The sequence below is a fragment of the Mya arenaria genome, chromosome 15, assembly GCF_026914265.1.
Source record: "Mya arenaria isolate MELC-2E11 chromosome 15, ASM2691426v1".
In the NCBI taxonomy this organism is placed as follows: Eukaryota; Metazoa; Mollusca; class Bivalvia; order Myida; family Myidae; genus Mya; species Mya arenaria.
In genome coordinates this window covers 12,852,442-12,989,772 of record NC_069136.1, presented here as the reverse complement: position 1 = coordinate 12,989,772, position 137,331 = coordinate 12,852,442, and the positions used below count along the sequence as shown (strand labels likewise).

At 35.1% G+C, this 137,331-nt stretch overlaps 7 protein-coding genes across 21 annotated transcripts in view; 3 read left to right on the top strand and 4 right to left on the bottom strand.

Moving 5' to 3' along the window:
- The window catches only part of LOC128219864 (ras-related protein Rap-2c-like), a 20,241-nt gene extending 6,388 nt beyond the window's left edge, over positions 1 to 13,853 (top strand). The window contains exon 3 of the mRNA XM_052927992.1: positions 7,504 to 13,853. The gene's annotated coding sequence lies outside the window, so the exon portion shown is untranslated. The remainder of the gene's footprint in view (positions 1 to 7,503) is intronic.
- A 4,633-nt stretch (positions 13,854 to 18,486) lies between these two features.
- Positions 18,487 to 45,492, bottom strand: LOC128218815 (methyltransferase-like protein 25B). Of its 3 annotated transcripts, none has more exons than XM_052926531.1 (11): positions 45,361 to 45,481; positions 43,819 to 43,984; positions 43,084 to 43,149; positions 40,762 to 41,109; positions 39,867 to 39,972; positions 38,527 to 39,189; positions 37,803 to 37,932; positions 36,343 to 36,434; positions 32,953 to 33,057; positions 30,841 to 30,929; positions 18,487 to 19,010 (listed from the first exon to the last, which is right to left on the bottom strand). In XM_052926531.1, the coding sequence occupies exons 2-11, from the start codon at positions 43,972 to 43,974 to the stop codon at positions 18,855 to 18,857; spliced, it is 1,911 nt and encodes a 636-aa protein (XP_052782491.1). In that variant the 5' UTR covers positions 43,975 to 43,984; positions 45,361 to 45,481; the 3' UTR covers positions 18,487 to 18,854. The 3 variants fall into 3 exon arrangements, with proteins under 3 accessions (XP_052782491.1, XP_052782490.1, XP_052782489.1); XM_052926530.1 differs by having other exon boundaries at positions 18,488 to 19,010; positions 45,460 to 45,492; XM_052926529.1 differs by having other exon boundaries at positions 18,488 to 19,010; positions 45,275 to 45,451.
- Positions 45,493 to 46,621: 1,129 nt separating this feature from the next.
- LOC128218872 (myb-like protein D) lies at positions 46,622 to 59,067 on the top strand. Of its 2 annotated transcripts, none has more exons than XM_052926615.1 (11): positions 46,622 to 46,793; positions 47,479 to 47,666; positions 47,921 to 48,517; positions 49,464 to 49,577; positions 50,314 to 50,376; positions 52,329 to 52,411; positions 52,698 to 52,790; positions 53,492 to 53,799; positions 54,806 to 54,967; positions 55,352 to 55,544; positions 58,833 to 59,067. In XM_052926615.1, the coding sequence occupies exons 2-11, from the start codon at positions 47,487 to 47,489 to the stop codon at positions 58,987 to 58,989; spliced, it is 1,950 nt and encodes a 649-aa protein (XP_052782575.1). In that variant the 5' UTR covers positions 46,622 to 46,793; positions 47,479 to 47,486; the 3' UTR covers positions 58,990 to 59,067. The 2 variants fall into 2 exon arrangements, with proteins under 2 accessions (XP_052782575.1, XP_052782576.1); XM_052926616.1 differs by having other exon boundaries at positions 46,622 to 46,797.
- Positions 59,068 to 67,374: 8,307 nt separating this feature from the next.
- Positions 67,375 to 69,257, bottom strand: LOC128219118 (uncharacterized). Its single transcript, XM_052926939.1, has 4 exons — positions 69,186 to 69,257; positions 68,749 to 68,918; positions 67,653 to 67,822; positions 67,375 to 67,448 (listed from the first exon to the last, which is right to left on the bottom strand). The coding sequence occupies exons 1-4, from the start codon at positions 69,255 to 69,257 to the stop codon at positions 67,375 to 67,377; spliced, it is 486 nt and encodes a 161-aa protein (XP_052782899.1).
- Positions 69,258 to 71,374: 2,117 nt separating this feature from the next.
- Positions 71,375 to 91,254, top strand: LOC128220813 (uncharacterized). 7 transcript variants are annotated; one of them, XM_052929381.1, is made up of 8 exons: positions 71,375 to 71,385; positions 79,441 to 80,774; positions 82,702 to 82,815; positions 83,184 to 83,243; positions 85,946 to 86,245; positions 87,246 to 87,608; positions 89,154 to 89,231; positions 89,593 to 91,254. In XM_052929381.1, the coding sequence occupies exons 2-8, from the start codon at positions 79,442 to 79,444 to the stop codon at positions 90,249 to 90,251; spliced, it is 2,907 nt and encodes a 968-aa protein (XP_052785341.1). In that variant the 5' UTR covers positions 71,375 to 71,385; position 79,441; the 3' UTR covers positions 90,252 to 91,254. The 7 variants fall into 7 exon arrangements, with proteins under 7 accessions (XP_052785341.1, XP_052785342.1, XP_052785339.1 ...); XM_052929382.1 differs by lacking the exons at positions 71,375 to 71,385; positions 83,184 to 83,243 and adding exons at positions 75,919 to 76,234; positions 84,806 to 84,859 and having other exon boundaries at positions 79,438 to 80,774; XM_052929379.1 differs by lacking the exon at positions 71,375 to 71,385 and adding an exon at positions 75,919 to 76,234 and having other exon boundaries at positions 79,438 to 80,774.
- A 10,191-nt stretch (positions 91,255 to 101,445) lies between these two features.
- On the bottom strand, positions 101,446 to 109,299 carry LOC128219116 (uncharacterized; the record flags this gene model as incomplete). Its single annotated transcript, XM_052926938.1, has 7 exons — positions 101,446 to 101,802; positions 101,908 to 102,156; positions 104,918 to 105,049; positions 106,210 to 106,326; positions 107,249 to 107,391; positions 108,349 to 108,556; positions 109,218 to 109,299. Coding segments are annotated over 7 exons (1,188 nt in total), but the record flags the coding sequence as incomplete, so codon positions are not given.
- Positions 109,300 to 118,609: 9,310 nt separating this feature from the next.
- LOC128219770 (uncharacterized) lies at positions 118,610 to 136,400 on the bottom strand. Of its 6 annotated transcripts, none has more exons than XM_052927742.1 (8): positions 136,339 to 136,400; positions 133,371 to 133,490; positions 132,587 to 132,886; positions 128,780 to 128,987; positions 128,004 to 128,146; positions 126,835 to 126,996; positions 125,815 to 125,946; positions 118,610 to 123,000 (listed from the first exon to the last, which is right to left on the bottom strand). In XM_052927742.1, the coding sequence occupies exons 2-8, from the start codon at positions 133,453 to 133,455 to the stop codon at positions 121,694 to 121,696; spliced, it is 2,337 nt and encodes a 778-aa protein (XP_052783702.1). In that variant the 5' UTR covers positions 133,456 to 133,490; positions 136,339 to 136,400; the 3' UTR covers positions 118,610 to 121,693. The 6 variants fall into 6 exon arrangements, with proteins under 6 accessions (XP_052783702.1, XP_052783703.1, XP_052783704.1 ...); XM_052927743.1 differs by having other exon boundaries at positions 136,302 to 136,389; XM_052927744.1 differs by having other exon boundaries at positions 136,305 to 136,383.
- Between the last annotated feature and the right edge of the window lie 931 nt (positions 136,401 to 137,331).

Genomic DNA, 137,331 nt, shown 5'->3' with positions numbered 1-137,331 from the left:
ATAGAAAAACTTATGGAATTTATAAAAAATATATTACAAGGAAGTACATACTTCCATTTTCAAAGTCTGAATGGTAGTCCTGGTATAATTGCATGTACCGGTATTTCAATGTTCATTTAATTGTTGGAAATTTAATTTCTTACATTTCAAAGGGTTTTCTTAAAATTTCTAATAAAATTGCTGTCTTTTTAGCATTGTATTTGAAATTGTAGAGCAGAAAATCATGTACATACATCATGTCATGTCTCTTTGAATAATTGTGCCTACATGTACATGTATATACATGAAGTACATGTCAGTGTCTCTGCCTGTTTTACATTTTAAGTGACTGTATTAAGGCAAGTATAAGGCTTCCTGCTGTAAATTCAGTTACCATAATTGGATTCCAGTCTTGCATGAGAGCCAAAATTATACCATTAATTCTGATTATGCAATTACTAGTAGCCATTTTTTGAGACATTAACAACATCTTGGAAGGCAGTTCAAGTTATCATGTATATATTTTTTTATAGATATATACATGTAAGTCGGCATGACAAGAACAAATCAAATTCAGTTATGCATAAAGCTCTATTGTAAGACTGGCGGTGGATGCTTAAATTAAAGATTTTTACATTATTGAATTAACATTACAATCAACAAGATACAATGAACAAAGACTCCTCATGTGTGTTTTCAAATTTAGAATTATGAACAGTTTGAATTTTCATAAATAACAGCTGCAGTGTTGCTGTATTTTCATTATTTTCGTACTGTTTGAAAATCATTCTATTGCAAAAAGTAAGCCTATGAACTAGTGGTTGAAAAGAGTTTAAGACCATAATTAAACCCTTCCCTGGTAAATTGTTTGCTGGGCTCGCTCAGAATCTGAATTTGCTAATAGCCGATCTTGTTACAATTTCTTTAACCAAGCAAAAGTGCTAGAATTCCAGCTTGTGATTGAATTCTGTATTAAGCAATAATATTAGAATTCATCTTGTTCATTCAAAAGCCTACTTCAAGTGACTGGTGAATGAAGCCTTAAAGCGGTCAATGATAGATGCAATTAGCGGAAAGTGCTTGTTAAGCCACCATTGTGGTCCAAATATATTTCCATAAGTGTCACTTGATTGTCTGCAGCAATTCTTTAGATATCACTCACAAATGTTTCAATGGATGCCACTCCTCCAGGCTTTCCATGTTCATACATTTATACTGGTCTGATTTCTCTCAAAGAGAAATTAATTTAATAATGTCTCATTATGCTACCAAAAAAATACAGAATTCAATCACCAACTTTTCTGGTGTTCTTTTAAGCAATTATTGAAAGAGGAAACATTATTCTCATTTATAATTGAGGAACACAGATCCACATACATGTACCTTTATTCTAATTAACTATTTGGCCAGAATAAGTAGAATAAGTGAAAAAAAAAAAAAATTATTAATACTAAATGATCTAATTTATTCAGCTGTATGCTTTTAACATTTGATTGGCTCGTCAATTTTAAATGATTATATATTAAATCAGAGTTTTGCGAAAAGTAAATTTTCATCATATATTGGAAACCGTTTCAGATATCCACATGAAACTTGGTACACATGCTAACAGTCCTATGTACATGTATATAGGGTGTCATTTTAGCATAGTGGTTAGCACACTGGTATCTCACTTAGGCAATCAGGGTTCAATTCCTGACCTAGGCGCATGTGAGTTTGGTTTGTGGTCAAGCCCATCAAGTGGGTTTCCTATGGTTTCTCCTGTTTTCGCCACAACACATGACCACACTCTCATGACTGTAGGATTGTGCCAATGAGAACTTGATTAATTTAATATTGTAATAACTTTTTCATAATCATTGTAAAGTAAATAAGTTTAAACAGTATGTGTAGCAAGCTTTCTCTCTAGTTTCCCTCTAAAGCCGTGTGAAAGAAGAAAACTATATATATATGGGTTTGATGTCATGTTAAGTGTTTCTCATAAAACTTTGAATTACTCGTCTCAAAAACATTTACTTCCAAAGCATTGAGCTTTTTTTTCTCTCTTACTTCATTTATGGTTGTTCCTACACTTGTTAGGTGGCTGCATGTTTCCTGTTTCGTTAGGACATAAATATATTACAATTTTATGTATTTGAATTCTGTATAAAGAATATTATACAGCGCCTCCCAGAAATGGGCTAAAACTTCCAAAACTGAGACAAAAATTGGAAAAACATTTTAGATAAAACTTCTATAAGTGAAATCAGAATCCTTGGAAGTTAAAAAGAATCAAAATGTGATGTTAATTTTCCATTTAAGGCCATGACGTTTTCAGAAATTCTGAGTTAAAATGGTTTGTTTGATTACAATACATTTCATGGAACAAATTTCTCCCTGAAAGTGAACATCATCAGTCTCTAAAATTCCCCCTCCAAAGCACACAAGCACCCTGCATTCCAAATAACTGCAACTTAAATGCCCTGATCTTTACGCATAAGCACACAGGGGGATGTTACTGATACCATGATTAGGTGGTCTAATTTGAATATCAGATAAACTTGTTTGTTAATAAAAGAAGCAGCTTCAAAAAAACATCAACAAAACATCAACTACATGAAATTGCCTACAGGGATTGCTAATAATTTGATTTTACTTTGTTTAATAACCTTAAAGGGACTAGACACCAGATGATACAATTGCAAGAAAAAGAGAATTGTCAAAAACTTACATAAAATTGATATGGTTTTGTATAACGCATTGAATCTTACTAACTGTTGATCACATCGCTTTTGACACCTGCATCTTTTGCATTTTTGCGCATTTTTCCATTTCAAAATATACTGGGGTTGCCTAACAGTCTACCACATAAAATCCAGTAAGTTTAAAGATAGTGTCGATTCTAGCTAACAGTGACAATTTTAGGTTTGTTTTGAGGAACTATATATTTGCCAATTTTAGGACCATCTGGTGTCTGGTCCCTTTAAAGCTCTATGCTCTTCAATATATAGAAGTACATTATGTAGAGTGACACTCAAGAGTGCAGCACATGATGGTGCTGTAATTGTCAAGTACTGTAATTATCCATCTTGATCCAGTAGTGTGTCAGAACTGTTTTGAGCTATTTTATGAAGATTACCCTTCAAATAAGGAATGTATATAAATTCGGATTCAGATGTTAGAATTTTTGAGAAAATACTGCATTATTTATAATATACATGTAAAGCATTAAAGTTACAGAAGAAAAATACAGTTAATCCAGTTGTACTATTTTTCAAAACCTGCTTGAGAATAAGTCTAGAGTAAGTTTTTTTTTCCAAATTTGAAGATCCGGAAGATGTCACACCATGGTTAAGGTTAAGTTTCCCCAACCATCAAATCTACTTAATTATCAAGTGATATAACTCTATATTTAATAAAAAACAAATTATGGACATTTATTATCCAACTTCATATGGTTTTGATGCATTTGTGCTTAAGTCTGTATCTCAGCAACTTCTTGATGCATTGCATTGAAACTAGGGCTCCAAACATCCAACCTACTTAACTAATCAAGTCAGATAATTATCTTGCCTGTGAAGTAAGTAGTGTCCCTTTATAAATCGACTTAGGAATTCTGGTTCAAAGAACTCTTTAATTGAAGACAGGTCTATTTAAGAATTTTTCCAGAAATTTTGGAAAAAGTCCCTATTGAAAATTAGGGAAAAGCACAGTGATTTGTGTCAATTTTGATTTTTTTTATACCAAATGAATTTCTTGTTAAACAGTTCAATTTGTTGAATTTTAGAGAAACGTCAACTGAGTTAGTACTGTAAAAAACAAGTCAACATCCTTTTTCAGAATTCTAAAATTGTGATTTTCTATGGAAACTGAGAAAAATATACAAGTTCTACCCAAAAAAACTTGGATTAATTGTGAATTTTGCATTCTAATTGGATTTTTTTATATATGTTTTTAGGTATCAGTACCATTGTATATGTTTTATCAGAGAAAACAACCAGTATTCAATGTATTCCTGCGTCATCAATGTACATGTACATGTATGTCTAATGTAATGAGAAGGATACTGTTTCAAATTAAGTGTATTGTGATAAGGGAATAACATTATGATACACACTATATATCATCAATTTCGTCTTGTGTTATTTTCTTTATGGTTTACTGTTACTGGAGTTAAGTTAATACATTGGGCCATTGTTGATAGAGTCAATATGAAATTGGGATCATATATATAAATGAATATTTTATAATCGCTAAGGCCTAAAAAAAAATACATTTGGTTCGGGTTACCCAACCCTACCTACGGAATAGGCGCCGACCCTAACGTTTTTATAGTCAGTTTGAAAAAAAAAATGAAAAAAAAATCTTTTTTTTTTTTTTGCTTTTCAATATGTAGTTTAAAACCTTAATTGCTTATATAGAAGATAACTTTAACACCATTCTCCAATGATGAAAATGACATTCTTATATAAAGCCTAATAAAAAAAATAAATAAAAAGAATAAAAAGCCTACCTACCCTACCTATTTTTGAAAAGGATGTAACCCTAACCAAACATTTTTTTTTAGGCCTAAGCAGGGATTACATTTGGTCTGTTGACAAGCTTTAGTAAAGTTTAATGCTAGATATTGAAAAACAGTTATCAAAAGGAAGATCTACCTTAAATCTTGAACTTTAAAGGGTTTATCTAATATTTATTCTCATACTTTTTTGAAGACACTGGTATCCTAAATGTGAGAATACATTATCATATAATTTGATAAATGTTTTTAGTGCATAATATAAATAGGCAAATTTATTATTTTGTTTGACAGATTTGGGCGCGGGAAAATTGGAGCAAGCAGGCAAAATAAAAATAAATATTCAAATTTTCGTTGTTTTTTTTTTTTAAAATAGGAGCTGGTGTAGGCGAAACTTTTTTCCCCTTTGAAATAAATTTAAAAACCTTAATAATTCTGAACAATAACAACTTTATTCACTGATCACGCTAATAAGACAAGTGTAGGTAAATAAATGAGTAACCCTAGCATTTTTATAATTTTCCTGTTTAAGTCTTCTGAAAGTTGTCACACACAATAAAAAACATGAATTTGTGTTGCCTTATATGAATTTTAAAAAATAGGCATTTTTTTAAATTTATAGGCAATTTGTATTTTTCGGACCAAAAGGTACCAGTTTCGTAATGAAATAACATGCTCCTTAATTTGGCTTAAAGATCATTATTTGGTATTGCAAATGGAGGCAACGCTCCATGGTGTTTGACTAACTGTGGTATGCATTCCGACATCTTCACTTACAGAAAACAACATTGGATTCGTTAACAAATGTGGGGTTTTTTGACAGTAACATTGATAAAAACATGATTTTCTGTTGAACTTTTAAGCTGTGTTTGATAATTGATAAAGATTAAATCTTCATTGTATTTTACATCTGGACTTGAAAACTGTCAGTCATATGGACTGATTCCATCACAAATTTAGTTGGACCATATCAAAATTAACCAGTCTCAGGACCTTCGAATCAACGGTTTTGCCCATTAAGGCAAGCTGACAGAACTTTGGCAAGTTTAATTGTCCCAGGATTTGGGCAAATGGGTTATCATTTAATAGGTAAGTTGATAAGTATGATGCAGTAAATGAAAGTAGTTAGTTATTGATATCTAAACTTATTTTCATTTAGCATACTTGCACAGATTTTGTTTCACATTAAACTTATAAATACATCATTTGGTGAGGTATGCAATCATTGTTTAAATATTTATTTTGGCTTATTCTATTTGAATTATCATAAACCAAATCAACAAAAATCATAATGATGTTCAATGTCAACCATATTACCTTGTAAGGCTTTCTCTTTATATATCGAGTTACAGCAGTCTCGCACTAAGCCTGTGAAATATATTTATAAAAGTGGCACGTACAACGTGTCTAAGAATCTGATTGAGGACATTTCTCGAATTGCCTCCAGTGCCAAGAGGGATTTTAATATTCTGCTTATCATTTTCTAATATAATTGCAGCCTCGAAATTATAATAATGGAAATAATTCAGAAATGGGAAATAGGTCATGTACAATAATGCATTTGGAACACTTTGGCCATTTTCCATCAAAAACAACCTTGGATGTATGCTGGTTCATCAGTAGATGTAGCTAGTTATCAGTTTAAAAATTTAAATGAAAGTATTGATGAATTGTCATGTTTTAGAGTGTATTTGGTATTATTAAGTTCAAGTTGAATGCCAGTGAATTGTGTTACTGCATAAATAATTAAGATTTTCAAGAGTAAAGTAATTAAGTTTAAGTGATAAATTGAAATCACTGAAATCACTAGGAGATCTACTTGCACTTAGTTAAATGTAAAGATTTCTGACATTGTAAACTGTCTATATACATCCGACATTGTTTTCAATGGAAAATGGCCAAGGAGTTCTCAATGATAATTATGATTCAAGTCCAGTTGTAAAGAAACAGTACAGTAGTTAATTTTGTATGAATACACACACAAAGTTCATTGTAGGATTCTAAGAAGTTTGAATAAGAAAATATTGAGGATAATTTTTTGGTTTGATACTAACTTTTTTTTCGTCTTGTGACTTGATTTTGAAGATACCTGAAAACTATTTTATCAATAATTTCAAGTCCATGTCCAATCTTTGTTCTATTTGAGGCCATGAGAACATGGCTCTGATGGGGATTTAATCCAACACTAACCTTTGGGCGAGAGACAGAGACCTTTACCCAGGGTATAAAGGGTTTCGCTCATGTTTTGGCACCTATTTTTTCCCCCCGGTTATGCATCTGAAAACACTTTTTTTAACTATTTTTCTCTTTGATACCGAAATTGCAGAAGAAAATACACTTTAAAACACTTTCTGGTTTTAGTGGGTTGTGAACCTATGCCATTACAGTCAAGGATAAAATAGAAAACTGACATCAAAACCTCAAGTCTACAAGGACTCGTACACAAACATTACTGATGATTAGGATAACTTAACCTTTAAGCCTTTTGTTAAATCACTTTACTAACACTATTTAAAGTCATGGTTTTCAAAGACAACATTTGAGTATATATATATCAACATTTGTTGAATGGTACCCGCTGTCAGTATCTTAGTTTTAACACTCCTAATGATTTGCCACACTTTTTAAAAAGTGCATTTTACAAAATCACAAGTAATTCTCTTTAACAATTTGATAATGGAAATTCAAATTTTTTGGGCCTCAAAGTTGGAAATATTGAAGGTTAATCTCTCAAACACTAAGAATTTCAAATTTCTCCATTTTAGTGTACAACTATTTTTTGATAAAAGGTATACTCATTTGCAACTAAAACATGTACTTTTTTCAATACTATTTGAAAACAAGCTTTGGCAGTTGCTTTGAAAGTTTTATCCCAAGTTATGGATACATCTACTGGTTTACTTCCAAAGACACACATGTGGAAGTTTTAAGCTATTTTTTTGCGAGAAATATACCGCCTTTAAAGAAATACTCTTAGCCCATTGAGACTCGCCAGTTATTGAATGCTTTGTTTCTTGTAATTTCAGGTTGCTCCCAATGGACCATTGTTCACAGAATAGAGAAAACCAGACAAAAGAATAGAGTACCCTCCATCACCGCCTGTGTGACCAGAGTGATAAAACTTAGCTTAACCAGTCACCCAATTGGGTGAACCAGTCATAACAGTCTCAGTCACTTAATTTAAAAAAGGCATTTTTGTTTAAACCACTAGTCACTAAATTTGACAAAGTCCCCAAATTGAATTAAACCACATTCCTTAAATTGAAAGAACAGAATTAGTCCCCAAATTTGAACAACAGAACTAGTCACCAAATTAAAAAAACAGAACCAGTCACCAAATTAAAAAAAAAAAATAACCAGTCACCAAATTAAAAAACTGAACCAGCCTCCAAAAATTGAACAACCGAACCAGTTGACAAATTCGTAAAAACTGAACAAGTCATCTAATTGGAAAAAACAGTATCAGTCACCGAAGTGTGGACAACAGAACCAGTCCCCAAATTGGAAAAACAGAACCAGTTACCGTGTGGAAAACAGTAACAGAGTGGGAAAGTAGGCATTTGTTTTGATTATATAGTCATCAGCGCAGTGCAAACCAGCCAACCCTTTCCAGCCTAGTATTCCAAAGGGATATTATTATTGTATATTATTTTAGTCGTATTTGTATCAAGTTTTGTATGTCAAGAATTGTGTATCAGTTGTTTGTTCTGCACCCCTTAAAATTATCAGTATTTTGATGTTTATTTTGCTGTTATCCGACCAACAAAAAACTTTTTTAGGACTGAAACTTTTAAATTCAAATGTGGTCAGACAATTAAACCTCTTCATGAAAATTGAACACCCATAAAATAAACACAAGATTTGATTTTGTCTCTAGTTCAGATTATATGTTCTTCCTCATAGTCAATTTATAAATGGAATTGTAAATGGATGCCCAGACAATTGAATTCACAAATGGAATTGCAAAAAATAGTAGACAATATCTATGGTATCTGGTCTGGTATACAGTTACTGAAATATTGCAGATTTTTAAGGAGTTGCGTAACTATGTATATTCTGGTACATTTTTTTCTTGTGGGGCATATTTGGTTTTTGAAAATTAGGAAATCTTGCATTTATTGTATGTTCATAAAATGGATATATTTAATCAAAGTCTTGTATATGAAGCTTTTTGAAGCCATGCCCTTTTGAAAGATGCATGTACGCTCTTCATGTAATTTTTAATGTAAAGTGTAAGATAACTTTAAAGAGGGTTTGTTTATGAAATTTAGCATTTAAGTTATATTTTATACACCTTTTGTCAGAATCAAATTAATGACAGTTTCTTCAACAGTATAATTCCACAGACTATGCTAAAAATGTATACATTCAGGTACATCTTATCAATGCCGATATGACAACATTTTGTATTAAAGATCAGGAATTTCAGTTAAATACTACGTCAGCATTACAAATTAAATTGAATAATTTGTTAGCGAAATCAACTAAACTAAGTTTGAAATAACACAAAACATTTCTTTGGAAATAAATATTCTTATTGCACAAAAACATCGATTCTAAACAGGGATGGTGTAATAAAATCGTTAATATGGCTCTAAATAAGTAATAATTTCTTTTTTTCTGCTCTGTAGATCTGATTCATTTATTATCTGCTTTAACTGACAGTTTTTTCCTCCTTTTGTTAATGCTGCAAGCACAAATGGTCGCATATTGGTAAATGTTCAGACAATAAGGAATGAATGTATAATAATTATGAATGTATAATGATTATTTAAGATAGGGTTTTCTTTCTTTGTGTGATATAAGGAGCCTTGCATGTTTCTTGTTTATGCTTTGATGTGGAAATTTTATTGACTGTTTTGTTTATCAGTGATCTTTTAAATTGGTCTACAAAACCACAATTCCATTTCAAAATTATGTCTAAATCCATTTTTCTGGTATTTGAGCATAACATTAGAGAGTTACACTCTATCTTATGGCAACAAAATCTGTAGTGTGCTCTTTCCTTTAGCTCTTTAGTGCTTTCAAAAAGAAAAAGATTGAGTTTGTGTCCTGGTGCTGGATTATGCCCAGGGGCCATGATTACGAACAATCTCGTCTCTGATTTCGGTCTCAAGTGGCTACTGCAAATCTTAATTTCATAAAGCTCTATCTATTTGAGTATTGATGAGGAAATTTAATGATGTTAATTACTATTTTCGAAATCGTACTATTTTTCACATTTATTTTTGTAAACTGAATGGAGTAAAGATGATTAAATAAACATGCTTTTCTGAGTCTGAGTCCCCAAGCCAAGGAATATACTTTTTTTGCTAAATTTTGGTTAAAATTCCCAATCATTATCTGTAAAAAAAAAAAAAGATGTTGAAAAAATGAGTTACTCATTGTGTCCTGTGTTTTGATAAATGTATTTTACATCATTTTGCATGATTTCCTTTGTAATTTGTTTCTGTCAATTTGAAAAATTCCTTTTTTTAGCAAAAATAACAAAAAGATCCCCCTCCTTAGGGCCTCATACCCCTAATTAATGTAGAAAGACTGCCCTGTAAATATGGCTGAAAGAAAGGCCTTTTTCAGGAATGATTTGTATCAATGATCTTAAACATCATGTTATTGTAGACCATGTCTGTATTCAGACCCCGGGGATATCTTCAATTCTAGTGGGTTTCATTATTATAGACAAATCCAATCAACAGAGCCATTACTCTGCCTTATTATATTATCATCGCTCGACATTATTGACCATTGACGAGATTGAAAGCTATATAGGATGCTGAATCAACCGTGTGGGCTTAAAATCTCCGATAAAATCATTTTGATTTCAGAAAAAAATGTAGAAGCGGTTTAATATGTCAGAAGTGGTTTAATAATTATACACAGTGGTTTATGTGTACTAACGCACAATATTAAGTCACACGTTTTTGAGGCATTTCAACTCCGATACTGTAGATTTTATTCCCGTAAAGGAAGAAACACTTGATTGTTTAACAGCTTGTGCTTGCAGTGATTGATTTTTCTGCAGTCTATGTTGTTAAATTGAAATTGAGGCATTATTTTAAAATTGATTATCAAATAATAGAAAAAAATGATTCAAAAAGAAAGATGTTATATTTATGACATTATTGCGTATAAGATGAATATCTTCTAGATTGTATTGATACAGTTCAAGCAAGGTTGCTTCTGTATGTCATTGTGTGTATACATGCATGTATTGTTATATTATATGTATTTAAAAATGAGATCTGATGATTGTTATTAGGGTTTTAGCTAGGTCTTAAAAAGAACAGGGTGCTGCAGATAAGGGCCAGCAGGTTGGGGAGAAAAACATTGGAACGGGCTGTCAATATTTTGAACACGATGAGTTTGACAGAAAATAATAGGAATTGTTTTTAATTGAATTAATATTCAGTTTCAACTGCCAATTATGTACATTTTTTTTTTAAATAAAGATTTGCTAGTCTTCTTGGAAGGCAGAAGGGTGCACATGCTGGCCTTCTTGAAGGCAGAAGGGTGCACATGCTGGTCTTCTTGGAAGGCAGAATGATGCACATGCTTGTCTTCTTGAGGCAGAAGGGTGCACATGCTGGCCTTCTTGAGGGCAGAAGGGTGCAAATGCTGGCCATCTTGAGGGCAGAAGGGTGCACATGCTGGCCTTCTTGAAGGCAGAAGGTTGCACATGCTGGCCTTCTTGAAGACAGAAGGGTGCACATGCTGGCCTTCTTGAAGGCAAAAGGGTGCACATGCTGGCCTTCGTGAAGGCAGAAGGGTGCACATGCTGGCCTTCTTGAAGGCAGAATGGTGTTACTTAAAAGAACAGGGTGCAGCACCCTTCCATAACCCTCTAGCTATAACCGTAAGTTATGATGTGTGTTGAAAATTGTTTATGACTGTACCATAAAGATGTATACTATTCTTATAGTTGAATGTGTTGATTGATTCATGTCGTTTTGTGCAATTCATATTCTTTTGTACATGATTGTCCATGTTTCGAGGGCTGAAAACAAGATGAATGTAACCCTATTTTTATACGAAGTCATGTATGTGTTGTGATGAGATGTCGATGTGTATTTTAAACATGCACACTTTGCAACTGTTGAGTTGTTAGATTTCTTTGTACACATGTTTTTTGTAATGAATTATTTCAGCGACAAGGTTTGAAGCTACTTGGCTCCAATCTTGTTTATTGTCTTATCAGGGTCCATGAATACAAGCAGAGTAACGTCTGAGTCTAGAATCAAACTGGGAAAAGCACTTACTAGTATATTGTTTACCAAAAAATAATATTTATTTCATTCCATTTATAAACACATATGTAAATAAAGTGATAAATTTCCGCGTTCACCATCAGTGCTCCGCTAGAATGAAAGATTAACATCTAAAAAGAACATTTCCAGTTTTGGCATTAAATTTGAACTAAGACTTTAGACTGTTTGTTAACATGGCCCCTATATCCTAAATTTGTATAAATAAATGACTGTTTTTTTAGCTTGCTTAATTCTATTTTCTGTGATATGTATGTTAAGGTCTAGTTTTTTTGCATAATTTGTTTTTACTCTTACGGCACGAGTGTTGTGCTTATTGTAGAATAACTTACATGGAAACCGTTTTGTGGAGGTGTAAATGACATTGTTACTAACTAAAACATTGATTCATGTATTAACGTAACAAAATCAGTAGTGAGCAAACAAGCTTCTTTCAAAAAATAATTTTGAAACACCTTATGCCTTCTTCTTTAGTATGTCTGTTTTTTTTTCGAAGTTGAGGTATTGTCATAGCGTTGTATTGGTGTTGTTGTTGTCAGCATGGTATTGGTGCCGTTTTTGTTGGCTGAATCAGCAACATCATCAGCATGCAAAATGTAACCAGTACTTAAAAACTGTTATAAGAGGTTCAAGTCAATCATAGTCAGCATGTTTGCCAGACACGAAACACTTTGTATAGCAAGGTCTATTACTCTTACTTAAATAATTGTGGAGTTACGCCCCTTGTCTGACTAAAGTGGTGGCAGTTGCTCCGTAGTGCTCTTGTTAAAAGACAGTAAATTACATCTCTTTTGTTTCCAGCTTGAATTGAATTAAAATGTCAAACTGTATAATTTGTACGGAAGTATTTATTACTATGAGCGAAAAGAGGAGCATGTCAGAGTTTTAGTTAAAGAAAGGGACATTACTCAGCAAAAAATAAAGCCAGAGTCATCAGTCTTGCTTTATCCGTATTAGATGTCTCTAGCAACTTGTGTGAAAAGATAACTTAAGATATCTTGAATATTTTTTGAGGTATGGCCAAAGTTACAGTTTTTGCACAACACCTGCTGGCATCACAATTATTTTTTTCTTCTTTGGAAAAACAGATCAGTTCAAAAATGAACACAATATGTTTACATTTATATATACAAAAAAAACTTAACTTGCTGTTGTTGGAAAGTTTTCATGAAAAGACCTTACCCTTACAAATACACTATACATTGACATGGAAAAGTTGCATGTATTTTGTACGACATTTTATTTTGCTTTTTAAGGCAAGAATTAGTTGCTATTTTTGTGAAAACCAAGTACTGGCAATACAGTTAATTACTAAGGCAAAAAGAATGCATATGTACTTGTATGTGGTGATGTTAAATGATTATGTGATGATAGAGGCTTGCATCAAGTAAAATGCTATGCAAGAGTGATTTGCCATTAAGTACAGATGGGTTTTAAGTGTTGTTTACTTACTTTTAATAGGTTCTGAATCCTGCATACTGTGAAATCATTAATTTCGTGCAAGTTTTGGTGTCACATTTAGGAAATTGAGGTCATTGGAGAGTTACTGTAAAACCATAATGTTAAATAATGAATATGATGGAGGTATAAGCTGTTTTGTAAAAATTGAGTTATTGTCATAGCCTTGGGGTGGTCATCAGCGTCACCAATGTGTTTAAACTTTTAAACCTTGCCTTAAACTTTTTCACTCTTGTGCAGAGTGGTCAGAAATTTGCCCAGGGAGAGCAATATTTGATAAGCATTTTTAGAGCTGAATTTTCTACCATCATTCTGTACCCTGTGGGTAAGAGTGTCTAAACTGTTTTAGATATTGAAATGAAACTTAGTTCACCTGTTGCTCATGTCAAAACTGAAATGTACTAAAATTTAGATCAAAGTATCCCCTCTTAAGACCAATTCCCAAATGTGACATGACTTGCTTCCCTTTCTACTTGAAACTCCATGGTTTCACAGTATAGTGCTGTAAGAAAGCTTGTTATTGTAATGTCTTCCTGGCTTGTTTGTTCCCTATGTTAAATTCATAGCCAACACCATTTAATGTTATTTACTTACCATTTATTGTAATAATTTTGTACAAATTATATATTGAATATATTAAAACATAAACATTTGAATATTTGTTTTTGCTTCTTTAACAACAATTAAAAGTTGACCTTGTATATGGAAAACAACTTAATTAAACTGGGAAGGGTATACTATGAGATATTTAAAAATAAGAAATGCAAAAAGATGAATTAACAGTTGGTTTTAATTTCTTCCAAACTATATTCTTTTAAATGATTATTATAGGAATGTAATTTCTTGATGCTTTCCGACGAATATTTGTCTCATTTTTCCATAGCAACCAAAACTCTTGTCCTGACAAGTTGACTTTTCGTAGAATAAGGAGGCAGGTCAAAGTTTTAGGTCATGTTGGCATTTTCACTTATGACTCAAACACCCTTCATTCAATTCATTTTATACTTCACACAGTTGTTCAGGACCATCACACAATGAGGTTACATAACATTACCCTAATTATGAATAGTGTTTCATAAAGATTACGTGTTATTATATTTTTTAATAGCTTACACGAACGCATAGTGCTCAGGGTGAGCTTTTCCCATTGCCTCTGTCCAGAGTCTGTCCATAAGGAGTCTGACAATACCTTCAAATGACTACATATCCTCCTTAATCGCCTGATGAAACTAAGATGTTTCTTGGACGATGCTTTTTAAAAATTGTACAAAGAAATGATATCCATGCGGTTTCCATGACAACCGAAAGGTGAAACTTTAAAAACTTCTTGATAAAAACCATGAGGCCTAGAGCTTAGATAAGTTTGTGTGTTACATTGTCTTGTGTTTCTCAAACAAGTTTGTTCAAATTATTCCCTTAGGGTCAAAATTGCCGATGTCCAAGGAGTCACCTGTTTTACAAAGAGAGATAATTATGTTGTCAACGTTTTCTTGAAACAACATCTCCTTAACCGGCACTGGCCAATTTTGATGAAACTTCACAGGGATTTTCCTTGGGTGGTTCTCATTAGAAATTGTTAAAAGAAATGAATTTCATGATGAAGTCTGGTTGCCATGGCAACCAAAAGGTTAAACTTTAATAATCTCAATAAATAATCTGTCTAGAATTTGGATATTTTGTATGTAACATTTTCTAGTGGTCTCCTATCAAGATTGTTCAAATCATGCCCTCAGGGTCATAATTGACCATGCCTTGGGGTCTACCTGTTTTACATAAAATAGTAAAATATTTATTGGAAAATCTTTGAAAAATTTCTTGATCGAAACAGCTGGGCCCAAACTGATGAACTTGGGTATGTAGCATCATATGTTGGCCCTCCACCAAGATTGTTAAAATTATGCTCCTGGCATCACAATTGGCCCACCAAGGGGGTCAACTGTTCTTCATAGAGATATACAGGGAAAAACATATTGTCTGAAACTATGAGAAACTTAGAAAGGCATAGAGCTTAGATATTTGGTGTAAAACTTTATCTAGTGGTCCTCGACTGAGATATTTGGTGTAAAACTTTATCTAGTGGTCCTCGTCAGAGACATTTGGTGTAAAACTTTATCTAGTGGTCCTCGCCCGAGATTTTTGGTGTAAAACTTTATCTAGTAGTCCTCGACCGAGATTGTTTATTAAATAAGCCTCTGGGGTCAAAATTGGCCCTGCCTCTGGGGTCACCTGTTTTACATAGAGATATGGAGGAAAAATGAAACAAAAAGACCAGCACCTTGGCTAATTAGTGTGTAGCATTGCCTAGTGATCTGCTAACAACATTGTTCAAATAATGCCCTTGGGATCAAAATTAACCTCATCCTTAGGTCACTGTGTGCCATGGCAACCAAAAGGTAAAACCTTTTGACAAAAACCTAATGCCTAAATCTTAGATATTTTGTGTGTAACATTGTCAATGGGTCCTTTACCAAAATTGTCCAAACAATCTTGCATATATTTTTGAAGAGCAATTAAATTAGGTGCATAAACTCTTCCTGATGTAAGCAATCATGGCCATCTTGATATAATTGCTTCCTAAATGTCATTTAACTGAAACATCAACACATTTTAACTAAGAAGAAGCAAATGCATGTTCAAAGGCTCAAAATCTAGTGATGCTGCTTTTATAACAATAAGCCTTAGTTTTTCACTTCAATTAAACAGACAATGCAAAGTTTGAGTGTCCAGGAGTCACAGTGACAATTTCTCAGTATTACTCAACAGACTATGCTAAAAAATATTGGTTCATGGTTCCAAATAAAATTACAACAATATTTTTTCAATCATGGTTAAAACCTTTTTAACATTTCTCATTTGTTAATAATACGCCCATCAATAATTTCTTGGATTCTAAGACAACTTACTGTCACATTGGCCCTTTGAGAAGCAAGCTTTTCAAGAAGCAAATGATTTGGCACAATATGGCATTAACAGTAGAAATTTTTTATTTTAATTCGAGGGTTTCGAGTCATGCGAAATTCAGTACCTTAATCTGTCAAAGTCAGAAAAGGCTCCTGAAAATCGTGTCTATAGATATAGACGATTAATCCCAAATCATGCCCAAAGACGATCAACGTGTTCGGGATTTGAAAAACAACATTCATGTAAAAATCGTCTCCAAGAGATGATTCATCCTTAATCGTACCCAAGAGACAATCAGTGTGTACTTGGCAAAGCATTTATACCGGCAAACATTCTTGGTAAAGATTTTATAGCTACAAACATTTTCAGCAAGTTTGGTGAAGGTCAGATGAGAATTGTTCAAGTTAGAGAGTAGACAAAGCTTAAATGGCAAGGGCAGTAATCCTGAAGTGCTTCGGGGCATTTGGCTGATTATCATACTTGACCGATTTATTTTACCAACAAATATTTTCAGCAAGTTTGGTGAAGATCAGATGATAACTGTTCAAATTAGACAGTGGACAAAGCAAAAATGGCAAATTTTGACCAATTCAAGGGCCATAATCCTGAAGAGCCTGGCTGGTTATAGAACTTTGCCAAGAATATATACCAACAAACATTTATTGTAGCAAGTTTGGTGAAATTCGGATAAAAACTGTTCAAGTTTGAGAGTAGACAAAGCTAAAATGGCCAATTTTGATAAATTCAGGGGGCCATAACTCTGGAGTGCCTAAAGCGATTAGGCTGGTTATCGAACTTGACCTAGATATTTCACCAACAAACACTTTCATGAAGTTTGGTGGAAATTGGATGAGAAATGTTCAAGTTAGAGAGCGGACAAAGCTAAAATGGACAATTTTGACAAATTCAGGGGGCCATAACTCTGGAGTGCCTAAAGCGATTTGGCTGGTTATTGAACTTGACCGAGATATTTCACCAACAAACACTTTCATGACGTTTGGTGGAAATTGGATGAGAAATGATCAAGTTAGAAAGCGGACAAAGCTAAAATGGCCAATTTTGACAAATTCAGGGGGCCATAACTCTGGAGTGCCTAAAGCGATTTGGCTGGTTATCGAACTTGACCGAGATATTTCACCAACAAACACTTTCATGAAGTTTGGTGGAAATTGGATGAGAAATGTTCAAGTTAGAGAGCGGACAACATTGTGGAGCCGCCCGCCCGCCGCCCGCCCGCCATGGGTGTTCCCATAATACGGCCATCGTAAGATGGGCGTATAAAAATAAGAGTTAGAATTTTCACCCTTATAAGAAAAGGAATGCCAAGATTTTTAGATGCTTCATGTATTTGAACCCCTGGAGTAATTTAAGACAGCTCATGTCATTTAATGAGGTCTTTGGAGAAATGCAATTATCAGGAATATCTTGCATAGATGCCCATCTGTCTGTCAATTTTCCACAAATCTTGTTCACCTCTCATTCAGCACTGCATCTAAGACTAAGTGACTCCTAGGCCGCCAATGGAAATGACAGACATGCTAGAAACCTTGCAATATATTCACAGAGTAGCATATCTCTGGGTTCAAGTTTAAATTATTGTTAATATTGTATTCTGGTGTAGAATAAGGTGACTGTCATGGACATGCCTGCAATAGGTGCAACTTCATGAAATATTTTGATCCTATTGGAGAAAATATACAATCTTATAAAGACTGTAATGGCTGTAAAACGTAAGTACTCTGACCAGGTTGTTCAAAAGTCAAGGTCATGCTTGGAGGTTAAAAGTTTAAGTTGATTGAAAAGTCCTGAAAAAACTTGGTACAAAATTCTAATGTTGTTGGACTGAATGGATTGAACATTTATGCAGTTATTTAGATTTTTTTTTCATTGGTGGATGAACTCAGTAGCAGTCACAATCCTGGCTAGCTGACCTTTTACCTCTAAATGTGACCTTGAAGGTAAATATGTGGCCTAAACATAGATATACTTATGCTCTGTAGGTCAGCTCTATGGGTAAAAAATTGTGTCAAGTTGATATAAAACCTTTCAAAATCTTTTCATTGGTTCAAGAGTTGGAGTCAACATGTTTATCTTACCTTTGCAGTATATGGCCCGCTGACCTTGACTGTGAAACGCTAATCTTAATTATGTGTCAGGAACAATTGAGCTTCATTGTCAGCTTCATGTTGTACATATTTGTGTCAATTTAAAAAATCTCACACCTTAGAAATTATTCAGCAGGGGCCATATTCATCAAACTTCTTAAGTTGTTTCTTAACTTAAGTTTATTTTCTAATATTTTTACCAATACAGTTGGGGAAGGATGACGGATAGACAGACAAAGCAGCAACTATATGCTCTCCCTTCGGAAGAGTGAAAATCACGTTTTTATGAAGAGAAATCACAATTTCTATATAGGGTTACCTATGGTATATGAAAATGGATAACAAATTGCTGGATTTTTTTGCAGTATTCTTTTCCATACCCATAAAAGGTGTCTCATAAACTACAAAGAAGTTGCTCTCCGTGAAAAAAGCAGAATTATACACTTATGAATAACTCTGATAAGCCTTCTGGCAAATTGCAACAGAGATTTTTTCCTTTATTTTTCCTTTCATCATTCTTGTGTATGTCATCTTAAAACTTTCACTTCATACATGATTGAAAAGACAATTATTCCTTAGTCATAATGATTTTTATCCAGATAATACACAAATAATGCTGTCACTTTTGCACATTTTACACATAAATATTTTTTAAGATTTTGTCACAACAATAGCAAGGTTTCTTGGAGACAGAAAGTCATCAAAGACCGGGATAACGTTGCCATGGTAACCCTGTTCTTCCAACCAGGCAAGGCGGTCACGTACAATGAGGGATTCCAACACTGGTTGAAGGAGGAACTGCAGAGCCTGTAAAAGAATGAAAATTCTGATTACAAGATTTATAGAGGATAATTACTTGTTTTAGTGTTAAGTTATTATATATATTTCATTGAGTGAGCACCAAAAGCTCAATTTCACACATGGCTATGCCACTCGTGAAATGTTTACTTTTGGAGTTCATGACCTACACTGAAACGAACAATTCCTCTTCTTATTATATGCCTAAAATTGGAATTACCGTAAAAGACATTTAATAACATTTTTTTTTAAAACGCGTCAATTTGTATGCACGCACAGCATCATTTTGGAAATGACATGGTTGAAATTGTTACCAAGCCCTGTGCGTGCTGGTGTTTGATATGAAACTGAGAGCGGGTTATAATTTCAAAACAGCGAAAATTATCCATTTTTTATGCTATAACTGTATTTTTTTGTGCAATTTTGATATCATGGAGTAAAATAATGATTAAATAAGTGTTTTCAGATGCATTACCGGGAAAACTTATTTTTGGTCCAAAAACATGAGCAATTCACTTTAATATTTCTTCACCTAAATGAAACAACTCAATTGTAATGTTAATTATTAGGTTTGAGAAAGCTCATAATTAGGTTGACAATTTAACTTCTTTATGGGAGCAAAAAGCATGCAGAGGAAACGTAATTACCGTTAGAATCCAATCTTCTCTCATTCTAAACTATATAATTTAAACAATAAAATACAATGTTCTGTACAAGTTTTTAAGCAATTGATGCGCAAGAGAAATATTTATTTACCAAGGAAATTGTCTCAAATGTCCATAAATCAATCCTGAATTGTCTCATGCAGAATTTCTTTTATCAGAGATAGTTAATGGTCTTTGTGATTTCTTGGGATAGATTTTGATATTGTTTTCAGATATTTTAAACTGTAACATTTATGTTGAGCTTTCAAAGCAGGCTCTTCCAGATTTGATTTTAAGGAAATATGGCCATAGGACACAGATACTCCCCCCTTCCCTGACCCCACTTACTGCCTTTGTTACCAAAAAAGCCCATAGTAAATTAATCAGGGGTGGATCCAGGATTTGACATTTGAGTGGGCGTAACCTAAGGGCGTAACCTTTGAACTTGGGCCCCTCCCTCAGAACTGAATTAAATTTGGTTTAATATGTTGGTAGGAAGGTTTGGGGGTACTTTCCCATTTTGGGTGTATTTAAATCCCCCCCCCCCCCCCCCACGTCAGCATCAAAATTACCAATTGCGCAACGAAAGAATGGTGGCTTAAAATATATCTGTATACCATACTCAATCACTATTGTTTAATTTGAAATAGTTCAGTGACCTTGACTTTGCAACCAGAACAATTTAAAATGCAAACTAAGATCACATGCAAGCCCCAATTTCTCGAAACTTCTTAAGCTTAACAGGCTTAAGTTGCTTAAATCAATAAGCAAAAATACATACTTATAGTGCATAATCATAAATGAAAAATGGTTTATTGTGATAATCGTAATGATAATTTCTATCTTAAGTATGAAAACATTTAAAGGAGTATATAAAACACAAAATATTGAAAGACAAAAATAGTGGGCTTAGCTTAATCCTGTTATAAGAGACTCAAGAAGTTTCGAGAAATTGGGGCCAGTTAACATTTTTGTGAAGGTTTCAGACTCAGGCACTTTCTTTGATAAGGGAAACAATAAATCCCATGCTCTATTTCCTAAAATTACAATTCTGTTAATTATGTCTCACAAACAAAACCAGATTTAAACCTTCACATTCTGGTGAGCGTTCCTCTTAAGTTTCAGGACTCCGGCTCATATACTTATCAAGATAAGGGTGACACAAGATTCCATACTTTTTATGCAATTTTGAACTAAGTCATGGGCCATAACTCTGCTCTTATTGGAGGCAGCCAAATGATATACCCAAGGTGCACAAATTCACATGCTTGTTAGCATTCCTGAAAAGTTTCATGACTCTGGCTCTAATACGTGAGGTATGCGCGAGACAAATATAGTTTGTGCCTGACAGACAGACGAAGGGACGGACAAAGCCAAACACAAAAACCCAGGAACACAACTTCACAATGCAGAATGCTGGTTAACACTCCTGTGTAGATTCGTGAGTCTGGCTCTCGTACTTTTGGAAATGCATGCCACACAAGCATTGCATGTTCTTAAGGCGATATTTTTACTAAGTCAAGGGCCATAACTCTGCACTTGGGTGCAGCCACACACAAAACCTCAGGTGCACAATTTCGCATACCGATTAGGTCATTCATTAATGTCAGGGTTCTCAATTAGTTTCGGTTGAACCATCTCAAATAGTAAAGTAACCGACCAGCTTTTACTTATTCTACTTAAAATTCATTTAGTTTTCCAAATTTGAACCAGCCCAATTGCCATTTGAACCGTCCATTTTGGCCGGCAGCAAGTTCTTATTGAAAACACTGATAATGTTAAATTCATGACAGTGGCTCTCACAATTTTGGAGGTACTTGTGGTACTTGTGATGCAATATGTTGAGACATATGGAAAGCCTTACAGATGGGCAGACAAGCCCAAATCCATACTTCCTCCCCACCCCCCAACCCCACCCCCAATATAACTGGCGGTGTAAATATCCACATTGCTGTAACCATAATGCCAACACTAACAAATGTGAAAAAAACAGAACCATAGAGTCAACCATGGGTATTACTCTACAATTATTGAAACCTGAGTTTTGGCCTTGAATCATGTATGTGTATTGTCACTGGTATTATGTGAACTATTCAGTGTTATGTGAATATTCAACAAGATTTTAAGTTATGTCCAAGGATACCTTTTTAAACTACGATAACACCAAGGCTATGATAATACCTCATCTTTATTTTTTCCTTTGAAAAACTGTTGAAGTTAAAAAGCTAAATACTATTTATTCTTTCAAAGCTGGATTGTTTATGGTTTTCATTGGGAAAGAAAATACATTGTAATTAATACAATGCTATTTTTATGTTGCAAAAAAACAACCACCATAAACTTGTCCAAGATCTAGATGTCTTTAGTCACTATATATATAAGACCATTATGATGGCCACCATTCACAAATACTACTCAGGGGCAGTTACAGGATTTGATGTTAGAGGGGGGTGTAACTTAGGAGAACAACTTTTTGACAATCCATCAGAACAGATATTTAATTAGTTTGAAATGTTGGTAGGGTTTTGGGGGGTTCTCATAAAGAAATTCTTAACAATTTCTAGACTGAAATGGTGCATTTTGAGTGTAGTTTTTTCTCCGATATTGACATAAAAAGTAAAAAACTTGGATAATTTTAGCTACCATTTGTGTTATAAATGAGTGTATGCCCTAAAAGATTCCTGGTCTTTGAACATATACTATGCCTTATTATCCTGATTGAAAACATGATTAAGACTTGTCAAAGGAACATGATCAAATTGCCTTATGATCTGACCATGTCTGACCAGTGATAGCTCACTGCCCACTTAAAATATCCTTGACCTTTGAGACATCTGAGTATTTAAACAAATAGACAGGAAACACATGGATTATTTGCTCGGAAAGGTTATGAAAACATAGGTTTTCAGGGGTTTAATTTGTTAGCACACATTTGTCAATAGTTGCAAACCTAATCAATCAAGAACTGTAAGTACTGGAGGGTCTTTTGGCACGATGTTGCCTCAAGATGCGTAAAGAAATATGACAATGGTATGAAAAATATTTTCAGAGCTAATTAAATCTGGCATTATATATGCTGATGAATAAGGTGTGAACAATGTGCAAGATATCCAAACAAGAGGCCCTAAAGGGCCTATGCTCTACTGGCATGGCTTTTGTGGTCATATCAATCCAGAGCATGTACGTATGGGTAAAAGGCAACAGACATATAGTTTATTTTTTGTGTTTGGGTTACCTGAAAACGTAGCACGTTCAACATCTGAGCTCAGATAAGCAGATTAGTTGCATGAACTATTTTAATATGTGCCAAGTAAGTCATCTGACAAAAAAAAAAAAATGCTTTCAAAACTGTACTCGTAGTAAAAATTTCTGTAGTTTTAAAAGTTAAAAAAAGTTGGTCAAAAGGTCAAAGTCAAGGGCATCCTAGGACAACATTGATCAATTTGAACAAACATTCACAATCAATTGTACTGAGATGGATGCACGAACACACAAAAAGATTTTCAAACCTTTCCAGATTTATGTTTACCAAACCTGTGAACCCTGGGTGTGGCCAGTAATGACACCAGGTGCATAACTTAAACATTCACAACCAATTTTGTTAAGATGAATGCGCAAACTACAGAACTTAAAGCTAAAAAAAGGCCTTTGGGCTTTCAACAAGAACAAGGCCGAGTAATTCACAAAATCAACTGCAGAAGCAAAAAGCAAATTGTCTCTCAAAATCTTAGACTTGCAAATTGTCTCCCTTAACTCTAGACTTGAATTTACATGTACATGTAAACTTGGCTAAAAATAGAATTCGCTCATGCAGACCTGGCTAAAAATAGAAATCATTTCTTTAAAACTTTCATGGCCCATAATCTAGGCATTCATGGGCGGATCTGGCTGGTTTTCGAAAGGGACCGAGCTCTAATGGATATCTAGATACTGTACAAGTTTCATTGAGATACAATCAAAACTGAAGACTGTATTGTGTTCACAAGCAACTGTTTACAGACGCACGAACGCACGGACGCACGGCCACACGGATGCACATACTACGTACACATTACCATCACATAAGGTCTTCTGGCCTTTGGCCAGTAGAGCTAAATATATTGGTACGATTGGTTATGGTACGAAACATCCACAAAATTATACTCTGGGTTATAAAGTAACATGGTACAAAGCGTCAAAGTCACATTCTTTTTCATTCGGACTTGTTACAAACCATTCAATGGAACACTCGTAAAAGACACACGTTTGGCCTGTCACGAGTCAGTTATGTATGTTCAATTGAATGGTTTGTAATGTGTGTATAAAGCAGTATAAATCACCTTCCAGCAGTACTTTCAGTACTTTGATTTTGATAACAATGACCGGTCAACATTGGACGTTCAGGCTCAGAAGTCCTTGGCGTCTGAGTGACCCCGAATCTTGTTATAAAAACATATACGGATGAGTTACAAGCTGACCTTTATAATGAGTGTTATAATTATCATCAGCCACAACATATTATCTGGACAAACAACATTTCTCATAACATTTATTAATCCAACATTTTTGCAAGTTTATAATTTGACTCAAATTCTGTGTTGGAAGAAATAAATAATTTGTTTGTACAGTTTGAAAAGTAGGTTCCATATAAATAAAAAAAATGGTCTTGCCAGTTAATTACTTCACATAAACAAATCTTATTATATGCTTTCTGGTGGTATATAGAGATTAGTATTTTCACTGTTTTGAAATTAAAGTGCGCTCTTAGTTCCAACTCAAACATCAGCATGCACAGGGTTGGGACACAATTTCAACAACGTCATTTCCAAAATGACGTTCGGTACGCATATATGCAAATTTGCACATTTTTCATAAAAGTGTAATTGAATGACTTTTAACTCCAATATTAGGCAAATAATAAAAAGAAAAATTGTTTGTTTCAGAGTAAAATAGCAATATATTTCACCTTGTGAACACCAAAAGTGAATATTTCACTATATATATAATGCACTCTTGAACTATATATTTTGGTGCTCACATGGTGAAATATATCGTGATCTTACAATGAAACAAACAATCATCTTAGAAAGTTCTTCATTGAGATAAATGTTTTAACATCAAAATTAAATAACCTTATTTTGTTGATCAAGAAACATAACTCCAGCATTGTTATTGCCATGGTTATATCCCCTGCTACACAATGGACCAATTCTTCAACATAGTTAAGGTTCACAACATTGTTAATGTCATCATTGTAACCTGTCAAATCTGCTCTGAAAGTTTAATGGTTACACTAGTGAACTGCAGCATTTACTAATAATACTTATGACAACTGCTAAGCATTAAAAACCATGAGCACATCATCAGAAAAATTGACAACGATCTCACTAATAAAGTTGTTGACTTTAACTTACTTCTGAACATTCAGCCAAATATTTGTATTGTCAATGTTAACATGTATACCACTACCAAACCTCTGCACCCCAGCTTATGACATATACAATCCAAACTAATCATCAAATACTTTATATCAGGAGCGGATCCAGGATTTTGAGGTAGAGTAACTTCTTTACCTGCACACTCACTAGTGACCAAACTCTTCTTTACCTGCACACTCACTAGTGACCAAACAGTTATATAGTTTAAAGTGTTGGCAAGTGTTTCTGGGTACTCCCCCAAAGAACAATTTCTAGTCCAGTCCGAAACGGTGCCTTTTTGGTGTATTTTTTTGCTTATTTTCTCCTAAATTGAAATTAAAAGTAAACTTGGACCATTTAAGGGAATCTGTTAGTTTAATATCACAGGCTCACAACGTGTACCATAAGTATGATCATGATAGTTGTGTATCAAACCTATTCAATATTTCATCAGACAAAGAAGGAAACCCAATCTCAGATAGCTTAAACTTTAACCCAGTCCATAAAAGACTAAGTTAGATAAGGCCTTTTTTTTAATAAATTGGTTAATGGATCCGCCGCCCAAAAATTTCGAAAACTCAAAAAAACAAAATTGAGAAATTTTTTTTTCCGATAAGGCCGATGTGAGAAAATAGTGTTGCAAATAGGAAAACTCTTGCAGTCCGGATGTGCTTCAAAAAACATCAACAAAAAGTGACGCTAAAACTGAAAGTTTGTAATAATATTGACTTTATGTGACATTATTTTAAGGTGGAAGTGTACAAAATTCTTATATCATGATTACATTAATTTAAATCTGAAATTGGTAGGAGAGAACATTGGACTGTAAAGCCAAACATATATGTGTATGACAAAGTGAGCATTTGAACATGTCAATATTTATCATAATATTATGGCATTGCAGACATTGTGTTGCATAGAAATCAAAACATACTTAACCGGTAAGCATTTCAAATGTCATTCATATGTGTCTATGAACATGTCTTTCCTGTTTGTTGATATTATGATCTTTGGGTTTTGGGTTTCGCCAAAAACGCTATGAAAAATACATGTGTTGTAAAAAATATGAGTAACTTGTCTGAATTCCTTTTTTTTTTTTCTCACCACCCCTCCGACTTTTTTTCAAAAAAATCTGTTAACCAATTAATAAAAAAAATGGCCTCAGGCCTAAATATTTTGTTTAGTGTAAAATCCCAAAATTATAAGGCAGGGTAGAGAGGGATTTGATTTTATTTAAATAAACTTTACATCTAGGGCATTTTCTTGCAAATAGCACTATATCTCTGATTTTGGTGTTTGTATGGAGCTCTTTTCTGTCAAAAATTAATGACAGTTTAAGTTTATAAAAAATTGTGTTATTTTTTTTTTTTTTTTTTTTTATTTTTTCAATAACTAGGGTTGGCGGCGGTATGGTCTAAGATGAAAAGGGAAACAAGGGACATAAATCATAATGACAAGACCATATCATCAGCTAAATGATGACATTTGATCCGAGTGACCCTGATTTTAATGGTCCATAGCTGTGTAAAAACAATCTTTATATAATATTAATAGGAGGGATGTCGACCAAAAATAGCCATGAACAAAGGTCAACTAACTTTTCTGTAAATACGATAATGTAGCCATTAATTACTCTTTAACTCGTGACAGTCCTTCATAAAATTACTTATTACGAAAAAAGCTAGCAACAGTCATTCATAAATGAATGGTCAAGGATAGCGTGCATTTTTACAACAATATCAATTGTGTTCCACGATTTTTGTGAAATATACAAGTGAGATTTTGGATAAAAATAATTTTGTAATAAAAACTGTTACAACTGTTAAAATTAGCTCCAATGAACTGCTCCAAATGATTGACAAATGACAGAGCTATTTACAAATGCAAAAGAAGATAATGGCTCTTAAACATTGTGACATTTGGCATGGAAAAATAAAACATCTACAAAATAACCAAATATTGATAAGGAGTAAACAATTACTGTTGGATCTTTTTAATGAATACAGAAACTGTTACTGCACGCCAAAAAAAACACAAAAATAACATCAAACCAACTACTTCTGGCTAAATCCATGTATTCAGTCTTTGAAGGAAGTGGAAAAATTAAAGATACAGAATTGACGTTTCCAGAAAAAGTTTGAAAAAATAGTGGTTCATTCAAGTGGTAAAACATATTTGAGAGACAAAAAAGTTGGTGAAAAGTGATTAAATAGATACAGAGAGGTGAAGGGAAGCCATGAATCAAGGACCATGACCTCACCGTTAACCTCCAAACTTGAGAATGGATCAGAACTTGTATTCCACAGTTTATCACCTTTCAATTCATTCAACGACCTTCACCTTCCACTGGATGGTTCAAGGTCAGGGGTTAAATCTCCTACTGTACCGGATTTTCTTCAATCAATTCAAATTCCAAACAATAGCCTTACTCCTTACGGAAACTATCCTATTGAAACATTACTCCAGCAACTAAATAGCAGTGACCTTGACCTTGATGCTCTCAGCAACATAACTAGGGAGTTTCTCAAGACCTCCTTATTTTGGCAGCCTTTGAATGTGGTTCAGGAACCAGAGTATATGGTAATGATACTATTGTGTTTCCTAGCCTTGTTGACTAACATTGTGTCGATAATCGCCACATGCCACATAAGGGGGTCAAGGACAATGCATCTAAAGCTGATCATCAACCTTGCTGTGTCAGATATTCTCATAGTGTTCAGTATACTTCTACTCATCATACACAAGATATTCAACATGCCACTAGCAATAGGGGTGACAAGGCCGGAAGACAGGCTATTAAAAGCGTGTTTCTTAGCCAGCGTGAATTCAGTGAACATAATGTCACTTTTGATGGCACTGTTTACCTTTTTAGCAATGGCACTTAACCACTTCATTGCAATAAAGATGCCCTTGCGATACACCCACCTTATGTCAAAGAAAAGGGGCTACTTGTTCATAAGTTTACTGTGGATTATAGCTACAGTTGGAGGACTTTCTAACTTATTTATTGGTTTTATCGGATACAAAAGACATGAACTGTTTAATTTCTGTGAATATATCATGTATGACCGGTATCAGGGTGAAATGCTTATATTTGCAGTAACCATTATCTGCCTTTTCATGATTGTCGTTATTTACACAATGGTATTTTTTGAAGTGAAAAAAATACAAGCCAGGCTAGTAACGAAATATCCGATCCACAACCATAAAGCTATGATAACATCATTAGTCATTGTAGGCGCATTTATGATTGGTTGGTTACCAAACTGTATATTCCAGATAATTATGGTATCTCAAATTCAATTCAACAAGGAAATTGCGTACAAACTCATTAGCAAGTTCTTAGTTATAACCAAGCACCTACAAATTCTACAATTAGTCAACTGCACTGCCGATCCAATAATATACGCAGTTCGGCTTAAAGTCGTGCAAACAGGTTATCGGAACTGTCTTGCACACATTAGGCGTTCCTACAAATCCATGAGATCCAGCATACACCAGAGAAAGCATATCAAATCTTTAAATGCTGGTTACCGGCCTCCATTTTACAAGCAAGGATGTGACATCGAACTTCGAATAATTGACATGGATAAAAAAATATGCTCAAAAAACAAACCGTCTATAAATCCTGATTCCCAATTCAGCCGTGGGCCGATTTCTAAACTTTCCGACAAGAGTGATTTCAATGATACTGATCACTCTACAAAAGTGCTTATTCATCCTTCATTGTCAGAAAATCTCGACACTGGGTTTGAAGAAATTGCATTATAGTACAATTAAAATATCAGTTATATAATATAAGTTTTCTGTCAAAAAATCTTTGAGTGTTCTTGTACATGTATAAATAAAATCTCTTACCATATTTGTTTTCATTGTGATTAAATTATATAATTATTTTGTTCAAAATGAATCATTATTGACAGCTGAAATAAAAATGATGATGGAGTACTATCGCAAATCCATCGTTTTCTCCTGGAATCAGCAATAATCGATAAGGATTTTCAAAAACTGATTATCCCTAGTGGAAATCATAATATCATTTTAATTTCCATAATAAACATGGTGCGTATTGATTGTCTTAAGAACTAGCAAATTAATAAGTAAGTTGGTGTATTGTAGCCTACTTGTTCATTGTATTGCACATCTACTGGTAATGATAACAGCTTTTTTTTCCTGTAGACATAAAATGACAGGTACCATGTCCAAGAGTGATTTAAGGCATCTTCCTGCTTGTCTGTTTTTCTAGGAAAGTTTAAGTATTGCCATAATAGCAAGTTGGCATTGACGCACACAAATCTTCAACCTTTGCCATAATAAGAGTAATCATTGACATTCAAGACATTCACATGAAACTTGGTACATATATAAGTTACTAAAGACAGTGCACATGTGTAGCAAGGCACATAACTCTGCCTTTAATAATTGACTGAAAAGCTCCACCACCCTATTGTTTGAGATCATGTAAGCACTGTTAAGATCGCAGACTATAAACAAGAGCTGTCGCAAAAACCTGGCAAATAACCCCAATTGGGCCTTTTCAAATGGATGTCAGTATATATAAACATATACAAAAATATAATGTGGATTTTGTTTTTTTATTAAAACCAAATTTATTTGAACAAATGCCTTTAAATGCAAAAAAAATAAAATACAAATCTGTGAAGACTGATTGAATTGCTAAAAAAACATATATATTATGCAACATTGACCTCCAAATATGACCATGACCTTTGAGATGAGAGCATAATCCTCATGCATGACGCACATTCCAATGGAATCAATTTTCACTTCAAAAGGTTAAAGCTTCAAGACATTGCTATGAAATCTCTAGTCTGCAGCATGACTTTAAAGCATGACCTTGAACTTGAGATAAGAGGAAAAATTCTATGCTTGACACAACTTACCACGGTGCTGTACAATTATGTGAAGTTAATTGGATTTCCTTTAATAATTACAAGCTTATGGCCTGGACATTAAGGTAGGCTACGAAGTCCATATTGATCTCCAAGTGGGCCTTGACCTTTGAAATAAGAGTATGGGTTTTATATGCAACACACTTTCCCATGGTGTTCTACAATTCCGCAAACGTTAAACCAAATCCATTCAATCATAACAAAGTTATTGCTGACACAAACTGCAAACAACAGACAGACAAACGCAATTTTTCAATGTCTCACCCTACAAATAGTGAGAGTGTCCTTAACATGTATTGGAAGAAATTATGATTTACAGGCCTTCCAGCAGCCACTAACAAAAAAGTAGGAAAAAAGTAGGAGGTTTTCTGACAGAATAGAAGGAAATAGTAGGAATATTTTTTACAAAAAAGTAGGAAAAGAAGGAATATTTTTGGTTAAATATGTAATTATTAATAGCCAAATAACTTACCTAGAGGAGATGTTTTGAATGCAAAATCATATCCTTCTATATGCCACATTGAATATTTTAGTGAATGATGCTTGGTCGGTTTCTGTTGCTGAACTGTGTGGCCATCATCCCTCAGCCTTTATTACGAAAGATGATGCATGTCAAAGTGGAACATGTTGCCACACCTTTCAACAACAGAAACCAGCCAGTTTGACATCTTTAGTTAATTTTCTGCAAATAAAACTAGCACAATGATCAAACTTTAATATTTTTGCGGACTTTATTTTCAAAGAAGTAGGAATAGTAGGAGTTTTTTAGAAAAAAGTAGGAAAAAGTGGGAAGCTGTTAAAAAAGTAGGAAAAAGTAGGAAAAGTAGGAAAAAGTAGGAACGCTGGAAGGCCTGGATATATTTCCAAAAAATGCTTAGTTACTCACAGTAACTGGCTCAATAAGGCAGAAATACTGTTTGTAGCTCTCACACAGCTTCAGCATGGAAGTCTCAAAGTCTCGAACACTTGAGCCTTCTGAAAAAAACGAAATAAAAAGTAACCAAAAAGCAACAACAAATTGACAAATCTCTACCAACTCACAAAAATACTCATGAACCAATTTATTTTTAGTCTCTCTGATGGTCATAATATTGTTTTGATTCTTTTCTGAAAGGATTTATTAAAAGAGTAATAAGAAACTGAAAACAAAAACTACAAACCTACCCTGCCCTGCCCTGCCCTTTCTCGTCCTCACAAACCACCAACCCATTCACCCACCTACCTACAGATTAACCTTCCTACTGACCTTCATACACATGTGGGTTGGTAAATGCCAATCAAACTATCAATTAACTGTAGCCCCATGTTAAATCAAACACTTTTGCTTTTATTTTTTTAGTCAATCATGGGAAAAAAATTTGGCATTATCTAATAAGAGGACTGTCATGTACCTATTGTCATAGTAAACATACGCATATTTTCTACTGTGATATGGTATTTTCTAGGAATGCAAACGAATGGCAAAATCGATATTCGAATATTCGGTAATTCTTTCGATCGAATATTCGAATATTCGATAAAAATTGAATCTTTAAAAAGTTATAGTTATCTATTAATTTTAGTTATAAACCACGATACCCTTTTCTTTATCTGTCGAATGTTTCTAGTGTTATCGTAATACAATACAATACATAGCAGCGTGTCGAATATTATTACATCGACATATGAAATACATATCTAGCACATAACAAGCACATAACAAGCACATACAATTCAATGAAATCACTCATCAATAAAATCATCACATATGATGGCCTTGTTCTTATTCAGAAATATTATCTTATCAACAAGATCACATGACAGTCTGTTTCTAAGTTTGTTAACAATGAGTCCGGCGCAGGAGAAAATTCTTTCTGATGGCACAGACGTCGCAGGTATCCCAAGCAGTTGGCGAGCAACATGTGCAACGCGAGGAAAGCGTCCCTCGTTCTTTTTCCATCATGCAAGTGGAGTGGCCTCCTCGTCGGAAGGTTCGTGCCGGTACCGACGCAGCTCGTCGTTAGCCGTCTTGGTCGTCTTTGGAACCATGAAGCTAAGACGGGGTCGGTTGGAGGGTGTTGACGCACTCTCGTCGGGGTTGAGCAATTACAAATTAAGAACATTAAAAAAAAATTCAACACTATCTATGAAAAAATGAGCTTCTAAAAAGTTTATCACATACAAACTATGCTCTAATATGGTAAAATAAGTTGAGACTGAGATTTGGCTTAATATTTTGAGTGTTTATTTGTGGTATTGGGGATAGGCCATTTTTCCTAGTGCCACTAGTGAGTTTCAACATATTTACACAGAATATATAAACACTTAAAGGCCTAGTTTAATCCTTCTATAAGTGACCCCCTCCCCCCAAAAACAACAACAAACAAACAAACATGTATTGTACACAACCTCTGTGTATTGATCTTAATCTAATTGCCTAATTGTCTTATCAGATCTCTGATCTCAATATCCTGCTGTGCAGTTTTGGAGGTTTTGTTATAGAATTTAACCCTAAATGGCCCTGAAAGAATATGTAAACATAACATAGAAACAAATTTACAAACAAGCTTTTTGGCATTGAACGACTGCATGATGAAATGACAAACTTCAAGGGGCTAAACACCAGATGGTCCAAAAATTGGCAAACGCATTATTTCCAATAGTATGAGGCCGATAATACATCATTTTACATGATTAAAATAGTATTTTGTTGCTGTCTCTGCAGATGTTACCCGATTTAAAATAGTGCATAATGGTTTGCCAGTTTAAAAATGTGAGAGTCACATGATTAGTACGGATAGAAATACTGATGCTTTTTCATATTAACTGGAATTCACTTTATACAGGAAATATAAGCAAAAACTGCAAAGATACATGTGTCATAAGCATGATGGGATCAGTAAGTAAGATTCAATGTGTTGTTCACAATGTTATCAATCTTTTTCTTTTTCACTTGATATTGTGTCATCTGGTGTCTAGTCCCTTTAATAGTACATCAGGTAGCTTTAAAGGTACTGACCTTGTATTTCTATATGTGTAGCCACAGCCTTGATATACGTCTCGAAGGAAGAGAAATCAGCTTTATGCGCCAGTTTCCTAGCTGTCTTCTTCAAATAAAATGGCCCTGAAATAGCAAAGGATTTAGTGGCTTAAAATTCATAGCATTTTTAAATTTGATATGATGATGATGATAGTGCGAGAGATGATATTTTTTTTGTTTTTTAGTATAAGATTGTAATATATTTAACTGAGTGAGCCCAAAAAGCATAGGTGCTAGTGAAATTCTTACTTTTGGTGTTCACAAGGTGAAACTGATTGCTATCTTACACATTAAGAAATGATGTCACTTAAATTGTGTCCCAGTTCTGTGTGCGCTGATGTTTAATTCAGATGCGAGATCAGACTAAAATTTCACAACATTAAAGCATTTCATCTTGATACTTTGACTGTTTGAAACAGAGGCATATTATTTTTATTCCACCAATAAATCTCTTTAACCCTTTGGCTGCTGATGGCAATTTTAAAGGCTTTGCAAACAGCTTGGAACCAGACCAGACGCCGAGTAACTCGGCGCCTGGTCAGGTTCCAAGCTGTTTGCCAATCAGTCAATATATGCCCAAAGTTTTAAGTAAATTGAAAGAAATTTAGAATAAACCAGACGACATTTTTGAGCAGACGACAATTTACCCAGCATGCAAAGGGTTAAATAACCAAAGAGCATATGATAGAATTAAACTACCAAATTGTTTATCCTGAAAGAAGATAGCTGGTAGCATGTGTCATTTTAAGTTCTTGTGGTTAAAAGCAGTTGCATAATACAACGGTAAAAAACTTTGCCAGACAACCACAACAAGTTGTTTATCTGGCTCCAATCTGGCATTGCATTGCAACTGGTTAATAACTAGAATGTCATCATAGCTTAACCATGCTATAACTATCATGCTGATAAATTACATCACTTTACACTTAGGGGCTGTTTCAAAAAAAATGGCACCATTAAGTTTTTCTATTGTATATTTATTTCTTGATAAGCAATATGCACATTTCACTGTTTTTCATTTATGTACAAACTTCTTGCACTACTTTGCAAAGTTTGGTTTGAATATGTCAGGCCAAAAAAAAGTTATTTGAAAAAAACTTAGCGAAAATGTCAGGAGTGCAACAGATATTTGGGACATTTCCAATAACATGGATAATTTGAATAGCTCTTATTAAGAAAATACTTCATTTATCAGTTAAAATCCAACTTTGTTCATTAGTTCAACATCTTAACTTAAGCTGATTTTCCCTCAAAATGCTAGTAATTGTAGTTATCTTGTAAAACCATGGCAATGAACAAACATACTATAAAAATAAATCACACAAATAATTAAGGAAACTTTTCAAAAGAAAGGCTAAAATTTCTAGTGCAAATATTTTTCTTGAGATTTAAAATGTGAAATGCAAAGCAATACATGTAAACTTTGAGTTCAGGCCATAAAATGTACATTGTGAACTACTATCCCTCCAATATCTGACACTATATGATGCAGTGTCTCTAGTGTTGTCTGAAGAAATATTTTGACTTTAAATAATGGAGAGACTTATTGTTGATTTACCTGTCATAAGGAGATAACAAATAAAAGTAAAGACACATACCAAAATACAAACAAATGCCTCAACAGAGAGATTCCAGAGATTCCGAGATGGACTGAAAGAAGACAGTGAAATTTAAAAAAAATGAAAGACAGAAAGGAAGAGGAAAACCAAAGTATAAAGAAGAAATAAAACAAAAAAACTCTATTGAATCCTACTTATGATGCAAAAACTAAGTCAGATATCAGATGATGGCAGAAAGTAAGCCGCAAAATGAAAGCTAAAACAGAAGAGAAGACTAAAAAGCAGACACCAATACACACTTGTAAGACTTCCAATGAAAACCAAATGTGGCAGTCTAGTCTATAAAGCAGCAGACAGATTTAGTATTAGAAAGAGAGCTGAGCGTGCAGGCAAACACCCAAGTCCAAGAGCATGGGCAAAAACTATTTGACACCTAATCAAAACAGCCACCCCAAGAAGAAAGTCTAAGCTGCTAGGAGAAAGCAGTGATAAAGCAAAAGAGAACTGTGAGTCAGTATTGAACTTTAAGAAAGTTGGAAGACCAAGAAATCAGGTGTCAGATGTTGAGAAGAAGCTGGCATTTTCCACCATGGATTTACAACTTGATAGTCAAGTGCTAAACAGATACATAAACAGAAAAAAGAACAGTTAAACAAGTCAAGGACAAAGGGTAAAGCTTACAAGGAAATATGGAAAGATATACTCGCACAGTTTCTAGAAGCAAAAGTTGTTTAGTGTTGTTTCCAGATTTTTTTTCTTTATGAATACCATCATAACAGAATGATCTGATGACACTTTGTATGTTTTATTCAGAACTTATTCATAGTAAATGATGAGTGAACATTTTTTTCACGTAATTCCAATCAAATTTATTCCCTTTCAGAATAAAAAGCTTAAACAATAATGTGTATTGTCTTAACACTATTTTAACAAATATGATTGAATTTTAATGAAGATCATCATAGGCTGATGCACATACATGTGAAGTTTTAATGAAAAATGTGTTATAGTGCAGTTTCTTACATTTTTTTGTCAGGAGTGCAACGTTTCTGCCAATTGAGATATGTTAATAAATTGTGGCAGCAAAAATTTAAACTGTGATTAAATGTTCTGAAACTTTCAGATAGTCCTAAAGTGTCATTCAAATAAACATTTTGGATATTAATATTTAAATCTGGCTATTATTTTAACCAAGGCATAAACTTTTGTGTACACACATTGCGAAAAAAACACAATTTTATAATGAATAAACATATTTTAAGTTCAAAATTGGACATACAGGTGTTTCGAAGGTGTTAAATTATGTCCAACATCTCTGCCACTGAAACTCAAAACCATCTTTGTTTACTGTTAAAGTAGTTTTGCTGATATATTAGCTAATCAAGTAATTCACATGTTTTTCCTTGATCAAGTTCATTAAAAGTTCTAAAAATTTATATTGGTTGTTTTCACTAGATCATTTGCATTTTTGTAGATTTTGATAATTGTAGATCATTTGGATATGTTAAATGAAGTGATGTAAAGACCTTAAAAATTGAGTATTTTTTCAGCCTCTGGTGCCATTTTTTTTTTAAACAGCCCTTAAGCGAACGCCATTTATAGAACGTTGTCTTTGGCAACATGTTACAAAACATTGACTTTAACCATTACTCTCATGTGTGAAGTCATACACTGGCACTGAATTAATTTCAAAATTTCAAAAACATGAGTAGTAGGTGTAGTAACAATTATTTAACCAAAAAAGCTCAATACTACCTAAAGTTAATCCATATCTATTAAGACTCGTCTAACATGCATTGATATATGTTACCAGTATTGAAGCAGATTTCCAGTATGGTCCTGTATGCCACATGAAGTGTGTGGGTTTTGTGGTCTGTTGGTGTCTGGTCGCGCCACCGTGCCCTATGAAGGAGACAGGTACTATTACAAGCCTAGTTTAAGCATATGAATCACCAGCTTTGCATCCCACTTAAAGAAGGTTAAAACTCAGCCTTAAAGATATATGTAGCATAGATACACTTATATATAAAAACGTTTGAGTAAACTTTAAAATATATGTACTCTGAGAACAATCTCAGCAAAAAATTAACATAATTTTGCTTGGGTACACCTGGGATTCAATGTTTTTAACAATTTTGACAAATCAGCATTAGTACCAGTTTTTACCCAAGCAACATGAAAAAAATGGTCATATCAGACACAAGTGATACTTATTAATGCATAAGCTTATGTTTCTTCTTCTTTAAGAGTTCATAAGCCTTTTGCACATTGGGGGCATACCAGACTTACCTCATCAGATGTCCTGTGGTGTGAAATTTTAAAGGTTAATTTAGAACTGAAAAGTGGTTGTGTAACAACGATGAATGTGTCTAATCCTTTACACAATCAAGAAGAGAGACCAAAGAGGGACCAGTCCCTCTTAAATGGAGGCTGAAAAGGGTGAGTGCTTTAACATCTTGGTTACATGCTGCAACACTATCATCCCCAAGGGAGGAGGCCTGGCAGATAATTACGAACAGTCCCGAGTCCGAGTCTAGACTTAAAACTTTATTGAACGACAGAACATCAGCTCTATTCCACTCTTCTTACAAAATAAATATAAATATTTTTACAACTGTCAAATAGTTATACAATTCAGCATGTTTCACCATCAATTTTCTGCTGAATGGTAAGTTATAATGGAATCAAGATTTGCAGTTTTGAGTGTTTAGTCTGAACTTAGGCTTGAGACTTTATAAAGACATGACCCAATTTGATGATGGGTTTATTACAAAGTATTAGAATCTACCTGTACATTTTATTATTTCAGGGCAGATAACGCCAATTCAGAAGTGACTACTCAGGGCTACATTGTGTAAATTAGATAATAAACAATAATGCTTCTCTTTGAAAAGTTTCCCAGTTATAATCTTTATGTAAAATTACACGTTTTAGTAGTGGTTCAAATGTTTTGCATTATTTTGTGTCTAAATCATTCAGTAATATAAACCTTGTGGCCGTGTATTCCTACGCCAAAATCATGCTCAGCATGCTGTCAGAATGGTATGTATGTTTAAGGGTAAAATCATAGCGTTAAAAAATGTAACTTTTGTTCTAATGCTGACCTTTGGAAAGTTTATAACCCAAGCTTTTTAGCAATATATGGTTATCAGGGTGAATTATTGCTCTGTCATGTTGAAATTTTAGACCAAACATGTTCATATTTGGGTAGAATAAAGAAGGCTTTTTTACAGGTCCATAACTTTCATTTACCAAGCTTTAACTTCTAACCTTGTTTCTTGAGCGGCAAGCCTTGTTGCAAAAGGAGATAACCGGAACCTGGGATAAACACTCTGAATGTTCCCAAGTGACTTTTTCAGACCAGAGCTGAGGGGGAACTTTCTATGTAATTCCAGTTCATCTGAAAAAGACCACTTGTTAGGTTTTTATTACATCAGTTTAGAGGATGATGGATATAGGGCGATAACTGTACAGGTACAACTTGCATATCATATTCTTAACACTCAGATTTTTTTTTATTTCATACCTGTTAAACTTTGGTCTACTGTATTGCATGAATTAAACATTTACGATTCTAATACTAACATGAAAAATGAGTTGATTTCATACCTTTTAAGCTTCTCTCTAATCTATTGCGAGATTTAAACATATGATAAAACATATGATAAGGACACACAGTAGCTTTCCACACAGTAGCCCAAAAATCGCATGCGCAAATCTGCTTTTACAATACTACACGAAAGTAAAAGGCATTTTTTTGGTCAAATTTCAAATTAATTAAAAAAAATATATATACTGTTTAGGTATGAAATGAAAATAATATTATGTTTGTCAGTTGATCTTTGAGATTTTTTCACTTCCAAATTCCTTTAGTCTTGAACAATCTCGTGCGACATGGACTAAAAAAAGTCTAACACAAGTACCTTGAAGTGATAAGCCCTTTATACCCGTATTCAATAACATAACGAAAAAGCAAAAGATTACAGTATCTCACCAGCGTATTCCATGCGATGGTAGCAGCAGCTGACACAAACAAGGGAGGTTATCCAGTCGGTGTTCACAAAATGTTCTAGCATTGTCGGCGTTAGGTCCCCACAACAATGGAGTCCTATCATGCACACCTGGGCCTCATCAGAATTGTTTCCATGACAACTGTTGCCATGATGACAGTTACCAGGACAACTGTGGTTATTGTGCATGGTACAGTATGGAGAATCTTTTTGAATATCAACAAAAAAATGTTCATTGTTTTCACAATTTTCTGCAGACTTAGTACTTTTCTGTGTTGCACCATTTATATCAGAGCTGCTCACTAAGAGGTCTTCTGGGTTTTTTTTGCCAACTTCCTCACTAGCAGTCCCTGAACTATCTGGCAACAAATCACAATGTTTTGAGGACAATTTGTTACAACAATTACTGCAATTTTTGTCATTCCCCGAACTATACGGGGAAGAATCACAAAGTTCAGGGATATTTGAGCATTCTTTTCTACAACAGTTGTCACTTTCTTTCAATTTAGTATATGAACTTTTAGAGCAAACACATTTGAATTCCCTTATCTTAGAATACCATTCATGGAACAGGTCAGAGAACTCTGCCTTCGACTGTTCATCTGGAGTTAGCTCACATGTCACATTGCTGAGATACGGGCATTCATCTGAAATAAGAAGATATATTTAACAACCATTTTCCTTCAAGATGTACCATAGTCCAATGAGAATGAGGAATTCTATGTGTAGTTGTTTTTGTGATTTCCATATCGATTGATAATGAGACCTCAGGTAAAGAATAGAATATTTTTAAAATTGGTCCTTTGACTTAATTATGTTCTTTAACTATTCCAACACATTTTATCTTTAATTTAGTATATGAATGACATCATCAAAAAGAAAATTTCAGGTTATGAAACCCCTGGTTAGTGGACTGGCTTTGTAGTCAGGCATCCGCGGGTTTGATTCCCGACCTGGGTGTATGCGACTAGTTTGTGGTCAGTGGGTATGGTCAGGGTGCTCCTGGTTTCTCCAAAACTGATTACCGAGGGTCAGATGTATACCATGCCTCCCATGATGGTAAGCATGATATCTTTGCAATTAAATAGACAATGGTGGATTTTAAATCAAAGGTTTGAAATGTATGACAACAAATTCCATAAGCGCTTGTCTATTCACAATTTGATTGATATTTAAGCATGCAGTTTCATACAAACCTGCAAGCCAAAAAACACTAGTTATAATTTTAACATAAAAATAAGTAAGTACTCAAAATATATACTTAACAAATAAGTATTCAGGCTTGGTAAATAAAATCCAAGTTTTGATTACTGTACATCATTACCCAATTTTGCTGTCCGTTTGTCTGCCCCAGTGGAGTGACAATGCTTGCTCTCCAAGCCAAGTACGGGAAACCCCCAGTAATGATGTAGTACCTGGCCTAGGTATCCCTGGCAACATACATGTACAAGTTAACAAAAATGAGCACCACGGGCCATGATTGCAAAAAAACTCAAGTGTGAGTTCAATCTCAAGTGGCTTAACTGCAAATCTTCATTTCATTTTGTAACTTTCCTTCAACTTGAGCATTGATTATGGAATATGGACTTTGCTGACTTTTATTACTACCGGTATTTGAAATGGTACAGTTTTTTCCATTCATTTTTTGTAAAAACCAATGAAATAAAAGTGATTCTATATAATTTAATGAAAGTGCTTTTCAGAGTCTGGACTCAGACTCAGATATGAGACTGTGCCCTTGCCATCATATCCATGGAGATTATGTGGTCACCTTATCATTGAGCAAAGAATCATTACTATCAAGAATTTAAGTTAAATATCAACTACAAGTAAGTGGCAAAAAATCAAGTTGAATGTTTTACTTACAAAATTAAATGACATTTGCCTAAACAGACCAATATACCTTTTAGTTTCAAACAAGGAAGTAGAACTTTTTAGAAATGTTATTTTGAAAAAAGGCTATCATATGATACATGTGTTGATGGCACCAATGACTCTATATTAAAATTATTATAATTATTAAAATTAATCCACTGCATGCCTGGATTTTTTTTTGGCTCAGCTAAAAATGTATAAAGTTAGTGTCAATAAAACGTATATTCAGAATGACCATCACATCTAAACTATAAAAGAAATGTAAACAAAATTAACAGAATTGAAGTACCAGGTGCCAGCAATGCATTTATCTTAAAATGAATAAAACCTCAAAATAATATTACCAGTCCTGAGCCCACATCCACAATGACATCATTTCCTGTTTTCTGAGTTAGCGTAGCAACCAAGCTGGTCATGTGACACACCTCATGCAGCTTCTTTGGTGCCATCCCATTTTTTATTTCCTTGGGAATATCACCAGGATCTAGAGGTCTACATGTGGCTTTCCTTTTACACATCTTACTACCTAGCTGGACTTTTTCTATCACATTTTCACTTTCAATGGGTTTTGTCTGAAATTGTTTTGTTTTTCTTTGATCTAGGCATTGCGGGAAGTCTGTAGTTTGTTCTCGTTTCAATGAGAACTGTAAGCAAGTTGTCGCAAACTCTTTCAGTGACACTGGCCATCCTTCCTGAAAAAACAACACAAAAAATTGCATTGAACATATATGAGTGCATAAATTGTACAAGCTTTCATGCATAACAAGTCCCTATAAATGGTCGAGCAATGGTCTTAAGGCAAGTAGCCTGTAAGATCTGACTTCTTCAAGATAACTATACCTGTATTGTTCCATATGGAATGTCTGTAAGGCCTGTCACCTACAAGATTTCCATACCTGTATTATTCCACATAGAATTCCAATAAGATCTGACACCTACAAGATTACCATACCTGTATTGTTTCATCTGGAATTCCTGGAAGGTCTGACACCTACAATATTACCATACCTGTATTGATTCATCTGGAATGCATGTAAGGCCTGATACATTCAATAGTACCATACCTGTATTGTAACATCTGGAATGCATGTAAGGTCTGACACCTACAAGATTACCATACCTGTATTGTTTCATCTGGAATGCCAGTAAGCTCTGACACCTACAAGATTACCATACCTGTATTGTTCCATCTGGAATGCCTGGAAGGTCTGACACCTATAATATTACCATACCTGTATTGTTTCATCTAGAATGCCAGTAAGCTCTGACACCTACAAGATTACCATACCTGTATTGTTCCATCTGGAATGCCTGGAAGGTCTGACACCTACAATATTACCATACCTGTATTGTTCCATCTGGAATGCATGTAAGGTCTGACACCTACAAGATTACCATACCTGTATTGTTTCATCTGGAATGCCTGGAAGGTCTGACACCTACAAGATTACCATACCTGTATTGTTCCATCTGGAATGCCTGTAAGGTCTGACACCTACAATATTACCATACCTGTATTGTATCACCTAGAATGCAAGTAAGCTCTGACACCTACAAGACTACCATACCTGTATTGTTCCATCTGGAATGCATGTAAGGTCTGACACCTACAATATTACCATACCTGTATTGTATCACCTAGAATGCCTGTAAGGTCTGACACCTACAAGATTACCATACCTGTATCACCTGGAATGCCTGTAAGGTCTGACATCTACAATATTACCATACCTGTATTGTTTCATCTGGAATGCCTGTAAGGTTTGACACCTACAAGATTACCATACCTGTATCACCTGGAATGCCTGTAAAGTCTGACATCTACAATATTACCATACCTGTATTGTTTCATCTGGAATACCTGTAAGGTCTGACATCTACAATATTACCATACCTGTATTGTTTCATCTCGAATGCCTGTAAGGTTTGACACCTACAAGATTACCATACCTGTATCACCTGGAATGCCTGTAAAGTCTGACATCTACAATATTACCATACCTGTATTGTTTCATCTGGAATACCTGTAAAGTCTGACATCTACAATATTACCATACCTGTATTGTTTCATCTGGAATGCCTGTAAGGTCTGACATCTACAATATTACCATACCTGTATTGTTTCATCTGGAATGCCTGTAAGGTTTGACACCTACAAGATTACCATACCTGTATCACCTGGAATGCCTGTAAGGTCTGACATCTACAATATTACCATACCTGTATTGTTTCATCTGGAATACCTGTAAGGTCTGACACCTACAAGATTACCATACCTGTATTGTATCATCTGTAATGCATGTAAGGTCTGACATCTACAATATTACCATACCTGTATTGTTTCATCTGGAATGCATGTAAGGCCTGATACATTCAATAGTACCATACCTGTATTGTAACATCTGGAATGCATGTAAGGTCTGACACCTACAAGATTACCATACCTGTATTGTTTCATCTGGAATGCCTGTTAGGCCTGATACCTTCAAGATTACCATACCTGTATTGTGCCATCTGATTGACTGTAAGGTCGGACACCTACAAGATTACCATACCTGTATTGTGCCATCTGATTGCCTGTAAGGTCGGACACCTACAAGGTTACCATACCTGTATTATTCCATCTGGAATGCCAATAAGGTCTGACACCTACAAGATTACAATACCTGTATTATTCCATCTGGAATGCCTGCAAGATCTTCTACTGGCAATGTCTGGAACAACTCAAGCCACTGAAGTAAGAGACAAGTACAATCATATAACATTTAATGTGTACATTTGTACTTCAGTGTTTCCTAGGATTGTTTTGGAAGGCAGTGATTTGCATACAGAGACAGGGGTAGTCACATTCTTCTTGATGTATGCACGTGAGGGCTAAGCACTAAACATATGTGACTCCTACATTTCCTTATGCAGTTACAATATCATCCACTGAGCCCTCAATATAAACATGTACATAGACTATGGACATTAAGCTCAAAGGATCCTGCATATAGCTTGAGTTAGTAAATAGTAAGTGTGCATGTGTGCATGCTTGTTTATGTGCGTGTGAATATGTAGCCAGTTTTGAGACACTAGCAGGTTATGTAACGGCACTTTAACTTACCACAAGTATGCAAAGAGTACATGTGTATGTACGAGGGCCATTCAAAAAATAGGTAGACACTGTCAAATTTAAGTTTACTCAACGTCCCATCTTAGCCAAATTTTGTTGAAATACTTTCAAAAGTATATTGAAATTGCAATATATTCTTTTGTAGAAATATATTAAATATTTTTGTATATAAGGTCGCTATAGTAACCACTGATAGGGTAGTATGGCGTATATGTACATAAATCAAATATAAACAACTGTACTTTTTACTGATTACTGAATGCAAAAGAAACACTTATGTCTTGACCTCATCTGGAATGTGTTCCCATATTTTATCCACAAAGATGTGGGTGAGTTTGAAATCAAACAGCCACTGGTGCTTGGCCAAGAAAATGAGAACATCATTGAAGTTTGCATCTCTTTCTGGACAATCACTGCTTCCTTTCTGTGATGAGTCAGCCATTACAAATTATCTGAAAATATGTGTAAAAACATTGTCTGAATTAGCTTCAAAGTATTGAACTTTACATACAAATAAGTTATATATACTCAGAACATTAGATCAGATGCCCCAGTAAATCAAAAGGGTGAGCGTAGTTGAGAGGGAGCAATTGTCTAGTGGTACAGGTGACAGCCTCTTACCAAAATCGTTCAGGGTTAAATAGAATGTTAGTTCTTGTTTTTACCCAAGAATAAGACTCATATCAGCTTACAGCTGTTGTTTGCACTATCAAGCTAAAATAAATAATAATAAACTAAAGTATTAAAGTGGAAATAAAGATTTAAATGAAGTGATAAGATTTATTTAAAGGTTGAAAGATCTACATATTTCCATTGAAAACAAGTTTGCCAAAATGTAGCTACAATATTGAGCGTTCAGGGATATTTTTAAGATTTTGACATTTCTAATGTATCCCCGTCTCAATAGGGTCTAAAAAAAGAAGGTTTGGTAAGGGTAACATCCTTTTCAAAAATAGGTAGGGACGGTAGGCTTTAAAAAAAAATATATATATATATATATTTTTATTGGGCTTTATATAAGAATATAATTTTCATCACTGAAGAATGGTGTTAAAGAAATCTTCTGTATAAAGCATTCAAGGTTTTAAACTACATATTGAAATTTTTTTTTTTTAGTTTTTCATTTGTTTTTAAAACTGACTATAAAAACGGTATAAAAACGTTAGGGTCGGCGCCTATTTCTTAGGTAGGGTCGGGTAACCCGAACCAAATGTTTTTGTTTTTTTAGGCCTAGTAAAAAAATCGTCAAAAGACTTGCTGACGGCCATTTAGGAAGATTAGGCTTCTATGACTCTGTAATAGCCCTATTAGTTTGCCAGTTATAGAGTCATGGATAACTGGGAAAATCAAAGAAATGCTTTGAGCTGTGGGCATCAAGGGACAAGTCAGAAAGAACGCCGTCCATGCTCTTAGGAGAGCCGCAGAGAGGGCGTCCAGTTGGCTCTGGCTACAACGCAGTGAACTGACTTGGAAGCCAACATAGACGAGGTAGTGACTGATTACCACTACCTGCCCCGCCATCTAGAAGTATACCGAGAAAAGGGGTGAAACACCCAGTGACAGATGGGCACTCGGCTTAGGATTTCTATGTTAAGCAGTACAGCTGACCGAGAAAAGGGGTGAAACACCCAGTGACAGATGGGCACTCGGCTTAGGATTTCTATGTTAAGCAGTACAGCTGTATCTTCACCACATTAAAATAATAATAATAATAATAATGATAATAATAATAATTGACATACATCCGAAAACTAATGACACGTCCGAAATCATGCATGTTTATGTTAAACTTCAAATATTTGTTGTATTCTTCAACACATCAACATACTGTTTATCATATATTAAAATTTTCTGCCTCTCTAAAATCCAAAGACTACATGAAACAGTTGACAATGCATATAAAAGCATAAATTAACAAATTATATACGTTGCCTGTCAACTAATTAAACGGTGCGGGGTGATACAGGAATCCACTCAAAACGTGAAATCCACTCAGAACTCAGTTATTTTAATTAATAATTTAATGGAGTGGATTTCACGTCTCAAAAAGTGGATTTCACTTGTCAAAATGTGGAATTTCCGATCTTTTTTCAAAATAGGTCTACAACTTTCTTATTTTTGGATCAATTTGGATAAAATTTGAAATATAAACCCATTATGAAGCCATTTCAATTTTTTGTTCTACAGAAAAATTAATTTGTTAAAAATAAATGAGTTGTGAGTGGATTTCACGTCTGAAAAAGTGGATTTCACTTGTCAAAATGTGGATTTCACTTCGATTTCCGAAAAATTGCTCTAACTTCTTCATTTCTTGATATATTTCAATAAAATTTGAAATATAAACCCTTCATTAGGCACTTTCCAAAATGTATACAAAAAATAAAAATTACTAACTAATAAAACTGAGTTAAGAGTGGATTTCACTTCTCGAAAACTGGATTTCACCTCGATTTCCGATCTATTTTCGAAAAATTGCTCTTTCTTCTTCATGTTTTGACCAATTTCAATAAAATTTGAAATATAAACCCTTTATGAGGCACTCTCTAATAAATATACAAAAACAGAAAATTATTTATTAAAATTAATGAGTTATGAGTGGATTTCACTTCTCGAAAACTGGATTTCACCTCGATTTCCGATCTATTTTTGAAAAAAAAATGAAAAATTGCTCTAACTTCTTTATTTTTTGACCAATTTCAATAAAATTTGAAATATAAACCCTTGATGAGGCATTTTCTAATAAATATATAAAAACAGAAAATTATTTATTAAAATTAATGAGTTATGAGTGGATTTCACCTATCGGAATCTGGATTTCACCTCGATTTCCGATCTATTTTTGGAAACAAAATGAAAAATTGCTCTAACTTCTTTATTTTTTGACCAATTTCAATAAAATTTGAAATATAAACCCTTCATGAGGCACTTTCTAATATGTATATAAAAAAAATAAATTATTAATTAAAATCACTGAGTTCTGAGTGGATTTCACGTTTTGAGTGAATTTCACGTGAAATCCACTGGATTCCTGTATCACTCCGCACCCCTAATTAAACAAGGGCGGCTACTCCATGCAATGTTTTCGAAAAGGGAAGTTACTCTGGAAACCACATGTTTACATTTTAATATCAGATTATTTGTCAAGATTATTGAAATAAATATATATTTAAAAGCTGTTTCATAACAGCATACATGTGTTTGTAATCGAAACTTGGTGCCAGAGAAACATTCGAGCAGAATTGTATATGTTAGCATCATAAGGTAGGTTTGTATTATATTTTCGTGGCTAATACACATGTTTACCAGTGTTTACTGAATTTTAACTGTTTAATTATTTTGTTCTCTACTGTTTAAATATTATAAATGTTTAAAGAGATCTTATAAAGTATTGATTTGATTATAATTGTCACTCATTCGCATTGAATATATGTAAAGGACATTGGGTATTCGTCTCCTGAGTCTGTGATTCAGAAAGTAAATCAATATGATTATGAATAGCCATAATAATGTGCGTTTTGGGAACTTTTTTAACATTTGGATATTCATTTTGTTCCCGTATTGCCACAAGTCATCTGATTTATACCAATGTAAAATATATACTTTGACTGGAACTCAATATTTAACACTGCATTGTTAAATATAAAACACAAAAGTTGCACGTAAATTATTTTTAGCCAAGAAGTATCTCTTATTACACTAGTGTTTCATGAAATACTTTTTTAGTTGGACTTCTGTTAACAAAGCATCGCTATTTTGGAACTATCTAGCAGGTACGCGTTGTCTTGCCGCTCTGGGATCTGTCATTCTTGGCTAGGAAAACATCAAGTGGGATATGGACGCGTAGAAACAACAGAAATCACCATAGACTCTGAAGCAGCTGTTAATATGGACTTGTGTATTACAAGAAGGGTTTTTGATGTCGCTGTACAAAATAATTTATTTTCAGAATCAACTATGCAGCCATACCAACAGCGAATGAGATCACCAGGGATGCAGTGTGGGCAACCTCAGTTTAACATGAATGGACTCCCACCACAAACCCCATCATTTAACCCTCAGAGGCCGCCACCACAGGCGCCGTATTACAACCAACAGTGGCCTCCAGCCCTTCCGGAAACATTTGGTGTTCCCATGGTAGGTAAAGAACAAGTACCTTGGCAGAGTATCAAGGGACATGAGTGTTTGTAGTGTTTAGTGTACAATTTGTGGTCAATTCTGTTTGAATTTTTGTTGCTCCAATGTACAGTAATATGAGCGCTAATTAATCCCCTGATTATACTTGTTTAGTTGTGTATTTATATATAAATATAGGTTCATTATGTTTGATAATGCCTTCTGGCATAAGTATGTAATTTTCAAATAAAATATCAATGTGCTGAAATTTACAGAATAACACACAATGGCAACCAAGAGGACAAGGTGGCCAAAACTACAACAACAACCACCACATACAACCAGGCGGCCCTAACAACCACAACAACATACCACCAGGTGGCCCAAACAACAACCACCACATGCAACCAGGCGGCCCTAACAACAACCACAACAACATACCACCAGGTGGCCCAAACAACAACCACCACATACAACCAGGCGGCCCTAACAACAACCACAACAACATACCACCAGGTGGCCCAAACAACAGCAACCACATACAACCAGGCGGCCAAAACTACAACAACAATAACAACAACAACTTCTTCGGAAGTGGTGGCCCAAACCATAACAACAATAACAACAACCACATGTCACAAATACGGCCTCCTCCAAACTTTCCCCCAAATAACCAGTGTGGTCCAATGTTCAACCCCAGGGGTCAGAATCGGCCAATGGGAAGACCACAGTTGAATAACCATGGTAACCAAGGCCAACACAGGGGACAAACTCCAGGTGGGGGACCGCCAAGATTTTTTAGGTCACCAGGTCAAAACCGACCTAGATTTCACGGCAACCAGGGGAATCAGCAACACCAGCCAAACAAGAAGGTTTGTTAAGCTGTATTTATCAATTCGGAAAGCATTTTTGACAAAACGTTTAACACAACAAGAATAACATATTTAATGTTCTTTAATCTTTTGAGATGTTAGGATTGCCTTGATCTGTTTTTTCAAGATATAGGATTAAATGCATGTAGAACTTGCCTTTAACAACGATCAAATTAAATTGATGGTTTTCATTCAAATGTAAAGATGAACTATATTAAGATTTTACTTGTAATAGAAACATGTATATATATAAGATTTATTAAGAAAAAGCAAAGGTGCTTTTCAATTGCAGTTCTTGAACCTTCTCTTAAGTTTTGGTCATGAATATTTCTACCATTCATTGGAAGCATTTCATAGAAAACATTTATGAGAAATTTGCTAACACAGTATCTGTTGATCTACCTTTAACTAAATACAGAAAATAACGCTGTGTTTTGCTTGACACAGGTGACTTTTAGATAAAGGCAGAATATAACGCTGTGTTTTGCCTGACAAGAGTGCCCTTTAACTAAAGACAGAAAATAACGCTGTGTTTTGCTTGACACAGGTGACTTTTAGATAAAGGCAGAATAAAACACTGTGTTTTGCTTGACACAGGTGACTTTTAGATAAAGGCAGAATATAATGCAGTATTTTGCTTGACAAGAGTGACCTTTAACTAAAGACAGAAAACAACGCTGTGTTTTGCTTGACATAGGTGACTTTTAGATAAAGGCAGAATATAACGCTGTGTTTTGCTTGACACGAGTGACCTTTAATTAAAGACAGAAAATAACACTGTGTTTTGCTTGACACAGGTGACTTTTAGATAAAGGCAGAATATAACGCTGTGTTTTGCTTGACAGGAGTGACCTTTAACTAGAGACAGAAACTACACTGTGTTTTGCTTGACACGGGAGGTCTTTTATTGAAGACAGAAAATAATGCTGTGTTTGGCTTGATACAGGTGAAGGTAGATAAAAGAGAGCTGCCAGAGAACAACCGTTTCTACTGTGACATCTGTGACCGTGGGTATAAAGATGAGGACAAATACCAGGCCCATATTGATAGCCATGAAAGGGTAAGGGGGATTGGGCAATTGGATAGTAATTAGTATACGAGGGTCGTTTATAAAGTAGCACACTTATGACAAAAATATGATTGAAAACTGTTAACAGTGTAGGTTTAGGTCTTGTTTCACGAGCATTGTAAAATAAATAAGCTTTACCGTATTTATTTTACAACGCTTGTGAAACAAGTTTTTACAACATTATATTAATCACTCTTGTTAGCACAATGTGACAGAAGGGTGTGGTTTTGTGTTGTGGGGGGGAAACTGGAGTACCCAGAGAAAACCCTCTTGTCCGGTTTGATGACCAATCTCACATGCTCCCTGGTGGGGAATCAAACCCAGGTCACCTAGTTGTGAAGCAAATGCCCTAACCACTCCTAGCCGGACAACAGGCCGTTAACAAATAACATTGTAAATGTATGGTATTGTTTCTTTAGGTAATGATATTGTGTAATGGTATTGATTTCATTCAGAAACACTGGTTGAACACCAATAAAGGGTCTAGACACCAGATGGTCCCAAAATTGGCAAATATAGTATTTCCTCAAAACATGTCTAGAATTTTCAATATGAACTAGTATGAGGCAGATAATACATCATTTTCGACAATGATAACTAGGGTAAGGGTTTTATAATATAACTTCTAAGAAATGTTATTTCTGAAAAATGATTGTATGATCTGTGCAAGAAGGCTCCATAAAAAATTAATGAGGATTGTAATATGTGTTTGTTGAAATGTTGACAGTGTCCTAAGGAGGGATGCAGCTATGTGGCCGCAGGCAAGTTGGTTCAACTACATATTAAACTGGTAAGTCTCTTAGATGTCGCTTGTTTGTTTTTGAAAGAAAATAGTTAACCTCTTGCTACAGTTTAAAGACTAGTACAGAAACCTTGGTTTTATATTGTGTGTCATCAGCATTCAGAAACTTAAATGTTGCAATAACTTCTTTTTTAAGAATATTTACATGAAACACAGTACCACATGTTACAAGTTACAATGTGCTGTTTGTTCAAAACTTGTTAATGTAAATAACAACATCGTGTTTGACTTGTAAACGTGAAAAAGCTGATTATGTGCTCATATCTTTAAATAAAGATTGAAAAATACAACTGAAATAGTTGTATCTAATTATGTTAGACATGTACTGCAGATCTAAGGGCGATTCTGGTTCATTTAAGCCATGGTGTCTTTGTCATGCACAACTTTGATTTTGAACTTACTTTGAAAATCATTCAAGATGTTAACACGAAACTTTGTACACATGTTGTTGACTATGACTATATGCACACATGTTGAATAACAATGGCTAGACCATTTATAGAGATTCACATGCTTTTTCAGCATGACATGCTAATATGTATTGGAACATTTTTAGAAAAATTGTGCTCTGGCCATAAAAAATACTTTGTAGTTTTTTAATGTACATGTATCTGATTCTGTCCCAAATTAAAGAAAATGAAATTGTTAAACATTTACTAGTTACATTAGGAGTTTATGTCATAGTCTTGATGGTGTTGGTGTTGGCGTAGTACAAATAGTGCAAAAACATTTACCTTGGCCATCACTCAGAAATCATTCAAAGTATTTAATTGAAACTTTGTACACATATTGCGATATGAGACAATATGCACATGCATAACATAACATACGGCGCAGGAGTGATACAACCCCATGCAATAATTTTCATATATCACTAGTGTAATAACACAGTGAAAAAAACCTGTCTACTACCTTGCAAAATGCTCATTCTAGGCTGTTCACCATTAATGCTCAAGTTCACACACTGTCACAGTCACTGATTCCACATGAAATCCCACTTTTTCTAGTGGATTTTACAGCATTTATGTAGCTCGAATTCACGGAAGTAATGTCCTTGTGCATATCCATTAAAATGACATAAATCCATGCTGTAATCGACCAGCTACAAAGCGAATTCGCACTATTGAAAGCGACTGTGACGCTGACTTAAATGTTCTTTTTAAGCTTCAACCGCCAAATGACATGTTCACACTCGCGTGATTACTTATGACATCACACAGTTATGACATTGCTATTATTATTGATTTGCTTGATTTAAATGGATTAAAATATGTATTTTTATTGTTTTTATGTGAAACCTTTGAAAATCGGTTGATAATTGAGACATGATTTATGTTTTGTATTGTTAATAAAATGTTTTTATGTCGGACTATTTTCTTTCCTGCGGATGAAGCATCCTAATAATACACAATGTAAATTCTTCGCACTATGACAAGAGAAGTGTATTGAAGAAACTTTTACCTAGATTTGGACGGTAAATGAGTTATGTTATAAATAGAATCTAAAATTCGTGTTTATTTTGTATCAAATTTATTAAACTCGTCATTTAAAAACAATAAAAACTCGGCAGAGCCTCGTTTTTATCGTTTTAAAATGAACACGTTTAATAAATTTGATACAAAATAAACACTAATTTCAGATTCTCTATGTATAGCAAGGCCCATAACTATTGCTTTCATAATTGTTGAGTGATGCCCTTTTTTTACTGACAAACAGCCAGCAAGTTTGCTCTGCGGAGCTCTATTTCATTTAGATAATGTTTTGATGTTTTATTGCATAGGGATCCATTGTCAGTTACATGACTTTGTGATGAGACAGAATATTATTGTGTACATGAAAATCTTAAATCATAACCACGCTACACAAAGTATGTTCTTGTTATTTTTTGCCAATTTCTTGTTACATACACTCATAAACTCTATGACCATTATGATTTTTAGCAACATAACTCCGGTATGGCAAAGAAGATCTGGTCCCTCGCATCGCAGGAAGACATAGCAAAGTGGCGAGAAGAGAGAAAAAAGTAAGCAAGCAGTACACTTGCTTACCATAGTTATTTTTTATTTAATCACATGTAAACATATTCTTCCAATGTTTTTACAAAAATTTATAATCACAGTTTGTGAAATTTAAAAAACCCACAATGCTTTTAGGAAATAACATAAAACTGGTTTGATAATCTGTGCAGAGAATAGAGATGGTACATGAATATGTGTCACTGTAGCCTCATTGGTTACTTTTTTGTTTGTTTATGCTTGCTTTTCTTGTCTTCAATATCTTTTAAAATATTTATTCTATTTTTTCGACAGGAACTTTCCAACAGCAGCGAACATTGAGAAGAAGAAGGCTGAACTGGCTGATAGGATTGCAAGAGGGGAGGTGATAGAGGAAAAATACTTTGGGTATGAATAAATACAATCAAAACTCCCTTTGTCGATCTCTGTTATCTTGATGTTCTGGTTATGTTGAACTTTTTTTCGAATGTGTTTGGTTTAGTTAGACACGTTTCGTATTTTGGTTATATCAAATGTTTGTTATACTATCCTCAGTGGAATGATACGTTTACCTTAACACTAAGTACTGAAAGTGGAGTACATGTACGTAATTGATGTGACCTAAACCAAACTTAATATATACCACCGTCAATAATGATCTATGGTACTTTGATTATATAAAGAATATATTGAATCACAGTCCATTTGCATTGGTTTGTCCAGGTTTGTTCTTAGATGCTTATTGAATACGGCCCAAGGATAAGAATGATATTGAAAACTGCCGCAGAGTCATCATTTGACTGGTAAATCTCTTTATTGGTTTAAAAGTAAGGACAATTTATATCAAAATGGTTTGATGTCATGTTAATTTCATCAGCGAAAATGAGTGGAGTCAGTAACAATGTAAAGAAAAAACAAGCTTTATCTAAGTGTTAAGATTAAATAAAAAAGGCTTATTTTTATATTGTGACAAAACGCAGACTTTTCTTACAGGCCCTGATAGGTTAGGGTGTGCGGGGCTGTGTTAATTTTGATTACTAGTTGATAATAAAAGTTTAAATCTATCAGAATATATACTTGAAAAGCCCATAACTTTTGATTAATTGCAGTAAAATGAGAGGCAGGAACAACTCAAGAGGTCGTGGCAGGGGTGGTGGTCGTGGCCGGGGTCGTGGGAGAGGTCGTTTCCAAGACAACATGGAAGGGGACTCTTTAATGGAGGATGGCAAGGGGGACAACTGTGATATACAAACTGGAGTAAAGGGAGATAATGCAGACAGGAAGAGGAAAATGGAAGGAGGCAATGATGAGGAGGGTGGGGAAAAGAAATTGAAGGAGGGAGAGAGTGAGAATTTGACAATTCAGGAAAAGATGGACTCGCTGGCAAAGTTCTTTGTTTCTCCAGACTCAGACTCGGGTAAGCGCTTGAACTTTAGAATACTGTAGGTCAGGAAAGAAATATGTGAGGGCTTTATTTATCAAATATTTTTACCGTTTCATTTACAAGAAAAGAAAATGGCTATATAATTCTTGAAAAGTATTCCATATATAAGGAAGAGATTGATGTAATTTATATGCACTCAGCCATTGCCACCAATAAGGTCATACTGGTGTTGCAAATACAATTGTACTTAAGTTTAAATAGTCAAACACAAAAATCATGAAAAAATGGCCTTGCGAATAAAAAGCATTGTACAGAATTAGGCAGCCTGTTTAGTATATGGTTGGGATATGTCATAATCTGGGAGGTCACTATTTTCATCTTTGTCATCATGGAGGCCATATCTCTTAAACTTTTGAAGATATTGGCATGAAACTTGGTACACATGTTGAAAAGGACAATGTAAATGTGTGCCGTTACTTGGGGGGGGGGGATGAGATACTTTTGCATGCCCAATGGTCATCTAAGAAGAAAAATATTTTGCTGTCAGTGCCAAGTGCTCCTGTTCTTCCATTAGATTATCTATAGCAATTAAGTAAGTTATTAAGGTGAAATAAAAATGACACACTTTAAGGAGTATGTGAAAATCACATACTGATACACTTTTGTTTTTTCAAATAACTGTCATTTTCTATAAAGTTATTCCTTTATTCTGTTAGCAGTATCATTTTTGTAAACAAGAATCAGTTATCAACTTAAAAGTGTATAATATTGATTGATGCAACTTTAATGCATTATTAAGTTTAGCTCATTTTACTTTTATGATCAATACAAAACTACGTATTTGTGTACAATCTGAAAAATATTAATCTTTATAAATGTTTTTTTCTTAATTAATAGCTATGTGGGCACAAATTCCTTGGATAAAAAGGCCCCAAAATATTGCTAATATTTTTTTAAAGAGGCAAATGACCGATTTACAACACAATTTTTTTTTTTTATTTACTGGTATTCCTTACTATAACATTGATTTTTTTTGCAGATTCCAGCAGTGACTCTAGTTCCGACAGTTCCAGTCCCAGTGATGGCACTCAGAAAGGAAGTTCCTCCAAACAGGAACTGGTTGCAGCAGGTGCCCTCGGCAGTCTGATAACCACATACTCTATCAGTTCTGAGTCAGAGCCAGAGGAAGTTACCAGTAAAGGTACACTAGACAAGTAAAAGACATAAAAAGCAAAAAAATGTGTAATCTGCACGTTCTGTAAAATCTACCTATCTGTAGACCCAACTCTCTCTGGCACTGCCAGAGGTTCACATGTCTGAACGTTTAATCCTGTTTTTAGGTCTAGTACACTTTCAGTCTGTATTTCATGCTTCATGTGTAGTTTAAACCTATTTATATTATCTGTCATACGAAGACAGCTATAACTTTGTTTAAGTTTGTTTCTAAGGTACAAATCTGTTGGTATTTATAGTGTCCATTTCAAGATGCCACAAGGTTGCCGTGATGGGATACATTGTGAATAATTTGATTATTTGTATGTCTTTTGTATAGGATTTCATTGAAATGAACAATATTGTTTAACAGATGCTGCTAAACAGACAGTTGATCCACTGAAAACAAATGCAACTAAAGATGAGGATGAAGAAGAAAAGACGTCCCCGTCCGCTAAGTCTGGACAACCCAAGGGAGACAACAGCAGAGACAGAGAAACAGGGGGCCCCGGAAAAACCACAATAACCACTTTCCTTCCAAAGTGGACAAGTCCCTCCTTGAAAAAGTAAGTGTAAAATTATATTGAAGTCTTTTTATACCTTGTCTACTTATCACAGAAAATTATATTGTCATATACAGTTACATGTAAGTTCCGTTGGCTTGAACTCCCTGGGTACGGCAAAAATACATACAGACTCGGGTAGGTTGAGCCAAGCGGGTCATGCTTACATTCAGTATAAAGAAATCAGTCCTTTACATCCAGTTCAAGCCAATGTGGAAATTGAGCCAAGCGAGTTTGAGCTGGCGGGTTTCGACTGTATTGTAGCCTTGGCATCAGCAGCTTTTGGTTTTGCAAAAAAAAAATGAACCTTGAAAACTAGCCCTTGCCATGATTAAAGAAAAACACTTAAAATATCTTCGCCACTGGGAGCTCTTAAGAAAAGATTTTAGTCGTAACTTTAATTATCTTAAATCTGTTTAAACATCAGAAATAAAAGTACATAAAAAAAATTATTTCCTCAACTAAGTGTTCATTTTCAATGTTGTTTTAAGTTCAATTCACACAAAAATGTAGCAAAACAGACAGGCATGACGGGGCCCTATAAAAGTACTTTGTATAACTGCATGTACATGTAAAATTAATGTAAAACAAAAACAACATTTTTTATTTAGGGAACCTCCATAATGATAATTTATAATAGATTTTCTAATAATTGATAATAGATTTTCATTGTTAGTATTTAAAAAAAATTAAACGGAATTGTACCGAACAGTTTTCAACAAAAGTTCCTCAACTGTGTTTTAATACTGTTTTAACCAAAACTTTGCTCAACTGTGTATTAATAACGCTTCAACCAAAACTTTGCTCAACTGTGTATTAATAACGCTTCAACCAAAACTTTGCTCAACTGTGTATTAATAATGCTTCAACCAAAACTTTGCTCAACTGCGTTTTAATAACGCTTCAACCAAAACTTTGCTCAACTGTGTATTAATAACGCTTCAACCAAAACTTTGCTCAACTGTGTATTAATAACGCTTCAACCAAAACTTTGCTCAACTGCGTTTTAATAACGCTTCAACCAAAACTTTGCTCAACTGTGTATTAATAATGCTTCAACCAAAACTTTGCTCAACTGTGTATTAATAATGCTTCAACCAAAACTTTGCTCAACTGCGTTTTAATAACGCTTCAACCAAAACTTTGCTCAACTGTGTATTAATAACGCTTCAACCAAAACTTTGCTCAACTGTGTATTAATAACGCTTCAACCAAAACTTTGCTCAACTGCGTTTTAGTAACGCTTCAACCAAAACTTTGCTCAACTGTGTATTAATAATGCTTCAACCAAAACTTTGCTCAACTGTGTATTAATAATGCTTCAACCAAAACTTTACTCAACTGTGTATTAATTACGCTTCAACCAAAACTTTGCTCAACTGTGTATTAATAACGCTTCAACCAAAACTTTGCTCAACTGCGTTTTAATAACGCTTCAACCAAAACTTTGCTCAACTGTGTATTAATAATGCTTCAACCAAAACTTTGCTCAACTGCGTTTTAATAACGCCTCAACCAAAACTTTGCTCAACTGCGTTTTAATAACGCTTTAACCAAAACTTTGCTCAACTGTGTTTTAATAATGCTTCAACCAAAACTCTGCTCAACTGTGTTTTAATACTGCTTCAACCAAAACTTTGCTCAACTGTGTTTTAATAACGCTTTAACCAAAACTTTGCTCAACTGTGTTTTAAACTTTTTCAATCAAAACTTTGCTCAACTGTGTTTTAGTACTATTTCAACCAAAACTCTGCTCAACTGTGTTTTAGTACTATTTCAACCAAAACTTTGCTCAACTGTGTTTTATAACTATTTCAACCAAAACTTTGCTCAACTGTGTTTTAATAACGCTTCAACCAAAACTTTGCTCAACTGTGTTTTAAACTTTTTCAATCAAAACTTTGCTCAACTGTGTTTTAGTACTATTTCAACCAAAACTCTGCTCAACTGTGTTTTAATACTGTTCTAATCAAAACTTTGCTCAGCTGTGTTTTAATACTGTTCTAATCAAAACTTTGCTCAACTGTGTTTTAGTACTATTTCAACCAAAACTCTGCTCAACTGTGTTTTAATACTATTTCAACCAAAACTCTGCTCAACTGTGTTTTATAACTATTTCAACCAAAACTTTGCTCAACTATGTATTAATAACGCTTCAACCAAAACTTTGCTCAACTGTGTTTTAAACTTTTTCAATCAAAACTTTGCTCAACTGTGTTTTAGTACTATTTCAACCAAAACTCTGCTCAACTGTGTTTTAATACTGTTCTAATTAAAACTTTGCTCAACTGTGTTTTAATACTATTTCAACCAAAAATTTGCTCAACTGTGTTTTAATAACGCTTTAACCAAAACTTTGCTCAACTGTGTTTTAAACTTTTTCAATCAAAACTTTGCTCAACTGTGTTTTAGTACTATTTCAACCAAAACTCTGCTCAACTGTGTTTTAATACTGTTCTAATCAAAACTTTGCTCAACTGTGTTTTAATACTGTTCTAATCAAAACTTTGCCCAACTGTGTTTTAGTACTATTTCAACCAAAACTCTGCTCAACTGTGTTTTAATACTGTTCTAATCAAAACTTTGCTCAACTGTGTTTTAATACTGTTCTAATCAAAACTTTGCTCAGCTGTGTTTTAATACTGTTCTAATCAAAACTTTGCTCAACTGTGTTTTAGTACTATTTCAACCAAAACTCTGCTCAACTGTGTTTTAATACTGTTCTAATCAAAACTTTGCTCAACTGTGTTTTAATACTGTTCTAATCAAAACTCTGCTCAACTGTGTTTTAATACTGTTCTAATCAAAACTTTGCTCAACTGTGTTTTAATACTGTTCTAATCAAAACTTTGCTCAACTGTGTTTTAGTACTATTTCAACCAAAACTCTGCTCAACTGTGTTTTAATACTGTTTCAACCAAAACTTTGCTCAACTGTATTAATACTATTTTAACCGAAACTTTGCTCAACTGTGTTTTAATACTATTTTAACCAAAACTTTGCTCAACTGTATTTTAATACTATTTCAACCAAAACTTTGCTCAACTGTGTTTTAAACTTTTTCAATCAAAACTTTGCTCAACTGTGTTTTAATACTATTTTAACCAAAACTTTGCTCAACTGTATTTTAATACTATTTCAACCAAAACTTTGCACAACTGTGTTTTAATACTATTTTAACCAAAACTTTGCTCAACTGTGTTTTAATACTATTTTAACCAAAACTTTGCTCAACTGTGTTTTAATACTATTTCAACCAAAATTTGCTCAACTTTGTGTATATATTTTCAGCTGCTTGCCAAGGAAATCCGCCAGGAGAGGAACAAAATCATGCAGTGTGTTCATTATATTGTCAAACACAATTTCTTTGAAGACAATAAAACTTCATAAAACCAAGTGCTTGAACTGGTTCAAGTTGATTTTGGTTCACCTGAGCGATAATTGCTAAAGACTCGGGGTGCAGTGTCTTTTGAATTATTGCCCTTTGTTGATTTTGTTGCATAAATAAACATACATGTACCTGTTATTACAGTATGGATTTCTCTTTCTTGATCACCATTTTAGTCTTCTTAACAGGAAGTGAACAGTTTTACACGCACAAAGATACGTCACTTCCTATAAACTCAACATGCTTTAGTTTTCTCTTTCATGCGACAGTGTTTGCCTTGTTCTGCCTTGTTCGTAAAATTTAGACTCATAATTCTAGTTTTTATTATTGCCAACGTGTTAATAATTAAGTTTAGACTTTGTTGTTTATGTCTGCTGGTTATGGGTGAATAATATGACCGAGGATGGAGAAATTCTCCCTGAAGTGGACCAGTACTTTGATGGGACAAACCTGTTGCTATCATGTGAATGAGTTGTCACTGGTGAAAATGACGATTTTAGCCAGATTTTTTATTGAAAAATTATGGGTTATAAAATGGCGAAAACGTGTTGACAATTCTACGTTTAAGTTTTTAATTCCATGTTATAAAGTTAATAGTCTTTATCCAATTGTTATGAAACTAGTCAGACAAGAATACCTGTCTAAATGTTGTCTTGAACATTGGTGAATATGGGTCACCGAAGGTCAAAAACTACGTCAATAGGTCAAATTTTTATTCCATGTCAAATGGTCAATAGCTTTTTATCAAATTGTTGTGAAACTGTGTTAGAATACTTGATTACAGGTTGTCTTGAATATTTGTGAATATGGTTAACTCCAGGCTCAAAACTAGGTCAAATCTTAAGAAATATTTTCCCCATGTCATAAATTCATCAGTCTTATCACAGAGACAAGCTGTAGTTTCTGATGCAAGGTCGGATCATGATAGGGACAATCTGTTGATTTTTGCGATCAAATATCTCCTAGCCAGAATTATGATGACAGCGATGAGTCTGGACAAATCACAAATTGAGCTCCTGGGAAACAGTTAAAAGGTCAAAAGAACCAAACTTCTTGTCATCTATCTCTGAAAATATTACCAGTTTCCAGTTACAAGGGCCAGCAAGCGGCTCGACTTGGTCTTGTGACGCTTTCACCATACTATTTGGAGATCAGAGGCCAGGACATGGCTACTAGAATCTGCCTCTGACTGGTGACGGTCTGTTTTGGGCTGGTTTAGAAGCTTTACTGAAGTCTCATAAGGAGAAAAAAGCAGATTGACGATTTGATACCTGATGTGAAAAAGAAGGACTTTAAAAGGAAATTCACAAGTTATCAGTCCGAGTCAAACAAGAGACCTGCTGATTACTGTACTATCAAAATGCTAAATCTTCTTCCACTGCCACAAGTAACAGGTGGAACAATTTTCGTATCCTAAAAGTGTCAAGTGATATCATAGTATCTGAACAGAAACCAGTTCAGTCCAGATCAAAAGGTGGCTACAAAAGCTACTCCAGACGACCTGCATTCACAAGCCGAGGACCGGTTTGAGCAAAGTCTGGAAAGATAGATGAAAAGTGACTCTGTTAATATAGTTGCAAAACATCGGGAGATACCCATGGGTGGGGTAGGGCTGTCTTGCTTCCAGTCAGAGGGGGAAATAACCACAAATAAATGAGTACTGGAAATAATCAAACAAGATAACAAGAACGGAGAAATGAAACCGGTCATAAATTTGAAACCCCTCAACGAGTATCTCCTCAAAAAGAAGTTAAAAATGGACACATTGTTAAAGGTTCTGAAACAATTTTGAAAGGAGACTTGGCAATAAAGATATATGTAAAAGATGCTTATTTTCATATAAGGATTTTCAAGGGACACCGTCAATGTCACCACTTCCTGTTTCAATGAGTGGTATGCCAGTTTTGGCCCAACGAGAGCGCCCAGATTTTTTTGTGAAAATAATTTCAGTTTAAGTTGCATATCTAAGCAGGCAAACTATTCGTCTTGCGAGCTACCTTGTCGAAGTAGCAAACAAATAAAGAATATGAGTTTAGAAAACAGAGGAACGATTCTCAGTCTCCATTACCATCTAGGTTTCATAGTAAATAAGTCAAAATCTCAACTTCTACCCGTTCAGACACTATTTTACACAGGCGACATGTTCGACCTAGCAAACGGAATTGTTTATCCGGCAATAGAGAGACTTGACAAATCTTAAGTCGGCAGTATCCAATCCCCTCAAGGGTCAGATCAGTACCTGAAGTAACATGATTGCATTTCGCATGGCTCTGATTCCAAATCTATCTGATCAATTCCGCTTCATTTACTACAAAAATATTTCTTCAAGAATGAATCTATCTTTAAAAAATAGTTAATCCTTTTATTGGTGGTTACTGGATAAAAACATTGCCAAGGGCAAATTATTACAGACAGATCAGTATCTCATTACAATAACCACAGATGCCAGTGGCAAATGGAGCTTGGGTGGTCACATGAACAATCTGTCAAGGTCAGTGGAGCAAACTTTAGAAGTTAATGCACATCAATTGCCTGGAAATGATGTCTGTGATTTTGAGTATACAGCAAGCCCTATCACATCTAAAAGGTCAATATCTAATTTGGTCAGACAACACTACTGTATGTCAATACATAAACCACCCGGATGGGGCATATTCTGTACAGTTGTGCAATTAGACCTGAGATCGATGGCAGATAGCTTTGAACAGCAAAATCAAGCTAAAAGCAGTCCATATCAAGGGGGTAAATAATGTATTTGCGGAGACGATGAGCCGGGAAATACTCGGGCAAACAGAGTGGTCCCTGAATAATGCAATGGCTTGGAAAATATTCAGGCTCTTTAGTCAACCACGTTTGGAGCTCTTTGTCAAATTTCAAAACAAGAAAACGCCACTGGTCGGTTTATGGATCCCACATCCCCAAGCTTTTGCAATGGACGACCTGTCAATTGTATGGCAGAACATGTTTGTGTATGCGTTTCCGCCAATACAGTAAATTCCCAAAGTACTGAGTCATTTACAACATGTTCAATGTACTATTACCTTAATTGATCCACAGTGGCATAAAACCCATTGGTGAACACATCTGATGGATATGTTGAAAGCTTGTCCACGAAAACTTCCATGCAGTCAGGATCTGTAAACACTGTGCTTGGGAAAGATATCTCACCCAAAAACACTTCATCTGACTGCATGGCTGATATCGAAGGTTTTTCATTTAAAGGTTTTACTAAAAGGACTAGAAAGTTATTGGCAAAATCCTCGAGACCAGGCAACCAAAAGATTACAAAAGCAAGTTCAGACAAATCGTTGGATAATGTGATGAAAGGGAAATTGATCCCTATCTTGCCACCCTAGCTTACGGCTGATTTTGTTTACCTATCTAAGAGCTGTATGTAGTGAGTGGCCACCAGTAAAACGCTTTGTACCTGAATAGGATCTTTTTTCGTTTTTAGATGTTTGAAGAAAGCACCATTTAAGCCGTTGAATGATGCTCTTTAAATGTTTTTAACGTGGAAATCATATTTTTACTGGCTACCAAAACATTTCGACGATATAGTGACCTTCAGTCACTGCAACTTAAGGTGAAAGATAGATAGATAGATTTATTTCGACAATGAGTGCATAACATGGACAATCAAAACAACATGTACAGTTATCTAAAAATATTACATACATGCAAATATGAATGGTCCATGCCCTGCACAACAGCATCAAGGATAACTCAAAAAAGGGTCACAGAGAACGCTTATTTCCATTGAGGACCTTAAAAGGTTCTGTCAAGGTGCAGAAACAGGGTGTGACTTTGGGTTATCTAAACAATATCGACCTAACAATTTTGCTTAACACATTTTGTGCCAGCGTTAACTCAAAACAAGTTTTTGGATCCTAAACGTGCTATGACTTATTATCTAAGGAAAACTGAATCTTTCAGAAAGACAGAGTCGGGCGAGGATGTTGTAAATTGTTCTTGGTACGAACGAAACCTCATCAACCAGTTTCATCCCAAACCATATTTGAATGGTTAGTTGAATTAATCAAGTTCTTTTTTAAGTTAGAAAACAAGACTTCAGGGAGAATCAGAGGACGCTCGACACGCAGTGTAGGTCCATCATGGGCCCTTCTCAAAGGAGCGTCGTAACAACAGGTCATAGAATCTGCTGATTGGTCAAGGAAGACCCATTTTACTCGTTATTATTTGAAAACAGTGAATACAGAGTCCATGAATGTGTAAGAGCACGTCTACTGTAGATAGTTCGGTGAAGACAAACTTTGGTATCTCTTTTCCTTGGGAATCGCAGTTATTGTATTTTGTGACATACATGTACGTATTATACATGCGGTACTGTGGGAAGTACATGGCCAGACAATATATGGTGTTCATAAAGGGCTCAAATATACATATATGTACTGCCTCAAGGAGGGGCAAAATGCATCATCTGAGTAAAGATGTTTTTAGGATTGTAAATTGCAACTTGGTATGTCTGACAGCATTGTGGAGGAAGATGTTAAAGGTATTAAAATGACTCCCACCACCTGGGTCCTGCTGTTGAATCTGAAATAATCCATACTGTAATGACAGTTTATTCATTTATAAACTCTAATTTGAAATACAAGTTTTCCAACATTCATACTAATGTTTTGTACGGAGCATAACTTGATAAGTCCTTGAGGTCAAACTTTATATACGAATAGATCTCATCGAAGAGAAGTACAGTGCACGATAACTCTAGCTGTAGATATTTCAAAGATATTGCCCTTCGTTAATTTTCATACGTATTTGTTTTTGTCCGGAACATTACTTGAAAAGTCTTTGAGGTATTTACTTCAAATTTCATAGGCATGTATAACTCATTGAGGAGAAGTGCAGTGCACAGGAACCGTAACACTGGCTGCAGTATTGTTTTAGTTATTGCGTTTCTTAATTCGGCGGGCGATATGGCAGAAGTCGAGCTGTTGTGTCTATCTATGTCCGGCGTAGGTCATCGGTCGTTAACAATTAAACACCATCTCCTGCTAAACGGTTTGGGTAATGTTGATGAAACTTCAAGGGGATGTTCCTTGGGTCTTGCCCTTTCAAAATTGTTCAAAGAAATAAATTCCATGAAGTTCTCTGGTTGCCATGGCAACCGACAGGAAAAACGTATGCCCTGTTAATATTGAACATATGTACAGTTTGGCAGCTATCTATCTTCGCTGACCTTGCTTTGACTTTTTGACCTACATATTTCTAAAGCATCACCATTTTAATTTTGAAAGTGTGTATAGTTTTGCCAACAGATTATTATTACTGTCCTTTGATGACCTTTACCATGACTTGGTCAAGTGCATTTTTCAAGGATTATAAAACGCTATTGAGTGAATTATGCAACCTTCGTGTTGACCGAATACGGTCAAGAAATTAGGCCAGAAATCATTGTAACTATAATAATTATTCACCAAACTTTTTATTACTGACAATAGTAGTACAAACAATGATACATAAGCTATTTTCAATTTTATCAACATATTGTATTATTTTGTACATTTTTACGTTTTCTTTCTACGTGTTTTTTTATCAAAGCACAAATAATTAATTTATCTTTAATATTTTCCAAAAACACATAAGTTAAATGATGTTCATAGTATTAGTAATTGAATGTTAACTTTTCCACAAAAAATAAAACAAATTAAATGATTTGTGTACAGCTAAAAACATATTAGCGATAGTTTTGGCGCTTTTTTAACTGGGGAATTTGTGGCCACGTAGCTAATAAAAAAATAATCTTTAAAGTCAAACGAATTAAACTTAATAATGCATTAATTAAAACAATAAAGCAACAAAACAACAACAGCAACAACAACCTAACAACCTATATTTAGCCAATTTAAAAGTGGACCATATGGACAATTTTGCAGCTATCTTCCCTGGCTGACTTTGCTTTGACCTTTTGACCTACATATTTCTAAAGCATCACCATTTTAATTTTAAAAGTGTGTATAGTTTTGCAAACAGATAATAATTACTGTCCTTGGATGACCTTTAGCATTACATGGTCAAGTGCATTTTTCAAGGGCTATTTTTTATCTTTAAATTAAAGTCAAACGAATTAAACATAATAATGCATTAAAACACACGCACGCACGCACGCACGCACGCACGCACGCACGCACACACACACAACAGCCTATATTGTGCCAATTTAAAATTGGACCATATGTACAATTTGCAGCTGTCTTTCCTGGCTGACCTTGCTTTGACCTTTTGACCTACATATTTTTAAAGCTTTAACATTTAAATTTGGAACGTAGGTATAATTTTGCAAACCAATAATAATTACTGTCCTGGAGTGACCTTTAGCATGACTTGGTCAAGTGCATTTTACAAGGGCTATAAAACTCAATTGAGTGCACTATGCGATCGTCCTGTTGATCGAACAAGGGAATTGGGACAATAAGCATTGTAACTATATGCCATTTTCATCAAACAAAGTATTACTGAATAAAGTAGTACACACAACGATACATAAGCTAATTCAAATTTTAGAGGGACTAGACACCAGATAGTCCCAAAAACGGCAAATACAGTATTCATCAAACAAACCTACATTTGCCAATACGAGCTAATAGGTGGCCGATAATACATCATTTTACATTATTTAAAGAATAAACGCCACAATTATTTCCCGACACTGAGTTTTCCTGTTTTAAATAGCGCAGAAAGGTTTCCCAGTTAAAAACCTGTCAATAAGCGTTTTAACCAACTCGCTGTTTTTCCAGCCGTGTAAATCATTTTCCAAGTCATCATGGATCAATTTCATCATCGATGTTAATCTCGTTGTTTCGCAGCAGTTGTCCGGTTCCCCGCACTGCTCATCATTTTGGGAAGCCAGTTTGTGTGTATATATAGCATTTAAAAGTCACGTAATAAGTGTCGATAATATTACCGACGTTATTTTAAAACTAGGTAAGTTATTTTCATGCAATTGTATCATCTGGTGTCTAGTCCCTTTAACAACATATTGTATTATTTTGTACATTACATACCATACTCAATAACTGACAAAGGTAGTACACACAATGATACATAAGATAATACAAATGTTAATACAATATTGTATTATTTTGTACAGTTTTACGTTACCTTTGAAGTTTATGCGGGTATTTTTTTGTCAAAGCTCAATTTTTTTTTTTAAATTTTACCAATAAAGGTAAGTTGAATGATGTTCATAGCATTAATGAATGAATGTTAACTTTTCCATGGAATACTATATATATATATATATATATATATATCAATCTCAATGTTAGGATTGAATCAAAATCAATCATTGGAAAACAATCGTTCTAAACATTTAAATCAATTATCGATTGTGTAATCGAAATCAAAACTTCATAAAAATGTTAAAACGTGGTATAAAAGAATACAAGCTGCATGCTGATGTTCATATTTTAAACTCAATAAACATGAATGCAAATCTTATACGGTTTTTTATTTATTAAAAAAATAATTTTAAGAAATATGTTTTTGCAAAAGGAATTTTAAAGATTTTTTTTTTTCAAGATTTTTTTTAGAATACCGAATGATTTATTCTGGTTATATACACAATAATATCGATTATCGCCGACCTCAATATAAAACGATTAATTTTCGACATGTTTCCCTACTACAAAAGACAAGAGGAGTAGCTAAAACTAATGCGTCAAATGTCTCGGAAATCAACAAACAACCCAAAAGAGAAAAACATGAAGCTCCCATGGACATTTATACTTCAATGCTGTTTTTTTTTTAACACACGTATTAATTGATAAAATAAGAGAAATTACCGGGGAAATGGGGTGTGAGGATGCGGGTGGGGTGGGGGGGGGGGGGGGGTGGCGGACTCATCCATCTGTACACGGAGCCATATTCAAAAGCCACCTGAAGTTAAACTTAAACTGAGTTTTGGATTAAAAAAACCAACAACATATTAAGCCCCATTAATATAAAATGTCATGGTATTGAGTAGGTCTCCTGGGGTCCGTTTTAATACAGTACTTAGTCGATCTTAGTCGTTAATTGAAATTATATAGTGTCATTTACGTTACTTTATATCTACGTATGTAAATAAAAAACAGGTGAAAAATGAACACAAAACTTGCGGAAATAAAATCAAATAAACTTGTTGTTATTTGTGACGTTTTACATATTTCAGATTATTCGACTTAGATGTATTTTTGAAATTGGCTCCTGGGTCAGTATACAATATTGGTCTTAATGGGATCTAATCACGATGTAGCTAATTGGATTACTTGTTATTAATAACTGACCAATAGTGTAATGAACTCAATGATGTATGACCGTAATATTAACATAAGTCGTATATTGAATACCACACCTGAGCCCATACGTATAGATCACGATTCAACTTCAGTCGGCATCAGTTGTTAGTTGAAGGCGTATTCTTTAGTCGATGATGTGTTCTTGTCACTGGTCCTCGGAGCAGAAGCCGGGTGTGGTACTCGCGAAGCCTTGTTGGTCGTCATATTTGGCCTTGTGTTCTTAAATACCCGAAGATAAACGATGAAATTCAGAACACCGCCCAGGTTGGTAGAGATTACACCGATGTAGTTGAGAAATTCCGGTACATCTGCTGGATTATCTACAAACATGGACCATGCGCCGAGAAGAAGCAAAGCAAAACCATTGGACAAAAAAGGCCACAAGGAACATGGACATTTTGCGGGCAGCACTGATATGCCCACCAGCTGTTGACGCCATATTGCCAAGGCTTTGTTTCATGGCCCTCACTTCAGTACGGATCTTGATGAACGTCAGGATGTAGAACAGAACGTTGACGGCCATGATCACTGTTATGGGGATCGTAATTAGTACCAACTGTGCCACCTTGCCATTTATAGCGTCGAAAAAGCAACTGAAAACAGAGTCTAAATGTAATTTGCAATACGCAATGTGGTTTGGCATTATAATTGATAATAATTCCAATACAAATTATTTTAGAACGCACTTTAAGTGATATCAGTTGCTACTAGGGATGATCGAAAATAACGTAGTAGTAATTTTAGAATACGCTTTTATTGATAACTTTGATAACTGTTGCTACGAGGGATGATCTAAAATAACGTAGTAGTAATTTTAGAATACACTTTTATTGATAACTGTTGTTAACAGTTTTCTGTTTCCTATAATTTGTTGATTTTTTTTTTCATTGAAAATGAATATATTTTGTCTATATTGGTGTTCCCTATGTTTTGAAAGCGTCGCGCACAGAAAGTGTTCCATTTACCGGGTGACTATACAATTATTGACATAGAAATTGGTCATGTACTACAGGTAAAGGTTCTTTAATCTAATTTAACGTATTGTTATATGTTTGTTTTGTAATCCTATATCTATGTTTATTTCAGATGTTAACGTGAATAGTCAAAAGGACTCATTATCGCATCGGACTTCATATTTGTTAACTATCATAAAGATAATACATGAGTGGTTATAGTTCGTGTTTTCCTTAATTTAAAAGAAACTATACTTGTTCTACATTCAAATAACAAGCAATCAATTGTTTTCGCCGAATCAATCGGAACACCTCGGCCATTATCCAACAGATTCCGAAGCTTGCCGGAGATGACCGAGTTGTTACGATTTGTTCCAAATATGTCTTTATACTATGCAGTACTTTCACAGTTTTTTATGTTTAATCTTTTTTTTTCATGACTGTCGCCTTGTAATACGGGTATTGTATATTATTTTTTATAATCTAATTTACCATGAAGAATTTAATGCCTGAACAAACGGTGTTTGACTTCACTTGAAACGAATTGACAACATTTTATGACTTACGCGACCTCCATTGGTCCGAACTGATTAAACATGGCTGCAATGAAAGAGCCAATGAATGGAACACCAAATGCCCACAGCAGCAGGCCGCCATCAAACTTGCCAAAGGAGATATTGATGTTGAAGAACATCATTGTGAAGACGTTAATTGCTACAACGTTGACAATCAGAATCTGAGCAACCACGAATATGGTCATAATGAACCCATAAAACGTGCAAAGTTCCTTGGGTCTGACGTGCGTTTTGGTGATCAGTAGCTGCAGATGGTCCATCAGATGAGATGTGTTGAACAACACATCGCAACTCGACATGTAAACTATAAGTCGTTCGCCTTTCGTCCATCTGGTATAAAACTTGCCAGGCTCGTGACTTCGAAACGACGAAATGATCGTGACCAATCCGCATAGAAGACTCACCGTTATGCAAACAATGGCAGGTACCTGGATATAGTAGAACATGCCGTTTGTCAGTCCATGAACAGGAATGTCATATCCATCTTTAAGCAGTACCATTGCTGTTTGCGTTGTGTTGTTCGATGCCATTATCACAAAAAGTTGAAAATGTCTTTCCGATTAGTCAGAACAGTTTGTTTTAAATATTACTGTAAATGATACTAGACGTTTTTAAGCGCAATGACAACAAAATGGTCTGGCTTCCCGTGTTTATATACTAGTACTTCTATGACGCAAACAGTTCAACTCACCTGGGCACAAGATCACCTGCAAGGCTATGGTAAACTGTAAAATCCTATCTATATACATGTATATGCAATACACTTCATAAAACTGGTAAAGTGCCAAGTTTAAACGCTGGATTCGTTATATTATATAATAATAATAATAATAATATATAATAATAATAATAATAATAATTATAATTATAATAACTTCATTTATTTCATGAAGATAACACATTAAGTTACATAAGTATCTTGTTTACAATGTGGTCACAATGGATTCTACAAAGATATAAGTATACATTTCTCATTCAAACAATAACAAACAAGACGACATTCAAACACAACATATAAAATGTTCAAAATTATGAAAGACAATAAAAAATCGCATTTAAACAAACAATTTAAATAGACAATCATTCACTAAAGTCATTGTTTTGTCATAAGGTTGTTTTCGAATTGTGATTTGAATGCAAATTAAGATGATGATACTCGAATAAAAAGCGGTATAGAATTCCATACTGATTTAGCAATATAAGTCAATGACTCTTTACCATAATTAGTCTTGTAGCAAAGGGAACTTTAATTTATAATGGGTGGCAGACCGCAATGAGTAGTTTGTGTTATTGGTAAATAAAATTACTTCACTTAAGTATTCAGGCATGAGAACATGCAAAAACTTGTAGATAATAAGTCCAACATTAAATTTGTATCTATTATCAAACGTTAACCAGCGTTGATTAATGGACTGGATGACGTTTAAACAGGTTTTGGGGAAATTATTTTTGCAACTTTATTCTGAATAAAAGATATTTTACATGTGTGTGAATTTATACATCTGCTCCATATAGAACAACAATAGTCCATTGTGGACCAATGTCAACTTCTCTTTCACCATGGTTGACTTCTTATTTGGTCACAATGTTATTAGTTGAAAAATATACCGAATAATTCATTTTAGTCGCATTCTTTTTTGAAAACCACTTGTCTGACACTTAATCCCGTGAACGTTTGGGATGAAAGTTTATCTTTTGTCCTGTACAGTAAGATGTTACATGAAATGGTGCCCTTGGGCTCAGGGTTGTCCCTCTTTTGGGTTCATTGTTTATGTCGCACCTATCAACGACAAAACCCTTCGCAATCAAACCGAAAATGCTACAGCAGTATGTTCATACCTTTGTCTCTGTGCATTTACATCGGAACTAGTTCGAACATGATGCTCATACGAAACGTTTACGTGCAATCTGAGAACATCGGCCATTTTCTTGCGTCTTAAGAGGCATCTTACACCAATTCGGAATATATAATGTGTAAAAAAAACATTTGGGGTGGCTTTTTTCAAAGAGCTCTAAAATCTTCAGTTTTTGCGATAGAACTTCAAATCAAAGGTTTTCTTGGAAATGATTTTCATATGTAGATAATGAAGATTTATAAAAACGAAAAAAGGTTATCTTTAAGGGCAAATTACACAAATTCGAAAGTGCTTTCTCATTGTTTCATGCTTTATTACTTTTAATTAACACATAAACGTGAATCAAAGCATGGTTATACCATCTCAGACCAATGGCTACCTTCAATGAGCTGAATGGCTATTGATTTTAAAAAAAACAGGTTGAACATGCTGGATCTACTCGATCCATCTTTTAATGTTTACATTTTAACCGCATTGTTTGTCCTCGTACACCGGATATTGTCATTTTACCGAATACGGAGTGGTAACGTTCAACCAATTTTGTTTTTCTTAGGAGAAACGCAACTTTTTTCGAACAGTGTTTAATGCTTAGTACACAAGTGGAGCTTTCTACCCATATATGGTGTTGGGGGTCGTAAAGCACTAGAAATCAGTATTATCTTGCATGCAATTAGTCAATTGTCTATAGAATATAGGAAATTTATTTAGTGGTGTATGGCGAAAATGGTGGAGGTGTTCCGATTGGTTAAGGTGTGGTCAAGCACGGAATCAGGTGAGCAATAGTTTACCATCACTGTCCTCTTGTTTTATCGTTATGTAAAAAAGTAATTATTATATAAAACAATATTATATTTTGGATCCCGCTGAACTGAATCTGAATCTAATCACAGAAACATGCCATGAGGTCAGATATTGTATAATTAGTTTTATGGTGTAAATAGTACTGAAACAGTGATTGGTTGATGGGCTAAGGTGTGGCCCTGCACAGAATAAGGTGAGCAATAGTTCCCCATCACTGACTGGTTAAGGTGTGGCCCTGCACAGAATCACGTGAGCAATAGTTTCCCATCACTGATTGGTTAAGGTGTGGCCCTGCACGGAATCAGGTGAGCAATAGTTCCCCATCACTGATTGGTTAAGGTGTGGTCCTGCACAGAATAAGGTGAGCAATAGTTCCCCATCACTTATTGGTTAAGGTGTGGTCCTGCAGGGTATCAGGTGAGCAATAGTTTCCCATCACTGATTGGTTAAGGTGTGGTCCTGCACAGAATCACGTGAGCAATAGTTTCCCATCACTGATGGGTTAAGTTGTGGTCAAGCACGGAATCTGGAGTGCAATAGTTCCCCATCACTGATTGGTTAAGGTGTGGCCCTGCACAGAATAAGGTGTGCAATAGTTTCCCATCACTGATTGGTAAAGGTGTGGTCCTGCACGGAATAAGGCGTGCAATAGTTTCCTATCACTGATGGGTTAAGGTGTGGTCCTGCAGGGTATCAGGTGGGCAATAATTTCCCATCACTATCCTCTTGTTTTATCATTATGTAAAAAGTAATTATTTATTCAGCGGGATTCAACATATAATATTGTTTTATATAATATTATATAAAACAATATTATATTTTTTATCCCGCTGTACTCTTAACAGAAACTAATCAAATACTCATTGCGTGTGGTCAGATAGTATGTATTTAGTTTTATTGTGTAAATAGTTCTAGTTCTTGAAATTATATAGTGTCATATTTACGTTACTTTATATCTACGTATGTAAATAAAAAGCAGGTGAAAAATGAACACAAAACTTGCGGAAATAAAATCAAATAAACTTGTTGTTATTTGTGACGTTTTACATATTTCAGATTATTCGACTTAGATGTATTTTTGAAATTGGCTCCTGGGTCAGTATACAATATTGGTCTTAATTGGATCTAATCACGATGTAGCTAATTGGATTACTTGTTATTAATAACTGACCAATAGTGTAAATGAACTCAATGATGTATGACCGTAATATTAACATAAGTCGTATATTGAATACCACACCTGAGCCCATAAGTATAGATCACGATTCAACTTCAGTCGGCATCAGATGTTAGTTTGTATTTAGTTTTATTGTGTAAATAGTTCTGGAACAGTGAACTCATCTGAACCCAATTATATTTCATACATGGAGTACTATTATCTAGCTGTAACAAAGTACAAATTATCGAAAAACACGACCAATAGTGCAAATGTGTAAGCTTATTTATACTCGCAATCGGGCCTTGCCCATTCGGCGGGTGCTCCGGTATGATTGTTAGTCATTTTAGTTTTTTTTAACATAACGCACAGACAGAATGTTACCCTGGTTAGAGCTAACCAGGTTCTTTAACGTGCACTAGTGTATAGCACTCTCACACGGCCCCCATTTAACTTCCCGACGCCTGGAAGACGATTAGTACTTTTAGTGGTGCGGCGGGGAATCGAACAAAGCATGATTAAATTTTTTAAAACGAATTCCGAATTAAATTTATTGTGACAAAAACATGTTGCAAAAGTTGTATTGTGTCAAAATTCATTTTGAGGGAATATTCAAGTACAATTTTGCTCTTCAATTGAATTGTCTTAAGACTGTTGAGCAGCACTGTTTCTCAACTGAATACATGAGAAAAGAGCGAGTATTTTATACCATATCATGTCAGCTGTTTTGCGAAAAATAAATAAGTTAAGCTTGAGATTGGGAAATAAATGCCTAAAGTGTTTTCATGAAACTGGGATTGGGCTCCAGTTAATTGAAACTCAAGTTTACAGCCCTGAAATGGTTCAAATTATGTTGATATAAGTTTTAGGTCAGTTTTTAAGCACAATCTGTTTTAGAGGTTGATGTGTAACATAGGTTAATAAGAATAATTTAACGAATGTGGAGATTGCAATTTACAGAGTTTCATCAGAACACTTTAAAGCTGCACTCTCACAGATTGAACGTTTTGACAACATTTTATTTTATTTTTTTCCTGTCTTGGAACGACGCAATTTATGTGTAAGCCTATGGAAACCAGTGATACAACACTCTTGACAAAAGATCAAGACGCAGTTTTGCATATTTATGTTCAAGAATTGATGTTTTTGCATTTTTCTGAAAGCGTTATTGCGTTAGTAACGCTTTTAGCTATATACATCAATTTTCGAATTGAAACATAAAAATCTGCGATCCAATCTTTTGTCAGCAGTCTTATATCACTGGTTTTTAGATATTTATGCAAAATTGGCTCATTCCAAGACGAAAAAATTTTTTTTTTTTGGTTAAAACGGTTAATCTGTGAGAGTGCAGCTTTAACGCATTTGTTTACTGCAAGTTATGGATTTTAATTAGACCGCTTTATACAACGCCCTTGGAGATTGCAATATACGGATATTAATTAGACCTCTTTAACGCAATTAGTCATTACGAGTTTATAAGTACACTTTAACGCATGTGGAGATTGAAATATACAGAGATTCATAAGAAGACGTGCATGTGGTCATTGTATTTTACACAAAGGTTCGTAATCACAGGCAAAACAGATGTGTTCTAAATAAGTGTTACACGGATGAGCTCGTGGTTACGAGGCAACTGACGTTTAGTTTGACCATGAGAGAGAGAGAGAGAGAGAGAGAGAGAGAGAGAGAGAGAGAGAGAGAGTTATACAATAATAACAAGAATTCACAAGAATTCAAGTTTAATGGACAGAGAGAGAGAGAGGGTGGGATGGAGAGAGAGAGAGAGAGAGAGAGAGAGAGAGAGAGAGAGAGGGAGGGAGGGAGGGAGGGAGGGAGGGAGGGAGAGAGAAGAGAGAGAGAGAGAGAGAGGGGGGAGGGAGGGAGAGAGAGGGGCACATTTTATGTATATAAATTATACAATAATAACAAGAATTCAAGTTTAATGGACATTGTAGATGTTCCAAATTTTACATTTTATATTAGTTTCAATGTAAGGCACGTGCAAGCGAAGCGATATTAAAAGCTTCGTGTAACGGGTATCCGATGTACACGTACGTGAATGTTTGGTGCTTGGTGAGTCCATGTAATTCTGGTATCATTTGAAAGGATGTTGTTAGTTCATTATTCAAATATATGTAAATTAAATGACCGTAAACACAGATAACGTTATTGCAGTTTGTGTTTTGTCATCTATTTCAACACGAATCGAACGTGAAATGACATATTTTGTAATATTAAAAAAAATGTAACAATGTCTCGGTACTTTTTGCTAAATTATATTTCTCTACACACCCATTCCTTATAAATTATACCAAAAATGAGTTTGTGGGGTGGGATAAAGTTATGCCAGAAGTAACAAAAACCAAGCTATATTGAAATGTCGCTTGGTACCTTTTGACATCAACCCCACGGTATTGGGTCAATCTTCTATATTGTAATGTCGCTTAGTACCTTTTTACATTAACCCCACGGTATTGGGCCAATCTTCAATATTTTAATGTCGCTTAGTACCTTTTGACATAACCCCACGGTATTGGGTCAGTGGCCGATCCAGAAATTCATATCTGAGTAGGCCCGAGGGGGGAGGGCACAACCATCTTACCCACTACTAAACCTGTTTTAACTGAGGTCTTGAAATGACACGATTGTTTTATACATCTTAAATAGTGAACGTACATATGAAAGAAACACTATGACTCACTATTGATATAATTATATAAATCAGCGTTTTAATTGATAAGGTAACAAATTAAGGTTAATATAAGGTGTGTTATGGTTCAATGTCGGTCACCTGGGGGCCCGGGCCCTTGTCCCCCCCCCCGCGCCCCCGCTAGAATCGCCACCGAAAATAATTTAAATCGTGAGGACTTTTTTCCTTTCAAAAAATTTGTTCCCTGCTTGCAGTGTAAGCGCAGCGATGCAACCTGGATGCCAAAGAAACAGCTTGCTAACGTTCGCTTAAAGTATACGTGAGCGACTTTTATCCTTTACTGAACTCAGGGGATATTGAGATCGATGTCTTAAAAATTCACATTAAAACCCATATCTCGAAATAAGATAAGATTCATAAGTGAACACAAATTTAAAGTATAAATGCAGAAATTAATGTTTGGGGAGGCGAATGTTAAAATTACGAGAGGGGAATGTAATAACTATTGACTTTTAAGTGATCTGAAATGTAATCGATATTGAAATTGTGACAACCTCACCAGGTTTAATTGGTTAATTTAAAGTGTCCAAGGTCTTTTTTAAGGTAAACTATCCATTTTAACATTTACTGGCTAATGAATCAATCGCGATTTTATTGATAAAACTATTTAACACTGTGATCACGGCAAGGCGCAGGGTGTATGGTGCTTTATTTACATAGGGTCATTAATTTTTCAAACATAAAACTTATCCGGATTACAATTTCTGTCTCAGGCTTGGACCTGCTCCTGTTTGTAAAATAAATATACTAATTTTGTTTAGTTAAAGCGTTAGCCTTATATAGAATATAGATTTCAAAAACGCGTTTTGTTTACATAATTGATAGCGTATAAAGTGTACAAATACATTCTTTGGAGACAAAGTTTGTTATAGTTGCAAAAATGCTTAACTCGCGATAGAGCCAAAAGATTTTGGCGTGGAGCCTTAGATGGATAAACTCACCATTAAAATAATGGTAAGCAAAGAATTTCTTTCAGAAGATTTGGATTTAAGTCAAAATCGCAGCGTTACCCAAGATGAGATACGCTAAACGATTTTCGGATAATCAATTTTGATCAATTAGCTTTTACGACTCAAACGAGCTGTCCGCTTTTGTGAAGGATATTTGTTAAAATTGTTCAAAGACGTGATTAGACTTTACTGCTCCGAGGTAAGATTGTGTTGTGTATTTCAATTGCTTCAAGTGAAAGTATGCTGCTCTTGAATTTAAATTTGAACGACATGTTTTCAAGTACGTATTATTCAAATTCTGTCTATTCAATCCGATTTGTGATCTGGTTAGATTAAAAGAATTTTAGTCGTAACTTCAAACATCTTAAATCTGTAGAAGCATCATCAAAGCTATTTTTTGTTTCTTTCTGTGGTGTTTTCATCTTTAAGAACGGCTTAAATTCAATTCATACTAAAATTTTGCCAAACAATGAAAATAAGACTGACGAGTAAAATCTTTACTTAACAAGCTCTTAAAAGTAACTTTCCAGTTTTCAGTAACCTAATCCGTGCTAGTCTTTCACAGTGAAACCACGATATGTTCACATGAGAATATAGTTTCATAGTTTATTAAAGTCTCATCAATACAACAATATATACATTTCATGATTATATAAGAATAAAAAGTTTTAGCACTCAACGTAAGAGTTATAAAGGACTATATTAACAACACAATACTGTTACATCAATTGTTTACAGAGGTGTCATGAAACACTTGTATTCCGAAAAATGGAGTTGGAGCATTTAGCCACTTAATTGTGTTGGAATACTTCAGCAAATGCATAATGCTTCAAAACATTTCTATTTGAATACTTTCATACATGTGCAAATATAGGCATCGTGCCTTTTTGTCTGGTGGCCGTTTCAGCTTTATTGATCGACTCCCAGTTGACATTCGTATGTTCATCAAAAAAGACGCGATTTCTGATATTCAATCAGTTTATTATCGAGGTACTTCATCGTACAAACACATTCCTTAGTTCAATAAACTCCATTGATGATAGCGGACGAGATGACACCCGTAAACTTATCGTAGAGATTTAACAATACATTAAACTGACTCAATGACGTGCCCAATGGTTTAAATACATTCAAATTGATAAAAAGAATGTATTCTTTATGTAAATAGGAGTTATTTTAATGTGATTATAGTGGCTAGTTTTAAGCAGATTGTAACATTTTTGTCTTAATCCTATTATCCGCCTTTCCGCGAGTGTCAGCAGTTTAATCAAAGGTCGGGTAAAAGTTTAACATATAAAAAGAGTTCCCCGTATCAGCACATACATGTGGTGCAAAATATTGTATTTTAAAGCTTCATTCTCACAGATAAACCTTTTCGACAATTTTTTTAATTTGAGTCTTGAAATGAGCTATTTTTTGCTTTAATCTCTGTATAAAAGCATTGTGACAAAATATCAGATCGCAGTTTTCATATTGACGTTCAAAAACCATGTTATATGACTTAAACCGTTAATTACGCTTTGAGAAAAAATGATGTTTGGCATAAAATACGGTAAATATGGAAACCTGCGATCTGTTTTTTTGGGCAGCAGTTTTATATCGCTGGTTTCCAGACATATTACAGTCATACGTTACTAAATAGTAAATACATATGGATGTTTTTCCTTTTACTTTCGATCAAAACCTACATGTCCAACCCATTAAATCATCTATTGACCTCCGATAAGTAAATCAACTTATGCACCAGTCAATTGTAACCAAGCCCCCCCCCCAGGTCCGGGGGTATACCGGGGATAGCCGGGGAAAAGGGCCGTGTTTTTACTTTCCAGGTGCCCCTGCAGGGCGGAGATTGGGCCTTATATAGAGTCTCTGGGGTGCGGGGGAATTTGGCCGGGGTTTAACCATCAGTTAGTCCCCGCAGGGCGGGGATTTTACCCGGGGTTTGCTGGACCGAAAGTCAAAGTCCCGGCTATTCCCAGGACCTGGGGGGCCGTGGTTACAATTGACTGGTGCATTAGCATACATGACATCATAACTTTGTTTCCGTCTGCTGAATCAAAGTAATTTACAACAAATTGTGTTAAATCTTAATGACTAGAAGGGCGCTTCTGCTTTCTTTAGCCAATAAGATTTTAAACAATATCAAGTTTACGATTTAGCTTGTCAGTTGCATTTATCGACGAAGTCTGTCGACTTTAATTTCATTGAATTGTTGTTGTTTTTTTATTGCATATATGTATTACAGCGTACAATGAAACAATCAATAAAACAGGAAACAGATTTTTATCGCATTTGAAACACAATTGAATAATCTATTATCAAACATGCAAAAGGATTTGGTCAAGAGTAATGCCAACATCAGTTACGGCCCTCTCTAAGAAAGCACCCTATTTCATTCATCGATTTTAATCTAACTGTAATATCAATTATACAAGAAATCCACCCATATTATTGTCACACAAACCTTTTTTGTACTTGTTTTATACCCTTTCATCGAAATGCAATATGATTAATTATTCAATCTCTTTTCCCGCAGGATATTGTAGTAACACTCTTATTTAAAATCAATACATAAACATGTATAAAAACATAAATTTTGAGTGATAAACCTTAAACTTCTTACTAAATAATGCATTTATGGAAAATATTAATCACTGATAACAAGATTGTAACCTTGTATTTGATGTAACGCAAAAATATTAAATGATTGGTGAATGCTAAATGATTTACTGCGGTCTACTATCATCTCATTAGGTAGAAATACCATGTTTTCTGCACATTTCTTTCAAATTAAAATGGGTATCCTTCATAAGAACCATTGTTTATGACATTGTTTTCATCCTTTTTGGAATACTTAAACAACTGTATTAATTGTGGTAAATGTTGTTTGGGAGTAAGAGTGCATCTTTAAATTGAATGGTTCTACTGGCACTCTTATAACACATGTGAGGTCGTTTAAGGTTTAAAATCAATAACAATTTACTTATATGCCTTTGCGGATGCATCAGGCTTTTAAAAAGACACGTAAACTTATTAAATATTTAGGGCACTTTCACTTTACCTTTTCTTTAAATTGCCGCATTTATTTACGTGTACAATGAACATTATGTTTTATATCAGTATGTCTGCTTACGTTCCATGTACTGTGCTGAAAACAAATATCAAACTGTATTCCCCACACTACTGTTTTTTTGTGTGTGTTTGCAGCAGTATGGCGACCACGGAAGACGTGGATGAGGACGCGGTGCTTTGTGGCGTCTGTAACAGCGAATTCGACGATCGGCAGCGGACCCCGCAGTTGCTGCCCTGCCTCCATACGCTCTGCCGCGACTGCGCACTGAATGCTGCCAAGGGCTCTCTTCTCACCTGTGGTCTGTGTCAGGAGGTCCATACGATAGGCGCAGACCTTGCTCTGCTGACCGACAGCACGATGAAAAACATGGTGGACGTCGTCCGCATCCAGCGGAAGTCGGGTAGTATCCTCTGCTCCGACTGTCCAGATAACAACAAAGGGGAAAAGTTCTGTAGGGACTGTTACGTGTTTCTGTGTAGCGAATGCACCAGCGCACACAAGCGGACGCAGCTTACACGAAAGCACGCGGTTCTGTCTATTGAGGAGCTGAAGACTTCCGGTATCGACAGTTTCTCTCGGAAGGAGATGTGCCAGATGGAAGGTCACGGGGATCAGCCATTTTCGTACTTCTGTGATAATCCTGAGTGTCAAAAGCCTGTTTGCACACAGTGTGTGCTTGGGGACCATAGCCAAGCCGGGGGCCACGTTATTAGAAATCTTGGCGAAGTTTATGAAGAGAACAAGATCCACGTTGAAAGGCTGGTTGGTGAGGTGTTGAGCAAACTATCGGTGATAAGTTCTGATGCCAAGCAACAAGAAAACGAATCAAAAGTTATTGACGAAAAAGAAGCCAAAGTTACGGCTGAGGTAGATAGTGTGTTTGACGAATTAGAGGCTATTTTGAAGAAAAGAAGGGCGCAGTTAAAGGAACGAGTTAGTGTTATTTGTCAGGAGCGAAAGAGTTCGTTAGACTCTGAGTTGTCAAAGTTGAAAAAGAACAAAACGGAGATGGAAAATGCGTGTAACTATTCTTCCCGGATGTTAGTCTTTACGAACAAACCAGAGTTTCTTAATCTGTTTCCTACCGTGACGTCACGCCTATCGTCATTATTGAACGCCGTTCATGACGTCACTTCACAAGATAAATTCGAGCTTACGTTCGAAACCGGCCCAGATCGAGCCAAACTTGAAGAGATCTGTACAGACGTGGGAGAAATCCGCACAAACGTATATGGAGGACCGGATGGTACTCCGTCTCACCCTGTGCGCATCAACGGAACAGTCGACGTCGAAGAGACGTTCGTTTTGCCGTACAAAGGGCCACCCATTCATCCACCAGGAACTTTTACTCTTGGTCGTCATGGTACACCGGATAGGGCGGTTAAGGAGGTCCGTTTACCAAAAGTAGAACCGCTCAATTTTGATAGCATAACAAAGGACCAGAACTCTTACAAAATGCCAACAAAAACGGGTATGTTATGTTTTGCTTGAAAGAACACTTTTAACAAAATAAATAAATGTGGATATATTTGCTTTACTTAACATTTTTTTTTGTTTCAACCTGCTAAATAATGTATCTTTGAGATTATATTCAATTATCACGAACTAATTTGTATGCAACCGAGCGTTACCATTTTCAGACATCTTAAAGGGCAGAAAAGCACACTTTCAATACCCTAAAAGTGATCCTATAGACTATAGTGTAAAAAGAAAATGTAGATATTCCTGACGACCCCATATCATGTTGTTATCATTTAAAAAGTTTGGTTTGCCGAAAAAATAACAATTGTTACCGAAAGTTATATATCAATCAAAGTTTGACCTTGAGTTTACAAAATAAAGTCGAACCCCGTTAGTTCGAACTCGCTTAGCTCGAAATCCTAGTTGGCTCGAACTGGGAGTTAAGGACCGATTTCTTTATGTTAAAAGTAAGCATTCCCGATTGACTCGAAGTTTCCAAGGCTCGAGGTATTCTCGCCGGTCCCTGGGAGTAAGAGCCAACGGGGTTCGACGGTAGGTCAGTTTTCATCCGATTTCAGTCGAATAAAGGGAAAATGTACACTCTATTACACCTTTCTGTATTATGTACTATTTATTATTTTGTTTATTCAATTTTACCTATTAATAATCAGCCATCAAATGCATTTGAAATGGTACCAAAGTTATATGAGTAATCAGACGTTACAGTTTAACAATAAAGACGCACAATATAGGTTATACAAAATTATCATTTTTGAAATTAATGCATACTCATGTTTAAATCATTTGACTTTAATGATTAAAAGGAAAGAAAAAAAATACATATGATTTAGATACAGATAAAAAAAATGAGCGATGTTTTGTCACTTTTTTAAAGCTGCACTCTCACAGATTGAACTTTTTGACATCTTTTTTTATTTTTTGTCTTGGAACGAGTCAATTTTTGCGAAAATCCACGGAAACCAGTTATATACGACTGCTGACAAAAACAGATAGCAGATTTTTATATTTAAGCTCAACAATTGATGTTTTATGCATTTTTCTTGAACCGTTAGTAACGGTTTAAGCCAAAAAACATTAATTTTCGAGCGGAAAAATGAAAATCTGCGATCCAATCTTTTGTCAGCAATCTTATATCATTGTGTTTGATATTGTAAACATTGCAGATATTTACGCAAAAATTTGTTCTTTCCAAGATATAACAAAATAAAAAAAATGTAAAAATGGTAAATCTGTGAGAGTGTAGGTTTAACTGGGGAATTTGTGGCTACTTAGCTATTAATTAAAAAAGAACACACTTATAAGCTTATACTTTTTTTTTATCTGTGCATAAATCATAGGCCTTTTTGTTTTTACCATTCAAGTCGAATAAGTTGACGATGATTATGCATTGATTTATATATATATTTTTTGCATAAACCTACATGTGTATTTAATGTTAATGGATCGATCAGAGGTATAGCGTATTTGTGGGTCAGATTCTTTAAATAGGCTTAATAGTGCAGATCCAGGGGAGGATCTAGGATTTGCTGTTAGAAGGGGCGTAACTTAGGGACGCAGCCTTTTGACTTGCGCCCCTCGCTCAGAACCGAAAGTGGTTCGGTTTAAAATGTTGGCATGATGGTTTGGGGGTACTCCCCCAGGGAAATGTTTACAATATCAAACCGAAATGGTGAATTTTGGGCGTATTTTATTACTTGTTCCTTCTATATTGAAATAAAAAGTAAACCCGGACGCCGGGTGCACCCCCCTTCCCTTGAACCGCTAGTGAGATCAACAGTGCATCAGTGAACAAAGTAAGCTTCAATGCAATGCAAATTTATTGAAGTACGATTCGATGGCATTGTTGTCTTGGTGTGATATCAATTAACCATTTGTGTATTTGACAAATCAATTTCTGTTATATGACAATGTTACAGGCCTGAAGAGCACACCTTCACCGGAAGCGGAAACCGTTCTAGGGCGACCCCTGGCTCTCCGGTCCCCCGTTATAGCGCCGGCGCACAAATCCACATCCCTCGGGGACTTTTTAAGTAAGTACATGCACACGAAACTAGTTAAACACTTAATGTATCGAAATCCACTGACAAAATACTAGCTAGGAACCTCCGTTTGTGTGATTAGATATTTCATTTAGTTTTCTTTAATATAACATTCACTGATGCCATTCACTTTGCTGATTACTTCGAGTTCGCGAGTGTTTTCTCAATTCCAGCATAATTCAGTCATTGATTTCGCGAAATCCGTTGTCGAACTTCATTCGAAATTACATTTTTTAACGACGCGTATATTTTACAAATATTAAACAAATGTTATAATCATTTCTCTGATTATTTCTTACACAGTGTAACTGAAGTCAATCTTATTCTGTATCAACTTTATTTTGCTTTTATATTCTAAGATGTGCTGCATCATCAAACGCGGGAAATAATTGAAGAAAAAAAATCTCAATGGATGTTAGGTGAACCATGTTGTAGTTTAAATCCTATAATGCATTATGATTATATTATCCCTCAGACGCTTTCAGTGTTGTAGTTGTATACTCGTATTATCTGTCGAGTTGGAAAAACGATCTGCTTTCATGCCAGTCGTAACAACTCGGCCATCACCGGCAAGCTTCTGTAGTTTTATTTGTTGGATAATGGCCGAGGTGTTTCGATTGTTGCGTTCGCCAAGATGGCGTCATTGTTCTTCATTCAGTGACGTCATCAGGCAACATGGCAGAAGGGTGTTTGCAAAACTCATTAGACTATATCGTAGAGGGCAGAAGCTAACTATTCTTAGGCTTAGAAACCTAAAAAAGTTTGCGTCTTCCCCCCTTGGACTATCTGCTTCTACAGAGTTACAGGTGAACTTTTTGTTTAGTATTTCCATACTGCTTTTTTCCTTTTCCGACTAGAAATCCTTTTTCTTAGATGATCTAGAAAAAAGGCCAGACTTACATGTAACTTGTTATATATGTACATGATACAGCACTAATAACTGATATAACCAGATTCTGTATCCTCGTCTTTTTCACAATTTGAATTTTATATTTGTGCTGAACAAACAAAATATGTGTAACAGACAACTACTGTAGACTAGTAAACAGTATGTGAGCAAAATGGCTTTGTTAAATGTATTGCAAGTGTTTCTGGTTATTTGATGGCATTATATATTTAATGTGCATGCTATTGAACTTTAAACTTTTACGTATAGACGTACCGCGGTATCCCTTAGCAAAGCTTTTATATAAAACCACGCTGCCTCCGTATCTAATGTAGATCTATACACGTTTGCCATGAATATACATGTATATTTTGTACCATGAATTCACATCTGCATAATAGTAAAGTAGTTCGGACTATACAAGAGAGACATTTCAGGCGAACTGAAGTCGAAAAGCCGAATGTTCCTCAAGGATGAAGCCAGTGACAGTGATTCCGGTCAGTTTAGATCACGTGATACCACTGGGTCACATGATAACGGTGTATGTCCCATCGTGGCACGTGATCACACCCGAGTCACATGATAACGGTGTATGTCCCATCGTGGCACGTGATCACACCCGAGTCACATGATAACGGTGTATGCTCCATATAACATCTTGGTCACATGATAACTGTGCATGTCTTACAAAGTCACCTGATAACATCCTGGTCACCAGATAAATGTGTATACATGTCCTTCAAAGTCACATGACGTCGCATCACGTGTGATACTTGTTTGTTTATCCTATTTCCAGTGCTACCCTTACCACGTTTGTATTTATTGTTTCTTATCACCGTATTTTTGATCGCGTGCTACGTATTTTTACCCAAGTGGCAATTGTTCATAATTTTTACGGTCATCTCCGATCACATTTTTTCCAACATTAGCATTCATCCCGATGATACAAAACTACATATATTCCAGTTTGACAATTTTATGCACATATATTATTATACACTATGATACATGCACGACGTGAACTATCACCCATTTTCTTCTGAGCTTTCCCTAGCGCTAGCTCCTCCCTAACTGGTCTCTCACCGCACTTTGTAGATGGCCGTTCCTTCCAGCTGGTAATACGGTGCCAGTCTACTCCTACGAAGAAAGGTTTTGCTATACATGTGCTTAATTTGCAATCATGTAATGTCACGTTTCTGCCATGCTTTTCGCATACTGATTGTTTTAAAATCGTTGTTTTGTAACTAGAATCAAATCGAAATGAAAATAGTGCAAGACTATTAATTAATTCAGTAATTGATTAACCAATTATTAATTGGCTGCTAGTTTTGCTTTATTATTATTTTTTTTCAATTTACATAAACAAAAACAGATGAGGGCACGAATTATTTCCCTATTTGTTCCTATATTTTGCAATATATATGCTAAAAATGAAATGAAATTGGCAATGATTGGCATATCTTTAATTTTTAAAGTGATTTTTTTATAATTATAGTCGGTGAAAAGTATGGTCGAGAAATGGATGGGGCCATAACCATTGAAGATGGGTGCTCATGCATTACTATTTTGTCCCGGATACGTCCGTCGGGACTTATTATGAATGTTGACCTAAATATTACAAAGAAGAACAAACTATGATAAAAAGTTTTGAATGAATACAAATGTTTGGGCCGGGGCATTAACCGTCTGTCGGACAAACACTCGGATGAGAATTGTTGAAGTGCACACATGTAGATTCTAGTTCTTAAAGTAAATTTAACTAATATAACTCGAAATCACGCTTTTTAACACTAACTTTCCCCATTGGTGTGCTTTCAATTTAACATTAAAACCAAAGGAGCGACTTTAAGCACAGTCGAACCCCGTCAGCTCGAACTCGTTTTGCTCGAAAGCTTCGTTGGCTCGAAATGGATGTATTTAACCGATTTCTTTACACTAAATATAAGCATCCCCGCTTGGCTAAAATATTTCGAGGCTTGAAGTGTTGTCGCCGGTCCCTGGGAGTTCGAGCCAACGGGGTTCGACTGTAGTATGTAATTTATATATTAACTATGCATGTATTATATTTCGAGCAATATTCATTTTAAAGATTGTCTTGTTGATAAGTTAAACTGGAATTAGCTCTGGCTAAATAGCCATTAAAATATCCATGTGACAGTTAATTATGGGTTAAAGCCGTTTAAAGTTATAGAATAAAACATAATGTAACGTTTTTCATATGTTTTTTCTTTTTAGAAGCACAAGACAATATCGATCGCGAGCAAGAACGCCATCTCCCGAAGGCTCCAAATTCTCCCCAAATTACGTCTTCTGTCAGAAGCGGACCAACAACCTCACCGTCACTTCCTAGCCGCGGCCCTCTGTCCCTAAATCAGACGTTGCCCTCCTCCTTCGGGAGCGGAAGTTCGTACGTTTCCAAGGGATACGATAACTCACCACCATCTCGTGATGTGACGTCACCATTGACGTCATCAAGCAAATATGGAGGATCCTATCTGCATAACGGTCCCGAGAAGGTCCCGATGATGAGTAACTGTAAGTACACTTTTAAACTTTCCAATTAAGCATTAAACACTGTAACGTGTTAACAACGCCTATCACGAACGGCTGTTATGACACGTGTAACCAGTTTGGATCGTCCGCGCATGTGCACCTCCCTCAGGACCAAAATTTTTATAGCTTAAAATGTTGTCGGGGGGGGGGGTACTTTCCCAAGAACATTTCAACAATTTCTAATCAGAATAGAGCATTGTGAGCGTAATTTATTACCCTTTTCTCCGATATTGACATAAAAAGTAAACTCTGTCGATTGGGAAAGGAGGGGGGTGGGGGTGGGGGGGGGGGCGCCATGGTAGCCCCGTCTGGATCCGCTAACGGGGAAACACATATTTCGAAAATACAACTATTTCACTGGTCATTTAAGACCAGTTTTGATTAATTGAGTTTCGTGAGATAATAATGAAAACTTCCAATGTGATTTCTTACTTTGCACAAGCCTTATATTTGACAATGATTTTGTCGTACTTTCTTTGAAACATTTGAAAGGTCTGTCTTCAAAGTCTGTTCTTTTTCAGCTGCATTCAGTTTTGAAAGTAAGGTAGTCAGTTTCAGCATAGAACAATTTGCTGTGTTATTTTTGCGTTTTAATTAGATATTAGTGTTTCGTTGTTGCTTTTTATTAGGCTCGAAATCATTGTTTTTTTTTACATTTTCTGTTAAAATGGTTTAGTTAGATAATTTATTAGAAAAGAAGTACTATACATTTTTTATCCAGAAAGCACAGGTATTTGTTATGTTACAAATAGGAACAGTCAAATCCGGTTTGCTCGAACTCGCTTAGCTCGAAACCTTCGTTGGCTCAACCTAGATGTATTTGACCGATTTCTTTATACTGAATGTAAGCATTCCCGTTTGGCTCGAATTTCACGAGGCCAGAGGTATTTTCGCCGGTCCCTGGGAGTTGGAGCCAAAAGGGTTCGACTGTATTGCTGTTAGAATGGCCACATACATGTAGAGGTTATTGACGCTATTAAAGGTAGTACGAGCCCTTTACGTAGAATAGCAAACAGACCACGTGACCCGACCATCCCACGACTGGATCTGTCCACGGTAGCCCCCATTACCTCGACCCTTGCCCGAGGGGATATAAAGGGCGTCACCCGACCAGGGAACATCTCACCTGATCGCCGTCCCGATGTGCCGGCATCGGAGCTTCAAGAAGCGTCGGAACGTCAAAACAGGAGCGTCACTAGCACGAATGGGACTTCTCTCAGTAGGCCGAAACTTGGAGTCACGTGGAAAGACGGTGGGCGGACGGGGGAGGCGGGTCGACTGACGAACTTCTCGGAGAACAAACCAACAACCCTCGGAATAGCATCCAAACTGACAGAGAGCTCATGTATGTGTTTCCTGTATGCGGTGAGGGGCCCCGTGTTTTTTTTTGATTGTCCGCATGAACATGCGTATTCTAACCGGAAGCGCTTCGTGGATGTATGCATGTGCTCTCTAACCAGTTTAAACGTCTTCAAAATAAGCATGCTTCTAAGATGCCATGTGCATGCGCATTGTAACCAGAACGGCATTCTTGAAGTATACATGTGCTTATTTCTAACCTGAACTTGCCCTTATCATGTGTTTTGTGCACACGAGAATTTGTATGAAAAACGCATTTGCATTGTGACCAAGGACGCTGAACAACAAAATTGCTTTCTTGTCTAGAGCTATGCATACGCACTTTTACAGGATTTCGAATAAGTTTGTTAATAATGCATGACTATCAAGCCGGATCAATTTCTCTAAACTCACGCATATACGTGAAAGATAACATTGTTTAAATGTCGATGTATAAACTTAACATTGAAAACAAGTTAATGATCTTTGCTGAATGGCTAGTTAGCTATGAGTGTGAACTGCTAATTCTACATTTTAGGCATAAAAAGGAAAGGCTTGTTTGATCCAATCTAAAATTGGCGCTTAACATCTAAATTTACCCAATAGATTCAGTGTGTTTTAATCATAAAAAGTATTGGTTAGTGACCTAAAATTAAAATCAAAATTATCCTTTTTTAGTAGATTAAGATCAAACTTAAAAAACAGTGTTACTTCCTTACAGTTCAGTAATTGCAACAATGCATATCACGTGATCTTGGATACTAAAAATTCCATATCGGTAAAAAGTTATCTTAATTTTAAATACGATTTTTTTTTTTAAATTCTAACCTTAATGTACCTTGTGAAATTGAAATTTTATAAAACTATTGAAAGAAGAAAGAAGAAAAACATTTTATTAGCTAAAATCCAGCTTCTGCTGGTCAGGGGGTATCACTGCGTAGTAGATTGGATTAAGATGTCATCCATGCAGCGTTCCCAGATTTTTCTGCAGTTTTATGGTCACACACCAGTAAATCTTATGTAGAAGGTGATCTAACAATAAACGTTAATTAAGTTCATCCGACCTTGCTATTATGCGATTGTTTTTAGACGTGAAATCAAAAACAAATGTTGTATGCATGTTCATTTGCACTGTTTCTGTTATACAGAAAAACAATAAAACCTGTCTTTTCGACCACCTTTTACAAGCGACCACCTGCCTTGTACGACCGGTCTAATTTTCTCCCGAGCGTAATATAATTACTGCTATTTTGAGTTTATACATGTGTTTTGACATTATTTAAACGAAAAGACTCGTGTCGTCAACTTCATTTTTCTTGTTACTCAGTATAACCTAAAAAAATATTGTTGTTTTTATAAACATGGACATGTGGCCAAATGTGATTATGCGTATCGGGAGATAACCATTGAAAATTGTTTAAAAGCATCAAGTACCATATTACATCGCTACGTTATCTTTATCTTGGTCATTTTATGGTCAAAGTTTACATGTTATTTCCTTACAAATGCCGGCATATTTTCTATTCATTATTTGATCTGTTTCAATTTTAAGACCCGGATGTGAAAGCGCCGTCGCCCCGAAAACAACAATCTCCTGGGGATAGACCAGTCGTGTTTGGTGACATTTCCTGTAAGTTATTTGTAGTTCGCATATGACAATTTATCAATAATCTATGTATTGAAAAGAGTTTATAAGTAATTTCTTCGTGAATAAGTAACCTAAGAGTGCGGGGCGTTGTATAAACTCTTAAAAAATGTCTCAAGTTTACAATAATATTTAGCAAGCCTGAGACATGTGTCCTTCATACATATGGAGGTGTTTTAGATATTGAACAAGTTCACCTAAAAATCAATTTGTCGAAATACTTTTAAGTAAAAATGCAAACAGAAAACCGAACATTTAAAATGTTTCACTATGTGGCCTTTCTCAACTAACATGGCATGTATTGTAGGAGGCCCTTAAAGCACCCTCATGAATCTTGTTTTTGTAGGCCCAGACTTCCAGATGGACCCTAACTCCGCCCACCACGAGCGGGAGGTGACGTCAGACGGACGAACGCTCCGTAACAAGAAGACGGACATCTTCGGAGGCGGACCGGATCTTGACAACAGCCTGGTCCAATATAAAGGTGCCATAGGAACCCTTGGCGTCAAGGAGCAGGGCAAAGTCTACTGGGAACTGGATGTCGTATATAATATTCAGCAACCGCTCGAGGAAACATGGCTGGTTTTTGAAATCGGCCTCTGTCGATTGGATGACATCGACATGCATCATACCGTTGAACGTCATGAGCACGCGCGATCTTTTTACGTAGCGCGGTACCCGGAAACCGGTAAATTGACCCAGGAGTTCTGGCATAACCGGGAATTACTGGAGTTTAGTCCTCTGTCTGACAACAGCCCGGGAATCGAGGTACGGATTACGTACGGGCTTTTTGTGGATACCCGGAAACGGAAGTGGGTTATCGTGGACTGTAATAACAATAAGGTGCTTCACAGTTTTGATATGCTGGACTTTTCAGAAGCACTGTACCCGGTGTTTGGTTGTTATAACCCAGACCTTTGCACAGTCGAGATGACCTTGAAAACCGGAAATGAGATCACAATTGTGCCACAGTGTCTTAAAAGTCCTGGATTTCGATCGCCTTGATATACGTCTTTTATTACATTTTTAAGTACACTTTAAGTAAACATCGTATATTAATGTTTCCAACTTTTCATTCCTTTTAGTATCTATGGAAATATCCGTGATTCTTAAAAGGCTTAATACGAACTGCAGAACATGACGCAGCTTAGTCATTAGTGTATACATGCACTTATTTGCGGACAATAGATGACTATTTTTACCTGTTGATGTTTTTGAACGTTTGATCACTGACTAAATTAAGAACGAATTGACTGACAAAGTATATTTCAACGGTTTTATAAGTAAACGAAATTAACAAAAAGTTTGAAGGAATGGTGAGATTCGAATGGCTGGTTTTGTCCAGAGCTTCATGTAGCAGAAAAATTGTAAATAGTTGAAATGTTTCCAAGGCTAATGTCTTTTTTGAGGTAATTGAACCGGAAGCGTGCTGTGACAAAATAGCTTGAATAAAACTTGATTCGTTTTACAGAAAAAACAAGGACTCAAAGCCTCGTTTGGGCTTCGCGTACACTTCCGGTTAATCAATTGAAATACAGAAAAGAACAGAACAAAACATTTAGTTTTAACTTGAACATACTTACTACCTTACAGTTAGAGCGAACAACAAAGACGTCTAAGTATGTGTTTCATGTTGATCATCATATGAGGATCATGTTGATCTATGTGTGTTAAATGTTAATCTATGTTTGTTTTTATGTTGATCTATATATAGATGTTTGTGTTTTGAGTTGATCTAAGTACGTTCTTTCTGTGGTAATGCACTTGTTATTTTTTCACGCAAATGTATTTGAATCATGATTTTTGTAGAGTGTATTTTGCATTCAAATTGCAGACACTTTATACAGACATTTGATTAATTACATTTTCGTTATCGCTAGTTGACTTTTTGCCCTTTACATTTATTTGCAGAGATATTTATAATAGTTAATGTATTCCGTCCATTTAAGAAATGTTTCAGTATTGACATTTTTTAAAGCTTAAACTTGAATATATACAAGTTAAATTATTTTATTGTTTTTTTTTATACCTTCCTTACGTTTATTATACGTATATATATATATATATATATATATATATATACATGATTATTATTATGCATTACACGTCCTTTTAGCGTTTTCTCAGCTTGGAACATTTGGTATTGCTTGCAAATTTAAATAAGATCTTAAAGGGACGCTCTCATTGATGCCGTGTTCAATGATGACACTAGTTTCAAAAAGTTTAAAAATCGAGTTATTCTAATAATTTGTTGATTATGTTCTGTCTTTTTCGAGTTTCTGACAACTAGACTGTTGCGACAAGAAGTTTAACAAAATGACACATGATTTGTTGTTATCAATGTCTGACCATATTAATTAAGGGAGGCCCACACCATATTTAATAAGAGAGGCCCTGACCATATTAAATGATGAGGCCCACACCATATTTATTGAAAAAGGACCTGCCATATTAAATGAGAGAGGTCCTGGCAATATTAAATAAAAGAGGACCTGGCCATATCAAACGAGAGAGGCCATGAGAACATATTAAATGAGAGAGGCCCTAAGACCATATTAAATTAGAGACGCACTGACCATATTAAATGAGAGAGGCCCTGACCATATTAAACAGAGAGGCACTGACCACATTAATTGAGAGACGCCCTTATAATATTAAATGAGAGACTCCCTGAACATATTGAATGAGAGAGGCCCTGACCATATCAAATAAGAGAGGCCCTGACCATATTAAACAGAGAGGCACTGATCATATTAAATGAGAGAGACCCTGACCCTATTAAATGAGAGAGGACCTGGCCATATTTAATGAGAGACTCCCTGTCATATTAAATGAGAGACTTCCTGACCATATTAAATGAGAGAGGCCCTGACCATATTTATTGAGAGAGACACTGACCATATTAAATGAGAGAGGCCCTGACCATATTGAATGAGAGACTCCCTGACCATATTCAATGAGAGAGGACCTGGCCATATTAAATGAGATACGCCTTGACAATATTAAAAGAGAGACTCCCTGACCATTTTAAATGAGAGAGGCCCACACCCTATTAAATGAGAGAGGACCTGGTCATATTTAATGAAAGACTCCCTGGAGATATTAAATGAGAGAGGCACTGACCATATTTAATGAGAGAATCCCTGACCATATTAAATGAGAGAGGCCCTGACCATATTAAATGAGAGACTCCCTGACCATATTGAATGAGAGAGGACCTGACCATATTAAATGAGAGACGCCTTGACCATATTTAAAGAGAGACTCCCTGACCATTTTAAATGAGAGAGGCCCTGACCATATTTAATGAGAGACGCCATGGCCATATTAATCGAGAGAGGCCCTTTAAGAAATAAAGTCAAGAAAGGATAGACATATATACCAACATTTGAATGAGATCGCTTTTTTGCAAACATTAGATCATTTTGTTCTAAATACAGATGTGCACATTGTTTCTATTAAATGACAATATATATCAATGTCTGTTTGGGTATATATCCAAACAATTTTAATAATTACTAGTTACGTTTGCCATGAATTTTGTAATACAATAAATAACGCCATATATGTGATGTGATATTTATAAGTTGACTGCATCCGAAATGACAGTATATCATTGAAGATATCCGATACACACATATGTGAGTTTCTAAATGTCTGGCCAAAATATCTCGAAACGCTTAAAGTTCATAATAAGAGAATTAAGCTAAGCTCAGTATTTTTTTTATTATTCTATAGTTTACGTAATATTTACTTGTTTGCGCGTATTTAGACTTTAAATTGGAATTACCTTTATCATAAGCACAGTTAACCATTTTTCCTTTATCAAAATCAAGCTTAGGTATGTATTGGCCTATTGAAATGACCTACTAAAGCCTACTTTGCTTAAGAAGTTTTGAGAAGTTAGGGCCGGGTCACCCCATATTATTTTGGTATTATTTGAAAGTTGTTGTTTTTGCAAAACTTGTACATAAAATGAAATACCAAACAAGCTCTGTTGACTTTGAGCGATTGTAAAAATGTGTCATTTCACGTGTATTTCCCTTGGAATCTTGACCAAAGGCGTTTATCAACATGTTCTATGATAATAAAAATGCGCTTTTAAAAGGGGTAAACACATATATGATTTTGAATCACTTTTGAGGCTATGTGGTAAAATGAGTTGAGACTTAGATTGAGATTTGACTTAAGTATTTTCGTGATATTTTGGCAAGAGATACATGAATTCGATAGTGTAAACAGGCACCAATATCAGTTTAACATTGAGATAGTTCATTTAGAACGCCTCGGCCATTTCCCAACCAAAAACAACTTCGAGTGTATGCCGGTACATCAGAAGAAGTAGTTCGTAAAATATTCATTATAATATTATTAATTAAATGTAGAGTTTTAAAGTGTAATTTGTATTTTCAAGTTAAATTGATTGCCAGTGAAGTGCATTATTGCATAAATAATTAAGATTCCCAAGAGTAAAGTCAGTACATTTAGCTGATAATTATAAATTACTACGCGATCTACTTGCAGTGTAGTTAAATTTAAAGGTTTCTGACATTGCAAACCGTCCATATACATCCCAGGTTGTCTTCGATGGAAATGACCGAGGTGTTCCGAATGTGAGACAGCTATAAATGAAATAGCTTTTTGTGGGTCGGATTCCCTATTTAGAATGCATTTCATAGACTGTTACTTAGCTAGACATGAATAAAATTTAACAAATTAAAAGTGTATTGCTTGTTTTATTGGTAAATACAACCCCGAATAAAGTAGCCTTTTTGCCGTGCTTTCAGTGTTAAACATCTCTTAGACTATAACATTGTTTAAAATATGGGATTATGTTTTCTTAATATTTGTAACTATCGCGGTCTTGAACTTGACCAAAGCGAAAGTATTGTCATCCAAACTAGAGTTGAACTACCAACTGCGGTTCGATTTTTTTGTGAGGGCCAACGACAATTGTGGATTCTTTTTGTTCATTTACAATTCATTAATTGTACGTTGATCGGTACCGACGAATCAAAAAAGTTTCATGAAATATAGTTAAGTCAGTCTATTTTCCACTGAGGCTTACTTGTGTAACTACATGTAGTGTAAGTAGTGAAAGGTAGCATTTACTTGGTGTTTGCATTATTGTGTGAGCCAATGATGAAAGAGGATTTTACCAATTTTCTGTTCATAATTTTACCCTGATCGATTCTGACGTCCGGGTACGCCCACTTCTATTTCTAAGATCGCCAAAATTGAACTCTACATAACGTTTTCGAAAGGCCGTAAACTGATTTCTACCCTTAGACGGGAACAACAACAGCAGCAACAACAACAACATGTAACACTGGTAATATATGCTTAATTGCGAAGAAGGCTGACAGAAATGCGTACAGATGCCCTGTTTGAGTTGTCAGGAGTTTCATTGGTGTTGAGAGACCCTACAACCCCAATCAGATAAAACTATTTAACGGAATGTTTAGAAATAATCTCCAAAGTATGAGTGCTTTTCAATGTTTGCCCTGGAACAAACGCTTGCAGAAAGTTGAATATGTTTATTTTAAAATCGCATAGCAGTTCAAATGTTCAGTATGATACTGTATTACATCTACCATAGTTACCGAGTGGTTTTACCACAGTCTTGCAGTTAATATAAAGGTCAAAGGTTATTGCACTTTTGACAACCGCCTTACTCCGACACTGAGAAAAAGAGTTCCATTCCACGGACGAAGGAAATACATTAAATCAGCTATGCAGGTAAAACCAAATTTAATAGAAATAGGAAAAATAATATAAATGCAAGGATTTGAGTTTAAGTTCCAACTTGAAAAACGTGTACATATCGAATGTATTCGTACACGAAACTGTGCCGTTTCGTACCATGGAAATTTCGTACTCAGATATGTTAAACACTTCGTTCCAATCGTATCGAGATGTTTTGGACGTTACATACCCATTTCAAATATACTTCCTAGCCACTGTGATAGTTACATTGAACGTTCCCTACCATCGGGTCTGGTGAACTTTCATTTAGTGTGTACCCTAAACGTAAAGCCGTCCTAAGTTATGTGTCTATAGTTTTTCTCCCACCTCAGAATAGTAGATCCAAAAAATAATCATGCTAGAAACTCTTATTTTGCCCACGGGCAAAGATAAAACAAGTACCCGTATGGAACCTCTTTTAATGGTCATTACATTTTAATTACCTCCCTTGTTGAAGACTGTAATCTGTAGCATTATAGAAACCTTGTATTGTGGTAATATGCGAATTAATTATTTCTCGCTTCAAATGTCGACATAAAATAGTTTTCATTCATCTTTCAAGAAAAAATGCTGCACTCTCATCAGAACTATTTAAAGATCGATTTTAATATTATGATAATCTGAATCATTGCGCGTATCCATGACAACCACGAATTATCACATATCCATACGCATTTATTTTCACTACGCACAAAAGAGTTCCAGAAAAAACACATATTTACTTAATTTTGTTTAACTGAGGTAGGAGAAAAAGCATCTACCATAGCCGCTCGTGTAAGATAGGTTCATCCAAACCTCGTTTTCGCAAAACACCCTACGCTCGGGTCGGGATGAATCTATCTGACACTCTCGGCCATGGAAGATACCTTATATAATCTTTTACACAACACATGATAATTAGATATTTCAGGGTACTAGCTGATAAGTTCAATGTATACCATATAGTAAACGCATTTTAAGTGAATGAGGCACTTTTTCAATTAGATTCTCAGTGCAGGCATCAAATCGACGTCGTCGATCTGTTATCTGAGAGTGACATGCTGATGGTATAGAGCTTTGGTTATATATCAAAATGTTCACAGTGTTGATGATCATCATCACAATTAAAACTTAATAAATTCGGTGTCAACCGACTTTTTATTTTCAATAAAAATGACCTTGACCATAGGAGCCCGAAACGCAATATCATGAAAAGTATCCGTAAACTCTTCCTATATACCAAGGTTGGTCATACTATTCTGTCAACAAGGTCCAACCATGACTTTGATATTTGAAGCACCACAATGACATTGATATATTATATGACTCAACCATGTCTTTGACCTTTTAGGCGAAACTAGGACTTTGACCTGAAGGAATCTGACTTTGACCTAAAGAGGTCAACCAGGACTTTGATGTATGAGGATCAATCATGACTTTGATCTGAGGTCCAACCATGACTTCGATATATGAGGTCCGATCGTTATTCGGTCTATGAGGTCCAAACACGACATTGCTCTTCGAGATCCAACAATTACTTTGAACTATGAGGTTCAACCATGACATTGATCTACGAGGTCCAACGATTACTTTGAACTATGAGGTTCAACCATGACATTGATCTTCGAGGTCCAACAATTACTTTGAACTATGAGGTTCAACCATGACATTAATCTTTGAGGTCCAACGATTACTTTGAACTATGAGATTCAACCATGATATTGATCTTAGAAACCATGACATTGATACCAGAGGTCAAACAATTACTTTGATCTATGAGGTCCAACCATGACATTGATCTTAGGTGTCCAACACTTACTTTGAACTATAATATCCAACAATTACTTTGATCTATGAGGTCCATCTATGACATTGATCTTAGAGGTCCAACACTTACTTTGAACTATTAGGTCCAATCATGACATTGAACTATGATGTTCAACCATGACATTGATGCTAGATGTCGAACAAGTACTTTGATCTATGAGGTCCAATCACGACATTTCTCTTAGAGGTCCAACAATTACTTTGATCTATGAGGTCCAATTATGACATTGAACTATGATGTTCAACCATGACATTGATGCTAGAGGTCAAACCACGTCATTGCTCTTAGAGGTCCAACAATTACTTTGATTTATGAGGTCCAATCATGACATTAAACTATGATGTTCAACCATGACATTGATGGCAGAGGTCGAACAATTACTTTGATATATGAGGTCCAACCACGACATTGCTCTTAGAGGTCCAACAATTACTTAGATCTATGACGTCCAATCATGACATTGATCTTAGAGGTCCAGCACTTACTTTGATCTATGAGGTTCCACCACGACATTGCTCCTAGAGGTTCAACGATTACTTTGATCTATGAGGTCCAATCATGACATTGCTCTTAGAGGTCCAACAATTACTTTGAACTATGAGGTTTGACCATGACATTGATCTTAAAGGTCCAATCATGACCTTGATCTTCGAGATCCAATTATGACGTTCAACTTGATGAGTCTAAACCATGACTTTGATCCTAGATGCTAATGCTTTTTATGATGAGATGAGAACTTGCAGACACAGATGCATCAGATACATTGGTATAGACAAGGATATTGGGAGAAAGCATTTTCAATATACAAATTGTTATATGACAAAAGCAAACAGTAAAAAGTTGAAATAAAAAAAGAAACACAAAAAGAGCTGTCACAGGAGAGTGACGATGTGCCCGAACAAGTTTGCTAAACCTGCTTATCAAGTTTGAGGTCCCTTGGACTGAGCTTTCTTCAGTTATTTATCAGTAATTGATCCGAGAAAGATTTTCAGCTCAAGGTCAACACGACCTTCAGTTTTGACTCACTGAACTCAAAACCAGTAGGGTCATAACCAACCTGTATACAAAGTATAAAGACCCTGGACCTCAGGATTCTTCGGATATTGATCGGAGACAGAATTTCATTCCAAGGTCACCATGACCTCAAAATCAATAGGGTTCATCTGCTGGTCATAACCAACCTTCATAATAAGTATGAGGCCCCTCTTTTTTCAGTATTCTTCAATTATTGATCAAAAACGGACTTTCAGCTCAATGTCACCACAACCTTGAATGTTGACCAACTGACCTCAAAATTAATAGGGTACATCTGCTGGTCATGTCCAACCTCCCTACCAAATAAAAGGTCATTGGGTCCCCCAAAAATCAATTATTGAGCGGTTACAGATTTTCAGCTAAAGGTTACCACGACCTTCACCTTTGACCCACATACCTCAAAATCAATAAGGTTTATCTACTGCTCATAACCCAACATGCTTTACAAGTTTGAGGTCCCTTGGACTGTGTGTTCTTCAGTTATTGATCGGAAACAGGTTTTCAGCTGAAGGTCATCACAAACTTGACCATCGACCTATGCACTTACCTTAAAATAAATATTGTTTATAAGTTTGAGATCTTTGGGCCTAATCGTTTTTCAGTTATTTATAGAAAACCGCAGAGACGGACGGAAGGGAGGAAAGACTGACAGACAGACGGTCTGATTACTATATGCCTCTTTTTAGGGGCATACAATTAAGAAAAAATACTTTCACACATTTATGGCTACCAATAAACATAAATAAATCAAATGGATCTTTAAATCCTGCAAACAATTCACATTTTTATACATATATACAAGTAAAATATTGACATAGCAAGATTTTTTTTTAAGTATTTGAATTCATAAAGCCCTTTGATTGAGTATTACTAATTTGGTTCTCATGGCTGGCTCTCAAGTCTTTTTCCCCATATATTTGACCATTCATACCCTTAAATTTCCACCCTGACTTTTTGTATGGAAGGCTGTTTCACCCGCCACTGCTAGATGTGGGTGATGAATACTCTCCGGAACTGAATCCAGATGACTGGGAAGCTGGTGACATATAATCTGATGTGGCTCTTTCTGAGCTACAGACTGCTGTAATCACTGTTTTCTGACTTTGCCCTTAGAAGCTAATGATTGTTATCAGGAGAATTTGAAGATATAACCACATCTGTATAAACAAGGATATTTAGTTATAAAGAGTAAAATAGCACTTTCAATATAATATGACAAAAGCAAATAGTAAAAAGTAGAATTAAACAAGAGCTGTCACAGAGACAGCGCGCTCGACTCTTCCGCCGCTTTTCATAGTAAGGATTGAATTTTTTTGGCGAAACATGGATCACTGTAATATCAGATTACATTTCAAGATATTAACAAATATAGTAGATTAGATATTTGGGAATACATATCTAAAGTTTCAATGCAATACATGATGTATTTGCTGAGATAATGACTAAAATGTGTTAACATGCAAAACCTTAACCAGAATTTCTATGTCGAATAATAAAGGGCAATTATTTGCATTAAATGCAAACTAGAGTTATCTTTATTGGTTAATTAAGTAAGTTGGATGGTTGAGTACCATTGTATAGAGTCTGAATGCAATACATCAAGTAGTTGCTGAGATATTTACCCATGTGTGCTTACATGCAAAACCTTAACCAAAATTTTTAAGTCGAATATTAAAGGGCAATTATTTGCATTAAATGCAAACAAGAGTTACCTAACTTGGTTAATTAAGTAGTTTAGATAGTTGAGAACCATTGTATAAAGTCTTAATGCAATACATCATGTAGCTGCTGAGATATTAACCCATGTGTGCTTACATGCAAAACCTTAACCAGAATTTCTAAGTCAAAAATAAAGGCCCATTATTTGCATTAAATTCAAATCAGTGTTATCTAACTTCATTAATTTAGTAGGTTAGATAGTTTTGAATGCATATCTAAAGTTTCAATGCAATACATGATGTATTTACTGAGATTATGACTTAAAGGTGCTAACATGCAAAACCTTACCCAAGGTGTGACGCCGACGCCGCCGCCGACGCCAGGGCTAGTAGTATAGCTATCCTTATTATTTATATCTTCGAATAGTCGAGCTAAAAATGAATAGCAAAAAGTGTAGGAAAAAACTTCCACCAACAAAATATGAATACCTGTACCAGTGAATTAACATGATTAAGCTTTTTCATCTTTAAAACCTATTCATATTCGCTTGTTTCATACATATAAAAGTAAAATATTGACACAGCAGGATTTTATATTTTCAAGCACTTTAATTCATGAAGCCCTATGAATGAGCATTGCTAATTTTGTTCTCTTTGCCGGCTTTCAAGTCTTTTCCCCCCAATATATTTGATCATTCATACCCCTAAATCTAAACCCTGATTCATTGTATGGAAGGCTGTTCCGCCCATCACTGCTAGAAGTGGGTGACGATTATTTTCCTGAACTGAATCCAGATGACTGGGAAGCTGGTGACATAGAATCTGATTTTGCTCTTTCTGAGCTACTGACTGCTGTAATCTCTATTTTCTGACTTTGCCCTTAGAAGTTAATGAGTTTTATGATGAGGATCTTGAAGATACAACTATATATATATATATATATGTATAAACAAGGATATTTGGCTATTAAGAGTTAAATAGCACTTTCAATATAATATGCAAAAGCAAATATTAAAAAGTAGAATGAAAAAATGTATAGCAAAAAGTGTAGAAAAAAACTTCCACCGACATATGAATAAATGTAACAGTGAATTAACATAATTAAGCTTTTTCATATTTAAAACCTGTTCATATTCACTTATTTCATACATATAAAAGTAAAATATTAACAAAGCAGGATTCACAATGCCATTTGATTGAGCATTGCTTATGTGGTTCTCACGGCTGGCTCTCAAGTCTTTTCCCACATATATTTGATCATTCATACATGTACCCTTAAATCTAAACCCTGATTAATAGTATGGAAGGCTGTTTAACCCATCACTACTAGAAGTGGGTGACGAATCATAGATTGTATTTTTTTCAAGCATTTGAATTCATAAAGCCCTTTGCATGAGCATTGCTATTTTGGTTCTCATTGCCGGCTCTCAAGTCTGAATTTTCATCTGTTTGTTCATTCATACCCTTAAATCTAAACCCTGATTCATTGTATGGGAGGCTGTTCCGCCCATCACAAGTGGGTGACTAATACTCTCCTGAACTGAATCCAGATGACTGGGAAGCTGGTGACATAGAATCTGATGTGGCTCTTTCTGAGCCACTGTTATCACTATTTTCAAACCCACTTTCGGACTGTTCACGTTTAACACCGTGCCTATGGTGTGATTCAATTGGGTCAATTTCTTTGTGGAAAATAACCATTGGAAACCTTGCAGGTTCTCCTTTATGTTCCATGGCAAAGTTGGACCCATTATGATTTTTGTTCTGAATTACTTCAGTGTTTAAACGCAATGTAGACGTTGTAGTAATGTTTTCTGACGGACTGGAATTGCCCACTTCTTCTATTTTCAATATACAAGTTTCATCATCATCATGCTCATCAAATAATGTCACATGAACATCAACATTCACAATTTCTTCATCACTATCACCTGCAAAATGATGTCTTGGAGCATTCGTGTTATAATTATTATTTGGTATAAGATTGACAAAACTTGTGTCATGATTTTCGGTCTCAGGGTTTTGAAATACTTCATTCTGCAATGGAGTTTCACTTAGTTCTGCCCCGGCCCTTCCACTTCCAACATAGAAATATGATCGCTTTCAAGCAAAGGTCTGGTGCTTGAGGACCTCCTGTTTTTATCTGGTTTTGAAATTTCTGCCACTAATTTTCGTGATTTTGATTTTTGCGATTTAAATTTAGGAAGTTTATTTTCCAATGAACACCAGAAATTGTTCATCTTCCTGTTTGAGCTATTTTTCGTTGGCACTTTGATCTTTGGCATCTTTTCCCAATACTTTAAATCTTCGTCTTCATTTCCCAATCTTGAATCATCATCAGCAACATCAGCAGCATCACCCCTTCCACTATTATTAACTACACTCCAATCATCAGTTCCATCCATATCTGCCACACTTATTTCAATATCGCTGCCCACATTTTCAATTGCTCGTGATTCCTCAGATTTCTTCTTGCCTTCCTTTGCCCATTTCAATGCATCTTTGGGCTTTAGCTCATCAATTTCAAGGAACCAAACAGGTTTTTTCTCCGGCATAAGATGGGTCATGCAACTGACTGCCCATTGGTCAGAAAGAAGGTTTTTCGAGTACAGGAAACAAACGGCGCCGCTCCGTTCAAATTCCGTATTATAAAATGGCATTATACCTAAATAAGAAAATAATAATGCACATATCAATGCTTAATAATGCACATATCAATGTTTTTCGCAACCAAAATTGAGGGTGTGGGTTATAGTTATCAATGCTAATGTCTGATGTATTGTTGTTTTTTTTTTAATAAATACAAAAGTGCACAATTTTGGAAATAAAATATTATTATTGAAAAAAATTGTTGTGACCATGCTCGAAGTAATTACTTATTATTCCATCCACAAATTAATAATTATGAAATATGAAAATGTCTACCTGATACTAATAGCTATACAGAACTTTCAGGTACACATTTTTGTATTGCATACAGGGAATGCACCAGGAATTGGCGTAAGGGGGAACATAACTTAGGAGCGCAACATTTTGACATGCACCCCTCCCTCAGAACCGAAAGAATATGGCATAAACTGTGTGCATGGCGATTTGGAGTGACTCCATCAAGAAAAAAATAACAATTTCTTGTCGGAAATGGTGCTTTATGAGCGTTTTTTTTCTCCGATATTAACATGAAAGTAAACTCGGACGATTTTAGAGGGGCATGTGCCGGATGCGCCTCCCTCAAAATCTGCTAGTGGCATAATCAATGATTAATTTATGCTCGTTGATAATTTCAACTAAGTGTTTGGCAATTGCTATCGAGTAAAACTCATTCTCGCAAACACGCAGCTTATCTGGGCCCTAATTTAATTGCTAGATTTTCATCAAATTATTTTTGAATGGGGGAAGGGAGTAGCAATTTATTTTTTATTTTTCTTGGATGACTGTATATGTGTTCATGCTCTTTCTCATTGCATAAGGGATCATACACTTGTGTTTCTAGATGAAGCACGAACACCATCGTAATAATTGTCCTTTTTTACATGTAATGTTTACATCGACACTGGCTGGTATGAAAAAATGCTGTTCCCGGACGGTACTGGACAGATATGCAAATATAGACCACAGATCGCATTTTCATTTTAGTCAATACAAATAAAGGGGCGGCATAAAATCGAGGGGGCCGGCGGGAATGAAAATTTAGCAATTCATTTATAGTCGCCTAATGGTAACATGAGTACTGTAACTACTGTCAGAGTACGAATGTCTTTAAACATATTTGCGTATTTGCCAGATATGTTATAACGTTTCCAACAAGAGCAGTCGTAGGATAGCGCGCTGGACTATACGCAGCTTCATCATTGAAATGAATACAAAAATGATGTAATATATATCAAGCAATAAAAAAGAAGACAAATTAAAAAGTAAACAAGAAATGATGAAAAATGAGACGAAACCAGGTTTTCAATGATTGACAGAAGAACTTCAGCCTTCGTTGTGAGATTCAGTTTTAACATTTTTTCTATTTTTAGTAACATTGACCTTGACCCTAGGGGCCCCATATGTCCTCCATAATCTCTTTCTGCATACCAAGTTTCGTCACAATAATGTCAATCCTTACTAAAATTATTCAGTACCAAATAGTTATCTATTTTAAGTAACAGTGACCTTGACCTTAACCCTAGGGGCCCACAACACAATCCCATGAAAGTTATTCAGTACCAACTGTTTTTCTGTTTAAGGAATAGTGACCTTGACCCTAGGGGCCCTATTCGCACACACATTGAAAGTTCTTCATAAACTCTTCCTATATACAAAGTTTGGTCATAATATGTCACCCCCCACTAAAGTTATTCAATACTTATAATTTTTCTATTTTTAGTAACGTTGACCTTGACCATGACCATGAGCCGAGCCCTAAACACAATCCCTTGAAACGGCTCTTTAAAATTTTCCAATACCAAGTTTGGTTGTTATATGGTTGATTGCAACCCAAACTATAATTATTCAGTACCAACTTTTTATTTTTATTTTAGTGACCCTGATCTTGACCCTAGGGGCCTCACACGACATCCCATGAAAGGTCTCCATAAACTTTTCCTATATACCAGGTTTGGTAACCATACCAGAAGTCAAACCTTACTAAAATATTTGATACCATAGGTAAGTTTGACCCCGACCTCAAACCGACACGTCCCAATAACGTCGTTCTAATAAACAGGTTTCATTTTGGTTAAAAATGTGCCTATTAAAAGCATTACAAAGATACTGAAAAAAGTCAATCAATGCCCATCATTTGTATTTAGGATTAATATGGAGTTAGGTAACCTAATTGTTTGATGGCCTTAACCAACTGCGTGAAGTATAAAGTCAATGAAATGAAGGGTATATAGGTTATTAGTGAAAATCCCTTCTTGCCTTTAAACTTTTAATAGATACAATGTGCCCTTAAACTTTAATTTAAGTTCCAAAGTCAATCTGAGGCTATACTTTGTATTAAGAATGAAATGGTGTTATGTAACCTAAATAGGAGATGTTCATTAATAATTGTGTGAAGTATTAAGTCAATTGAATGAATGGTAAAGAAGTTGTAAGTAAAAATCCGAGCTTGTCCTAAAACTTTAACTTGACCCAATGTGCCCTAAAACTTTAACCTAATTCCTAAGTCAATCAGGGGCCATAATTTTTATTCTGGATACAATGGAGTCATGTAACATCCTTTTGTGATGGTCCTGAACAACTGTTTGAAGTATCGAATAAAGGGTATTAGAGTTATAAGTAAAAATGCCATCCTGCCCTAAAACCTAAACCGGGGCGAGTAGAAAAGACCTCCTTATTTTTCGAAAAGTCAAGATTAAAAAGGATTGACGACACAACCCAAGGCAACGACATATTTTTTCTTTGAAAAAAGGCTTTAAAGCAATGGTAAAACTAAATACTTTTCCCGGGGATGGTATCTGCAGACATGGAAACCTTGTATCCACGCTCTACTAGGTTTTCTTTGATGTACTCGGCAATTTCACGGTCTTCTTCAGCATGATACACAAACACATTGTACTTATACTTATCCTCTGAAAAAAGGCAGAAAGCACTTGTCATTAAAAAGTCACGTGACTTGCTGATGGAAGTACAAAATCATGACAGGACTACCTTTAATTCACAGATAATGTCCCCGGCATAAAATAACCAAATTTCATATTTATGATACATATTTAACTAGTGTTATAACTTTTCACGTGAGGCATTGAAGATATGCTTGATATTATAGCACTATGAAATATAATAAGCGATGTTGATAATAATCCTCATTCATTCAAAATGAAATTTATTAATGTTGTTTGCTAAAATTGATAAAAACTTGCCTTTAAATTTCATGACAAGTCATGTAATACCCTCTATTTATCACAATTTGGGCCCAACTTTTACAGATAAATCATTTTATACCTTGAATTTTAAAAACACAAGGGTTTGGTTGATTTTCTGGATGTGCACTTTGTGACATTCAAACATAATCTGATTTTAGTTCAACAGCTTAATGCATAAACACACAATCTTCATTCAATTCAAGAACTGTAATTCTAGAACTAGTAACAGATCTAAACCACAGCTTTTTATTAGGACTACAGCCCCACCATAGAAAATATTTTGATCCTAAGTCTAATTTCCAAAATTAAAGGTGCTTACATTTGCTGTTAGTTTTGTTATGCACCAGTCAATTGAGACCACGGCCCCAGGTCCGGGGAATAGCCGGGACTTCGACTTTCGGTCTAACAAAGCCCGGGTAAAATCCCCATCCTGCGCGGACGAACTGTAGGTAAAATCCCGGCCAAATGCCCCCGCACCCCAGGGAACCTAAGTAAGGCCCATTCCCCGCTTTATTTAGCCGAAGACAAAACCACCGCATTCACCCAGCACTGCGGAGCCACCATTCAGGTTAAAACACGGGCCATTTTCCACGCTATCCCACTGGACGTGGGGGTGGGGGGGGGGGAGGGGTAACAATTGGCTGATGCATTATAACAGCATTTACCAATATCGTAACAATTTTGAAAATCCCATTGAGCAAAGAATTGTTTTCCAAGTTGAAGAATGTATTTATCTACTATCAGACGTCGGGCATTTACTATCAATTGTGACAAATTTCCAGCATGGAAATCGCATGTACTGTAGCAGAAGGATTATTTCTAAGACTAAGAATGCATTTATCTACTATCAAAATTAGGGTATTTACCATCAATTGTGACAATTTTCCAGCATGGTAATCGCATGTAGCAGAAGCGCTGTATTTGAGGCAAGTAACACCAGCACACTAGAAGAATGTAACTTTTTCTTTCACGTCTTTTTTTCACTGATGACGTCACGTATCATTATAGAATTACGGTATAAGACAACTTTCTATTTAATCTAAGGACATTTACTGAAATCTGTTTGTGTTAACAAGCCTGAATTGTTAATAAAGTGTTTGGCATTGAAACTTTCCCAAAAAATTAACCAGAAGAATGAATCCCCCCACACTGCATGCCGCAATAATTATAGCTTTGGTGTTATTTAGAACATCTGAAGTGAATGAAAGATAAATATGTCACAGTGTTAAAAGTTTAACACTCATTGAAAGATGAATTGTAGTATTTTTTGTAATTGGCTTAAAATCGAGACCTTAAGCCGATTAATCGTGAAAAGTCTGAAAATTAGCTGTAACGAACTCATTGTCATACACTCAAATGTATTAAATGGCAATTTCTGTAAGTAAGGTCGTCTACGAAAATGAGTCGTGTTGAGGTATAAATGTTAATAACAAAAACAAATTTTGACCTAGTGATTGAAATACTTTTAAAACAAAGTTATTGATTTAAATTATTATAATACACAATAATTAATGTGTAAAATTAAATTAAAAACTATTTTTAAAATTATGTAAAAATATATATTGTCTACTTATGAAAAACGAAACCTCGAAAAAATGAAAATGTAACTTTTTCTTTCACGTCTTTTTTTCACTGATGACGTCACATATCATTATAGAATTACGGTATAAGACAACTTTCTATTTAATCTAAGGACATTTACTGAAATCTGTTTGTGTTAACAAGCCTGAATTGTTAATAAAGTGTTTGGCATTGAAACTTTCCCAAAAAAGACAGAATATATACAATCCGAAATTCGAGCAAGCTCGTTATACATTTTTCCAGCACTGCAGGCTTATGGGCTTATCTAAACAACTGTAAGGAGCCACAAGTTCTGTCACACTAAAGAGTACCATTCTGTCTCACCTTTCTTCACAATGTGGACAAACTTTTTAGATATGCCGTTGATAGATTGTTCGTTCAACACGACACATTCGTAAGTGTTGTAAACATCCTTTGGCTGGACCTTGTGGATGGTGAGCGTAGCACCCAGAATGGACAAGTCTAAACTGTATAAGTAAAAGAGGTATCTTATTAAGTGTTTATCATCTCTTTCAAATCAGATCCCCAATACAAATTTTACAATGTTACGCTATGTACATAACGGAATGAAATGAAGTGAACGTCACACTATGATTTAATTGAGATTGTTGTATCCCCAAATGATTCATCAAATCCTTCGATAAATACTGCTAAATGCCAAAAGCAGATACAATGTACATGTCAGTTGCCATTTTCCATACCAAACAACCTAGGATGTATGCTGGTACATCAGTAAAAGTAGTTCGTAAAATTTTAAATAATAGTATTAATCAATTGTAGTGTTTTAAAGTATATTTTGCATATCTAAGTTTCAATATTTTGCCATTTAAGTGTATTATTGCACAACTAATTAAGATTCCTACAACTACATAACACCTTTAAAAGTTTTATTTCACTGTGGTATTAAAATGTATGAACTCTTTAATGCATTGAAACCTCTTCATTCAAAATACTTTAATACATCTTATAAAATGGACAAACTTATGAAAAATAACTTAATTAAAAATTATAAAGAAATATGCATATAAATATATATATATATATATATATATATATATATCGTGTGTGTGTGTGTGTGTGCGTGCGTGCGTGCGTGCGTGTGTGCGTGCGTGCGTGCGTGCGTGTGTGTGTGTGTGCGTCAGTGTTTTCATTGTTAAGGTATCTTTATAAGGTTTAAATTTGGTGTTTTGAGGGTTCATTTGCCTGCCAACTGGGAGTAGGTCAAAGCCCTTAAGCCCCCCTACTAGAACCTCAACTGTAATACAAAGTGTGTACAAAGATTCGTGTAAATATCTTTATCGATAATGCAAGCAGTAATCCATTGCAAGTCAATGATAATGTCACTAAAGTTGTCACAATTACTCAACTTCTTTTCCCTTCTTTTTTAAACTGATGAGCTAAAACTATTCATGTTAATGTTTTACCTTTGAGTCTGATTCACTACATATCTATTGCTTGCATTTTCAGGAGAAATCGTTTCATTCACCATCCAATATGCTATGCGATATTCATGAACATAACAGCCAAAGTTCCCTGTGCAGTGGAATATCACATTCCCTCCATACCGGTCTATTGTCTGGTTGGCTGGCATGGGTTCTACCGAAATTGGACCATGAGGATTTGGGTCACATGCTGTCAAAATGAAAAAACGAAATCATATTAAAAATATCGCTTTAAGCCAGTTTTCTAACAAGAGAGGCAACCCAACAATTTATTTAGACAGAGTAACAAGACTTGCAACAGTGAAAATAATACAATTCATAATTGTTAAATACTTTAATAATAAGTTATATTCTGTCAAAATTTAGCTGTTACACTAAATTCAGGTTATTAGCACTCCTTGAGTTTTTAGTACAAGCGAACAAGTTGAAAATAACTATTAAAAAAACAGGGTTTCCTGTTTAAAGTGTGATAAAAAAGCACAGTGTCAGGTGATTTTATAAAAAACATAAAAAATCATAGAATGAAATGGCATTTTTCGCTAAAAAAGGTGCTTAATTTGACAATGATAAGTAAAGAGTTATTGTCCTTCTGTCTCTTGTAACATGTGTATGAAGTTTCAATGGATTATCTTGAAAGTTTACTCGAAGTTTGAAGTAGTTTAGACACCACAGTTGACACCAAGGCTACCACAATACCTAGACGTGTTTCTTCGAAAGGCAGACGAGCTAAAAAAGAGAACCCCAAGGGAAAACAAACAAACCCATTTAAAAAGCTTTCAAAACCTTATTGAGATTTCCAGGCGTAAAACATATACCTACAGAACTTGGGGAATAAATAAAAAAAAACCTACGAGAAACATGAAGTCTGTTTGTATGGTTCTTGATAACAGAGCCATTCTTAACTAATTCCGCACGGAATATCCGCAACACTTGGTTATTTTCTTCAAGCACTGGAGCGTCCGTTCTTGGTGAGCTAGGAGGGTAGGACACAAATGTTTCGTTCGCTATTTTCCTGTACCAGTCAATGTGATCAAAACCTTTGGCACAGCATTGTAATGCGATGTGGTGGCCATAGGATGTATAGTCAACAACATTCAATGATTTTGTAAAATCAACTTTGCCTGAAATAAAATAATATCAATCACCATTTATACCTGCTAAGAATACAACAGGGATTGGAATTATTCATTTGGGTACTAGCATTATGTTGGGAATCAGTTCCAGTTTGACTATTGATAATCAGTTATACTCAAGTAACTGATTATTGATAGTACAATTGTTTGTTTTTTTTGACAATATCTTCATTGTAGTTTTATTCTTGTTCAATAACTCATGGATGAAACAAGTAAGTTCCTTATATCTCCGGCCTCCATCTTCTCTTCCGACTTGGAAAAACATTTATAGGTTGATAGGCACACTATATCTTGTCGGATAAAAAAGCTCTGTGAGCTTATTCTTAGTGTATCTTTCCTTCCTGACTATCAATAAATCGTATCCTATCTCTTTTGACTTATTCACCTGTGGCTGTAGAAGAAGGGCAGATTTTGGAGCTCACAGTCGCTATCCTTACCAACAGGACATACAAACAACGAAGCACCCACATCCCAGCAACTCAGTATTCCATGGCTCTCATAGCTTCTAAAACATATTTAAACAAAATTAAATATTGCAATAAATCCATACTAAATGTTATTGATCTTCAGGAACTTATCTGATAATTGTTAACATACATCCTTAATTACACATGTATACAAAGTTAAAAAGCTGCAATGTAGAATATTAACGTTTTAAAGCAAATTATAGCCTAATCTGACCTGGTCGCGAGAAATGATGCAACTGGACATATTCATTTACGAGACTAAATTTGTTAACACAGAGATGTTTAAGAATGTTCAGGTAATGCAGATGTTTGCATCAGTCTCTTTGATAAACACTTTGTTGGAAAAGATAGCAGTATATGAATAACATGTTTAAAACAGCAATTAAACAACGTTTGAGTTAAATCAAACGTCTCACTGTTTGATTTCGAGATTTCGTTATTGTTCACAGTACTGAGTAGACGTTTATACTGAAGTTCTACTAAAGTCAGATCTTGTGCAAGATACAAAACAATCTTTATTTAAATTCGGGTTAATGCTCACAAGTAACATTAATAGCGCAATGAGCTATTTTCCGACACGAATAACAAACATACATAAAATATCAAAACATAACAAAGTGGTGTCTAAGAGGGTGTCCTGAAAAAAGCATATAGCTTTAAATAGGTACACTATTGGAAAGAGTATTTACAAAACATGTTTCTTAAAGTATTTATGCATATTTTACAAAAACGTAAGATTGATTAGAGAACTACATATTCAGTGATAACATCATCTAGTTTTTCAGGCAATGCGGCCAATCCACACGGCCATGGTTCCCCTTGTTGACATGCCACTGTAAAATGGCTAGTTTTTTCAAGAGTACAAATGAAGGTTAATCGTAAATCACGGTAAATGTAAAGGTATTTCTTTCGACTTGGCGGTCAAGGATAAACCCTTGAAAGGGCAAGCACTTATTGACAATTTTGTTTTGTCCTTTGTTTTTGCAGAATGGTCAACACGCGGAAAAGACCATGGTGGGATACAAGGAAGTCGGGTTGCCGTATACCAGGCATCTAACCCACATCCTCTCGCTCCGTAGGCGGTCGCCTTACTACTAGCCATGGAGACGGGTTTATATCGTATACATTTAAAACTGCAATATTGTAAGTAACATTGTGTAACGTGATTTACATGGAAATATCAGCATTGTACAGTGATGTGTAGTTGGTAAAACATGTAATAATTAATTCGGCTTGCTAAAAAACTGCTTGATTTTGCTGCAATTATCAAGAAAAAGCGAACAAAGACATATAGTTGCTTATATAATTTGATCAATCCTACTTACAGGTAATCATCCAATTCACTGACCAGCCACCGTCCCAACAATATCAGCACCTACCGCGGTGTGTAGGAATGTAAATTGTAATGTCATATCCAAACACCTTGGCAAAGACATGCCAAACACAACAACAAGAAAAAACAACAACACGCCAGAAGTTGTATGTGTTCGACAGATTTTAATTATATATAAATAAGAAACAATCATGAATATATATTAGCCCTTGTTATTTAATTTTATATCTTTTATTCATATTCAAAATGCCCGCTGAAATATTTTCTAATATTTGAATGCCACATATTGTCCAGTGGGTGGGGGCCATCCAATTGAAAACAAAATTCTATTCTGTGGAGACAAAGGATGATATATATATATATATATTCAGTAAGACACCTAAAAAATCTTATTTTCTTCTTATTTGTTTTAGTTATAATACATTATCTGTTCATTGAGTAATTACACGAGGTACCTGTCCAGGTGCCGATCAGCCTTCCAAATTCCAGGTAGTTTTTAGAGCATTTATTCTTCCCATATTTAATATTTTTACTAATGGCACATCTACACAATTTTCATATCTGAAATCAAAATAGCATGTCTTAAAAAAAGCTACAAGGTTTGTCCCTTTATTTTGCATTGTTGTTTTAACATAATTTATATTATTCCGATGAGATACCGTACTGAGATTTGTAAGTTTCAATAGCGATACATCTAACCCTGCATGCTCAGATATAATGTCGGCAATTCAACTCCATGAAGAATTTTGTAAGATGCGGTGTTATCTTTAAAAAACAATTATTAAAGCTCTGTATTGAATCTTTTCTAATTTTTATCGGTTGGTCTTGCAACAAAATGCCTAATAACAGGATAGTAGTTGAAATTGGATCTGATAAAAGATTTAAAGATAAGCTTAGTATTGATTGTCAAAAGAAATGCTTAGTTTTTAAAGGATATACGCAGTTGCTTATAGCTGCTTTTAGCACCTTTTCAACATATAGAAATCAAGATTTAATAGAATATCTACCCCAACACCTGCTCTTCACAAAAAAGTGTTGTTAAGTAAATTAAATTGTTTTATTTCTTCAACAAACTTTTAGTTAACTGAAATTAATTGAAATTCGTCGCGGGTAGCCTTTATTTCATTGAAAGTAAACCTGTTCCACAAAATGTTACTTCCTTCTTCGATATTTTATTCAGCTTTGTCAGTCGAGATATTTAGGGTCTTTGCTCTCCAACTGGGAGGAATAAAAGTATCCATCATTCCATCCATTAATCTATAAATCGCGAATTTGTTTATTAAAAAGTTGAAAAATTACCTTAAAATTATCAAGGGGTGGGGGGACATGCAACTGTTCCCTGTTGACGTCGGCACACTCGGTATCCATGTCTATATGCGCCCACAAAATAGTTCTCAAAACTGTTTAATTTTATTCAATACAACTGTATTCAAACTAATTGCTTTCTAATACGTCAATATCAATTCAAAACATAAAAAGCTTTTAAAAGTGCATAAACGTGGATCAGTCTAGAAACATTATCTAAATCATGTAACAGTCATTCCGCCAGTAACAGACTACACAGATCAAGCCCTTCATGGTTCTTAAATTTTAAAATGGTTTAAAATGTTGGCAGGATGGTTTGGGGGTACACCCCCAAGAAAATGTTAACAATATCAAACCAAAAATGGTGAATTTTGGGCTTAATTTAGTACTTGTTCCTCCTTTATTGAAATTAAGAGTTAACTTGGACAATTTTAGGGAGGGGGGGGGGGGTGCGCATTAGTGCACATAGTGAGCTTCAACGCAATGCAAACTTATGAAAGTACGACCTAAAATCAAAATCAAAATTCTTTTTGTTTAGTAGATTAAGATCAAACTAAAAAACAGTGTTACTTCCCTTACAGTTCAGTAATTGCAACAATGCTCATCACGTGACGATGGATACTAAAAAAATCATATCGGTGAAAGTTGTAAATTATCTTTAATTTTAGATAGTTTTGTTTGTATTTTAACTTTAGTACACCTTGAAATTTTATAAAATTATTCAAAGAAGAGAGAAGAATTGCTAAATTCCAGCTTCTGTTGGTTAGGGGGTATCACTGCGTAGTAGATTGGATTAAGATGTCATCCATACAGCGTTCCCAGATTTTATCAGTTTTAAGGTGCCAGTGTATGTGTGCCAAACATTAAAACAACAATAAAACCTATCTTTTCGACCACCTTTTACAAGCGACCACCTGCCTTGTGACCGTTCCAAATCCCCACAAGCGTATTATAATAACTGATATTTTGAGTTTGTACATGTATTTTCACATTATTTAAATGAAAGGACTAGTTTCTTCGTTATCTTTATCTTAGTTATCTTATGGTCAAGTTTACATTCATGTTATTTCCTTATCAATGCTGGCTTTTTCTCTATTCAGTAATAAATATGTTTCAATGTTTAGACCCGGATGTGAAAGCACCGTCGCCCCGAAAACAACAGTCTCCTGGGGACAGACCAGTCGTGTTTGGTGACGGCCTGGTCCAATATAAAGGTGCCATAGGGACCCTTGGCGTCAAATGATAGACTCCCTGACCATATCAAATGAAAGAGGCCCTGATCATATTTAATGAGGTACGCCTCGGCCATATTAATTGAGAGAGGCCCTTTAAGAAATTAAGTCAAGAAAGGATAGACATATCTACCAACATTTGAATAAGATCGCCTTTTGTAAACATTAGATAATTTTGTTCTAAATACAGCTGTGCACATTGTTTCTTTTAAATGACAAATATTTATCAATGTCTGTTTGGGTATATATCCAAACAATTTTAATAATTACTAGTTACGTTTGTCATGAATTTTGTATCACAATAAATAACGCCAAATATGTGATGTGGTATTTATAAGTTGACTGCAACCGAAATGACAGTATATCATTAAAGATATCCGATACACACAGTATGTGAATTTCTAAAAGTCTGGCCAAAATATCTCGAAACGTTTTAAGTCCATCATAAGAGAATAAAGCTAAGCTCAGTATTTTTTTATATTCTATAGTTCACGTAGTATTTACCTTTTTACGCGTTTTTAGACTTTACATTGGAATTATCTTTATGATAAGAAAAGTTATCCATTTTTCATTTATCAAATTTAAGCTTATGTATGTATTGGCCTATTGAAATGACCTACTAAAGCCTACTTAGCTTATGTATGTATTGACCTATTGAAATGACCTACTAAAGCCTACTTAGCTTAAGTATGTATTGGCCTATTGAAATGACCTACTAAAGCCTACTTAGCTTATGTATGTATTGGCCTATTGAAATTACCTACTAAAGCCTACTTAGCTTAAGTATGTATTGGCCTATTGAAATGACCTACTAAAGCCTACTTAGCTTATGTATGTATTGGCCTATTGAAATGACCTACTAAAGCCTACTTAGCTTAAATATGTATTGGCCTATTGAAATGACCTACTAAAGCCTACTTAGCTTAAGTATGTATTGGCCTATTGAAATGACCTACTAAAGCCTACTTAGCTTAAGTATGTATTGACCTATTGAAATGACCTACTAAAGCCTTCTTAGCTTAAATATGTATTGGCCTATTGAAATGACCTACTAAAGCCTACTTAGTTTAAGTATGTATTGGCCTATTGAAATGACCTACTAAAGCCTACTTAGCTTAATTATGTATTGGCCTATTGAAATGACCTACTAAAGCCTACTTAGCTTAAGTATGTATTGGCCTATTGAAATGACCTACTAAAGCCTACTTAGCTTATGTATGTATATGCCTATTGAAATGACCTACTAAAGCCTACTTAGCTTAAGTATGTATTGGCCTATTGAAAGGACCTACTAAAGCCTTCTTAGCTTAAATATGTATTGGCCTATTGAAATGACCTACTAAAGCCTTCTTAGCTTAAATATGTATTGGCCTATTGAAATGACCTACTAAAGCCTACGCAGCTTAAATATGTATTGGCCTATTGAAATGACTTACTAAAGCCTACTTAGCTTAAGTATGTATTGGCCTATTGAAATGACCTACTAAAGCCTACTTAGCTTAAGTATGTATTGACCTATTGAAATGACCTACTAAAGCCTACTTAGCTTAAGTATGTATTGGCCTATTGAAATGACCTACTAAAGCCTACTTAGCGTATGTATGTATTGGCCTATTGAAATGACCTACTAAAGCCTAGTTAGCTTATTTATGTATTGACCTATTGAAATGACCTACTAAATCCTACTTAGCTTAAGTATCTATTTGCCTATTGAAATGACCTACTATAGCCTACTTAGCTTAAGTATGTATTGACCTATTGAAATGACCTACTAAAGCCTACTTAGCTTAAGTATGTATTGACCTATTGAAATGACCTACAAAAGCCTACTTAGCTTATGTATGTATTGGCCTATTGAAATGACCTACTAAAGCCTTCTTAGCGTAAATATGTATTGGCCTATTGAAATGACCTACTAAAGCCTAATTAGCTTATGTATGCATTGGCCTATTGAAATGACCTACTAAAGCCTACTTAGCTTATGTATGTATTGGCCTATTGAAATAACCTACTAAAGCCTACTTAGCTTATGTATGTATTGACCTATTGAAATAACCTACTAAAGCCTACTTAGCGTATGTATGTATTGGCCTATTGAAATGACCTACCAAAGCCTACTTAGCTTATGTATGTATTGACCTATTGAAATGATCTACTAAAGCCTTCTTAGCTTATGTATGTATTGGCCTATTGAAATGACCTACTAAAGCCTACTTAGCTTAAGAAGTTTTGAGAAATTAGGGCCGGGTCACCCAAGATTATTTTGGTATCATTTGAAAGTTGTTGTTTTTGCAAAGCTTGTACATAAAATGAAATACCAAACAAGCTCGGTTGGCTTTGAACGATTGAAAAATGTGTCATTTCACTTTCATTTTCAATAAAATAAAAGCAAATATATACACCGTAATTACTTTATGTAGCATGTATTTTGACAATTTATATTTCAAATAAGTAATCAACATGACTTTTAATTGAAACCTGGCCCAAATATAACAAAATACTCCATTCAAATTTCAATCTCAACCCAATTTAGCACATAAGTTATTTATGCGCTTTTAAAAGGTGTATAAACATACATTTATTTTAAATAACTTTTGATGCTGTGTGGTGAAATGAGATTGGGAAGGGTTGACAGGCATTACTATCAAGATGCACTCTTACTCCCAAATAAGCAATTGTTTGAAATTACCGAAAAGGATTAATACATATCGGAAATAATGGTTCTTATGATGGATACCGTGTTTAATTTGAAAGAAAAGTGAAGAAAACACGGTATTTCTACATTATGAGACGAAAGTTGATCACTGTAAATCTTTTAGGCTATTAAAATAGACGGTCACATTCTTGTTGTCAGTAATAAATATCTTCCATAAATGCATTATTTAGTAAGAAGTTAAGGTTTATCACTTCAAATTGATGTTTGTTATACATGTTTATGTATAATTTTAAATACGAGTACATGTATCACTTTAACATTGAGACAGCTGAGAAATAGCCTATGTGTAGGTCGGACTGCCTTTTATAGATTCTTACTTAGCTAGACATGAATAAAATTTAAGAAATTAAAAGTGTATTGCTTGCTTAATTGTTAAATACAACCTAGTGTTTGAAAATCGGACTCCATTTGCTATCGATAATCGAGTCGAATCGGATCAAGCATTTCGATTTACTATCGGACAATAATCGATAGTTCATAATATCAGTAAGGAATACATTCTTCGTACAAAGTGTCATCATGATCATTTAAATGGTTAAAACTGGAATGGGTATGTGTGATGCTATAGTCATGCTTTTAGCAACAGAAACTACATACACTTCCATTACCTTTTTCTGTCCTAAATAACTTAACGAAAACACGTAATAACACAACACATACTTTAAAATATAAGTGCCCATCAATTGCAAAAAGATGCACACCGCACCAAGCAAGTGACCATAGCATTTTCTACTCGTAAAGCATATTAAATATTTGTGAACCAGCTTAACATTCAATAACCTGTTATATTAAACATTTCATTAGAATATCTTAATTTATTAAGTCTTTCACAAAAAGTAAATTAGTTTATTACAAACGGTACCAAATAAGGTTTCAAATACAGAATGCATCGAGCCGGGATCCCCGGTATTTGCAGGTAAGACCGGACGAACTACATAATAGAGATTTTAAACAAAAGTGTTTGCATTCACCGCAGTTGTGTAAGAGAGTGATCATCCTTGTTAAAATGAACTTAACGGGAATTCACCGGAAGGAAAAATTGACATTTACTCGACTTTTACCACATAACAAAAACGAATACATAAATACCGGAAGTAACATTAGCGACATCGATTTTGGGCAACCACTATCGATTGTCGCCGACATAGCATTATCAGCGACGATTAATCGATTGTACTCGATAATCGTTTCATCACTAATACAACCCCAAATAAAGTAGCCTTTTTTGCCTTGCTTTCAGTGCTCAGCAACTCCATAACATTGTTTTAAATATGGAATGATGTTTTCGTAGTTTTTGTAACTTTTGCGGTCTTGAACTTGACCTTTAGAAGCGAAAGTATTGTCATTCCATATAGAGTTGAACTCCCAACTGGTGTTTGCATACGTGTGTGATCCAATGACAATTGAGGCTTCTTTAAATTTTCTTTTCATTTATTTTACGTAGATCGATTCTGATGAATGCAACAAAAATCGTTTCATAAGCTCTAGTAAAGTTTAGTTAGTTTATTTTGTTCACCAAGGTTTACTTGTTTAACTAGTGAAATAAAGTATAACCTGTTTGCATTTTAGTGAGAGCCAATGACGTCTGTTCATTTGTTTTACTTTGATCGATTCTGACGTCCGGGTACACCCGACTTTGACCTAAAGAGGCCAACCAGGACTTTGAAGTATGAGGATCAATCATGACTTTGATCTGAGGTCCAACTACGACTGCGATATATGAGGTCCGATCATAAATTCGGTCTATGAGGTCCAACCACGAAATTGCTCTTCGAGGTCCAGCCATTACTTTGAACTATGAGGATCAACCTTAACATTGAACTTCGATGTCCAACAATTACTTTGAACTATGAGGTTCAACCATGAAATTGAACTTCGAGGTCCAACCATTACTTTGAACTATGAGGGTCAACCATGACATTGATCTTCGAGGTCCAACCATGACGTTGAACTTGATGAGTTCAAACCATGACTGTGACCCAAGATGCTAATGCTTTTTAGTTTTTACGATGAGATGAGAACTTGCAGACACAGATACATTGGTATAGACAAGGACATTGAGAGTAAAAGCACTTTTAATATACAAACTGTTATATGACAAAAGCAAACAGTAAAAAGTAGAAATAAAAAAAGAAACACAAAGAAGAGCTGTCACAGAGGAGTGACAATGTGCCCGAACGACCAAGTTTGCTAAAGAGCCACATGCCTATCAAGTTTGAGGTCCCTTGGACTGAGCTTTCTTCAGTTATTAATCAGTTAGTGATCCGAGACAGATTTTCAGCTCAAGGTCAACACGACCTTCAGTTTTGACTCATTTACCTCAAAACTAGTAGGGTTCACCTAATGGCCATAACCAACCTGTCTACAAAGTTTGATGTCCCTGGGCCAGTGATTAATCGGAGTTGAATACAACGACCTAGAACTTTGATCCACAGAGCTCAAAATCAATAGGGTGCATCTACTGGCCATGACCAACCTTCCTACTAGTATAAAGACCCTGAGCCTCAGGATTCTTCAGTTATTGATCTGAGACATAATTTCATTTCAAGGCCACCATGACCTCAAAATTAATAGGGTTCATCTACTGGTCATGACCAACCTTCATAATAAGTATGAGGTCCTTAGCATTCTTCATTTTGATCAAATACGGATTTTCATCTCGATGTAACCACAACCTTGAATGTTGACCAACTGACCTCAAAATCAAAAGGGTACATCTGCTGGTCATGGCCAACCGCCCTACCAAATTTAAGGTCATTGGGTCCCCCAAAAAAACAATTATTGGGCGGTAACAGATTTTCAGCTAAAGGTCACCACGACCTTCACCTTTGACCCACATACCTCAAAATCAATAAGGTTTATCTACTGCTCATAACCAACATGCCTTACAAGTTTGAGGTCCCTTGGGCCGAGTGTTCTTCAGTTATTGATCGGAAACAGATGTTCAGCTGAAGGTCATCACAAACTTGACCATCGACCCATGCGCTTACCTTTAAATAGTGTTCATCTGCTGTTAATTTCCAACCTGACAACCAAGTTTGAGATCTTTGGACCTAAACGTTTTTCATTTATTGATAGAAAACTACAGGGACGGACAGAAGGAAGGACAGACTGACAGACAGACCGTCTGATTAATATATGCCTCCTTTTTTGAAAGGCATAAACTGTAGAAAAATACTTTCACACATTTATGGCTATCAATAAACATAATTAAATCAAATAAATCTTTAAAACCTGTAAAAATGCACTTTTTTATACATATACAAGTAAAATATTGACAAAACAAGATTTATTTTTTCAAGCATTTGAATTCACAATGTCATTTGTTTGAGCATTGCTTATTCGGTTCTCATGGCTGGCTCTCAAGTCTTTTTCACCCATATATTTGATCATTTATACCCTTAAATCTAAACCCTGATTCGTTGTATGGAAGGCTGTTCTGCCCGTCACTGCTAGAAGTGGGTGACGAATACTCTCCGGAACTGAATCCAGATGACTGGGAAACTGGTGACATAGAATCTGATGTTGCTCTTTCTGAGCCACTGTTATCACTATTTTCTGACTTTGCCTTTAAAAGCTCATGATTTTTATGATGAGAACATATAACCACATATGTATAAACAAGGATATTTGGTTATTAAGAGCTAAATAGATGACAAAAGCAAACAGTAAAAAGTAGAATTAAAAAAATGAATAGCAAAATGTGTAGATAAAAAACTTCCACCGACATATGAAAAAATGTACCAGTGAATTAACATGATTAAGCTTTTTCATCTTTAAAACCTGTTCATATGCACTTATTTCATACATATAAAAGTAAAATATTAACAAAGCAGGATTGTGTATTTTCAAACATTTGAATTCATAAAGCCATTTAAATGAGCATTGCTTATTTGGTTCGCATGGCTTCATTCATTCCCTTAAATCTAAACCCCGATTCATTGTATGGAAGGCTGTTTAACCCATCACTGTTAGAGTGTGACGAATACTCTCCTGAACTGAATCCAGATGACTGGAAAGCTGGTGACATAGAATCTAATGTTGCTCTTTATGAGCTATTGAAGGCTGTAATCCCTATTTTCTGACTTTGCCCTTGGAAGCTAATGATGTTTATGATGAGAACTTGCAGATATAACTACAGATGTATAAACAAGGATATTTGGTTATTAAGAGTTAAATAGCACTTTCAATATAATATGATAAAAGCAAATAGTAAAAAGTAGAATTAAAAAATGAATAGCAAAAAGTTTAGAAAAAAACTCCCACCGACATAATATGAATAAATGTACCAGTGAATTAACATGGTTAAGCTTTTTCATCTTTAAAACCTGTTCATATGCACTTATTTCATACATGTAAAAGTAAAATATTGACAAAGCAGGATTCACAATGCCATTCGATTGAGCATTGCTAATTTGGTTCTCATGGCTGTCTCTCAAGTCTTTTTTCCACATATAATTGATCATTCATACCCTTTAATCTAAACCCTGATTCATTGCATGGAAGGCTGTTCTGCCCATCACTGCTAGAAGTGGGTGATGAATACTCTCCGGAACTGAATCCAGATGACTGGGAAATTGATGACATAAAATCTGATGCGGCTCTTTCTCAGCCACTGACTGCTGTAATCACTATTTTCTGACTTTGCCCTTGGAAGCTAATGATTTTCATGATGAGAACTTGCAGATATAACTACATAATTGTGTATAAACAGAATATTTGGTTATTAAGAGTTAAAAAGCACTTTTAATATAATATGACAAAAGCAAATAGTAAAAAGAAGACTTAAACAAAAATAGCAAAAAGTGTAGAAAAACACTTCCACTGACATTAATATGAATAAATGTACCAGTGAATAAACATGATTAAGCTTTTTCATCTTAAAAACCTGTTCATATTCACTTATTTCATACATATAAAAGTAAAATATTAACAAAGCAGGATTGTGTATTTTCAAACATTTGAATTCATAAAGCCATTTGAATGAGCATTGCTAATTTGGTTCTCATGGCTGGCTCTCAAGTCTAATTTTCCATCTATTTGATCATTCATACCCTTAAATCTAAACCCTGATTCATTGTATGGAAGGCTGTTTAACCCATAACTACAAGAAGTGGGTGACGAATCATAGATTGTATTTTTCAAGCATTTGAATTCATAAAGCCCTTTGAATGAGCATTGCTAATTTGGTTCTCATGGCTGGCTCTCAAGTCTGATTTTCCATCTATTTGATCATTCATACCCTTAAATCTAAACCCTGAATCATTGTATGGAAGGCTGTTCCGCCCGTCACTGCTAGAAGTGGGTGATGAATACTCTCCGGAACTGAATCCAGATGACTGGGAAGCTGGTGACATAAAATCGGATGTGGCTCTTTCTGAGCCACTGTTATCACTATTTTCAAACCCACTTTCGGACTGTTCACGCTTAATACTGTGCCTACGGTGTGATCCAATTAGGTCAATTTCTTTCGGGTTAGTAACTATCGGAAACCTTGCAGGTTCTTCTTTATGTTCCATGGCAAAGTTGGATCCAGTATGATTATTGTTCTGAATTACTTCAGTGTATAAATGCAATGTAGGAATGTTTTCTGACGGATTGGAAATACCCACTTCTTCTTTTTCCAATACACAAGTTTCATCATCATCATGATCATCATTAAATGTCCCATGAACATCAGCATTCACAATGTTTTCATCACTACCACCTGCAACATGATGTCTTGGAGCATCCATGTTATAATCATTATTTGGTATAGGATGGACAAAACCTGTGTCATGACTTTGAAGATCGGTCTCAGGGAATAGAAATACTTCATTCCGCAATGGAGTTTCACTTAGTTCTGCCCCCGGCCCTTCCGCTTCCAACATAAAATTATGATCGCTTTCAAGCAAAGGTCTGGTGCTTGAGGACCCCCTGTTTTTATCTGGTTTTGAAATTTCTGCAGCTAACTTTCGCGATTTTGATTTTTGCGATTTAAATTTTGGAAGTTTATTTTCCAATGAACACCAGAAATTGTTCATCTTCCTGTTTGAGCTATTTTTCTTTGGCACTTTGATCTTTGGCATCTTTTCCCAAAACTTTAAATCTTCGTCTTGATTTCTCAGGCTTGAATCATCATCAGCAACATCAGCAGCATCACCCCTTCCATTATTATTAACTACACTCCCATCATCAGTTCCATCCATATCGGCCACACTAATTTCAATATCGCTGTCCACATTTTCATTTGCTCGTGGTTGCTCACATTCCTTTTTGCCTTCCTTTGCCCAATTCAATGCATCTTTGGGCTTCAGCTCATCAATTTCAAGGAACCAAACAGGTTTCTTCTCAGAAATAAGATGGGTCATGCAACTGATAGCCCATTGGTCAGAAAGAAGGTTTTTCGAGTACAGGAAATAAACGGCGCCGCTCCAATCAAATTCTGTATTATAAGCTGGCAATTCACCTAAATAAGAAAATAATAATGCACATATCAATGTTTTTCCCAACCAAGGTTGAGGGTGTGGGTTATAGTTATCAATGCTAATGTTTGATGTATTGTTATTTTGCAATAAATGCAAAAGTGGCTTGAATTTTGGAAATAAAATGTTATTATTGACAAAAATTGTTTAAATATGGCATATACTGTTTGCATGGAGATTTGGAGTAACCCATCAAGAAAATTTTAAGAATTTGTAGTCGGAAATGGTGCATTATGATCATTTTATTTCTCTCCGATATTAACATAAAACGTAAACTTGGACGATTTTAGAGGGGGCTAGTGGCATAATCAATGCTTAATTTATGATGATTTCAACTAAGAGTTTGGTAATTGCTATCGAGTGAAACTCAATCTCGCAAATACGCAGCTTATCTGGGCCATAATTTAATCGCTAGATTTTCATCAAATTATTTTTGAATGGGGGACGGGAGTAGCATTTTATTTTGCTTGGATGAATATGTGTTCGTGCTAATTCTCAATGCATAAAGGACCATACACATTTGTTTCTAGATGAACCACGAACACCATTGTAACAATTCTCCTCTTTTACATACATGTGAATGTTTACATCAACACTGGCTGGAATGAATAAACGCTGTTCCTGGAGAGTACTGGACAGATACGCAAATATAGACCCCAGTTCGGATTTTCATTTGAGACAATAAAATTTAAGGGGCAGGGAAAAAATGAGGGGGCTCATGGGAATGAAAATCTAGCAATTAATTTATAGTCGCCTAATGGCAAAATGAGTACTGTCAGAGTAAAATGTGAATATTTATAAAAAATATATATGTATTTATAACTTTTGCAACAAGAGCTGTTATAGAATAGCGCACTTGACTATACGCAGGTTCGTCATTAAAATGAATACAAAAATGATGTAATGTGCCTATCAAGCAATAAAAAAGAAGACAAATTAAAGAAGTAAAGCAATGAGATGAAACCAGGTTTTCAATAATTGACCTTGACCCTAGGGGCCCCATATGTCCTCCATAATCTCTTCCTGCATACCAAGTTTCGTCACAATATGTCAATCCTAACAAAAGTTTTTCAGTACCAGATAGTTATCTATTTTAAGTAACAGTGACCTTGACCTTAACCCTAGGGGCCCCAAACACAATCCAATGAAAGTTATTCAGTGTCATTGTTTTTCTATTTTAGGAACAGTGACCTTGACCCCCCTGAGCGCCATGTTGTAAGGATTATTTGGACAATTGAATGAAATATGCATGGACCGAAATGAAAGCTGATTTGTCTTTGACATTGGATGCCTTTGAGGCAGTTTAAAGACTTTTTTGACCATTTAAAGCGTGAGGATAGAAGGTACAGGTTTTAATCATGTTCAGATGATGAATGATATTTGCAGATAAAAATGTGTCCTCTTAGCAGCAGGGAATAAATAAATATGACATAAATTTTAATAATGTATATGAGTTTGACCTTTGACTCTATGCCCTCAAAATCCATAGGGGGTCATCAACATGTCACCTAAAACCTAAATGTCAAGTTTGAGGGTCATGGGTGCAGAGATTATTGAGTTATCAATCTTTTAGCATTCAAGGTCACTCTGACCTTGACCTATGACCCGATGACCCCTTAAATCAATAGGTGTTATCTATTGTCAAGCCTCCATGTCAAATTTGCTGATCATAGGTCCAGGCATTGTGGAATTATCACTCTGAGAAGCTATGACCTTCATCTTTGACCTGATCATGCCTAAAATCAACAGGGGCCATCTACAGGTCAGGCCCAACCTCCAAGTCCAATTTGAGGGACATGGGTGCAGGCATTGTCCAGTCAACACTCGGACAACCTTTTATCATTCAAGGTCACTTTGACCTTGACCTTTGACCCCTTAAACCAATAGGGGTCATCTACTGGTCAGGCCTAACAACCAAGTTAAGTTTGATGACCATAGTCTAGGCATTGTTGAGTTATAAATCGGACAAACTTTGACAACATTTTACCATTAAAGGTCACTCTTTCTTTGACCTTTAACCCAATAAGCCCCCAAATCAAAAGGGGTGATCTATGGGTCAGGCCCAACCTTTGTGTCAAGTTTGATGACCATAGGTCTAGGAATTGTTGAGTTATCACACGGACAAGCTTTGGTCTACTGACGGACTTTTTACTTTTAGTGACCTTGTATTAAGGATTATTAAGGAGTAATGTAACCTAATTGTATGATGGCCTTAACCAACTGCGTGAAGTATTAAGTCAATCCAATGAAGGGTATATAAGTTATACGAGAAAATCCAAACTTGCCCTTAAACTTTTACTAGACACAATGTGCCCTTAAACTTGAACTTAAGTTCCTAAGTCAATCAGGGGCCATAATTTGTATTTAGGATGAAATGGTGTTCTTAACCCTAATTTAAAGAATAATTGTGTGAAGTATTAAGTCCATTGAATGAAGGGTAAAGAAGTTATTAGTTAAAATCCCAACTTGCCCTAAAACTTAAACCTAAGTTCCTAAGTCAATCAGGGGCCATATTTTGAATTTAAGGTTAAAATGAAGTCATGTAACCTCCTTGTGTGATGGTCCTGAGCAACTGTGTGAAGTATTAAGTGAATTCAATGAAGGGTATTGGCATTATAAGTGAAAATGCCATCCTGCCCTAAAACCTTAACCGGATGCAGGGGCGAGTAGAAAAGCCTGCTTATTCTTCGAATAGTCCAGCTAAAAAAGGATTGAAGACACTGATGATATCAACCGAAGGCAACGACATATTTTTTCTTTGAAAAAAAAGGTTTTAAAGTTATGGTATAACTAAATACCTCTCCCAGGCATGATATCTGCAGACATGGAAACCTTGTATCCACGCTCTATTAGGTTTGCTTTGATGTTCTCAGCAATTTCACGGTCTTCTTCAGCATGATACACAAACACATTGTACTTATACTTATCCTCTGAAAAAAGGCAGAAAGCACTTGTCATTAAAAAGTCATGTAACTTGCAAATGGAAGAACAAAATAATGACATGACTTCCTTTAATTCACAGATAATGTGGCATGCATGCAATACAACATTACATATTTTGATACATATTTAACTAGTATTATAACTTTTGATGTGACATGTTGAAGATACTTGCTATTATAGCAGTATTAAATATAATAAGCTATGTTAATAATCCATTTGATATTTATTTAATGAATAAAATATCACATCCGCAGTTATTTAATATGAAATTTATTAAATTTGTTTGCTAAAATTGATAAAAAACTTGCCATTACAGTAAATTTCATGACAATTCATTAATACCCTCTATTTATCACAATTTGGGCCCATCTTTTCCAGATAAATCATTTTATTCATTGAAATTTAAAAATACCAGGGTTTGGTTGATTTTATGCATATGCACTTTGTGACATTCAAACATGATCCGATTTTAGCTCAATAGCCTATGTCATAAACACATTATCTTCATTCAATTGAAGAACTGTAATTCTAAAACTAGTAGCAGATCTGGGTCACAGCTTTCTATTAGGACTACAGCCCCACCATAGAAAATATCATCAGCTTTTGATCCAAAGTCTAAAATTAACACTCTAAGAGTGCTTTCATTTACTGTCAGTGTTGTTATAACAGAATTTACCAACATCGTAACAATTTTGAAATCCCATTTAGCTAACAATTGTTTTTCAAGTTGGAGAATGTATTTATCTACCATCAACTTGGGGCATTTACCATCACTTGTGACAATTTTCCAGCATAGAGATCGCATTTACTATCGCTGAAGGATTACTTCCAAGACTAAGAATGCTTTTATCTACTATCAAAATTAGGGCATTTACCATCAATTGTGACAATTTTCCAGCATGGTAATCGCATGTAGCAGAAGCGCTGTATTTGAGGCGAGTAACACCAGCACACTAGAAGAATGACGATAACCAGAAGAATGAATCCTCCCACACTGCATGTCGCAATAATTATAACTTTGGTGTTATTTAGAACATCTGAAGTGAATGAATGATAAATATGTGTTAAAAGTTTACAACTCATTGAATGATTAATTAAAACAAAATAATTTGTGACTGGCCTAAAATTCGAAACCTTAAGCTGATTAATGTTGAAAAGGTCTGAAAATTAGCCGTAACCAACTCATTGTCATACACTCAAATGTATTAAATGGCAATTCATGTAAGTTATGTCTTCTGCGAAAATGAGTCGTGTTGAGGTATAAATGTTAATAACAAAAACAAATTTTAACCTAGAGATTGAATTACTTGTAAAACAAAATTATTGATTTAAATTATTATTATACACAATTATAACAATAATGTGTAAAATTTAATTAAAACTTTTTTGAAATTATGTAAAAAATTCTTATGAAAAACAAGACCTCTAAAAACTGAAAATGTAACTTTTTCATCAACATGTCTTATTTTCACATATCATTATTAAATTTTAGTATAAGGCCTAAAAAAATACATTTGGTTCGGGTTACCCGACCCTACCTACGGAATAGGCGCCGACCCTACCGTTTTTATAGTCAGTTTGAAAAAAAATGAAAAACTAAAAAAAAAAAAAAAAAAAAATATTTTTTTTAATTTTTTTTTTTTAATTGCTTTTCAATATATATATACCTTAAATGCTTATACAGAATATAACTTTAACACCATTCTCCAATGATGAAAATGATATTCTTATATAAAGCCTAATAAAAAAAAATAAAAAAAAATAAAAAGCCTACCTACCCTACCTATTTTTGAAAAGGATGTAACCCTAACCAAACAACTTTTTTTTAGGCCTAAGTCAACTTCCTATTCAATCTATGGACAGTTTTTGAAATCAGGCATTTTGTGCTAACTTCACAACTTTCCCAACACAACATAATATATACAATCCGAATTTCGAACAAGCTCGTTATACATTTTTCCAGCACTGCAGGCTTATGGGGTTATGAATACAACTGTAAGGAGCCAAAAGTTCCGTGACACTAAAGTCTACCATTAGATCCTACCTTTCTTTATAATGTGGACGAATCTTTCAGACATGCCTATGACAGACTGATCGTTATACACAAGGCATACGAAAGTGTTGTAAACATCCTTTGGCTCAACCTTGTTGATGGTGAGCGTAGCACCCAGAATGGACAAGTCTGAACTGTATTAGAAAAAGAGGTATTTTGTGAAAACAGTTTCATCAATCTCATTCAAATCAGATCCCCAATAAAAGTTTCACAAAGTTGCGCTATGTATAAAATGGAATGAATAAATATTGAGACCATCTGCTAAATGCCAAAAGCAGATACAATGTACATGTCAGTTGCCATTTTTTCATCCAAAACAACCTAGGATGTATGCTGGTACATCAGTAAAAGTAGTTCGTACAATTTAAACAATAGTGTTAATCAATTGTAGTGTTTTAAAGTGTATTTTGCATATAAATATAAAGAAATATGCATATAAATATATATGTGTGTGTGTGTGTGTGTGTGTGTATGCGTGTTAGTGTGTGTGTGTGTCAATGTTTTTATCTTTACAAGGTTTAAATTTGGTGTTTTTAGGGTTCATTTGCCTGCCAACTGGGGGTAGGTCCAAGCCCTGAAGCCCCCCTGCTAGAACCTCCACTGTAATACAAAGTGTGTACAAAGATTCGTGTAAATATCTTAATCGATTATGCAAGCAGTTATCCATTGCAAGTCAATTATAATAGCACTAAATTTGTCACAATTACTTAACTTTTTTCTTTCTTTTTTAAATTCATGAACTAAAACTATGCATGTTAATATTTTACCTTTGAGTCTGAGTCACTACATATCTATTGCTAGCGTTTACAGGATGAATCGTTCCGTTCACCATCCAAAATGCCACGCGTGCATCTGGCACATGACAGCCAAAGTTCCCTGTGCAGTGGAATATCACATTCCCCCCATACTGGTATATTGTCTGGTTGCCTGGCATGGGTTCAACCAAAAATGGACCATGAGGAGTTGGGTCACATGCTGTCAAATTGAAATGACAAAATCATATTAAAAATATCACTTGAAGCCAGTGATAACAACTACCATTTTTTTAAAAAAGAGATGCAACTCAACAATTTAGTTAGACAGAGTAACAAATGTCACAATGAAAAAATACAATTCTTAATTGTTAAATACTTCAATTGTTTTTTTAAGTTTTAAAGTTATATTCTGTCCAAATAAAGCAGTTACACTTTAATAGCAAGGCTATTAGTACTCCTTGATTTTTTTTCTACTAACAGACAAGCTGAAAATAAATATTAAACAAGAGCTGTCGTAAGACAGCGCTCTCGACTACGCGTTTTGACTTAGAAGTGAATACAATAACGGTGTATTATGTGCCTGTCAAAAGCAATAAAACAATCAAATAAAAAGGTGAACAAGAATCGTGATGTAACAAAACCAGGTTTTTATTGATTGGCAGAAGAGATTCAGTTTCAACTGCTTTCTTCTATTTTTTGTAACAGTGACCTTGATCCTAAGGGCCCCAAACACACTCTCATGGAAGTCATCCATAAACTCTTCCTAAATATCAAGTTTAATCACAGTATTGCAACCATTACTGAAACAGTAATCTATTTTTAGAAACAGTGACCTTGACCCTAGGCCTAGGGGGCCAAAAAGCAATCCCTGAAAGCTCTGCATTAACTTGTCCTATATACCAAGTTTGGTCACACTATGTCAACCCTTACTGAGTTATTCAGTACTAACAATATTTCTTTTTTAGCAACAGTGACCTTAACCTAGACCATAACTCTTGGGGCCCAAAACACAATCTCAAGAAAGGTTTCTATAAACTCCTCCATACCAAGTTAGCTCACAATTTGTAGACCCTTACTTAAGTTATTCAATACCAACCCTTTTTCTATTAATAGTAACCTTGACCTTGATCCTAGGGGCCTCAAACGCATTCCTATAAAAGGTCTCCATAAACTCTACATATTTACCAAGTTTGGTCTCTTTATGTCAAACCTAGCTAGAAAGCTAAATTTATTCTATACATATGGTGACTTTGATGCTGCCCTCCCACCAGCCTGCCCAAACAATGACGCAAGTCATTCAATATGAAAATGTGGTTAAGAATATATAAATGTGCCTTTTAAAAGAAATTAAATTAAAAAACAAGAGCTGTCACAGAGACAGCGGGCTCGACTATTCCGCCACTTTTCAATGTAAGGATTGAAAAGTTTTGGCGAAACATACATGGATCACTGTTAGATTAGATTTCAATGCAATACATGGTGTGCTGAGATATAAACATAAATGTGGTTCCATGCAAAATTTTAACGAGAATTTCTAAGTCTAATAATAAAGGGCCATTATTTGCAAAATACAGTTATCTAACTTGGTTATTCAATTAAGTTGGGTGGTTGTATACCATTGTATAAAGTCTCAATGCAATACATCAAATAGTTGCTGAGATATTATCCTATGTGTGCTAACATGCAAGACCTTAACCAGAATTTCTAAGTCGCATAATAAAGGGGCAAAAATTATATATTATAAAAGATAAAGTTATCTTACTTGATTAAATTAGAGGGTTAAATAGATGGGAGCCCGTGTGTAAAGTTTCAATGCAATACATGATGTTTTCGCTGAGGTATTGACTTAAAAGTGGTTACATGCAAAACCTTAACCAGAATGTCGAATAAAAAAGGGGCCATTATTTTAATTTAATGCAAACTGGAGTTATCTTACTTGGTTATTTAAGTATACTACATGGTTGAGTATCATTGTATAAAGTCTCAATGCAATCCATCAAGTAATTGCTGATATATTAACCTATGTGCGCTTACATGCAAAACCTTAACCAGAATTTTTAAGTCAAATAATAAAGGCCCATAATTTGCATTATATATTTGCTGAGATATTGACTTAAATGTGGTTAAATGCAAAACCTTAACCAGAATTTCTAAGTCGAATAATAAAGGGCAATTATTTGCATTAAATGCAAACTAGAGTTATCTAATTTGGTTAATTTAGTAGGTTGGATGGTTGAGTACCATTGTATCAAGTATCAATGCAATACCTCAAGTAGTTGCTGAGATATAAACCTATGTGTGCTTCCACGCAAAACCTTAACCAGAATTTCTAAGTCGAATAATAAAGCTATTATTTGCATTATATTCAAATAATTGTTATCTTACTTCATTAATTTAGTATGTAAGATAGTTGGGAATACATATCCAAAGTTTTAATGCAATAACTGATGTATTTCCTGAGATAATGACTTAAAGGTGCTTACATGCAAAACCTTAACCAAGGTGTGACGCCAATGCCGACGCCAGGGTGAGTTGTATAGCTCTCCTTATTCTTCGAATAGTCGAGCTTAAAAATCATTCAAGGGCCATAATTTGTATGTATGGTTAAAATGGAGTTATGTTCCTTGTTGTAAGATGGTCATCAATAATTCTGCGTAGAATTAAGTGCATTGAATGAAGGGTATATAAGTGTTTTTATTAAAACCCAACTTGCCCTAAAACTTTAACCTGCCCTTAAACTTTAACCTAAGTCAATCAGGGGCCATAACTTGTATTAAGGATAATATGGAGTTATCTAACCTCATAATGTGATGGCCCTGATCAACCTTGTGAAGTATTAAGTCAATTGAATAAAGGGTATTGCACTTATAAGTGAAAATCCCAACTTACCCTAAAACTTTAACCTGCCCTAAATCTTTAACCTATGTCAATCAGGGGCCATAACTTGTGTAAAGGGTAATATGGAGTTATGTAACCTCATTGTGTGATGGTCCTGAACAACTGTGTGAAGTATTAAGTCAATTGAACAAAGGGTATAGAAGTTATTATAAATATCCCAACTTGCCCTTAAACTTTAACCCAAGTTCCATAGTCAATCAGGGGCCATAATTTGTATTAAGGATCATATGGATTTATCTAACCTCATCATGTGATGGCCCTGTGTGAAGTATTAAGTCAATTGAAGGAAGGGAATTGGACTTATAAGTGAAAATCCCAACTTGCCATAAAACTTTGACCAGACGCAAACGCTGGGGCGAGTAGTATAGCCCTCCTTATTCTTCGAATAGTCGAGCTAAAAAGAGGGTTTCCTGTTCAAAGAGTGATTCAAAAGCACAGTGTCAGGTGATTTTTAAAAAACAAAAGAAATCACAGAATGAAATGGCGTGGTCGAAGCCATGTTATCAAAACATTCATGTATGTATCTTATTTCAAAAGAAGGGTTCCCATTTTACACTTAACAAGAACACTGTAGAGCATTCTGTTTATTTATTTCGCTAAAACAGGTGCATGATTGGACAATGGTAAGTCAAGAGTTATTGTCCATCTTTCTCTTGCAACATGTGTATGAAATTTCAATGGATTATCTTGAAAGTTTTCGAGTAATGGTCAATATTAAAGTTTTTGAAGTAGTATAGCCGCCACTGTTGACACCGAGGCTATCACAATACCTAGACATGTTTCTTCGAAAGGCATAGGAGCTAAAAAATAGGACCCCAAGGAAAAACAAACAAACCAATTAAAAAAACTTTCAAAACCTTATTGAGATTTCAAGGCATGAAAATTCTACAGTACTTGGTGAATAAATACATTTTAACCTACTAGAAACATGAAGTCTGTTTGTATGGTTTTTGATAACAGAGCCATTCTTGACCAGGTCACATCTAAATGTTGTATTGTCGCTTAAATCTGCATGGATTATCCGCAACACTTGGTTATTTTCTTCAAGCACTGGAGCGTCCGTTCTTGGTGAGCTAGGAGGGTAGGACACAAATGTTTCGTTCGCTAATTTCCTGTACCAGTCAATGTGATCAAAGCCTTTGGCACAGCATAGTAATGGGATGGAGTGGCCATAGGATATATAGTCATCAACATTCAATGATTTTGTAAAATCAACTTCGCCTGAAATAAAAAATATATATTACCATTTATACCTGCTAAGAATACAACAGGGTTTGCAATTCGAGGGGTGAATGCGAAAAGGTTCTAAGTGACATTAAATAAAGAGGCAGATCGAACCTTTTCGCTTGCACCCCTCGAATTATACGGTTGGGTACTAGCATTATGCATTGTGCAGTGGGAATAAGTTCCAGTTTGACTATTGATAATCTAGTATACTCAAGTAACGAATTATCGATAGTACAACTGTTTTGTTTTTTGATAATATCTTCATTGTAGTTTTATTCTTGTTCAATTACTCATGGATGAAACAATTAAATTCCTTACATCTCCGACCTCCCGCTTTTTCTCTTACTAGGAAAAACATTGATAGGTTGATAGGCACATTATATCTTGTCGAATGCAAAAGCTCTGTGAGCTTATGCTTATTGTATCTTTCCTTCCTGACTGTCAATAAATCATATGCTATCTCTTTTGACTTATTCACCTGTGGCTGTAGAAGGGGGGCATATATTGGAGCTAACAGCTGTTATCCTGACCAACAGGACAAACAAACAACGAAGCACCCACATCCCAGCAACTCAGTATTTCATGGCTCTCATGGCTTCTAAAAACATATTTAAACAAAATTAAATATTGCAATAAATCTATACTAAATGTCACTGATCTTCAGGAAATCATCTGATAATTGTTAACATATAGCCTAAATTACACATGTGTGCAAAGTTAAAAAGCTGCAATGTAGAATATTTATGTTTTACAGCAAATTATAGCCTGATCTGTCGTTCAAGTTGTGAGAAATGATACCACTGGACATTTGCATTTTAGAGTGACTCAGTCTAAATCAGCACTTAAAAGCCCTCTGACAGTTACCTTTTACATGTTTTTACTGACATTTGCCTTTAACTTTTTAGATTATGTAAATTTCCAGGCATTGGGAAAAATTTTGCCAAATAAATTGATAATATCAACAGATATGTCATCACCCTAGTGCAATAGATGGATATAAAATAGAAGCAGATATTGAGTTCTTGCTTTAAGGTGACAAATATTACATATGAACATCTTTTATATACACAGTACACCTCATGGGGTTTCTCTCATTATTTTTAACATTTATATACATATTATCTATTGAGAAGGGCTTGAACACACATTTTGCAATTCTCAAAAAAAATAAAATAAAATAAACAATGTATAAAAGTTAAGGTGAAGTTTTTTTATTTATAAAATGACTTTTATAAAACAACCTTTGACTTTAGAAAAAACAAAATCAGCACAGTACCGAGTTATCTATTAAAATTAATATATTGTTGCACTATGACACACATTCCCAATAAGATTTGCACATTTGTTTCGGGATTTTTCAGCCATTTTGATATTTTAGCACAGTGAGGATTTTTTTTGACTGATGACGGCCAACACATTAAATGACGACTTTGACAAATTAGAAGTTATGTGTAAAAAATCGGTATATTGTGCTCTTGTTAAGAATGTAACAGTAGGAAATGCACATGTTAAGTGAATATTTTATGTTAGGCCAAAAAAAAAATACATTTGGTTTGGGTAACTTGACCTACTGAATAGTGCTGACCCTACCGTTTTTATAGTCAGTTTGAGAAAAAAAAAACACTAAACAAATAATATTTTCTCTTTTTCTATCTTTTTTTTTAAATTGCTTTTCACTATGTAGTTTAAAACCTTAAATGCTTATACAGAAGATAACTTTAACACCATTTAGCTATGATAAAAATGACATTCTTATATAAACCTAATAAAAAAAAGCCTTACTAACCCTACCTATTTTTAAAAAAGATGTTACCCTAACCAAACAATTCTTTTTAGGCCTTATTTGAATGATTTCCTTCGTGTAATATTAATTTTGTCTTTGACAATGGTCACATGTATATTTTCATTTTGCAAACCCTTGTCAGAATTGCGCAATTGGTGTGCTATCCCTTGTCAAACGATAATGTACAGGGTAAAAAACCATCGAGACAAACACTTGTGCAATACACCTCAGTCACCTGTAGTAAGGCTTTTCACTGTAATAGAGCTGATCAAGTCCAAATAATTGTACGTGGATGGATTTTTTTTATGATTTTTGGTCTGGCAAATCCTTCATATGTTAAGTACATGTATTAGAAAAATCCTGTATAACCGGTCTATTGTTTTCGACTAAGAGCTGGTTCTATGAAGATCTGGACTGTTAAGGGCTTCCATTAAGAATATAAAACTATATACAAATATAAGTATAGACTTCCTGTCCATCAATGGAATTTTGGAAGTTTTTCACTGAAATGTGGAAGTTTAGTCTACCGAATACAATATCTTTTTCCACTATTTTTCAACTAGTATATTAAAAATAAAAAAATGCAAATTTTACTACTTATATATAAATAATAAATTTAACTTTAATAAAGACTGATTGCAATGCACCAGTCAATTGTAACCACGGCCGCCCAGGTCCAGGGGTATACCGGGGATAGCCGGGGAAATGGGCCGTGTTTTTACCTTCCAGGTGGCTCCGCAGTGCCGGGTGAATGCAGTGGTTTTGTCTTCATGCCAAATATAGCAGGGAATGGGCCTTACCTAGAGCCCCTGGGGTGCGGGGGGATTTGGCAGGGGTTTCACCACCAGTTCCTCCCCACAGGGCGGGGATTTTGCCCGGGCTTGGCTGGACAGAAAGTCCAAGCCCCTGCTTTTCCCCTGACCTGGTGGGGCCGTGGTTACAATTGACTGGTGTGACTATAAAAATAATATTGAGACCAGGTTCTGATATTTTAAACTTACAAGCTTTCAACATTGGAAGTTTTTTTCAAAAAAGTTTTTGTACTTCTAATGCACCAGTCAATTGTAACCACGGCCCCCCAGGTCCGGGGGTATACCGGGGATAGCCGAGGAAATGGGCCGCGTTTTTACCTTCCAGGTTGCCCCACAGAGCCAGGTGAATGGGGTTGTTTTGTCTTCGCGACATAAATATCGGGTAATGGGCCTTACCTAGGATCCCTGGGGTGCGGGGTATTTGGCGGGTAGTCATTCTAAAATGCCGCCCAGGCTTCTTTTTTTAATGATGTTTACGCTAAAAAAAAACCTTGATGGCAATTTAGAATAAGTAATTTGGCAGGTATTTTACCAGTTTGTCTCCGCAGGGCTGGGATTTTACAGGGGGTTGGCTGGACCGAAAGTCAAAGTCCCGGCTATTCCCCGTACCTGGGGGGCTGTGGTTACAAATCACGGAATAATTAATGAGATACATATCATCAAGTCACATGTACAGGAGTCATATGTAAATCATCATCATTAGGGATTTTTTACTTGAGGACAATTCTCTATTGACAATAGCCTGATTATCATTTGCTTAAAAATCTATATCAACCACATACTATTAACACATTTGCAAAATAAAAAACACAACCACTGTTGTAAAGTTTACTGCTTCGAAGCAAGCCTACCGCATGTCAAACGTCCCTCTCACCAGTTTACACTTTCGATTTCAAATACTTCCGGGTTTGTGCACATAGTCAAAACGGCTCTGCTCAAAACGATCATTTGTTTATGAGGTTATGTCTTAAAATGGAAATATGACATGACCCACTGGGGACTATTAGATTTTACCTTTAAAATATTATCATTATTGAAGCAGTATAATGTGTATATTAGTTGTATGTAACCTCCATCGTTCGTTGCTTCCCTTAGTTTTGGTAACGAAGAGATTTTTCAGAATGTTCTGCAGGTAATACAAATATTTGCATCAGTCTCTTTGTTGAAAAAAGATAGCAGATATATGAATAACATCTTTAAAACAGCATTTTAAAAGCGTTTGAGTTAAATCAAACGTCTCATTGGGGCGATACTATTTCCCGGTCTCTCACCGTATTAGTCTCATCCGGTCTCTTAATTCCCGGTCCCTTGGTATTGAAATAAGTTATGGCTTCAGGCAACGGATTGTGTTGCCGATACAAAATTGACAATTTCATTTGCTTTTAATGGGTGTAAAAGATAAATATATCATTTTCGAATATAGTCGATACTAAGATGATATTAATTTAGCTTTTTTAAAGACTGGCTGTTTTTAAGATTATTTGGGGCTTTTGAGCGAAAAAAAGCCTTAACATGTATATTTATCATTCATTTTTATATTCAATATCTTAAATAATTACACTACATACGTAATGAAACTGACCACTCTAGTGTGTATCATTTGTATCAAGAAAATAAGTTTTTGGCGAAAATGATATTTTCAATGACAGAATACGTAAGCCGATAAGTGGCGAAAATTAAAAGTTTCGCATAAATATAGGAATACATAATTATAAAAATGGTAAAGCGTTTAATGGGTCGAAATTAAATTGCTTAAATTGTACCTATTGTTACGTCTGTTACTAAATGTTACTGATCTGATCTGCGGAATATCATAGTCACAAATGTATATTTCTTGTGTTTCA

What these genes read in the sequence shown, in the direction of transcription:
- LOC128219770 (XM_052927742.1), bottom strand. Translation starts at nt 133,455, where the DNA reads ATGTGGGTGCTTCGTTGTTTGTTTGTCCTGTTGGTCAGGATAACAGCT. An exon ending in AAACAGACTTCATGTTTCTA is followed by an intron (nt 128,988 to 132,586) that starts GTAGGTTAAAAT and finishes TCAATTTGACAG; the next exon opens with CATGTGACCCAACTCCTCAT. An exon ending in AGATATCATGCCTGGGAGAG is followed by an intron (nt 123,001 to 125,814) that starts GTATTTAGTTAT and finishes TTTCTTATTTAG; the next exon opens with GTGAATTGCCAGCTTATAAT.
- LOC128219118 (XM_052926939.1), bottom strand. Translation starts at nt 69,257, where the DNA reads ATGGTACTGCTTAAAGATGGATATGACATTCCTGTTCATGGACTGACA. An exon ending in GCATGTTCTACTATATCCAG is followed by an intron (nt 68,919 to 69,185) that starts GTACCTGCCATT and finishes GTGGTTGCTCAG; the next exon opens with ATTCTGATTGTCAACGTTGT. An exon ending in CAATATGGCGTCAACAGCTG is followed by an intron (nt 67,449 to 67,652) that starts GTGGGCATATCA and finishes CGGGTATTTAAG; the next exon opens with AACACAAGGCCAAATATGAC.
- LOC128218815 (XM_052926530.1), bottom strand. Translation starts at nt 43,974, where the DNA reads ATGGCTGACTCATCACAGAAAGGAAGCAGTGATTGTCCAGAAAGAGAT. An exon ending in CAAACGGACAGCAAAATTGG is followed by an intron (nt 39,190 to 39,866) that starts GTAATGATGTAC and finishes TTCTTATTTCAG; the next exon opens with ATGAATGCCCGTATCTCAGC. An exon ending in GCCTTATTGAGCCAGTTACT is followed by an intron (nt 19,011 to 30,840) that starts GTGAGTAACTAA and finishes ATTCTTTTACAG; the next exon opens with GCTCTGCAGTTCCTCCTTCA.
- LOC128220813 (XM_052929381.1), top strand. Translation starts at nt 79,442, where the DNA reads ATGGCGACCACGGAAGACGTGGATGAGGACGCGGTGCTTTGTGGCGTC. An exon ending in AAAATCTCAATGGATGTTAG is followed by an intron (nt 83,244 to 85,945) that starts GTGAACCATGTT and finishes TTTTCTTTTTAG; the next exon opens with AAGCACAAGACAATATCGAT. An exon ending in CGTGTTTGGTGACATTTCCT is followed by an intron (nt 89,232 to 89,592) that starts GTAAGTTATTTG and finishes TTGTTTTTGTAG; the next exon opens with GCCCAGACTTCCAGATGGAC.
- LOC128218872 (XM_052926615.1), top strand. Translation starts at nt 47,487, where the DNA reads ATGCAGCCATACCAACAGCGAATGAGATCACCAGGGATGCAGTGTGGG. An exon ending in AACACCAGCCAAACAAGAAG is followed by an intron (nt 48,518 to 49,463) that starts GTTTGTTAAGCT and finishes GGCTTGATACAG; the next exon opens with GTGAAGGTAGATAAAAGAGA. An exon ending in TTCAACTACATATTAAACTG is followed by an intron (nt 50,377 to 52,328) that starts GTAAGTCTCTTA and finishes TATGATTTTTAG; the next exon opens with CAACATAACTCCGGTATGGC.